Source organism: Hesperophylax consimilis, chromosome 26, assembly GCF_061612785.1.
Source record: "Hesperophylax consimilis isolate HC1 chromosome 26, BYU_Hcon_1.0, whole genome shotgun sequence".
Lineage (NCBI taxonomy): Eukaryota > Metazoa > Arthropoda > Insecta > Trichoptera > Limnephilidae > Hesperophylax > Hesperophylax consimilis.
Genome location: NC_142861.1, coordinates 21,389,666 through 21,502,515, shown reverse-complemented (window position 1 = coordinate 21,502,515; position 112,850 = coordinate 21,389,666). Strand labels below are relative to the sequence as shown.

Genomic DNA, 112,850 nt, shown 5'->3' with positions numbered 1-112,850 from the left:
ATTCAAGTGCAAAGCCAGTGAAACTGCAAGAAAATATGGCATTGATACCCATTTTCAAGAAAAAAGGCAAAGAAAAGTTTAAAAACATTTTGGTGAATTAGCTGCTGATCACCGATTTCCAAGCCGAGAAAAAATATTTTAAGTTGAGATTTTCAATAATGTACTAGACACAGTAATATATCAATTAGATACACTGTGACGAATCAAATTTCGTCACAAATAAATTTGAACGTTAAACTGCGTATGTCCCGCAGTGTGCGCCCAAAGACAAAGAAAGTGTTGACAGACGGGGGTTGTAAAGAAAGAAGTGAGAAGTGCGGGGTAGGGCGACAGGTCTTACGAGCTCAAGAAAGAAAGACAGTCAAGATCGAGGCGGGAGAGAGAGGAGACCGAGCCAGGAGTGGTGGTGAAGTACGCGTCCCCGCCCAGCGGTGTGATGCTGGGCGGTGGATGAAGAAGTTACAGTCGAGTTAGAGAAAGTGATTTTCAAGATATGTTATCTTCCACTCAGCCACGTAATGCTGGGCGTGAGGCGAAGAAAGTGCGGTGATCAGACGCAGCCGGGAGGCGAAGAAAAGTGTTATCCTCCGCCCGGCGACGTAATGTTGGGCGGGAGGCGAAGAAAGTGCGATGACCAGACGCGGCCGGGAGGGCCTGAGCTGCAGAACTGCAGAAGCTGCCACCTAGGACTTCGGCCTTACTAAGGCCATCGAACAAAATGAACTCAGTGACAACAATGTAGCTACAGTGAACAATGACAATGCGAATAGTGAAGAAGTAATCCGAACCATATGACAACTAGTTAAGTTATAGATGTAAGTAGATCTAAGTATAATTTAAATTTAGTATTAACCCTTGAAAAACCCTATTAAAATCAAGACTTATAATTATTAGATGTTCTTAATTAAATTCACCTCCCTAGTCCCCACCCAAGCGACACGAATTGGTGAGAAGGCAGAACATACGAATTGGTAAGTATAAGAACAGCAATATATTTAAGTATTATTCAGAGCTAGATGCAGGAGGAGAAGATAACATTGATTTTTGTCACAATGGCGCCCAATGTGAAGCGGTTTTAGATATTTTACTATATCTATCACTAATGTTATTGACATTCCTAAAACCCATCCCCGAAAACAAGGTAAATATTTGCATGTTCTTATTATATTTAATCTTCTGTACTGTTTCTCGCTCTTGTCATGTTTTGTCTCGAGTTACCTACCGTTATTTGGGTGTTTCGTTTTTTTGTACAGCGTAAACAAATATACTGTGATAAGTCAGATGCTATGCGTCTCATGTCAAGTGTTATTTTTTGTCAGGGGGCAGTTAAATCAGTATAAAACAAACTAGGCGGTTTGACACATTTGGGACTGTAGGTACCTGAAGATCGTTAATCCTCTCATCACCGATAGATATTTTCAGGAATGTTATATTTTTTTATAAAACAAGTAAGTCGGGAGATGTCAAGTGGCTAATTTTATTTGTTTGTTAAAATGTATTAATGATAGTGATTTTAGGGTACCCATTGGAGTTTATTTTTTGTTGCGTTTTAGGCAGGGGTGTTTGACCCCGAGTAAGGATCATATATTATTTGTCCCGTTGACAAAGGTCATCAAATTAAAGATTGTGGTGAGCTGAGTCAGCAAATATAGAATTGCTGTGTATGAACGGCATAAGAATAAAAATGTATTTTCTATATGTCATTCAGAGAAATTCATTTTCATACCACAATTTCGATCAATTTTATGTGTTCGGTAAAAATCCGATAATTAAAAATTGATGGCGGAAGGCGACCGATAGAGAGGGGAGAGAAAGGGTTAGGCGCATTCACTTAACGCGATTTGAGAAAAACAAATATCTTCGTTCGGCGAAACCGTACATTATCTTGTATCTAAAGTATCGCAATGTTTCGGATAGTAGTCTGCGCAGATGAGAAAATAAAAGGGCGCGTGCGAATGTGATGACGAACTGCGTTAGTTCCGAATTGGAGCACCTACCACCGACACGATTTGTGAGGTACAAATACTAACGTTTGATGAACTTAGTATGAGAGTACCTAAATGTGTCCATATCTAAAAAGTAATCTGCGTGCGTGATAAAAGACCGGTGTTGGTAGAGGTGCGTTCACAAGTTAAAAAATGTGAAATGCGAACGGAAACGTAAAGGAGCACTGAACGTTCCACGATTTGAGTGGTACAAATATGCATGTTTGACGAAATTACTATGAGAGTACCTAAATGTCTCCATATCTGAATAGTCTGCATGCGTGATAAAAGACCGGTATTGGTAGAAGTGCGTCCACAAGCAAAAATGCGAAAACAAAAGTGAGCACTGAACGTTCCATGATTTGAGTGGAACAAATACGCGCGTTCGTTGAAATTAGTATGTGTGTACCTAAAAGTCTCGATATCTGAAAAGAATTCTGCGCGCGTGATAAAAGACCGTAAAATATGTAAAAGTGCGAAAAATTTAAATAAAATGGGATGATGCATTGAAGCATTAGCCAGCAGGAATGATAAAATGTGACATGTTGAGGTTGCATCTTAAAAGCGGTTGAATGAGAGACAAAGTATCCGGTTTTGGTGGTTTCTCCGTGTAATAGAAACTATCTGGCGCTCAATTTTCCATTGTGTATCACGTCGGGAGATACACTACAACTCTGTTACCATATATTGTTTAGTTTTTTATCATTCATTTCATTTCAGATGTACTTTGTATGTACACCAGATTTCTTGTTTTTGTTATCGAAGATGTAGGCGTTAATAGATTTAGGTAAATGAGGAGTGAATAAAGATTAGTAACGGCCTCTTTTGCAAAGTACAACTAAGGTTTAGGTTTGAGTGATCAACGTGTATTGATAAGGAGTTATGCGTATGTAAGTATGGAATTCTATTATACTTCAGACATGCCAGCAGAACTGAGGGGAGATTAAACTGAAGTGGTAGGTATGAATTCCCAACTCCTTCCCTATCCTGATACTTTGAAAATTTTATGTTGTCATTAATAATATTGTCATTAATAATGTTGTCATTTCATGTTGTCATTTAAAATCTTGTCATTAGTTTTTGGTCACATGCTTGGGAAGAAATTTGTAAACAAAAAATTGAAAGGTTTATATCCTCAAGTGTCTGGAGAGGATTAGATCGCTTGGTTAAAAAAAAAAGTGTTTATGTTAGTCGAGGTGATAGTATTCATCGTTGATTTTAATGCGTTTTATTGTCACTTTTATTGTTTTCATGTTATTTTATATTGATAGGCTAAATGTTTTGACTTGAGTTTTGTTGTTGGTTTGAAAGAGCGTGTAGCGAAAAAGATTGTCGTTGAAAATGAGATATGATGAAAAAGAAAAAAAAATGATGAGGATAAGTAATGGTAAGAAATGTTAAATTTAGAATATTGAATTTTTTATAATTTTAGATATACCATGTTTAGAGATAAGAAGGTTGTCATATGGGAAAAGGGAAATAGAAAATTATGTTTGTAGGAAACCATAATTTTCTTTTGTAACGGAGGGGGTATTGTGACGAATCAAATTTCGTCACAAATAAATTTGAACGTTAAACTGCGTATGTCCCGCAGTGTGCGCCCAAAGACAAAGAAAGTGTTGACAGACGGGGGTTGTAAAGAAAGAAGTGAGAAGTGCGGGGTAGGGCGACAGGTCTTACGAGCTCAAGAAAGAAAGACAGTCAAGATCGAGGCGGGAGAGAGAGGAGACCGAGCCAGGAGTGGTGGTGAAGTACGCGTCCCCGCCCAGCGGTGTGATGCTGGGCGGTGGATGAAGAAGTTACAGTCGAGTTAGAGAAAGTGATTTTCAAGATATGTTATCTTCCACTCAGCCACGTAATGCTGGGCGTGAGGCGAAGAAAGTGCGGTGATCAGACGCAGCCGGGAGGCGAAGAAAAGTGTTATCCTCCGCCCGGCGACGTAATGTTGGGCGGGAGGCGAAGAAAGTGCGATGACCAGACGCGGCCGGGAGGGCCTGAGCTGCAGAACTGCAGAAGCTGCCACCTAGGACTTCGGCCTTACTAAGGCCATCGAACAAAATGAACTCAGTGACAACAATGTAGCTACAGTGAACAATGACAATGCGAATAGTGAAGAAGTAATCCGAACCATATGACAACTAGTTAAGTTATAGATGTAAGTAGATCTAAGTATAATTTAAATTTAGTATTAACCCTTGAAAAACCCTATTAAAATCAAGACTTATAATTATTAGATGTTCTTAATTAAATTCACCTCCCTAGTCCCCACCCAAGCGACACGAATTGATGAGAAGGCAGAACATACGAATTGGTAAGTATAAGAACAGCAATATATTTAAGTATTATTCTGAGCTAGATGCAGGAGGAGAAGATAACATTGATTTTTGTCACAACACGTTTTATTGGTATGAGTGCAGTCTGTCTTGTATTCGATTTTCTAACACCAACATTTTTATTACATGTTGATGAAGCAAATTTATTACAAAAGTGTGATGAATTCCAAAGAAAATATTCAGATATAATAGGCCCTAGTTTTTCACATCAATTTATTAATATTTACCATCTAGTTTTACCTCAACTAACTCAAGCATGGACTGTTCACCAATTATGTAAGGAAATAATGAGCAAATATGGAGTGCTAGAATGCGACCTAACGGAAGTATTTACAGCAATGTTATTATTCTTTACAATTCCTGTCACTTCTGCAGCAGCTGAAAGGTCATTTAGCAAATTAAAAATAATTAAAAATTATTTAAGAAATAAGATGGGCCAAACTCGACTCCGTCATTAATCGCTAATAGCAATTGAAAACAAAACCGCATAAAGCCTGGATTTAAACGAAGTCATTGATACTTTTGCGAAAACTAAAGCTAGGAAAAAATTGTAAATATAATTGTTATTAAGTCAGTTGGTAGGCCCGACCTTTATATAATAAACCCTTGAATCTTCTCTATTTCGTTTTATTAGCCAAACCTACACCAAGTATTAATTGTAATTTATGTTGTTACTGTTTAATATATTTATCACCTGCCCTGCAGTCTGCAGTGCACAAAAAAGAGCTTAAGTAGCTTAGCATTTTTAAAGTGTTTGTATATTTCATATTTTTATTTGATAAAACCTAATCAGTTTACATAGCAGTGGGGCCCCATATTTAAATTTGCCCCAGGGCCCTTGGTTACCTAGCTACGCCACTGCCCTCCATATAGTTTTTTTTTATCATAGTCATATAGTGTTTTTATCTAGTCTCCCCTCCTCGCACGCATGAAATTATTGTATAAAATTCTCTTGCCAATATGATACAAAAATATTCGGGGAAAATATACTTTTTATCTCTTAAATTCTCTAGCCAATATGATACGATAATATACTGAAATTTTTTTTTTATTTGTGAAATTCTCTTACCATAATATTTAAAAAAAATGCTAATACCAAAGTCCATATAAACACGACGTTTTTACATTTGAAAAAATAATCTTCACTGAACCACGAAACCGACCACCATCTTAAAACGAAGCTCAAAAACAAATTTACAGACAGACAAATCCCAAAACGGCCGAATTAAAACAGGACCTCGCTAGGCTAAATCATCAAGAGATTTTATCAAACCTTATTAAAATCCTCATGTCCACCTACTTAAATAAGTCTTCATATTTTAATTGATTCCCCTATTTTCCAATCCATGCGACACAAATTACAAATAGCAATACTATTTGGATTTCACTTTTATTTTCGGTAATGAATGAACGCAAATCTAGGAAATTAACCCACTTCCCAACATAACTGCGCTGAATCTCTGCAGACAGATTCGTTGTCGATGACAATGTATTCTAATAATTTTGGTCGCAAATATAATTATACATCCGCGGAAATATACATAATTCACTGAAATTGGATGACATTACAGCAGTTGTAATAAATGTCAGTTCTACCCGATCGGCATTTGGCGAGATTTTTAGCGCGGTTGACTCTAGTCCCCGGGAAGCAAGGTATAATACTCAGTCAAATCATTTTATTTTAATTTCTTAAATAATTAAAAATTTGTATTTTACGGGTCGATTTATTAGCATCGAGTGTAACTAGTGATAATCTGGCCATTTTTTAGCATAAAATTCTCTGAAACAACCCGTCCTTAAAGTCTTTGTACTACATTATCATTTACTTTTTGGTAACCATTGATATCTGCTGTATTTTGTTCAAAAATGTTACTTTACGTTTTTGTTCAATATTTTGATTTTAACTAGAAAACGTGTTAGTTCAACATTATTTAATAAATAGTTTTATTACACGCATATTTAAAAAAACTTCTGCAAAGAAAAAAGTCTTCTTTGTAAGTACTGCTGTTTTGGAAGAAAAAGTAAGTCTGATATTAGATTTTTTACACAAACAACGATAACTATTATTTTTTCAAAATATCAGGCCATTTTAGAGAGCTAATAATGGAAACTAATATAATTTATTTTTACGTTTTTGAATAGCTACAGTCATACGCAACTTTTGAGACATTTTTGTAAATAAATAAGTCATTTTTGTGTCTATGAAAAGGGTCACACCCGATTACGATTACTTATCACCAGATATGAAAATTTTGGAGATAGGGAAAAATTAAAAATTCATTTTATTACACTGATGTATTCGGTACTAATACGACGTGCTCTAGTACTCACTTTCCTTTTTTTTTTTAATAAAAATGTAACCGTTTGTTTGTTTTTTGAGTTATTGATGAATTTGAAGAATCAATATCAATTGATAACATAAAAGATTATATCTACGACAGTTCGTATCATATTTAGTGGCTTTTCCGAACTGGGTAAGTACTTTGATAATATTATCAAAATCTAAAAATTCCTTGAATTATGATAGGTATGTATATTTACTGGCGTTAAATTTGATAAAATCGTCTTTTCAAATGTGATTTTAAAAATAGCACGAAAAAACCGCCGTGAAAACGCTTTTTTATAAATTGAAATAACAAATTTTCTTTAACTTTTGAAGGTTATACCCATCAATGTAATTTTCTTTAACTTTTGAAGGTTATACCCATCAATGTAATTTTCTTCAACTTTTGAAGGTTATACCCATCAATGTAATTTTCTTTAACTTTTGAAGGTTATACCCATCAATGTAATATATTTTTTAAGAAGAAGGAATTAAAAATTCAGAATTAACAATATTATCTTGAAACTAGTTTTTACCATATGTTTTATCTTTTTGAGGGGCTTTATCACCAAACTCTTCAAATGTGTCACATAACATTATGCATAAGATATCGACTGGCGTTAAATTTTATAAAATCGTATTTAAAAATCTGATTTAAAAAACAGCTTCGAAAAACCCGACATGAAAATGATTTTTAACCACCCAGCGGTGCCCTGACAAGGCAAGGGTCCTGAGTTCAACTTCTAGATGTGTCCGTATCTTTTCCTGATTTTTCTGTTTAAGAAAAAAATCAAATTTTAGAAATCGCTTATACTGCCCGCAATAATTAAACATATTAATTCTGTATAAATGGGGAAATTTACAACCGTCATCAAAAAAGCGGTGTACCTGAATTTATTGTGAATAATTATTTCGCATCGATAATTGAAATAAAAAGTCCTTATCATCATCCACTTCTGGTTAAATATCTGTAATAATAGTAAAAAAAGATCTAATAGTTATAATTGGAGAATTGTTCCTTAGTTATTTTGATTTGATTTAAGTTCATGGGTGCCGTTACAATAATGATTGGTTTTTTTTTGTGAAATTTTAGGTCCCCGAAAAGTAAATTAATGCAGTTCTGTTTACCACTACGCAAGGAAAATGCACCAAGTTACAGAATATTCCGACTCTTCAAAGAAGAAACTGGGGATAGTATACACATTTTTAGTACAGGATTTCGGGGGTTTGTCGAAAAATACTGGTAGGTGCTATTATTTTAATCTTATCCTCACATAAATAAATGATGCGCTCGTGTGGCAATCTTCTCACATATGTGACAAATGTAGAACTGGTGCCTTGAATGTTACAGTTAGACACTAATGTTTCATTCACATTCATATTTTTCTGTTATGATACTGACTTTTTCAACCATTTACTTTTACGACATAATTGAGATGTACCATTTTTAGTTCATGGCGGAAGGTAGGTATTGTTGTCTAGGACGCTGTTATCGAGATGATTTTTAGAATGAAATTATACAAAAACCTTTCTAGTTTCTAAAAAACACAGTGCGGAAATGATAACATGCTTACTGATTGGTTGATTAATTGATAATTTGTTTTTATAATATTTTAGATTATGAATCGAGAAAAGAAGAAGACACCAATGCAGACGCTGAGATTATTAAAAAATGTTTCCGGGGACTCGGGTTTGTTGTTGAAGAGCCACTGAAAAATGGTACGAAAGAAGAGATAACAAAGTATTTAACTGATGGTAAGATACACGCAATATATGTATTTAATAAAATTTGTTTGCCAAAACTGGTATACATAATGGTATAATTGTAAATACCTCCCAGAGTGGTAGCTACTCTCTTAATCGCCCCGGTCGCGGTGAAAGACCACCATTCATAATCAAAACCTCGCTTGAAGTGGCGTTAGCTATTATTTGTTTCATTATTCTTTCCTCTGCTTCTCATCTACGTCATAAAAACATAGATGGATTGAACATAGATGGATTCTCATTACGTAATACAAACATAGATGGATTATAGGGATGGATTAAACATAGATGGATTATACGGATGGATTGAACATAGATGGATTTTCATTACGTAATACAAACATAGATGGATTATACGGATGGATTGAACATAGATGAATTCTCATTACGTAAAATATGATTTAAGATTTTCACGGCCAAAAGTATTTTTGTTATTTGTTTTTGGGGTGTTATGCCGTGTTGCGCTAACTCCTTCTTTAGCCAACGTTTCGGACAGCATTGCAGTGTCCATCATCAGGGCAGATGTGTTATTTGCAAATAACACATTTGTGTTGCAGATGTGTTATTTGTAAAATGTGGCAGATGTGTTATTTGTAAATAACACATCTGCCCTGATGATGGACATCTCATTACGTAATACAAACATAGATGGATTATATCAAATATGGGATTTCTAAGCAAATTTATGACAGAAGCTACGATATGGGTAATCCAAAGTCACGATTCTCAGCTAGTATGAAATTTTCGACCATTTTCTTGAATAGATTTAACAAATATATAGTTTTTATATTTTCACTGAACACATTATAAAGCAATGGAACTTTATTAGATGAATTATTTTGTCCAAAGTTGTTTTTTTTATTTTATCTTTATTAAAAGCACAGTTTAATAATGATCGGTTTTATTTCAGTTAAATTCAATAGTTTGAGTATTTTTTTTTGTTTAACTCGTAATATGGTCTATGCAACATTCATTGTGTTCCACTTTTCCAGTAGTGACATTTATTAGGCTATCCAGTCCATGGGAAGCTATTATCTGAAGATATTGTATTTCTTTGGGATTTCCATATTATAGAATATTAATATTTACATTTCCAATACGAAAAAAATTTGTAGTGTTAAGTAGGCAGAGGTCTTTGTCTACGCATTTAAGGAATGAGTCTATATTTTTTGTTGAAAGCGATCGATAAATGATAATAAATGTCACTACTGGAAAAGTAGAAGACAATGAATATAGCTTTTTCTTTACCGATTAAAATCGGTAAAGAAAAAGTTTGGAATTGGAATTTCTGGAGGTGATTTCTCACGAAAACGGCTCTACATAAATTAGCCAATTATTAATCTGTTATAATAATTTCCTCAACTTTTTCCTCAAGATTTTATTTACTTTTTAATGTATATAATTATACCATCATTTTGTTTTTTGTTATTAAAACGTTAGAAGGATGTTTATCCAACATTCAGTAACTATTAAATATTTAATTAAAATTTGCAACTCATCAGATTTTTTCTGATACTTCTTATGTTATTGTGCAATATATTAAAACAATTTGATTTAACTTTGATAGGTCACATGGTTCCGAGGTTAGTTTAGTGTCAGTCATTATTATTTTATTATTACAATTGTTGTTACGGTGTGCCTTTTTATTTATATAATATTTTTTTAATCATCCAGATGTCTAATGTAAATTATTTTTTCATTTGGTTCTTCGTGTCATTATTTTTTCATCTTTGAACCAAACGTTTAAATATATTTTTTCCCTTGCAATTTGTTTGGTCTTCCTGAGTAGTTCCTTGTGATAGGGGCGCTATTCTCCCGCAATGTTAATAGTTTCCGCTGTAATATCTTTGATTGCAGCATAATTAATGTTTTTCCTTTTTGAGATAAGATTATTGTAAATTGTTTCTTCTATCTGTAGCCCTTTTACCTTTTTCGTTGTATTGGATATCCAATCCAGCTAACGTCGCCGCAACTTTTTTTACTAATTCCGTTTGTTGTTCCCCATTTTTTGTGGAATGCCGGCTATTTCTAGAAAATTAGAGCGAGATTTGTACTCAAATTCCGACCTTTTAATCTCAAGTTGCTTAGTAATTACATTATTTTCCTGCCATGTTCCTGTTCTTTTTTTATGTTTTCCAATTCACTTTCAATTTTTTTATTTTGTATTTTGTTATTTCTGTTTTTTTATTTATTTTTTATTAATTCATCGTATTGATTACTCATGAAGTATTTTTTTGGGTATCTTGGGTTTATTTATAAATTTTTGATAAAATTTCTTTTTTTACAGAATTAATTTTTTTTCAATAATTTTATCCATCTTAATTTTTTCTTAGTTTGCAATGACAAATGCATTTCCTCTTGTATTTTGCATTTTCTGTTGTTCATATTTTTTGTATTTAATAATTATTGAATCTTAAATAATGTAACAATCTGCCCCAGTTAAAAAAAAAATTGACGTACCGTAGCGACGATGACAGCTAAGAATTAGATTTTTTTAAATGAACTATTTTTTCATCACTATCATACGAAGGTCGTTTAAAGCAAACACACAACAAACTAGTTTTAAACTACAGCAAAAAACTTTACTTACTTTTTTATAAAAAACAAACCTAAAGACAACCTTAAAATTAGATGCAATCAAGAAATGTGCTTCCTGTGCAACGAACTCGCTAATGTCGAAAATATAAAATATTTAGGAGTATCAATAGATATGAATCTTAATTAGAAATCACATATTAATCAAACCTAAGATATCTTACCCACATATTTTATAGACTTAAGGAAATTTTAAACATTGAAAAATTGAAAATGATCTATATTTCCCTGGTGCAATCTTCAATCACTTATTGCAAAATTGGATGGAGTGGTGCACCTAATACATTTATTAAGCCTTTAAAAATAATTTAAAAACACAAATAAAACATTCTCGACCGACTTATACAAAGAATCTAAATTATTTAATATTCGTAAATTATTTGTATTACAAACTGTGAAATATTTATTTAAAAACAAAATAAATTAAAACAGAATGAGCAAAAGAACAAACAATATATTTTACACTCCCCAAACCAATACTAAATTATTGCAGACACAAAGCAGTTTTATTGGTCCTCGCACATTTAACCGACTACCACTACAAACTCACATGATAAATAAAATGATAAAATATTTAGAAGAGGTAAAATTATGGCCGAATGACGCAGATATTGAAACGCTTTTTCTATAAATTTATCAATCCTTCTACAACTCACTCACTGTAACTTTCTAAACTATGGTACATGATGTTTTACTTATGTGTTTAATACTTTAGGTACTTGGAAATATAGTAATCGTTTTTATACTAACCACACTCAGGCAGTGCCTTCTTGGGTTTTCATTTCTTGTTTATACTATTTGTTATCACATATTATGTTATTATGTATTATATTATATTATATGTGTAAAGAAATAAAAAAATAAATAAAGTAAAAAAAAAATGAGTTACCTGTTTAAAACACGCCATGATTCACATTGTCTTGATATTTTTAGTTTGCGAATCGGATACATTGACTGAGTACGAGTGTGTATTTGTATTTTTCGTAACGCACTCCCCGAAGCCCGGAAAACTTCTATGTTTCGGCGACACAGTTTATGACGAAGAAATTATTGACATCATGAAAGGCGAAAAACATTCCGATCTACTCAAGATATTTGTCTTTCAGGTATACGTTATATTGATCAAATTACTTTTATTCATGGTGTGTATCTTTTGAAACAACTATTATAATTATTCCAGGCATCCCAAGCAACAAAAAAAAAAAAAACAGTGAAAAAAAGACAGAGCTTGACGGTTCAGATGATGAATTTGGTATTCCCGATGAAGCAAATTTTTTCGTTATTAAGAGTTCATTTGAATTCAAGTTACCTTCATCCGAATATGGATCTTTTTTCTTAAAAGTATTTTGTGAAAACATGGAAAAAATTGGAAATGCCTCCTTATTTGATGTCATGGCTGCAGTCCTACGTAAGCTTAAATGTCATCGAAATCCAAGTGATAAAATCCCACGGAATAAACATCTACCAGAAGTAACCAGCACACTGCTAAAAATGATAAATTTCCAATCGGCAGGAAAAACCTCCATAGAGTCTTCATGTTACGAAGCGAAACAGTCAATTGGAAAACTAACAGTTTTTAACTATTACTACGAAGCCAATAATTTGGATAGTATAGGTAAGTGCTGAATAAACTTATTATTTTATTGGTTTTATATTTTTACAAAGTAGGAATACCGTTAAAAATATGTGGAAGATTTAAAGATTATTTTGATTTGACAAAATTGCTTTCTTCTAATAAGTGATATACTTATATTATTCCCATTCTACAGTCATAAAGAACAATACAGCCAGGAACTTTCAAAAGTCACTTTCTGATAATTAATAATAATTTATTCCAAAGTGTATTCAGGAGTTCTGCAATGCAATAGGTACATTCTATTTTAGAAATAGAATAAATGGAGTAAATAAATAGCAAAACTAGCCATCACAAAATAGTGGGCTATTAGCATTATTGTTAGCGACTTTTAGCTTATGCCATTGGGATACAGTGTAATTTACGCACGTTTACAGCGATATGCAGAATGCGTTGAATAGTTTCATTTTGACACTTGTGCCTTCTGCAAAAGTGAAAACGCCTTGACAGTATAGTACCTGCTCTAACGAATATCACTCTTCTTTGTCCTTCCATATCCTTGATGTCTTTCAGGTTCCTGTTATAACATGTCCCAGGAATTTTACTTTAAAACTAACTTGTTTTAATATGTTACCTGCTGAAATTAAAAACTGTGACCAAAATAAACAATTGTTGATCTTACTGAAGACTTGGCTTACTGAAAGAATTTTGTATTAGCTCACTATTATATATTATTCTAAAGACTTTTAAAATTGTTATTTATGTTTTTTATAATCTCTTTTGCTATATTTCTGTAAAATTTTTATTTTTTTGTTTTATACATATAATTTTAAAAATGTAACTGTAAACTCACTATAATAAGATTTATTATGTAATAAACTTGCCAAAAAGCAGTCTATCGGGATTTTTTTGCCTTAAATTTGTAAAGTGTGTAAAATATAATAAAAAAAACATCCATTTTCCTTCCGTCTAGCCATACCGAGAGCATTTGCATGAGTTAGATTTTTACATTCGAAAACCATAATGATTGATTTGGACTATTTTTTGCAAAATTTTCACATATTTGGAGTACCTACATAATTTCTTTAGTACACACAATGTAAAAATATAAAAAGTTTTATTAAATTACAATTAGAATGTGGTGAAGAAACATCGTTTTAAGGAATGTAAAATAATTTTCTGAACACCGTGTGCACTTACTCACACATTGTTTTTCCTTCGAACCATTGTGGTCGATTGAAGCGTCCTCCATTGACTTTCGGTAAATCTGGAAAAATAACATTAAACATTTCAATTTAAATATAACTAGCTGTACCCCGCAACGCGTTACTGTGGCTCAGACTGTCTGTGCAGATAGAGAAAATATAGCGCTTGTTGCTTTTGCGTCCAACATATAGCGCTGTTTTTCAAAGAAATGGAATTATTTTACCAGTCACAGGTAACATCTATATAATGTATCTAAAAACACACATGTATTTAAATGCAATGTTGAGTCAAAATTTCAAAGCAATCGGTGAAGAAATTTCAGAGATTTAAGATTTGGAACAATCGAACATTTACATTTATATATATATATATTCCTTTTAGAACCCAGGCTGGGATCAGAGTTTGATGTTGAGGCGCTCAAAAGAAGTTTTCGAAGTGTTGGTTTCGAAGTTGAAGTCAATATTGATCTAACAGCAGATGCTGTACGAGAAACTCTTGATAACGGTGAGTTAATCCCAAAGACGGAATTTTATTTTACTAAGCATTTGAAGAATTTGGAATTCCATTCGTACTTTCACGCAATCTGTACCTATTTTCTCTTGGGCATAATTTCGGAGAGCCTCTCAGAAGAAAATTTGAAAAATAATTAACCAAACACACTATTTTCGGCTGTTAGTGCATGGGTATATTATGCGAAATATTTCTGGGAAATGTGCAACGTTCTTCAAGTTCAATGAAATTTTAATTTTTAAAAATGTTCTACTCAAAATATCAGAAACGAGATTTAATAAAATTATGTAGATAGCAAAATTATTTCATGATAATTCTGTATTCGAAAAGCGTATAGGTTTTTTTAAAATGCTTTGCAGATTTTTAGATAAATTAATAGTTAAGATACGTTACTGAGACAACGCGACGGTTTCACTGAACCTGGTCCATTGGATATATTTTGCTTTCAGGGTTACATTCTTTGAACGGCTATCCTTTCCATAAGGGGGGCTACATTTTTTGTTAGATTAGTAAAAATATATCGTGTCTTGTACTTTTATAGTGAAATTGGATATATGTTATAATTTCTCATGTTTACTTTCTATGTGAATAAACTAGACTGTTTATAGATAACAGCGCCATATTCGTCGTAAGATATAGAATTTTTTTAATGGTAGTCTGTGAAATTAATTCATTATTGGTGTGACTAGGGATGGCTATTCTACTCTACTCTTGGTGGAGTTGCCCTTGTACAATGAGTTTACATCCAGATGGCGAGTTGTATTTTGATATTTTTCTTAGTTGGTGTTATTTTTATATTGAAATTAGATATGAGAGGGCTAATCTATACTTATAACATATCGATGCCGACCGTCAAAGTATGTAACTAAAGAACTGCAGCATATCACTGTTCATTTCGATAGCACTGGGACTGAATGAACAAGAAATCCGCTCGTGTCGCTCTCCAAAACCTTAATAAATACGTTTATAAATACCATAAAATCACTACTATTTATGTTATTATCACTTCCAAACATTATTTTTCAGGGAGTAAGTGTAGAAAGCAGGACTGTCCTCGCACAGCGCAATGCGGTCTCAGGCATGAGGGGGATGAACCAGCAAATTATAGTAACGACACTTGTGCAGCTGTCGCTGTAATGGGTCATGGCAAATCCATCTACCTACGCACAACCCGCGAGGAAATGAAAATATCAGATATAATAAGCAGACTGATAACTAGGAAGGAGAATTTCGAAGAGAGGGAAGATCTTTCCGGTATACCAAAATTGTTTTTCCTACAGGTAAATTTAACTACTTTCTAACTATCACGACATTTATCCGTAGGGCTAGGCAGAATGGACCACCAAACGACTCGGTCTTGGCACACCCTCCGTGCCTGATTCACATTCATACATCGGCTCATATATACTCTACTATTATTCTGCTTCTTGGCATAGCCCGACTCAACTATCTGATTAACTTAATCGTGCCATGTTGTTTCCAGCCTATTATAAGCAGATCTCCAAAATCTCATCGATCATAAACGGTTTAACTCAGATACCTACGCAGGGATTTCATTTCCACAGCATTTAGTCTACTTTCATCCTTCCTCTGCCAGTTTCATGCCTCACTTCCACATGTCAGGGTAGGTAATAGCACTACATTTCCACAGCACTTAGTCTACTTTCATCCCTTTTCTGCCAATTCCATGCCTCACTGCCATACGTCAGGGTAGGTGCCACCACTACTTTTCCACAGCACTTAGTCTACTTTCATCCTTCCTCTGCCAGTTTCATGCCTCACTTCCACACGTCAGGGTAGGTGCCATCACTATATTTTTAACTGCTAGCTTCGCTTCTTTGAACAGATAATTGTTAGAGCCAACTGCGTTCAGTCCCCCATTAATGGAGTTACCTGCATTAACCTTTCTTTCAATATCTTTATCAGCCTTCCCATTTCTCGTTAACATGCTTCCCAATTACACAAACTCATTCAGCTGCTCCAAGTATTCATCTTTCATTACTTTCTAAAGGTTCATATAAAAATTGACAAAATGTAAAAATCCCCTGGCCAATGATCATATGGAAGATTATAGAAAGAAAATCATTTGTAGGCATGTTTTCAGATATTGTGAATATGAATGATGAGCGAGTGTCAGTTGTGGCATATTAATTGGATGGATTCACATTCACGTTGCATAATGAAAAACTTGCATATTACTTTTTTCCTGAGAGGTTAATGTGAGTGAGTGTCATTCACAGATAACTAACACATCGTAACACTCGCCTGTTTTCTGAAGCATTAATGTAAGCGAGTGTCTTGGTATCTTGCTTATTTTCTGTAGCATTAATGTGAGCGAGAGTCGATCGTAGTAAAATAGCTAACATGGTATCTTACTTGTTTCCTGAAGCATTAATGTAAACTAGTATCGATCGTAGTAACATAGCTTACATGATATCTGCCTTGTTTCCTGAAGTATTTGACGTTCATAGTAAAATAACAAAAATAGTAACTTGCTCGTTTCCTGAAGGATTAACGCGAAATAGTTTTTTTATTCATTCCTTTTATATTAATCTGCATGTAATACAATTTCAATTTCATTGCTTATTTAAAAAATATCAGGAACAGGATAATTTTATGTGAAATTATTAATTCAATCATAGACAAAATACATAAAAAAATATAAAAAATAAAATGACTTACAGAATCAGAAAGAAATATAGTAACTTGCTTGCTTTCTGGGAGATTAATGTGAGCGATTCTCGATCTTCAAATAACTAATATAGTAATTTGCTTGCTTCCGTAGTGAAATTACTAACATATTAACTATCTTGTTTCTTAAAGGTTTGCCGAACATCCCCCAAGCTTGAAAGCAACAACCCGCTGACATTTGATGACACCATGGTCTTCCATAGTAGTTACCATGGAAATGACTCAAACCGAAATACTGAAGAAGGCACCTGGTTTATGCAGACACTTTGCAAAATTATCGATGATATTCCGGATAACGATTCCATTTCACTGATTCAAATTTTTCAAAATGTGCAGATATTATTTGTGGGAAAATATGGCAAAAAACAGATGCCTGTTTTTTACAGCACTTTGAGTCAAAATCTCGTCATTAAAAAAATAAGTTCGGACAAAAAACCATAAGTTAAAAGTTTCAGCATTCATTTATCATGGCAAAATATGATAATATTTTATTATTATTGTCATAAAATGTTTAAAATTTGTTTTTTAAAAATAACGTTTTAACTTTACTTTTCAATTTGTTCTTCTTAAATAAGTGTTAAATAACTTTGTGACACCATTTTAATTAAGTGAAAATAAATAAGTTTGTATAACCACTTTCTTATTTTGTTTGTTTGTTCAGCAGTATTTTATTTTATTTATTTAACGAATCTTGTTTGGAGTTCTCTGAACTCGTTTCTCTATTCATCTATCCGTTACACTGGCCGTTACTTGATGCAACGGTGTTCATGACTAAAATGTCTAAACCAGCGCCCAACATTTATACATGGTTGACATTTGGCACATGAGAACGGGTCGCTTATACGACTCGCTCTTCGTTCAACAGGCTGTGGAACGATTTGCCGGCCTCTGTGTATCCTCTCTCCTACAACATGTAACAACACCCTTCACTCCTTCCTCTCCACAGAAAGACCCTTCACACAGCATCCCCATCGATGACAAAGACGCTGAATGAAATTAGTTTCCTCAGAGCCTCCTGTGTGGAGTTAATGTATAAAGACATTCACTATCCTTAATCTTAATTCGTCTGGTCTGGTATTTGGTAAATTCTTATCTTAATATCGGAGTGAAGCATTGATGGATTATACTTAGCCAACGGGGCGTAGTAAAGAATCCCTAAGGTTGGTCATTATTATTAAACAAATTACTATGCAACTTATACAAGAAAAATAACGACCGGTCAGTGGCTGAGTTGACATCGCACGTGGCTCCCACCCAGGTGTGGTGTATTCAATTCCTCGGCTGGCTAATTCCTCGGCTGGCTAATTCCTCCATCACAACACAAGCAACATTTTCCGGTTCTTGAGGTGGTAGTAGGAGATTTTCAAATATTGTCGGGTTATTCGTAACCTGGGAATGTTTGTCTTTCTTTAAACAAAATAGTATTAAATCTCTCCAGAATATAATAATAACATCAGCAAGTACTCAAAGTTAGTGCAATTTATTAATTGTATCACTATAGCGAGTTCAATGGATGGGTGGGAGAGGGTGAGGGATAATTTATATGTCGATGAGTAATAATAATAACACTACGATTGTTAAAAATAAGAAAATATATTAATTTATGGTTACCCCTTATAAGCCACTATTCGAGATCAAATTGAACCCACGGGGTGAGGGGGATGGTATATGAAAAATGCCGTAACTAATATAAATAATAATATTTGTTTAGCGCTTTTTTGTGCACACTGGCATTGAATTCTTTAAATTATCACTATTGTTACAAGTTACAAGATTTGTTGCTTATTTCTTTAGCTCCCGTTTCTTAAAAATAAAAACAGTGAAATATTGTGCAAATCGAAGAGAATTTTTTATTGATGTGCAGTATTTTTCACGGGCGATTCACCCGGTGATTTTGTCTTCCCGATATTCTACCGATAAATGCTCAAAAAGTGTGTTTGCCAAAAAATTTGACATATAGCGAAGCTAGGATATTTTTACCTAGCAAAGTATTGACAATTCGTAATAAAAGTGTCTAAACAAGAGAAATTTCTGCAAATATCTACAAAACTCGGTGTAGAATTTATTCTATTCTACCGATACTTGAAGGAAAGTGTTGCAAAAGTGATTCCAAAACTGTATTTTAAAATTGAAAATCATCACTTCGGAAATCAATTAAAGTGAACTAAAAAACAATAACAATAATAATAAACATCTAGTGAAATAACTAGCTTTAAGTGAAATCTAAACGAATTTTAATGTGAATTAAACATAAAAACAGTGTTTTTGAGTTAATTTAAACTGTACACAGATGTAAATATTATTGACAGTTTTTATTGACATCTTAATATAGGACATAAATCTTAACTGCTCCTATCTGTGAGATAGTGTAGATGATAGAGTCGTTCGCTAGCCAAGCCGATGTTAAATAAAAATTAGAAACTTTAATTTGTTTTTAAAAATAAAATAAGAATTTTTTTTTTTTTCATTAATTATGCATCGCCCAAAGAAACGTCCGCTGGACATAACGTTGTCTCCAAATACCGAACAACATGGAGGAAAGTGCGCTTATAGTGAGGACTTGGAAGAGGGTTCTGAAACGTTATCCCATTGCTCAGACAGCAGTGAAACAAAGTTTCCGAGCGTCTCTGGAGTGGACGTTCTAAACGAAGCCCACGCTCATCTGACGGCCCTTCAAGAAGTCTTGGCCGAGAAACAATCAAAGGTCTCGAAGGAACAGCAACTGAAGATCTCTAGAAATGTCTCTGAAGTTTTCAGAGCCGTTTCCCAGCTGCTGTTGGAGCGAGAGACCATGCGCGCTGATTTGGCGACAGTGACCGCCCAACTTAAAATGGCGGAAATTAAAATTCGTCATGAAAAAGACGAAAAAAAGTACCTGGAACAGAAAATAATTCAACTGGAATCTGACCTCGGACCCGTGATGCGAAGAGTAGCTGTAGCAACGGAGGCTAGCTTGTCATTTGCTGATATTGTCCGAAAGCAGACAAATGTTGCTGACCAACCCCCACCAATTACCCAATCAGGACATCGCGTCGGAGCACCAAGGCCCGCCATCTGCATCTTCCCTACAAACGCAGATGCCACCGAGGATAGTGAAGGAACTAAAAAATTTATTCAGAACATTATTCGGCCATCTGAGTTGGGCATTCGCATTACCGGAGTACGTAAGATCAGAAATAAAGGTGTCCTTCTTAACACAGCTACCGCAAGTGAACAAGAAAAGTTGTTAAACGCACCGTGTTTTGAAAACTCAGGCACACTTAAGGCCCGACTTCCCACCAAACGACTCCCGAGGCTAATATTTTTTAATGTACCGAGGGACCTAACGGACGTTGAATTCTTAAGGATCGCTCTCACGGGTATTCCCAATGTACAAGACATCGAAGGAATAATATCAACCTGCAAGCTGAGTCACCTGGCATCGGGTTTATGAGATGCCCACTACAATACGAAAACTGCTGGTGGAACAGGAGAAGGTGTTCGTCAATTGGACTGTGTGCCGTGTCAGAGACTTTATTGGACTAACCGTATGTACTAAGTGCCAAATGATAGGACACTCATATAAGTACTGCAGAGACACTCTTAGATGTGGACACTGTGCTGAAAAGAACCACACCAACGAATCCTGCCCAAATGCCGCTGCCAAACCAGTCTGCGCTACGTGCACTAGATTTGGAAAGTCCGCTACGCACTCGACTGGAGACAAGGACAACTGCCCGGCCTACAAAGCTGCACTGAAAAGGGACCTTGTTACGATCGACTATGGCGTCCAATAATTATTATTTTGAGGAGGACAATGAGGTAAATTTTTGCAAAACCAGTGATCTTCAAAAATGGATTGAGGACAAAACACACATTTATAATAAAGATTGCAATAAGGAACAATTAAATATTGTACAACTGAACTTAAGGTCCATTTACAAATACTGGGACACTCTTAACATTTATCTTAATACCTGCTGGAAACATATACATATTTTGATGTTATGTGAAACAGCAATTACAAATGACCTTACTTGTCTCTACGAAGTTCCTGGTTTCAAAGCTTATAACTATTGTAGAACAAAAAAAACAGGAGGTGGTATATTGCTCTATGTTAGAGATGAAATCACTTTTCTACAAAAATCACTAGAAACAAAATATTTTGAAAGTATATTTGGCATCATAACTTTACCCAATAATATAACAATGAACATTTTAGCAATATACCGCCCTCCAAATCATAGCAAATCATTGTTTCTGAATGAAATCTCATCCATCTTATCAAATATTATTAACCCCATGGAAAATATGTTGTTTCTTGGAGATGTTAATTTAGATTTATTAAACTCTCTACACCCAGTTATTATGTCTTACGAAAACATATTATCTAGCCATCATTTAATAAAGTGTATCAACGATGTGACAAGGGAAGCATTAGTAGCCGGAAATGTTACACGCACATGCATAGATCACATTTTTATAAGATTCAACAGCAGGCAGCAACAAGCTGACGTATTTTCTTCTTGTATTTGTGATTTTACTATAGCGGATCACTTCGCGACAGCTCTTAACATCACGTATAGTAGCGCAATTACAAAAACCAAACATCGCGGGGAAAGTATTTCAATAATATCCCAAAAACGAATTGATAAAAACATACGTAGTTTTAATTGGAACGCCCAGCTTGCTGAAGAAAATTGCGTTGACATATACAATAAACTCAAAAACATTTTTAACGACCTATATGAAAAAAGTAAAATCACTTTTTATCCAAAGCCCAAAAAAAGACCACATGCAATAAAATTATGGATAACGGATGATATTTTGGAAAAAATTAAAATAAGAGGCTCCATGTACAGAAGATGGAAAAATTCACCTACTAATAAAACCTACGAAAAACAATACAAATCAACCCGAAATACTGTTTCCAAATTAATCATAAAAAGTAAAACTACGTATTTTAATGAAACATTTAAAAGCTATTTCAGCAATTCTAAAAAAAACTTGGGATCAAATTAATAAATTATTGGGACGTAAAACAAAAACAAACTGCGATGAAATTATCTCAAAGTACATGTTGAATAATAGCGGGCAAACAGAGGAAATAATTGTAAATAGATTCGCTGAGCAGTTTACCAATAGTATCAGCTCGATGTTACACAAATGTGACTACAAAGCGTCCAACATAGCCCCCCCCCGTTGATTTGCCGCATAGCATGTTTATTTTTTTTTTTTTATAGTGAATACCTCACAAGAGTCCCAACTGCTCCCGTCTGGAGCCAGTGAGACTATGGCATCCCCAATCGGGGGATGTTGTGAGGCTGAAGGTAAGTGGGGAAGGGAAAGAGGAAGGTGGGGAAGTACCTGGCTATTCAGATCTAGTCACTAAACACGGCTAAAGCCATTTGGAGCAACGTTTCAATTCTGAATGGTGGTCTTACACCAGGGCGATACTGGTAGTATCTTCCACTCTGGAACGTGCCGCAAATATACTATATATTATTTTTATTAATTAATTGTGAAATAACACAAATTAATCAAATAAAACTTATTTACGCACGCCGGGTTCGAACCCGCGACCTTCGGAATGGCAGTCCAATGCGTTACCACTGGACTATGCCGGCCGTCAAACATGTACTTGCCCAGAGCGACCTGTGAAGATATACGCAGGATAGTCAGTCAACTAAATAATTCCAAGTCGCCAGGGATTGATAATATTAGAATGTTCGACATTAAAAAACATATAACTATTCTATGTCCGATAATTACTCATTTAATTAATAAAATCTTATCTCAAGCAGTTATACCGAATGAGCTTAAATGTAGCATTATTAGGCCAATATACAAAGGGGGAAAGCACACTGAAATGGAAAATTATAGACCTATCAGTATATTGCCAGCAATTGAAAAAATTCTAGAAAAATACATCTCCGTAAATTTAATAAAATACCTAGAAAGTTTCTCCATTATTGATCGAAACCAATACGGATTTCAAAAAAATAAAAGCACAGAAATTTTACTACAGGACTTTTCCAATTACGTAAATCAAGAACTCAATGATAAAAAAACATATTCTTGTATTATTCATAGACAACTCTAAAGCGTTTGATACTATTGATCCGAAAAAACTATTACAGATATTGGAGGCGATAGGAATTAGGGGAAAATTACTAAAACTTCTCAAAAACTATTTAACCAATCGACAAATTAAAGTGAAACTCTTTCAAACTTACAGCAAAGCTAAATATATGTCAACAGGAGTCCCGCAGGGGTCGATTCTCGGGCCAACATTATACATAATATTTGTTTCACTCATGAATAAAATTTTCACCTTTGTTAAGCATTACGTTTATGCTGATGATACGGCGCTAGTCATTTCGCATGAAGATTTATCTATTGCAATAAAACTCATGCAGCATGATTTCTTTTCTTTACAGAAATGGTCACATGATGCCGGCCTAATAATAAATTCCAAAAAGACTAAATTGATGCATATACGATCTCCACATGCCAAATACACCATCACGCCTATAATAAAGTCGCATACATCTGAGTGTATACACAATTCTTCACAGTCCTGTAAATGTGGAACCATTGAACTGGTACAAACTTATGTATATTTGGGGATAACTGTAGATGCGCATATGAAATGGGATACACACGTTAGCAACATATGCAAACGCCTACGAGCTATTGCGGGGCGAATTTACAAAATTAAATATTTTATGCCTATAAGTACGTTAAAAATAATATATTTGTCACTAGCGGAATCTACAATCAGATACGGAATAACGTCATGGGGAAACTCCTGCGAGACAAATATAGGTTACACCCAATCAATTCAAAACTCCATGACTAAACTTTTGGTAAACAAACGTATTTATGCACAAAGAAGAGATATAAAATTATTATATGAGTCAGTTAACGTATTATCTGTTCGAGGAATATTATGGTTAAAAATTATATGTCAAAACATAACGTCAGATTCAATATACAAAGAAAAAGTAGATCATGCATATGACACAAGATTCAATAGAAATGAAGGTATGTCCATTCCGAAAATTATAAATAAATACGGACAACGGACTTTCTCTTATATTGTGCCTACCATATTTAATAAGATTCCAATAGACATAAAAATTCAATCAAATTGCACCCCCGAATTAAAAAATAAAATTAAAAAATGGTTAATAGATCAAGCTTTTTTATACTGATATTGTTTATAATCTTATGCATGTATATATATATATATACATATGAATATGAGTAATTTGCCTGTGTTACAACTGACTGTCTTTGTATTTTATTATTTTGTATTGTAGTAAGTTAAAAGTTTCTTTTTATTGTTTCTTTTTTATAAATGGCTCTGTTTTTGTGATTATTTAAGTTCTTATTTAAATTCTTCTGTATATATTTTAATATTGTGATTTCTCGCTTTTTGTATGCTGTGATAATATATTATGTTTAACTGATCTGCTGACAAACTGCTTGAGCAGTTTAGCGGGTATAATTAATAAAAAATAAAAAAAAAATAAAAATAAAAACTTGAACGGCGCTAACCTGCTTAATTTTTTTAATAACATATACTGTTATTAAAAAAATTAAGTAGGTTTTTTTAATAAATAGTAACAAGTATACCACTACGCATACAAATCATTTCAAAAGTTACAAGATGGCTGCCAAGCGGATTTCCCCTGGCCTTACATTTCGCTTCAATGCCATTCAAACAAAAATGTACAAAATGCTCTATCTAGTTCTTTTTAAGTCCATGGGTTGCGCCGGTTTGGTACCTTCAAACAAATTAATTGGTTTAATAATTGTAGTTGAATTGCTTTTCTTGTGTTCGAATGTTCGTCGAACAAATGCAACGATCCGCTGTTGAACGTTGAAGGCCGTCGATCGCTGCCCAGTTGAAAAAACCCGCAATACGATGTTTTATTATTGAAGTTTAATATTGTTAGAGTGGAGAAGAGTGGAATTGAGAATCAGGCAGCGGACTAAAGTAAGTCTTGGTATTTCCAATATCTTTCCTTTCCTTACCCCTGCATCACTAGACAATTCAATATTATTGTTTTTATACCTTACTTACCCTCACGAAGAGAAATCGTTTTTTCCCCCACAGTAAATTAACAGGCCTTGTTTATTTATGTAAACACAAATGGCACAACATGTGCCATTAACATAAATATAAATTGATAGAATAGTTAAAAAGTATAAGATATAAAATTAAGTATAATATACGGTATAAAGTGTAAAGTATTGAGTACAAAGTATTATCAACGGTATAAAGTGTAAGGTTAAATATAAAGTTAAGTTAAGTATGAAGAATAAATGGTAGGTATTATAGTTTTAATCGCACCCTCACGGAGATAAATCATTTTTTTTTCATCATGATAAATTAACAGGTCTTATTAATAAAATATCAATTTAAAAATGTTTTATAGATTTGCCTTGATAATACACCATGATGACAAATAGAATTTTCATTGTGATACAAAAATATTCGTATTTTCATGAACACGTGTTCCGACATCTTGATAATATATTTGTAATTTAGTAAAATTTACCAGGAAACCTGTTAGTTCATTCGTTGGGCCTGCAATACCATTTTTAATCGGAATTTCCAATAATTTTAGAGATTCTTAATAAATTAGAAATAGTCAATTTTGAACCATCGCAACTATACGTCTTTGAATGATAATAATAATAATACTTTAAAAAATATAAGTACATCAAAATAAAATTAGAAATAAACTATTTTTATACAATTATGTCAGGCGTGGTCCTGATTAAGCTCGGGCTTGTTGTCGACTTGGTGCTTGTAGGCTGCGGTCATCACCGTGTTGACGTAGGTCATTAGTCGCATCCTGGCTTCTGTGACCCGGTGTCTCTCATCAGATCGCCAAATCCATTCAATTCGTTAACATTCTCGATGCTCTGCTGTATCTCCTATATCCGTATATAATTCTGCAGGGGATATTACACTGGATTCGGGGAAGTTCCATCGAGCGGATTCTGTAGTGACACCATGTCTCACAGGTATGTAGGCTCGTTCAGAACGCATTGAACAATTTTCTTGTAGAATCTATGTCCAATCATATTTGGACTGCCAGTTTTAATTTAGTTATAAAATGGAATAATACGTGTACGATTTTAAATACTTTATTCCGATTTAAAAACTCAAAAAGGGCGTTAATAATACTTACTTTGAATCCTGATAAAGGAACCAGTGGTACTGAAACATTTGATACACATTATTAAAAATAGTGGTTAAGGCCAAGTGTTATTATTTATTTAAGATAAAATTAAGATCCCTCTTCATCCCTACACCCACTCCTATCCTCTCTCTCTCTTACCTAACTCTCACCAAAGTTCTTGTTGTCTCTCTCTCTTTCTCTTTTCTATGTATCCTTATTGTTAATTAGCTTTTTGTAATTATGATTTTAATTATTATGCCTATTGATATAACCGAGATGAAGGTTCAGCATGAATCGAAACTAGTTTGTTATACGTACATTCGCCACAACACACCTACTGCCTTCTGCGCACGCATGCTCAATTAGTACGACGCCACTGTGTTTCGTTTCATACAGCTAGACGGAAAAAAGTCACTTTGAAATTCTTGAAAAATGACGTCATGAGGGTATTAACAGGTAGTTAGTGTGACAAATGCTTTTGTAATTGGGGTAATTAATGCACGGGTTGACTCACACCAGAGCCCCAAAGTTAGGTAAATTAATTAATGAATTATCAGTTGCTTTTATTCGTATCTTGTCACGCGAGCTGTAAGGTTTTTTATGTGCTTAAAATAATGTGTTTTGGTTCTAAAAAAAAATGGAAACTACTTCGGAAGGTATTTAGTATGTTATAATTGTAAAATTTTAATATAAAACATTACGGTTTTTAAAAAAAATAATGTTTAACTTGTGTATTTTTTTGTGTGGTAAAAATATTCAATTTCTAACTTCTCGAGAATTTTTTTCGGATAAAGTATCAATAAGGTTAGGTGATTTTTTTTTTTAGATTGAACAATTCATTTTCTATTCAAATCAGTTTCGATATTTTTGCTCATTAATGCTCACCAATCATAATTTGTCATTTCACCGGCACCACATACCAGATTTCCAGGCAGGAATTGTTCGAGACGTGGAGAAGTTTTCCCAAGAAAGAAAGGTTTCAGGGAATATATAATCATATTTTAAGTAAATTTGAACGTCAAAATCTCAGTGCAAGCAGTGAAAAAAATTTGAAAAGCCAAGTACAGTTAATATCTTTGAATATAACCAAAAAGTGGATCGCAGCTTCTCGGATTTGATAAATTTTAGAATTAACATTGAAGATGTAGATTTTAATGTAAAATTTAAAATGTTATTAACTATGGTAGATGGCAAAATTTACAATGTAATGACTGGAAACAAATCGACTATGTCGTGTTATATTTGTGGTGCCAAACCCAGTGAGATGAATACTACGGTTATCAAAAAAATTCCACGAAAAGAATTTTATTCCTTCGGCTTATCTACATTGCATGCCTGGATAAAAACTTTTGAATGTTTTTTGCATATCGCTTACCGAATACAACTCTGGCAAGTCAGAGGGGATGCAAATAAACTAATTTTAAGTACTAGAAAAAAAGAATTACAGGAACGGTTTAAAAGTGAAATGGGATTAATTGTAGATAAGCCAAAACCTGGGTTTGGCAACACAAACACTGGATTTTTCGAGAGCACGAAAAGAGTGCCGAGATAACGGGTGTAGATGCGGGGCTCATCAAGAGGTTTTGCATAATTTTGAGTACAATAGCTTCTGGGTATAGCATTAACATCGAACATTTTGAACAGTATGTGCATGACACTAAGGAGTTATAACTTAACCTATATGATTGGTATACCATGCCAACAACTGTTCATAAACTATTGTACCATTCATTTGATGTGATTAGTTCGTGCATTGTACCAATTGGGCAGCTGTCAGAAGAGGCGCGAAATAAAGACTGTAGAAGATTTAGGTAATTGCACACCAGAAAAATCGACCGAACATCAACAAACAGAGATTATGTTAACCATGCTATTAATTACATCAGATCCAAAAATAAATAGTTTTAGAGAGGTTCCAAGAAAAAAATCGAGCTCACTTCCCTCTGAAGTGTTGTAACGATTTGAAACTACTCGCCCCGGTGTCAAGCGCTTGGAAGAACTAATTAACACAAGAAGCGTGCATTTGTGAACACAGCGACGGCCGGGTACATATTCATAGACCTCAGAGATTGCAAGCCAGTTCTAGGGGAATCGGACAGCAGTCAGGAGGTGCGTCACGGAACGGATTCCAGAGAGATTTGCGCCATTAAAAACGTGAGCGATTGTCATCATGCTAATTAGATTTCACAAAATGGTTTACTTTAATTTTATAAATTTGTTCTTCACAAGATGATTGGGAAGAGCTGGCGCCCTATATAATCAAGCAAGATGAATATTTGAAATGTGAAACTTATCCTTTTAATTTTTACTACCCGCAGATTAACATATTAGTATTGTATATTCGCATCACTAGTCAGATTTTGTTTAACGATCTGAACATGCCCTGATCTTAATAATGAACGTAGAGTCTCTTGCTATTCAACTTGATAACAATGTAATTTAATAGATGATTAAGTATTTTGATAATTAAACTCAATAAATTTTGTTCTGAGCACTGACGCAATTCTTTAATTTCTGATTCCCTTATTTAAGATTGTGCAACACATGAGTTATATGTTTATACACTTTTCAGAAATTACACACCAATAAATCTCGGTACAGTGTTAAATTTACTTGTTCCACCCAATTCCGAGTCAAGAACACAATGGCCGGGTTCCCACTACGCTGGACCGGCAGATCTGCCGGAAACCGGACACCTTACAAGAGTGTTCACATTACACCGGAGCCGGAGAGATAATGGGAGGACATCGCTTCAGGATTCGAAAGAAAAGCCAACTTTCCTCACTGTGTTGGAGCAGTAGATGGCAAACATATTAGAATTTTTAAACCAGCCGAGAGTGGTTCTATGTTCTTTAATTACAAGGAATATTATTCTTTTGTATTAATGGAAGTTGTTGATTCAGAGTACCGATTTATTTTTATTAGTGTGGGCTCATATGGCAAGGAATGCGATTCTACTATATTAAAGGATAGTAAATTTGGGCAAAAGATCAATGATGGTACTTTAAATGTACCAAAGCCTAGATCGCTTCATGAAAACTTGCACGAGGAATTACCGTTTATACTAGTTGGCGATGAAGGCTTTGCTTTAACACCTAATCTTCTACGTCCGTATGGAGGTACACATTTGAATACTAATAAAAAGATTTAAACGAGCAGGGTGAACACGTCTACTTTCTTCAAAAAATGCGAGCCGATGACGAGAGGGGAGCCCGGAGCACGGGCGCGGCGAGCGGGGACAGCCGGATACCGGCACAAACTCGTTCACATTACTCCGGTCCGGTGGTTCTACCGGCACTTTCGCAGTGACAAAACGCTCGGTAAAAATGCCGGGCTCGGCAAAAATGCCGGACCCGGGATAATGTGAATAGCTACATATAAATTGTACAGCCACTAGCCCTTCCGGCAGTTTTACCGGCCCGGCAGATCTGCCGGTCCGGCATATTGGGAACCAGGCCAATGTTTGCGATCTAATGACTCCTCTGAACATTATTCTGATGACTCCTCTGAACATTATTCTGATGATTCCTCTGAAAATAACTTAGATAGCATCTAGTTTCAATAAGCATTATTTTTAAGCACTTTCTCACAAATCTATTGGTTCTGTACTCTGTCTTAAAAAAATTAAAGATGTTTATGTGCAGTTAATTTTTCTCGCCGCAAATGACTCAGATAGCTCTTTATTAGATAAGTAATAATTTTTTTTGTTTCGTTACTGTTCTTGCATAACTTTTGATATTATTATTTTATTTTCTGACTGTACTTTCTGCAATTAATGCTTGTTTTTATTAAGTTCTGTTGCTAAATATGACTAAAATTGTTTTCCTAGATTAGTAATAATGATTGTTTTGATTATTTTTTATCATTTATTTATACTTTCGCAATTGTTTCATGATTTGTATTATATTTTTTGACTGTGCTTTTACATATTTATTATTCTCAAAATAGACATATTTTTAACTTTTTAAATTTGTTTTCTTTAAAAACCTCAAATACGGTATTAATATTGTTATTAATTATTTAAAAGATTTTTTTCCAATATTTTTTTTTTTTTAGAAAAAAAATTAAATTAATCACTTTTAACCAAAAATTTTCAATACATTCAGATTAAATACTCCCTACAAGAGGGTTCCAAACACTTTATAATTATAAAAGAGTTTTTTCCGTCTAGCTTGTATGAAACGAAACACTGTGGACGTGTAAAATATTTGATCCGGGCCAGTGATGGGATGTCTAGGGAAAATTCGCTAGATCTATGGGTGAAAAAAGCTTGTTTTGAAAATCTAAATTTTGTAATGTTGACTGCATCAGCTCAAAATTCTGAGAAAATTTCAAATATTCATGATAAATTTCTAAAACTTCTATGAAAATTTTTGTTGAATAATTTTGTCTCTAGTCACACCTCCACCTCTTGACAATATTGTGGGGAAATTCAGTACTAAATATATCATACAAACTTTCACTAAAATCGAGTGAAATAAAAATTGTGGGCATACCATCCTGCTAGCGGCTACTGCAGTTTAAACATGTCCGCTCCACTTACAGTTTGCACTAAGGAGGAACAATGAGCAGTGATCCCTATTCTCTCGTCGGAGGGTGTGAAAGTGGTTGAAATTCATCATAGACTTTTATAATACAATACTGGAATATTTGTTTATTTTGTAAAGGTGGCTGTAAACTAAGATAAAAGAAGTTTACATAGCAACAGAAATGTTGTCGACAAGTGCTGGAAAGAAATCAGTAAGGATATGAATGAAAACGGTACGAACAAAAGTACGAACTAAGAGAATTTTATAATAACCTCAAATGTCACGAGTGAAATAAGGTATATTTAAAAAGTCTTTCATTAATAAATAAAATTCATAAATTCACCATGACTTTTTCTACTACTATTAATTGGATGAATACCAATTGTTTTATTTCTTAATTTCAAGAAAGAATTCTACAAAAGTGAAAAATCTTCTTCTTCTGACGAGCTTGACATTTTGTTAAAACTGACAGCTGCTATCAGGCTACCGCGCAAATGGCGCGGATTTAACCGGCGTTCTATGTGTCCACAACTCGGCGCCTATCTTCTCCGGCGGACTCAGGCACTGAGTGCTGGTAATCTGAAAGCCGAAACACGCGTTCTTTGTGTTCGTACACTTACACGTGCAGGAAGCGGAGTAAAAGTGGCTTCGCAACCAACCGAAAACGAAAATATGTTCATTAGCCAAAATATAATTCAATTACAATACGTTTTGCTAATGTGCTAACTTTTTTTAATAAATGTAATTTTTAATTTATTTTCTCAGTTTCACGCAATTGGCCGATGGAAACATGTTATCCTTAGCGAATGAGCTCAAACACAATTCAAATGGAACCTTTTCGTTCTAAATATTAAATAAACGCCTTACCAATAAACATGTTTTTAAGTTTACACAGTTGATAAATAACCATATATTTATCGTAAAAGGTTGTTTATCACTTTTTTTAAATTTAAATCCGGTTTATTAGTGTTGTAAATATTAATTTGTTGTTTTATTATCTGCGAACTTACATAGAAGTTGGATATTTTTAGACAAGTTTTTAAATGAAACAATTCTGAGAAACTTGGTGCAATAAATGAAATTTTGGCCAAAACGATAAGAAGTGTTCAGTCCCATGGTTAAGAGATTATACAAGTAGATAAGCAGTACCGAGTAAATTTCGTACTTATCAATATTGTTGAAAACGTTATTCGATAACATCAATCGATCAATTATATTTATATAGAACTGAAATAAAATATTAAAATTCGTACAGTTAGTAGATTGATGCAAATTAGAAGTTAATTTTAATTGAATTTAATTAAACGCTTTGCGAACAAAGAGGCAACAACTGTCAAAATTCAAAATGGTCGATGGGGTATTTTCACAAACTGACTTATTTGACTCAAAATGCGTAATTTTCATTTATGATTGATTTAAAAAACATTCCCAAACGGTTCCAACGGGCTGCAACGTCATTATGACAGAAAAGGCCAATTTATGTAAGACGGCTGACACCAACTTTGCGTGTCGTGACTTCAACGCCGCCGATTTCACGAATAAAAACTAACAAGTCGGAAAAATTGAAAATGGCATATTTTAAAATGTTATAGAAAACTTAATCGCCAACATAAAAATAACTTCATTATTTTAATTTTTTTCATAATTCTTACGAGAGTAAAAAAAATACAGTGAAAATGTGCTACGATGTTACCTCGTGACCTCAAGCCCAGGTAGACCGCTCTTTAGAAAGCTTAAAGAAAATTGAAGAAAAACGATTATGATAGAATACAAAGTTGCAGAGAAATTGTGGAAAAAAACTTAACCACTTAAGATTTTGAAGGTCTGTTAAAGTTTTATTGTGAAGAATAAAAAAAAAATATGCGAATGACCATCTTATAGATTGGTAATCCTTTGTATCATGGTTTTGGGTGGATATATTCAAGTGAAATTCAAAATAAGGCCTCATCGTACCATACACCAAGCCAGTTGGCCAACAATGACCAGAGAGCTCTGCTAACGTCTAGACGTATGCTTACTTATTGTGACATTATATGTCAAGCCATGGTTTCAGTGTATAATGGCTGTAAAAACACCTAACAAAGATTTTGTGCTTTTTGAAGTCACTGAAATGTTACGAAAATGTGCACCAAAGTATGTCAAATTGATTTTCTTCACGAGTGTCTTTATCATGGGAGACTACAGCTTTAAAAAGTCTAACGAAAATGGTCATTGTCAAATTCACTTTTTTTAAATCTGTCGGAGATGACCAGTGTGACGCGTTCATATTATTATGACTAAGCAAATTACAAAATATATACCTTTAGAAATGAGAAAATGATATAGATAAATCATCGAAAATGTAAGGTCTTGAAAAAATTTGTTGATTAATAGTTCATAGCATTAACTTTTAGGTAAGAAATACATTCGTCGATTTAAGAAAGTTAGAAAATTTCCAGTTTACAATAAAATCCAAAAAATTGAATATTTCGGAATTTATCTGAAAAAACGATGAAATACGCGTTTAAATGTTATTGTTAGAAAAAAAAACACATAATTTTTAAAATATTAAAATGTTGATTGCAAACACAAACTAAAGTTTGAAAAATTAAAATTACTGATAGTGAAAAAAAAGAAAACAACATATATTTTATTAGACAAATGTAATATAAACATTATTATCACCTGAGCTATCATAAAAAAAAGATATTAAAAAATTCACAAAATTTCGTAAATTTTTCTCAAATAAGTAAATATTGGTCTTAAAAATGTAATAATCGTAATAACAAACTGATACAAATAATAACTATTGCGTATAAATCTTCTTGTATATTTGATTTTTGAATTAAACAATGTATGTTTAGCAATGAAGTCAAATATCTAATCTCTGCGAACAAGAATTGTACATAAAATTAGTGCGATAACCAACTACATTAAATGGAACATGGTGTCTAGAGTTCCATTTATTCCGTGGTTTATGAGTATGTATGTAAATACTGAATGTACAGGAGATGTTGGAAGAAGACTAAATTACAGGATAATCAAAAATTACAAATAGAAGCAGACATTCCTAATTTCCTAATTACTCACACAAGTAATTAGGAAAGCCAAAAATTTATACTATAGTAAGAAAATTTCCGAATGCAACAATGACCCTAAAAAAATATGGAAAATCTTCAAGGAAGCAACCAATTCACACAAAGCTACCGACGTCTTAAACTCTCTCAACATCAATGATAACACTGTACACGTTACATCGAACCCTAACACAATTGTCAATCATGTAAACCATTATTTTGCAAATATAGGGTCAGAATTAGCAAAAAAAATCACAACAGATAAAAATACACCTAACACTAGAGACCCCTCTACCAATGATGAAGTCCCAACACGTTTTGTTCTTAAAACGGTTACAGAGAAAGATGTTTCTGTAGCAATAAACTCTCTCAAAAACACTTCATCTGCCGGCATAGATGAAATACCAAACACTGTACTTGCCCCTGAAAAAAATTGCCCCTGGTATTCAACCAATAACTATTTTATTTTTTTTTATTTTTTTTTTTACTTTATTTATTTTCATTTCTTTACATATATTATACATAATAATAGACAGTAAATAATAACATAATATATATAACCAAATATGTATACACAAGAAATGAAAACCCACTAAGGCACTGCCTGAGTGTGGGTAATATAAAACCATTACTATTTTTCAAGTACCTAAGTATAATATAAATAAGTAGAAAAAGTTTTTTTTTTGTTTATAGTTATTATAAAAGTAAAGAGAAAACATTATGTACAATAGTTTATAAAGTTTCAGTAAGTGAGTTGTAGAAAGGATCAATAAATTTATATAAAAAGCGTTTCAATATCTGCGTCATTCAGCCATAATTTTACCTCCTTAACATATTCTATTGTTTTATTTATCATTTGAGTTTGTAGTGGTAGAAGGTTAAATGTACGAGGACCGATGAAACTGCTATGTGTCTGCATTAATTTAGTATTTGTTTGGGGGGTGTAAAATATATTATTTGTTCTTTTGCTCATTCTGTTTTCATTTATTTTGAAATTATTTTTGTTTTTAAATAAATATTTCATTGTTTGTAATATAAATAATTTACGAATGCTAAATAATTTAGATTCTTTGTATAATAGGTTGGTCGAGAATGTTTTATTTTTGTTATATATGACTTTGATTATGTGTTTTTGCATTATTTGTAGGGGCTTAATAAATGTATCAGGTGCACCACCCCATCCTATTATGCCATAAGTGATTGCAGATTGCACCAGGGAGAAGTAGATCATTTTCAATTTTTCAGTGTTTAAAATTTCCTTGAGTCTATAAAATATGTAGGTAAGATATCTTAGTTTAGAAGTGGTTTGATTAATATGTGATTTCCAATTTAGATTAATATCTATTGTTACTCCTAAATATTTTATATTTTTGACATTAGCGAGTTCGTTGCACAGGAAACAAATTTCTTGATTGCAAGTTGTATTATGGATTCTAATTTTAAGGTTGTCTTTTGGTTTGTTTTTTATGTTTTTGTAAAAAGGTAAATAAAATGTTTTGCTGTAGTTTAAGACAAGTTTGTTGTATTTTAACCATTTTGAAACAAGTGAAATACATTCAGTTGCTTTCGAAAAAGTTTCTGTCCAATTATTACCATCCACTATTATTGACGTGTCATCGGCGTAAGAAACAATTTTACCAGGAATGAAAAAATTACATAAATCATTTATATAAATTAATAATAAAATCGGGCCAAGCACAGTTCCCTGCGGAACTCCGTTTTTTATCTGTGTCTTTGAACTATAATTATTCCCAATTTTTGTTTTTTGTGTTCTGTCTTTAAGATAGTTTGATAGTAGTTTTAGTGTGTCTTTTTTGAAGCCCAGTTGAGTTATTTTTTTAATTAGTAAATTATGATTAACGGTGTCGAAAGCTTTTCTTAAATCTAGGAATATGGCAAGACATTTCTTTTTTTCATCGATAGATGTGTAAATATTTTTTGTCAATTCATATATGGCATCCTCAGTGCTTAGATCTTTACGAAAGCCGTATTGGTTTTTCGATAGAATTTTATATTTTTCTAAGTGTTCAATGACTATAGATTTGATGCATTTTTCGAATATTTTTGATAGGTTTGAAACAAGGGATATTGGTCTGTAATTGTCTAATTTATGCGTATCCCCAGATTTATGAATAGGTATTATAGTGGAGATTTTAAATTGTTCTGGAAAATGACCATCTTTGAGGCATATATTAAAAATATGTTGTAATGGAGTTAAGACATGTTGTTTTATTTTTTTTAATGTATCACATGATAGTCCATCATTTCCCTTAGAGTTGGATGGTTTTAGGCAATCAATATATTTTTTTATTTCATTAAATGTAATAGGAGAAAAATATTCTATAGAGTTAATTGAATCGTTATTAGAATCTAATTGAGGAGATGTCTCCATATAATCATCATTAACATTAATGCCGGAAGATTGAAGTACCTCGTCTACTATATTTGTAAAGAAGTTATTAAAACATTCTGCAATGGTCGATTTGTTAGTTATTATTTCATTATTTATTTTAACCTCATTTACAATATTTGAAGACATAATTTTTTTGTTGGCAATTTCATTTATAATATTCCAAGTTTTTTTAGTATTATTTTTAGCATTTTCAATTTGTTCACAATAGTATTTCTTTTTGCAGTTTCGTATCAGTCTATTTAGTAAGTTTCGGTACATTAGATATTTTGTTTTCAGACAAGGCATTATTCTGATATTATTATTTTGGCAATCCATTTGATATTTTAACATTTCTCTATACAATTTATCCCTTTGTTTAATTGATATAATTAATCCAACTGTAATCCAAGGTTTAATTTTTTTATATTTTTTGTTAGTGACAACTATTTTACTTTCACTTTTTAGAATATAATCTCTAAGAGTATTATAGAAATTCTCTAATGCTAAATGTGGATTTTCTATTGATATTACATTTTCCCAGTTTTCTGACTCAAGTAAAGAGTTTAGAGTTTTATAATCAATGTCTACTTTTTCTAGAGTTACGGAATTTCGGTTTAAAGGTGTATTTTTGAAATGGTGTCCATAAAAGGTCGGGTAATGATCTGTGATATTAGTTTCGAGAATTGAAGAGATAATATTGGCCGCCTTGTGCGACTTGACAAATATGTGGTCTAAACATGCAGAGTTACTTAAGGTTACTCTTGTTGGTGAGCTAATATATGACATATATCCAGAGCTTGATAAACAATTTAGATACTCATTTTGACAATTTACATTTATATTGTTATCATTAATATTTATACTAATGTCACCTGTCAAAATGGAAAAAGTAAAATTGTTTCTGTCAAGATTTCTAACAAAAGATTTTAGTTCTTTTACAAATAAAAAAATCATTTGATGATGGGGATCTGTAAATGGCTAGTACATGATATTTATAGTTGTTTTGAAAAAAGGTTAATTTTATTGCATTGGCTGACTTAAATTCAATAAATTCAATGGCAACATTTTTCAGAGTATTATGAAAGAAGACAGTGACTCCATCGTGACCAGTATGCTTACAGGCAGAGGAAATTGTGGCATATTCTGATAAGTTATAAGGAATAACATCTTTCATTTGAGTTTCAGTCAAAACAATAACGCTTGGAGAAAAATCTAGGTTATTAATAAGGATACAGAGCTCATCGAAGTGTTTCCTTAAACTTCTAATATTCATATTTAATATCGAGAAATTAACATTTTTAAAAAGTAGATTTAGTTCATTTGGGTTTGTACATTTATAATTTTCATGCATATGGTTTTCTTCAGCCATGTTAAAGGTTGATTGGTGTTTGCTATGTGGTGTTATTATTATTTATTCGGAGGGGATGTCTTCTGAGCTTCTTATTTCTATGATTGGAGATTTTTCATTTTTTCTCATCCAAATTTTTCCGTTCTTTGCCCAAATAAATTTGTACCCAAGTCTTGAAGATTTAGCATGGTAAAGTAGATGTTTATTGTATTGGGTCAGTTGTTCGTTAATATATATTGTGTTGTTTTCTTCAAAATTTATGTTTTTTGCATATAAAATACCATATTTCTTTTTATGTGTTATGATTACGTCTTTACTATCTTTGTTTTGTAGACAAACTACTATGGGAGGATTTTTGTTCGGGTTTTTATTTTTGATTCTGAAAATATTTGCCACTTTAATAGTTTCTTTATCAAATTTGAGTGTTTTCAATATATTATTAAATACTTATGTGATATTTTCATTTTCCTTAAAAGGAACACCTTGTATTTTGACGTTATTTTGTTTTTCATTTTGCTCTATTTTATTAATATGTAGTTTTATTTTTTTATTTTCTGCTTGAAGTTGTTTAATCAATAATTCATTGTTTTTGTTTTTTTCTTCATATTCGTCTAGTTTCTCACAACAAAATTCGACGGACTTCTTAAGTTCTTTTATTTGTTCATTAAAAGATTTCATAAGTTGACTGGTTAATTCATTAAATTTTTTTTCAATGCATTTGATCATTTTATTAGTCATTGTGTCTTCTTCTTCTGAGTCGCTAGATGGCGCCTTTTTTGAGGTTTCTTTTGCTCATTCATTTTGAAGAAAGGTTCGATGATCGGATATTTTTAATTTAAAAATAAAAATGTACGAATTTATTTTTATTTTTATATAAAATAATTTTTTCTTTGGGCTTCAGTAGGATTCGATCCGAGTTCACCGGAATGTCTGCATAAACTCATCCGGCTGTTTATACCACTGACCCACGAACGCCGCAAGGTGATCTGTGAATTTATCAGATTATAATAAAATCCGAGCAGCAGAGAAATAAAAATAGTTGTTTATTGTTGTGTTCATTGATTGCTGTTAATTTTGTTTTAGAGAGATGATTCCTATTTCACCGATTCAAAACACTTCGTATGATAATTTAATTTTTGTTAGCTAATTTTATATCAACAGAATTTGATGTATTTCGCTAGACAATTTTAAATCATAGTTGGTAGCAGACATTGAACTGTCACTTTTTGATTATCACTTTTTGATTGTCACTTCACTTTATCATTGGATCACAAATGTTTATTAATGTTTCTCAGTACACAAGTCACTTTTGTATTGAATTAAATTGAAATCCTTCACTGTAAACACTTCAAATACCGCAAAAACTTTTTACTTTGTATTTCATGGGTTAAAAATCATATATTTTTTATTTTTGTTCGGAGCGATTAAGATGCGTGTAAACTGTGTAAGGTGGTACTTGTGGTTGTGTTGTTTGTTTTTGGGGTGTTATGCCGTGTTGCGCTAACTCCTTCTTTAGCCGACGTTTCGGACAGCGTTGCAGTGTCCATCATCAGGGCAGATCCGGTAGATCCGAAGATAACACATCACAATAACTTGCCTATTTTCTGAAGCATTTATGTAAGTGAGTGTCGATCGTAGTAAAATAGCTAACATTGTAACTTGGTTGTTTCCTAAAGGATTTGACGATCATAGTAAAATAACAAAAATTGTAACTTGCTTGTTTCCTGAAGGATTAATGCCAGTGACTGTTGATCGTCAAATAACTAACATAGTCACTTGTTTGATTCCTGGAGGTTAAATGTGAGTGAGTGTTGTCAGTAGTAAAATTACAAAAATAGTAACTATCTTATTTCTTAAGGGTTTGCCGATCATCCCACAATTCTACGGCCGCGAAAATCAACAATCCGCTGAAATTTGATGTCTTCCATAGTAGTTACCATGGAAATAACTCGCACCGAGATGCTTAAAATGGCACGTGGTTTATGCAGACACTTTGCAAAGTAATCGATACAATTCCAGATAACGATTCCATTTCACTGATTGACATTTTACAAAAGGTGCAGAAAAATTTTGTGGAGGAATATGGCCCATTACAGATGCCTGTTATTTACAGTAGTTTAAGCCAAAATCTTCTTATTAAAAAATAATAGGTTTGGACGAAAAACCATAAGCTAAAAGATCCAACAATCATTTATCATGGCATAAATATTATAAAGTTAAATTATTATTGTCGTAAAATGTGAATTTTTTACGAGATGTATCGTTTTTATTTTACCAACAGTCTTTATTTTGTTCTTCTTAAATAAGTGTTAAATAACTTTGTGGGACCATTTTAATTAGGTTATAATATATTATCAGTTTATCTTACATAACCACTTTTTTATTTTGTTCGTTTGTTTTGCAGTATTTCATTTAATTTATTTATCCAATCTTGTATGGGGGTTATACGACTTGTTCTTGAGTTCAACAGCTCGCCTGCGGGATGATTTCCCGGCCTCTGTGGTTCCTCCCTCCTATAACATGTATCAAGAGCCATTATCACTCCTTTCTTTCCTAAGAAAGACCCTAGATACAGCATCCCCATAGATGACAAAGGCTCTGAGGGAAATTATTTTCCTCAAAGCCTCCTGTGTAGAGTTTATGTAAAAAAAAACTGATTCATTCGTTATCCTTAATCTTAATTCGGCTTCTCTGGTATTTCGTAATATTCTCATCTAAATATCGGAGTGTGGCATTGATGTATTCTACTTAATTAATGCGGTGTAGTGACGAACCAATAAGGTTTGTCATTATTATATACATAATTACTATGCAACTTATACAAGAAAAATAACGACCGGTCGGTGGCAGAGTTGTCCCACCCAGGCGAGGTGTGTTTAATTCCTCGGCTGGCTAATTCCTCCACGACAACACAAGCAAAATTTTCCGCTTCTTGAGGTGGTGGTAGGAGATTTTAAAATATTGTCAGGTTATTCGCAACCTGGGAATGTTTTGTCTTTCTTTAAACAAAATACAATTAAATTTCTACAGAATATAACAATAATATCAGCAAGCTCAAATTTAGTGCAATTTATTAATCGTATCACTATAGGTAGTTCAATGGATGGGTGGGAGAAGGTGGAGGATTATTTGTATGTCGATGAATAATAATAATAACACTACGATTGTTAAAAATAAGAAAATATATTAATTTATGGTTACCCCTTATAAGCCACTATTCGAGATCAAATTGAATCCAAACGGTGAGGGGGATGGTATATGAAAAATGCCGTAACTAATATAAAAAATAATATTTGTATAGCGCTTTTTCGCTTTTATCACTTGAAAGGCGCTAAACTACTTAATTTTTTTAATAACATACACCGCTATTAAAAAAATTCAGTATGGTTTTTTTAATAAATAGTAACAAGAATACCACTAAGCATACAGATCATTTCAAAAGTTAGACATACAAGATGGCTGCCAAGCGATTTCCCCATGCCTTACATTTGACTTCAATGCCATTCATAAATGTACAAAATGCTTTGTCCATTTCTTTTTAGGTCCATGGGTTGCGTTGGTCTGGTACCTTTAAACAAATTAATTTGTTAATGTTGTAATAATTGAAGCTGAATTGCTTTTCTTCTGTTCGAATGTTCGTCTTACAAAAGAATAACTGAATGTTGGAGGCCGTCGATCGCCGTCCAGTTGAAAAAACCCGTAATACGATGTTTTATTATTGGATTATAATATTGTAAGAATGGAGAGGAGCGGCAAACAGCGGAACAAGGTAAGTCTTTGCATTTCTAGTCCCTTTCCTTTCCTTACCACGGCATTACTAGACAATTCCAAATCGATTTTCCCCCCTAGATAAATTAATAGACCTATTATTTATTTAACCACAAACGGCACAACATGTGCCATTAACATAAATATAAATAGTAAGCCTCGGGCATATTCTGTCAGAAGGTTAGAAAATTTCCGTTTTGCAAAAAAATCCACAAAATTGAATATTTTGGAATGTATCTGAAAAGATGATGAAATACGCTTTAAATGTTATGGTTAAAAAAAACACATTAATGGCTCACCTGACGTTATTTCTAACTAAAATTACTGATAACGAAAAAAGAGAAAACCACACATATTTTATTAATATAAACATATTGTAACCACAATTTTTTATCGTTTCATAAAAAAAAGATAATAAAAAATTCACTAAGTGTCATAAATCTTTCGCAAATAAGTAAATAATGGTCATACAAATGTAACAAACTGATACGAATAAGAACTATTGCGTATACATCTGCTTGTATATTTTATTTTTGAATAGAACAATGTATGTTTAGCAATAAAGTTATTTATCTAATCTCTGAGAACAAAAATTTTACAAAAAATTAGTGCGATAACCAACAACATTAAATGTAAGATGGAATCTAGAGTATTTTTTCCGTGGTTTAAGTATGTAAGTACTGAATGTACAGGAGATATTAAAAGAAGACTAGATGACAGGACAACCAAAAAAATTACAAATTGAAGCGTATTAGAAGCAGACATTTTATTATTAGAAAAAAAGGGTTAGATTATAACAATATTATCGGTTAACATTTTTAAGATAAGTGTAGATTCCGGCATTTCCAGAGTAGGTACATGTACATTATGGTGTGTCAATTTTTTCAACCTTTGATATCTCAAAGTTTCGTCTTGTAAAGAAAATGAAAACTGAACGTAATTCGGTAAAATATATTGAATTTTTAAAAAATCTTTATTTTTCGGAATAAATTTATTGAGTAAAACCTCAAATTGTAATATTTAATTATCGAAGACAATATAAGCGATTTCTAAACAAACATCTGAAACATAATGTTGCTACAATGTTCGACAATGTTGGTAGTTCTTATTCGAAGTATGATACAGTTAAAAGTGACCGAGGGGGATAGGGTCCCATTAGCTCAGTGGTAGAGCGGTGTCCCGAAAAGACAAGGGTCCTGGGTTCGAGTCCTAGATGTGACCGTATCCTTTCCTGATTTTTCTGTTTCAGATTTTCTTTTAGAAATCGCTAATATTGCCTTCAATAATTAAAAAAAATCTGTTCATTAAAATTTTCTTCATACTAGTTTTTTTCCTTTAGCGTTTGATTATTATTCCAAACTGCATAAAGTTATCAAAACACAACCTTTTTAAAGTTTATAAATACAAGTATGTCCGTAATAAATTTTAAATTAAAAAATATAGTGAAAAATGCATAAAAAATACTTTATCAGTCAACACACTCATTTTGTTTTAATTTCAACATATTGGGCTTGAATTCTTATAAGTCGACTCAAATAAACATTCTTTTCAAGTGATACACAACCCAATCCTCCTGCTGATGAATAAAATGTTTGTAATTTAGAAAAACATGAAACGCTCGTGCAGAAGCCAGGATCAGTGTATTTAGGACACACTACGGCATCGTCTGGGAAAGCTGAAAGTTCCCTTTTGGATGGTGAAAATCGTCAAATTGAGAAAATTATTGAAGTTGTTTATGATGCGAACTGCAACACTGGTCGCAAAAATGAAATTATTTCAAGAATGGAAAAGAGACTCGGAAAGCCACTGCAATGGTTTAACCGCAGTGAATTCATAGTGTGATAGAGTGATAAGTTTAAAAAATTCTGCATTGCTGATGTTGTTTAGTTCAAAACGATTTTTTATTTCGTATATTTACACCGCACCGATTTCCCGAAAAAATGTTTTTACCTATAACAGCATTAATAATGCATTTCATTAATATGAGAAATCTATTAAATCCAAAAGTCACCGCAATGAACTACCAATGCGACATCTAGTGTCTTCTTTACATGTATCATCTAGCGAATCTGTGGCTTTCTCGGGACTATTATTGGAAGAAACTTTAAAGATTGTGAGAATGATGCAGTTATACGGTTTATTCTAATTCATTAATTCATACCATAACATTTTACCTAAGTTATTTTATACAAAACATCTCTGTCTTGGTCAATTGGTGTGAAAACTGCAGATTTGGTAAGCACACAGCCAAGGAAAATGTCTCAAGGCAGTTGGCTAAAAATGCAAACCGGATATCACGATTGTATGTTAAACCGAAAACCCACACAACATTCGAAGATATTAGACATCTCTATTTTAAGGGTATTTGTTCCAACGCGGTTTGGAATAGTTATTGTTTAGATGGAGTCCGTAATCTCTGAAAAATAATCGGTAATATAAAATAGTTTCAGCAGAATTGAAAACTGTTTTCAACCTCGCGATACAGAGGAATACTGATCGGATACCATAATAGGCGTAGGTCACTCAATACAGCAACACGGGGACCATGGAAGTCGGAATCCGCTAAGGAGTGTGTAACACACAGTTTCAGCTGAATTGAAAACGGTTATCGACCCCGTGATGCAGAGGAATGCTCATCGGATACTATAAAAGGCGTAGGTCGCTCAAAACAGTAAAACGTGGACCGTGGAGGTCAGAATCCGGTAAGTAGTGTGTAACACACAGTTTCAGTTGTATTAAAAATGGTTATCGAACCGTGACACAGAGGAATGCTCATCGGATACCATAAAATGCGTAGGTCACTCGAGACAACACACGGGGACCGTAGACATCAATTTCGCACACCCGGAGAACATTTTTCTATCGAGAAAGGGGTATAAGGGAGCTCGGATGCAGAAAGATCCAAAAATATGGTCCTTCAAACTTTAGGAGAGTTTAGCATTACGAAAATCAAAATTCAACTGCAATAATTGCATTGAATTAATTGACTGCCAGGTCACATTTATTGATAATTTAATTCTGACACGGCCTCCACCTCTGAACGTCATAATATGGACGAATTATTAAAACTATGTGATGAAGGAAATATAAGAAGGCTCAGTTTCGTTAAATTTCCTAGCCACACACGATCAGTGAAAATATATGCGTAGTTAACTACAGATACATCTTCTTCCTATAATATCGTGGCTGGCTATAATGCTCGAAATGGTAATATCTGCGCCATGCTACATTCTAAAAATATAATGCTGCACTTGAATTCCAAGCAAGATTTAAAGTAATTAAACTAAGGGTTGTTTCACAGAATTTGAACAATTCATCAAATTTTAACGTTCATTCTCGGGTTCTGTGTTAAACTTAAAGTTCTGTTATTAAATGTACATCATTATAGGGTAATTGTTTGACAGAACTGACATAATAACAGAACCTGGAAAATTAACTTTGAAATTTGAAGAATTGTTCAAATTCTCTGAAACAACCCGTCCTTAAAGTCTTACTGTATTACGTTATCATTCAATGTTTTGTATACCTTATTTATTTGTTGTATTTTGTTAAAAAATTTGATGTTGTTTTTTTTTTAATATTCTTGTACGGGACGTGTTTGCCTGCACAAGAAAAAACTGTAAATAATAAGCACCGGCACACATCAGTCCTCAACCTGGGTGATGATTAAAGTAAAACACCGTGAGGTGTTCTATCCAAACCATCATAAAAGAAAGACGATTCAAATCAAAATTCAAATTTTAATTGCAAGTATTGTACTGGTATACAGAACGTATAAAGGGGTGTATCTTATTGGTATTTCCTATTTTTTACAGCCAACCCAATTCACAAGAAATAGTTATATGTATTTCAATACAACTTGGATTTAAAACACAGATAGAAAACTGATACAATCGGAATCCTTTCAGCGATAATTTCAGATTGGAGCACATTGTGCATCATTGCGCCATACGATACAGCAAATGGCGTAGGCGACTGCTGGAACAGTGGCCAGTTCAATTGGTAGCCAGCAGGAATCGGCCAGCCTCTAGGCTTCAGCATCAATGGCTAATTCAGTCGGTAGCCAGGAAGAATTGGCCAGCCTCTAGGTTGTCGGCATCAATGGCTAATTCAGTCGGTAGCCATTAAGAATTGGCCAGCCTCTCGGTTTTCAGCATCAATGGCTAATTCAGTTGGTAGCCAGGAAGAATTGGCCGGCTTCTAGGTTTTCAGCATCAATGGCTAAATCAGTTGGTAGCCAGGAAGAATTGGCCGGCCTCTAGGTCTTCAGCATCAATGGCTAATTCAGTTGGTAGCCAGGAAGAATGGGCCGGCTTCTAGGTTTTCAGCATCAATGGCTAATTGAGTTAGTAGCCAGGAAGAATTGGCCGGCTTCTAGGTTTTCAGCATCAATGGCTAATTCAGTTGGTAGCCAGGAAGAATTGGCCGGCTTCTAGGTTTTCAGCATCAATGGCTAATTCAGTTGGTAGCCAGGAAGAATTGGCCGGCTTCTAGGTTTTCAGCATCAATGGCTAAATCAGTTGGTAGCCAGGAAGAATTCATCAGGCTTTAGGTTGTCAGCATCTGTGGCTGGTTCAGTTGTTTGATTATAAGAGCCTGCACAGGGAGACGCCCCATTATTGTAATAATGACAGATGCGTCTGACTCAGCTGATAAAGTGTCGGCCGTAAACAGCTCGTTAGAAATAGTTTTAATCTTTAAAATGATTGTGCCGTGATGGAGGAACAGAAGCGACTACAGATTTCAGTTGACACTCAGGAATTTATAATTATAATTAACAGATCGCGTTTTAACTGGAAGGTGTTCCGTCCACTCGTGTTAATTTTTGAAATTTGACTGATCCAATATTTTGTTTTAACTGGGTATTTATAATGTCTTTCTACCAGCGTTTGTGTGGCGTCAGCTTGCAAAAACATGTTACAGTTTCTGTATCAATAATATCAACCTGGTAACAAACAGCCTTTGTAATATTTCGTTTTTAAAAATAGGGTCATCATACTCGCGGGTGTGCAATTGATATTAAATGCAAAAATATCATGTTTCATATAGTCGACTTGGCCTGTCGCCTGGTAACAGAATGTTTTGATGCATAAATCGAGTATTATTGGCATTTTCAACTGGTTAATATTGGGATTTGAAAAAAAAGGGGGTCTTGCAAACTTGCAGGTGTTCACTTCAAGTTCGTGATACAGTGGGTAGCAACAACTCAATATAGTTGTATGATATGATGTTCGATACAATTCTGTTTTTAACCAAAAATATTTTTAATAAAATTTCAACTGGTAAATATTGTGATTTGGAAAAAAGGGTGTCATCAAACTTGCAGGTGTTCACTTCAAGTTCGTGATACAGTGGGTAGCAACAACTCAATATAGTTGTATGATATGATGTTCGATACAATTCTGATTTTAACCAAAAATATTTTTATTTTTGCTTCTACATTATTTAACTAATAGTTCAATCATATTTCAAAAACTTTTTGACGTGATCCATTGCTCACTATCCATGTTTTTTTTATAAAAATGTATTCGTTTTTTTACCAGAGCTATTAATAAGTTTTTTCGAAGAATTAATATAAACTGATAACTTAAAGATTATATCTAGGACAGATCGTACCATATTTAGTGCTTTGGTTTTTCCGAACTGGGTAAGTACTTTGTCAATATGATCAAAATCTAAAAATTCCTTGAATTATGCATATCTACCGGCGTTAAATTTGATAAAATCGTCTTTACAAATTTGACTTTAAAAAAAACTTTAAAAATCGCCAAAAAAACGTTTTTTTATAAATTAAAATTTTTATTGAACATTTCTTTAACTTTTGAAGATTATACCCATCAATGTAATATAATCATTGAAGAAGAAGGTAATGCTAATAAATCTAAGCGAGACAAGAAACAGAACAAGAGAGAAAAAATAAAAAAGATAACGATCTCAAAGGGGAATCGAACCGAGGAACTGTCTTACCGGGACAACGCCTTTATTCATTCGACTATTGCGATCTAATTATTATACGTCATCTCGATCTTATATTTGAAACTATTTTTTCCTATTTTTTAAAATCTTTTTCAATGGTTAAACATTTCAAAAAATTGGTTTGTAACCATGATAATGTCTCGGATAAACACATTATTATTTGTGTTGTATATCTAATGAACTTTTCTGAAAGTCTAAATAAATATTCAGTTTTTATTGAAACAACTTTTCTTCGACTTTTGATGATGATACCCATCTGTATATTGAAGAATTTCGAAAAGGATCGATTCCCAGTTGGAACAACTTTTAATATTCTGTTTCTTGTTCTGTTACATGTTTCGCTTATACGACTAATAAAATATCTTGCTTACTTCCTGGACTTTTAATGTGAGTGATTGTTGTCATGTCTGATGAACATGGACCCTTGTTGATTACAAGGGCTATGATGGGGCTAAGGCAAGGAGGGCAGAATTTGTGAAAGCATTGAAGAACCATGATTATGTTGTCCTATCTGAGGGTGTCTGAAGAGTCCACTAGCGGTGAGCAAGACGACAGGTCCCCGCGAAATCTGAATGTGTTAGCTCCCGGTAGAGATTCGTGGGAAGGAATGCGCGAGGCCATCCTCAATTAGCCAGCATCCATTTAAAGTTTGGCAGGCTACGCGGGGACAATGGAGATTCATCTTTGTGTCACCCCGACAGCATGCTTGGTAATCCAGTGTAGGGTCCAAGGAATTATACTTCAAAAACACTCACAAATAAAACTATTTTATAATCCAAATAACTGATTGTATATTTTAATCCCACCGAACAACAACACTCGAACAAAGAACAGGTTGATCTCGCGCAGGAGTCAAAACATTTGTTTTATGTTTGGTTAGTTTACACGGAAAGTCTGTATCCTTTATTCTCCGAAGGATCGGTTGATGGTATCCGCGTGCTCTTTTTCATTTTTTTTTATATAAATTTGTCCGGCAAAACGCAAAGTACACACTCAATCGCCCAATTGGAACTCGTCTCAACTAGTCTATGTTTTAATTAATAAAATAGTCAAGCCAATCTCAGCGCCACGGAATCGTCCTCCAAAAAAACCGCGCGTCCGTTCGTTTTCCCCACGTATTGTCACCCGTTCTTTCTACCCGCGTTACCTAGCCCGCTCCGTACAACCGATCGCAGGGCAGCCACCCGAAAAGCTTTCAACAAAACAATAATCGGAAACTACTTTGGCAATTTAAATTTGCATAATTTTTAACGTTACATTGTCGATCGTCAAATAACTAATATAGTCACTTGTTTGATTCCTGGGGGTTTCATTTGAGTGAGTGTTGTTTGTAGTAAAATTACAAACATAGTTACCATCTTGTTTCTTAAAGGTTTGCCGATCATCCCCCAAGTCTATGGCTGCGACAATCAACACCCCGCTGAAATTTGATGACACTGTAGTCTTCCATAGTAGTTACCATAATAACTCGCACCGAGATGCTAAAAATGGCACCTGGTTTATGCAGACCCTTTGCAAAGTAATCGATACAATTCCACATAACGATTCCATTTCACTGATTTACATTTTACAAAAGGTACAGAAAAAAATTGTGGAGGAACAACGTACTTTGAAACAAAATCTTGTTGTAAAAAAATAATAATTTCGAACGAAAAACCATAAGCTAAAAGATTTAACAATTATTTATCATGGCATACATTTATTACAATGTTCAATTATTATTGTCGTAAAATGTTTTTTTTTACTAGAAATATCTTTTTAATTTTACCAACAGTCTTCATTGTGTTCTTCTTAAATAAGTGTTAAATAACTTTGTGGCACCCTTTTAATTAAGTGATAATAAATTAGTTTGTGTTACACAACCACTTTTTTATTTTGTTCGTTTGTTTTGCAGTATTTAATTTCATTTATTTATCCAATCTTGAATGGGGTTTATACGACTTGTTCTTGAGTTCAACAGTTCGGCTGTAGGATGATTTCCCGGCCTCTGTGGTTCCTCCCTCCTATAACATGTATCAAGAGCCATTATCACTCTTTCCTTTCCTCAGAAAAACCCTCTATACAGCATCCCCATAGATTACAAAGGCCCTGAGGGAAATTATTTTAAAAAAATGTACAAATTGCTCTGTGTAGTTCTTTTTAGGTTCATGGGTTGTGCCGGTTTGGTACCTTCAAACAAATTAATTGGTTTAATAATTGTAGTTGAATTGCTTTTATTCTGTTCGAATATTCGTCTTACAAAAGAACGCTCCTCTGATGAATGTTGAAGGCCGTTGATTGCCGCCGATATTGAATTACAATACTACTTTCCTTTCTTTACCCCTGCATTGTTAGGCAATTCAATGTTATTGTTTTTATCGCACCCTAATGGAGAGAAATCACCCGCGATAAATTAACAGGCCTTATTTATTTATTTAAATACAAACGGCACAACATGTGCCATTAACATAAATATAAACACAAAGTTAAAAAGTATAAGGTATAAAGCATACAGCATAAAGTTTAAAGTATAATACACGGTATGAAGTGTAAGGTTGAATACAAAGTAAAGTCAAGAAAAAAGAATAAATGATTAGAAGCAAGTACAAAAGGTAAGAAAAAAATTTGTTAATATTAAATTAGAAGAATTATTTGTTAACTATGCCACACATAAAAGATTATCAATTATCAAGGTAACTTTAGTGTAATCAGCAATGTTTGCTTAATTACTTATATATTGATACTTAAAAAAATAAATTATCCATCTTTTATATGATAACAGACTTTCGTGATCAATTTCTGAGTATTTATTACCTAATCTATGCAAGCGATATATTATTGAAATTAGTTCTGTATTAGTGGCAGGATTGTTGCAATAATAAGGTGAAATGAGTCGGGTTGGTCTACTAGGTACATGGTTATTTATCAACGAAACTAATTCAGGGAAGTCAAACCAGTTATGGTTGATTTAAAATATTCATTAAACATCGATTTAAGAATGTATAAGATTGTCCTCGATAATATACCATGAAGATACAAAGAATTTTCGTTGTGATATAAAAAGTTAACCAGGAAACTTGTTACTTCATTCTTGAGGCCTGCAATCGCATTTTTAACTGAAATTACCAATAATTTTTAGAGATTATTAACATTCATAATTTTTCTCCGTGAATTTGAATGAAAAAGAAGAATTTTAATACAATTATGTCATATTTGAACGGCCAGATTTAATTTAGTTATTAAAGGGAAAAATACGTGTACGATATACTTTGAATCCTGATTAAGGAACAAGTGGTAATGAAACATTTGATATACATTATTCATTTGTAGATCAATTCGTCGAACAGAGCACTTCATCAAGAAATTATGTACTTGTAATGACGTCATTGTATTGCAGGAAACCTGGCTGTTACCTACAGACTTAGGATATCTGTCGTCAATACACCCGGAATTCTCCAGTCATGGGACATATCTCTGATGGTCCATTAATTGGCCGCCCCTACAAAGGCGTTGGTATCTTATGGCGCAATACAATTAAACTACTCTTATTGATTGTAGAGAACCTCGAATTGCGGCTATTGAAATAGAGTCAGCCAATGGAACTCTCCTTATAGTAACAGTTTATATGCCAACCAATTCAGCCGAAAACTTACCGGAATTCTCAAACTGTTCGGGAAGAATAAACGCCATTATTGAGGAACAAAACAGTTCCAACTCAATTATTATAGGAGATTTTAAGGCAGATCCAAGGTCTTTTTTTGGACGTGAATTTGCACAATTTTGTAAAGAGAATAACAATACATGCACTGATTTGTTGCATCTAAGCTCTGATACTTTCACTTACGTAAGCGATGCCCATGGAACCATCAGATGGCTTGATCACTGTATTATGACACATGCCTAAAATAAAACCTTCAGATGCCATAAGGTGGCAGAGATTTAACTGTAATAACAGATTTCACAAAATGGAACTAGATTCTCTCTACGACACTATCGTGAAAGCACTGAGAAACTCCGCCATAAAAGCATTAAAAAATAAAGGACCCAAAAAAAAGTATGACATTGTTCCAGGGTGGAATGATCAAGTATCAACTCTGTATCACCATTCAAGGCATGCATTCCTTTGCTGGGTCCAAGCCGGAAAGCCTACGGAAGGTCGTATTGCAGACGAAAGAAAAACTAGTAAGAAATCTTTTAAAATTGCTCTCCGAAAATGTCAGCACTCGGAAAATCAAGCAAGAATGGATAACATAGTTACGGCTATGAACAAAAAAGACTTCAAAAAGTTTTGGCAAAAAACTTCAACTGTGCTGAAAGCCAAGAGCAAAGCTTCACTAAGTGTCAACAACATCACGGGGGATGAAAACATTGCTAACGAATTTAGAGACTTTTTTTCTTTAAGCTAATATCAAGGAGATAGCATGAAACCATATATGATGACATGTTTGCCTGCGGCAAATGATGACCTGATCATGGACATTACTCATGAAATGATCGAATGTGCGATTAAGCAAACCGCACTCGGTAAAAGTCCAGGATACGACGGTATTGGTATCGAGCACATAAGTAAATCATCTCCATACTATTCTAGCCGCCCTGTACTCAAGCCTCTTACGACACACACATATGCCTATGGACATGAGTCGAGCTGATATCATACCAATCTTGAAATCCAACCAACTGGATGCATCGATACTAGGAAACTACCGACCTATTTCCCTAGCGACAATGATCACAAGACTATTTGAAAAAAATTCTATTCACGCTAGTAAAAGAGATGCTCTTTACCCTAGATAACCAATTTGGCTTCAAAAGCGCCTCATCAACCGATATGGCCAATGCCATCTATGGAGTTAAAAAAACAATAGAATATTACAAAAAAAGAAAAACCACCGTTTATGGGTGCTTTCTCGACCTAAGCAAGGCCTTTGACCGTGTTTCTCATAAATTATTATGGGAAAAACTCATAAAACTTGATGTCCCAGCAGCAGTGGTTAATATGATGGCTATTTGGTACGGACAGCAGAAAAATTACGTTCATTGAGCAGGAGCTTCTTCAAAACCCTTATTCCTAAAAAGCGAAGTCAGGCAAGGGGGTAATATGTCTCCTATTCTATTTTTTTAAATTTTATTATTTACTAACTTTCAAAAATACATTTTTTTACAAGTAAGTCCTGTTAAACTGATTGATATCAGTTTGTCAAGGGGTTCTTTTAACAATTACTTTTTAAATACATATAAAATTTTAACAAGTACATAAAATATACACATAATTACATTAGTACAAAAAAATTCTTTCACATAACCATTTTTTTAACATACGTTTCCTTCTGTGAGTCAATTCACAGCTTTTTATTGAGTTTGGTAATATGTTGTAAATTATTGGAACGAGGTATTCTAGAGTTCTTTGACCGTTTTTATTCATGTATCTGGGAACTACAAGTCCATCGTTTGCAATTAGTCTTGTATTATGAACATGTGTCACTATTTTATTATGTTCAGATTGAGATGTATGCTGACTCGCAATTTTAAGCCACAATAAAGCACGAACAGATAATAAATTTACAGAATTGTACAGTAATGACTTTGGTACGTCATTTGTTTGTTCGTATTTAGTTTTGTTTAATAATAATTTTACCAAAGAATATTGTACATTTTGGACTGAAAGAAGATTTGTTTTTGTTGAATGTTCCCATGAAGTTATTCCATATCTTATTAGGGATTCCGCCAATGACAGGTATACTATTCTAAGGGTATTTGGTGGAACAAAAAACTTCAATCTATAAAGTTTGCTCACTATAGCTCTAAGCCGTGTGCAGACTTTTTGTATATGTATATCCCATTTAAAATTACAATCAATTGTTAAGCCTAGATATATTTATTTTGAAAAAAGTTCAATATTTTTACATGAGCATGGTTGTATTACAAAGTTATGGATGCAATTAAAATCATGAAAAATAATTTTAGGAGTTATGGTGATGTTATTATGAGGAGATCTGATGTGCATAAGCTTCGTTTTTTAGCATTGATTATTAACATCATGTGACCATTTTCGAAGAGTGACAAAGTCAATTTGCAGTAAAGTACTCGCTATTAATAAATCCTCATGTGAAATAACTAATGCAGTGTCGTCAGCATAAACATCATGTTTTACATGAGAAAAAATAAATTTTATTGCAGTAACATATATTATATACAAGGTAGGGCCTAGTATGGACCCTTGTGGTACGCCTGCGAAAACAATATATTTTTTTTAAATGATCAAAATTTTTACACAAATCTTTCTATTTTGAAAGTAGTTAACAAATAATTTATGTAGGTTTCCTGTAATTCCAATTGTTTCTAGAGTTTTAAGTAATTTACTATGTTCAATCGTATCAAAAGCCGTTGAATTATCAATAAATAATTCGAGTACATGTTTTCTTTTTTTTAAGATCATTATTAATTTTATTTGAAAATTCTTGAAGTAGTAATGAGTATTTTTTTTTTGGAAACCATATTGATGGGTATCAATAAAAGAAAAAATTTTAACGTACTTTATTAGTTTTACAGATATATATTTTTCTAGGATCTTTTCAATTGCAGGTAAAATACTGATCGGTCTATAGTTTTCAATTTCACTGTGTTTACCACCTTTGTAGATGGGTCGGATTATGCTATATTTGAGATCTTCAGGTAAAATCATATTAATTAATAGATATAAAATAGGTCCTAAGATATAAAAGTGTTTTTTAATGTCAGACATTCTACTTTTATCTATCCCCGGCGATTGACTATTTTTTAAACTTCTGACTACTTTTTCAATATCACAAAGTTTTGCTTGTGTTAAGAGCATACTGTGTGGAAGTCTATGTGTTTGAATATGAAAAGCTTTTTTGTCACATCTATGTAATAGTTGCTTAACATTTTCAGAAAAAAAGTTTGCAAAATTGTTAGATGTTTGTTCAGTCATTTGTTCTTTTAAAAAATAGTTTGATATTACTTGGTCGCAATTACTTTTGCTCTTCCTTCCTAACAATCTGTTTATTTCGTCCCACGTTTTTTTAGAGTCGGCAAAGTAATTTTTAAATTTAGAGTCGAAGAATTTTAATTTGCATTCACTGATTAATTTTGTAACTTTGTTTCGATTGCATTTGTACTCTCTTTCATAAAATTTATGTATAGGATTATTTTTCCATCTTTTGTAAAGTGTATCTTTTAATTAGATTTTTGATAATAAATCTTCATTTATCCATTCATTTATAGCATTAGGTCTGATTTGAGGCTTATAAGACTTTACTACAGTAATTTTTTCATAGATTTCATTAAATGTATTTTTAATTTTACTATACAGAGTAAAGCAATCCAGTTCTTTTAAAAGGATATTCCAATTATATTTTTTTATTTCTTTATCAACACGTTTTTGAGACAGAATTGTGATTTTTTCATTTTGTTCAATATTTTTAACATCATGGTATTGTACATTTAGTCCCGTCATAAAATGATCAGCAATTCTCGAATCAATTACACACGCGGACAAGTTATATTTATTAGATCTAATGTGGTCAATACAGGATTTATTTATTTGACCAGCAACGATTGCTTCTCTAGTCGTATCATTAATACATTTTATTAAGTAATTACTGGTTAGTATATTTTTATAAGCTATTATATTTGAATCACTTTGATTTAGTATGTTGAGATTAATATCCCCAAAAAATATTATATTATCATTAAAGTTTAAATTATTATAAAAAAACAAGAAATTTCATTTAAGAATCCCTTTTTATTGAGGTTAGGTGGTCTATAAATTGCTAAATTCCCTTATATATAGCGATATACCGCCTCCTTGTTTATTGCTTCTGCAATCTCACATAACCTGCTGTACATTGCAAAAAAGTCAGTAATCGTGGTTTTTAAATACAACAAGGAGCCAATAAATATTCCTCCAATCTGTTAAGACGGAAAAGAATTACTCGTAGCCTCGCAGGTTAAATATCTGGGACATATCCTAACCGAAGATATGAAGGATATAGAAGACATGGAACGACAAAGAAGAGCAATCAATATACGGGCCGGAATGCTCTCAAGGCGGTTCTACCACTGTAACGATGATGTCAGAAAATTACTTTTCAAGGCATTCTGCACTGCACTGTGGTGACACATCTGAGCTGTGGACACAATACCCAGCAGCGCAATGGGACAAGCTGAGGGTGTGCTACAATAATGCATACAGGCAGCTCATGCAACTACCGAGGTTCTGCAGTGCCTCCACAATGTTTACTGAGGGGAGGGTGCACTCATTCCCCGCCTTACTTCGCCACCGACTAGACAGCTTCTGGGGTAGGACTCGGAAGTCAACCAACATCATGCTGCATCCGAGTGGCTCAGTTCCCCACTCAATGAGCGATGGATGCAGATGATGCGGCGACCTCCCTGATGGACGGTTTAATTTAATTTAATCTAATTGTTTTTATTGTATTACCTATTTATATGACTATTTTATTTTGATTTATATTTTAATTTTATGTTTAGGTACCTGCCTAATATTTTTTCTCTCTTTGTTTTATCTTATTTCCATTTTTATAGTTTATTTTATTTTATTTTATTGTTTCCCTGTTTTACTGCATTTCATGTAATATGGCAGACGGGGGATCGCACTATCCTCCCAGTCCTGCTCGATTAAAACTTAAATAAAAAAAAATAATATTACAAACAGTGGTTAAAGCCAAGTTTTATTATTTATTTTAGATTTTTTTAAGATCCCTCTCCTTCCTTATACCCACTCCTATCCTTTCTCTCTTACCTAACCCTCACCAATGTTTCTGTTCTCGCTCTCTTTCCCTATTCTATGTCTTCTTATTATTAATTAGCTTATTTTAATTATTATGCATATTGACATAACCGATATTGAGGTTCACATTCGCCACAACACACCTACTGCCTTTTGCGCATGCATGCTTATTAGAGTAATATGACTGCGGTGACTTGTTGAATATTTGATCCGGGCCAGTGATGATGATGTCTAGAAAAATTTCCCGAAATCTAGAAAAATGTTTTTTCAAAAATCTAGTGTAATTTTAAAATGTTTACACTATTAGGTCAAAATTCTGGGGAAATATCAAATTTTCTAGGGTAATTTTGAAATATTCTAAGGAAATTATTGACCGAAAATTTTTGTCTCTAGCCACTTTTTCCCGCCCCCTGACAATATAATATAATAATAAATTATGGGAAAATTAAGTGTTGAGTTTATCATACAATATCGTTCTTAAATCTAAGAAAATAAAACATTTGGCCATACCATCCTGCTAGCCGCTACTACATTTTGCACTAAGGAGGAACAATGAGCAGCGACAGTGGTTGAAATTCAACATACACTCTTCATAAAATACCGGGATATTTCTTTCTTATGTTAAAGTGGCTAGACGAGTGTGACGTACGAAGTGGAAGCAGAACGCCCGTCACGGACGACAAGATTTATTCGATTCTAGCGAATTCTAAAAGTGGCGAGTTACCATCGGAGTGGTAGCGTCTTTTTCGAACATCAGAAATGGTGTAGATATGGTGTATGACTTTGAGGTACTGCAGCACTGAAGCCAAATCTTGCCCCTTCGACTTTCATCTGCTTGGGTTTAAGAATGTCTTGCGGGATCGACAATTTTCCACAGACTTACACGTGCGGGAAACCGAGTAAGAGTGGTTTCGCAACCAACCGAAATCCTTTTTCTTGTGAAGAATAGGCTAGCTTCTGCATTGCTGAACCAAGTGCATTGATATTGGCATTGACAAGCGGGGTTAATATACACAAATAGTATGCACAAGTTGAACCCCTTCCTTTGTGTAAATACTTTGCAGGACAAAAAGTGTAGATAATTTTTGACTTGCCTTCGAGTCTTTACAAATAACACAAACATATTTTTGATACCACGTTTAATATTATATTATACAACGTTTTTCAATGACATAAAAAAGGAAATGAATTTGTTATATTCTTAAACATAAAATATTTCAAAATAGGATAAGCAAAATGAATATCTAGTGGTACGCCACTACTTGACACGAAAGCTAGAAATCAAGAGAGCCTCTGCCCTCGCCCCGCCTCCCCCGATAATGGTAAACCCCCCCAGGAGGTTACCATATGAAAATATTTAAATATACAAATTACTTAAATATATATAGTTTACACATAACATAATATTATAACGTAGAATCTAAGTAAGAATCGTGGCTCCCTTATCAGGCACAAGAGCTCCTCTTTTCTGATAAGGTATACATGACCAATTATGAACCAAAATATTATATTTTGCAAAACATGTATATATTAATGTAACCCATATGATCTATATTAAAATAATAATAAAAAAAACTTGATTTTTAGGAAACATTGCGGGGTTGAATGTTTTAATTGTAAGAAAGTTCATTTCATTAATTGATACATAACACGAACACCCCATATAAAAAGAAATGGAAAAACAAAATCTACTACTTCTAACGACTGAGGAGACTGAGGAGACGCCTGAGGAGTTGAAGGTTCCAGAACCCCATCTTTTCCGATGAATAGATTTTTGGTTAAAGTGCTGTAGATAACAGGCATCTGTTTATTACCATGTGCTTTCACAAACTCTAGCTGCACCTCTTGTAAGAAATCAGTGAGTGAAACGTAGGTGTTATCCGGAATTTTATTAATTTGTTTGCATAGTTGCTGAATAAACCAGGTACCATCACTCTCAAGTCGGATTGAATTTTTTCCACTGTAACTACTATGGAAGACCAGAAAATCATCCATATCCAGCAGGAGGTTAGGCGACTGGGTTGAGGATCGACAAACCTTTTGGAAATAAACATATTACTATATTAGCCATCACACAACATTTTACATCTGCGTGGGAATTTAAAATTCATCTTGTTGATTCATGTTTTCAAAAATAAATAGGTACATATTTCAAGAAAAAAAAACACTTCTTTGACATAGAAATGAACAAAATTCTATAAGAATTTCCTAAATATAGTTAAATACAGAAAGTGTATAAAACTAAGCACTACGTTGTCACTAAAATGTACAAAATGCTACCAGCATTTCCTAAAACGCAGAAAGCGTAAGAAACGTTATTACAAAATTTATATGGTTTAGAGATCTACGATCTAAATCTAAATCTGTACCCAAATTGGTTAGAAGGCCCGCTCTGAAATAAATGCATGTTATTAACAACAAGTTGATAGTTATTTTGGTAAATTAAATATGTACCTGCAGGAAAAACAACTTTGGTTTCCCGGATAAGTCTTCTTTTTCCTTGGATACGTCCTTCATGTTAAGTTTATTTATTGTATTTGAAATATTCATCTCCCCATCAACTGTTTCAATGTGGTTGAATTGACCATGAGACATAATGGCAACAGCTACACAAGTGTATTTACTGTAATCTTCTGATGCTTCAGCATCCCCCTTGTGCCTAAGGGAGCACTTTGGCTTACAGTTTTGTATTTCACACTCCGTACCTGAAATCATTGTCAAAGTGAAATAAATGTGCACCTGGGTTTGTTTTGTAACGTTTTGGAAAGCACAATGAATAGACTACTCTATAATTGTACTAGTATCAAAGATTATTTACCTCAAATGGCTGTGGATAGTTTTGTGACATTTATGTTTTTGTATTTTTCTTATAAAAATACTAATTATGTTACCTTTTCAATATATTTTTATAATATTACTAGTTCCGTAGATGATTGATAAGAAGAGTTCACTTAAATGATTTACTATGATGTATTAATATCAAAGTAAATTGATACCAAATAATTAAAAAGTGGTTATGAAATGTTGGTATATTCCAATTTTATACACCTTAAAAAGAATCCCGCAAAATCCCACGGATCCCACGGGTTTATATATTCTATTCCGCAATTCCACGAGATTTGAAAAAGATTCGCAAACCCTACTAAAAAGACATTTGTCTGTTGGTTTTGAGAAGTGAACAGTAGGAGGTGGTACGCGATTACCTTATTTCTCCTATTTTTTCGTGCACAATATTTGAGAAAAATAAAATTTGACAACCAACTTTTTTTTTTTTTTAGACAATGTATAGATAGTCCCACGAAGCTGCCACATTTCTGCATGTCTGCAGGTTCTATCTCAATATACAATTATAATACAATGTATAAAATAAATAACAGACTCTTACATACAATCATTGAACTCACTAAAGCGTCCCAAGTACACGAACACTTTGAATGACAATACGATAACGTACATTCAAAAGTACAAGACAATATAACATACAGATAACACACATTCAAAAGTAAGACAATACGATAACACACATTGAAAGTGAATAACATCGTACTGCAGCACAATGCAATAGAATTTAAAAATGTTATTTTAATTTTTTTTCTGGAACCTTATAGGTATATATACTATTTATTTCAACATTAAAAGCTTTAGAATATAAAATTGTCTCACCTTTGGCCAGAATTTTTCTGACTTCATCTGCTCTTAGATCTTGGTTAATTTCAACTTTAAATCCTATATTAGGAAAACTCTTTTCAATCTCTTCGATATCTTTCTCTGTTCCCGGCCTCTCATTTTTCACTGGAAAGAATATCTATCATAACAATGTTTCTTAAAAAATATAAATATTACTTACCACGAAAATGATTGGTAATCTAAGAAAAAAAAAACGAAAAAGCTAAATTAAATATTTAACAAGTTTATGGTCCATGGACAGTCTCACATGGAGGTAGTGATCACGCAGTCATTCAGAAAAGAAGAGATACATTGTTCTCAGGTCAACCGTCCATATGATTTGTATCAACTGGTGAAGTCATGTGGCAGTCGTTTCAAGGTCATTGAAATGACACAAGATGATTTTTAAAAATAGTTTCATCTTTAATTAAGGGACCACTATTTCTACGAAAACGACATTCAGAATGATTGCCATTTAAATGGCATGATTGTTGGTTCCGAGAAAAACTTTGGAAATATATATGTATGTATTTGATGACGAAGAGCCTTTTCGTATCTTGTTTCTTGAATGACGCAATGTTGCAGATTTACCAGAGAATTATGTTTTCGAAATTATTTCAAGCCACTTTTTGCCAATAAGTGTCCTGTGGATTTGATATAAATGATGAATTTACTCCCATCAATAGTTTACGACTTTTAGTGCCAACTTTCCACAAATCATGTGTCGGATAAAGAGCCAAATCTTGAGGATGAAGGTAATATTGATTAGTGTTTTTAATTTATAATCCTAATTTTGTCTGAGATGTTTTATTATTTACCTTCTGCACGTTAAAGTATGTAGATCTTTAATATGATTTCAGAGCTACAAATGCCTTTTTTGGTTCAAATACATGCGTGCGTAATTCATAGGTTTTTATTTTAAACTTAATTTTCTCATTTTCTGATAATTATTTCTGTAATTGAATGGGTAATATTTATTTATGAATTTTTGGAATAACTTTTTGGGTGCAACCTCAAATTGTAATATTTTTGGAGATGGTAAGGAGACGAATTAAAGAGGATGTACAAATGTTATTCAAACTAAGGTTAGTAACATAATTTAAAACTTAAGTAGTTTAATTAAATTGTTTTTAGGGGTCACTTTTTAGGGTTTAATAGAGTGTGCGATTTGAATAGAAATATGGAACTCCGATGAAAAATATTACTGCTAAATTTTGATTGAATAAACGTTGATTCTGATATGTAAGTTTTATTGTGTATTTATTTACGTAGAGTTTATAAATCGTCTTTTATAAACTATTAGAACACCATCACATTGAAACGAACTCTTTGGTTTGTTCAACTGAATCTGTCGATGCTGACGTCACCATTCGCGGAACTCAGTCTATACGTCTACATTTCGTGGAAGTTTGTATGTGGTTTATGAGGGTAACAATCGAGTTGGATGCTTCTTGTTTTGCCAAGGAATCCACAATATCATGCCGAAATGTCCAGGAATCCAAATCAGAGTTACGGTTTTACCAGAAATTTGAATGGAGGCTTTGTATGTGGTTTATGAGGGTAACAATCGAGTTGGATGCTTCTTGTTTTGCCAAGGAATCCACAATATCATGCCGAAATGTCCAGGAATCCAAATCAGAGTTACGGTTTTACCAGAGATTTGAATGGAGGCTATCAGCACTCGAATAAGGCATGCAAAGTGAATATCAGGATGAATAACAGGACTGGATTTAAATTTTCGGAGGAAACTGAGAGAGTCAGAGAGAACAACGGATTGTTCAAAATTATTTTTGATTATACATTAAAATATTCAATTATTGCTATGCACTCGGGTAAAAATGTTAAAAATTGGTTTGAAGTTGAATGAAATATCATTTTATCTGATAGTATTAATACGCTTGCGTCTGGACGATGTAGGCTCTCTGATTGGTCAAATTTAAATTGTTTGTTTCGGTTAAATTCCGCTAACTTGAAAATTAAGACACGATTTCATACTAAAATAGGATCGCCTCATAATAATACGAGATTTCTTCAAAAGCATCGTTTCTCCTCATATAACTTTTGGATAATATCAAAGAAAACATGTTTTAGAAAGTTCATAATCCATTGGATTAATTACATTACAGTGAAAATTATCCACAGTTACGTGATTATGTTTGACGTTTATAAAAAAATCACGGGTTCCTTCAATGGCCGATACGCACGGCTATAGATTAGATCGCCGACAGAGCGTACCTCTGGCGGTCTAAAAACGAACCAAATGAATGGCGCGAATATTTAAATATGCAGCTCACAATATTTGAGTACTTACGATTAACAAGCAGATTTCTTCTGGAAGCTTATCACTTTGTAATGGCATTTTTCATTATTATTTATATTTTTTTGTTTATTAATTATATCTGATTTTATATTGACATGTTTTCTAATTTCTAAAATTTCAAAATTATTTATTTGCGATGCTTTATATCCTGAGTGAAGTATTTTAAGACCTGAATTTTTTATCGAAAGTGTGATCATTATTCAAAAGATGATTTGCAAACTCAGATTCACTATTTCCATTTAGAGCCGTGCGATATTTTTTAGTTCTGACTTCAAAATTTCTATTGGTTCTACCTTTGTAAAAGAAATTACAATCATCCCGGTTGAGTTTTTAAACTCCTGATTTTTTTGTTCGAATTTTGCTATCTTTATTATTAAGAATATATTTCTTCATTGTTATTAGTGTAAAACGCCAGTTGAATAGTACCAGGATTGTTTTTATATATAATTTTAGAAGTATCGTTATCCACAAACAGAATTCTACGCCATTGTTTATTTCTATCTTTAGAAAGACCGTTTGAAGAGAACATGTTTAGTTAATATAAAAGCAGATATAATTAACAAGAATTTTTTTATAAACTCTCTTTTAAATATTTTCCCACTCAACTGGTCTCTCCCGTCTAACGATATTGTAATTCCTAATTATTATAAACCCAGCCTACTCTTACCCCTCCCCCCTCTTTCCACTTCTTCTTTCCCAATTGCAATCTATATTTAATTTTTGACTTCGGTGTATGCACAAAAAAATGTAAACATTATATTTATTTATTTATTGGACAATTTGAATAGCGCCGCTTTTGTGAGATATCACCTCAGGGGCGCTATATTGTAATAATCTACCTTTATATATAGATTTTTACTCTCCTGATGATGTTGTATATATAATCTAACTTTAAACTTTATTAGATACAGTAACAGTTGTAGGTAAAGAATTACCACCAGTTGGAGTAAAATTAACACCTTTTAATTAAACCGACTGCTAATCTCATCGCACAATTACCCTCCTTTTATTCATAAACACGGGTACAATTAATCAATATGTAATAATCTATTATTTAAGTCAACTTTGTTATAACTATCTTTAATTGTGACAAACTAAACGATATTGATTCAACTTATAGACATTGACGGTTGTAACACATATTTAAGCACTGCAAGTCTCCTATGAGCTAATTATATTAGGTACCTAAGATAACAGTTAATATCAGTTGTAGACATGTAGTCAATAATAGTGTTTCATTTGAAATAATCCATCACAAATACGTAAAATTTCATTTATTCAAACAACTGTCATTCTTATTATGCGTAAATTTAGCATGTTATTATTAATTAACTCCTTTCTGTTCCGTGTTTTAACAATATATATATACTCACCCTCTCTCTGTGAATGTTCTAATATCTATCTATTAAATGTAACTGTTGTTAATATCACTTAAAATGGGCGAAGCCCAACCAAGAGCCGCCCGCAGGGCCTAGCAGAAAAAAACCCGCGGAGCGGGTTTTTAACTGCTAGTTTCAATTATTGTGATAAAAGTTAATATCTTATTTGGAGCCATCAGTAAATAAAAGAGAGGAGTTGGGGCATTTAGATGAAATAATGTCATTGAACATATTATTGTGGTAAACCTATACCTATATTCGGAGAATTTGGAGATTTGGTGCCATCAGTAAATAAAAAGAGATGAGTTGGGCCATCTAGATGATATAATGATATTAAACATATTATTGTGGCAAATCTATACCTATATTCCGGCAGATTTGAATGGCTATTATGGATGCCGATTCCGTCTCAAATTGTTGGGGATAGTTTGACGTGACTATATTTTAATTTGTTTAAAGGAAGAAGATCATTTTGGATAATTTGAAAGTCTGAGAGAGACCGAAATTTTTTACAGATGGCAGGAAGAGGTTTAGATCGAACTCTGACTGTAGTAAATTAATGTGATGGGTATAACCGCCTGTAACTATCATTAATTTTTTAAGATATAAATTATTATAGGCGCCTATATGATATTTAAATTCCATTAACACTGTGAAATAACAAAAATGACGCCTATTAAATAAAACTAGAATGAAATGTGATTTGTTACCCGTAACGTCAACATCAACGGATTCAGTCGTACCAACTAAACAGGATGTTTTAATTTTTTGTATTTCTTTGGCATTCACTATGTATCAATTTCTAGACATTTTTTGATTTTAATGAGTTTTATTATTCACAATGTACATTTGTTACGTATAAATTTTATTAATTAGCGTCCGGTTTCAACACGTTCGTGTCATTAACTAGCTATTTTAAAGGATGTTTTAATGCGATGGTGTTGTATTCACTTTTAAATGACTATTTATTAATAATACGTACAAAAATAAATAAATAAAACTTGTATGTATATTCAGAATCAGCGTTTGTTGATATATATGAACATAAAGTTTTTAAGCCATAATATTTTTCCCTGGAGTTCATTTGTATTTCTTATGAAACAAATTAAGATAAAAATGTCCAACCAGCACTTAGTTTATACGACTACTTGTATGTATTAATGTTGTTAAAAAACCATATTTAATATCTTTTCGCAACTTACCCGCGTTTACGGATTGTGTGGAGTTATAGGTGTAATTAAATACCACAAGTTTTCCAAATGACTGCTTGACTTCGTAACGGATAGCATTTAGAGATGTTTTTCCTTTCCATCCAAAATACGCCGGTTCTAGCATTGTGCTGGTAATTTCAGGTAGTATATTATTTCTTGGATTTACGGGCTTCACTGTTCGTTCAGCTCTAAGCCTACGGAGGACCGCAGTCATAACATCGAATAAGGAAGTTGTCTTTCCCATACTCTCCAAGATTTGACAAAATATTTTTAAGAAGTAAGATCCATTTTCAGGTTGAGATGTCTTGCTTTCAAACGAACTTTTAATAACAAACAAATTAGCCTCATCGGGAAGACAGGTCTCTTGGTTTTTGCTCTCATCGGTTTCCTGTTTTTTCTTTGAAGCCTGCGATGCCTGAAACAATCAAATTATATACATAGTTATTGAAGACAATATTAGCAATTATCAAGCAAAAATTTGTAAAAGAAAAATTAAAAAAGATACGGTCGCAGTTGGACTTGAACCCAGGAATTAAGAAAATTAAGAAAGTGATGGTACTTCTTATTCGAAGAATGATACAGTTAAATATGACTAAAGAAAATAAGGTCGGATTAGCTCAGTTGGCAGAGCAGCGTCCCGGCAAGGTGACTCCCTGGGTTCAAGATGCGACCGTATATTTTTCTTATATTTTTGTTAAACATTTTCGTTTGAGAATCGCTGAAATTGTCTTCCATAATTAAATCTTACAATTTGAGGTTTTACTCATTTAGTTATTACAAAAAACATATTTAAATGATCATAAAATTATTTGATAGCCACTATTTGTTGGCAACATCAAGACAACGTGAAAGACTACTCCTGGCTACGTAGTAATCAAAGACTCGTTTTGATAAAAACAATTTGTTGAAAAATATAATGAATACCTGAAAAACAAATAGCTTGAGCAAGTTTGCGTTCTCGGGCCCTATCACGAGGTTAATTATTTCTTCGTCTTTAATGGTGTCATCTTTACATAGAAGCTTTCCAGACGTTGGGGAGAGGGTCACAAAAAATACCAGCATGCTCTCGTACTTCCCCCAATCGGTTGAAAGTTTTGCTGAAAATAACCAAAAAGTTCGTGCTGTGATGTATTACGAAGAATGGCTACACCCATAGTCGCAGTGAGATGGATAAACATTTCACTGCGGCATTTTTCATACATTATTTAAATTTGGAGTTGAGGCCAAAGTACCTATCCAAACTACATAACTATTTTTTCAAACCATAAGTATAGTAAACAACTAGTACGTGTGTGTACTTTTTATTTATTTGTGTTTTTAATTATGATATTTAGGATTAATTAGGCCATTAAAGAGTTACATTTTGCATGACTTTAGGGCCAACTTTAGATTTTTTGTGAGTCAAATGTAAGTATTTAAAAATTCTTGCTTTGCTTACTGTGTAAATATAATGAAAAATAAAATAAATTTTAAAAGTAATAGTTGATATGTTGAAACACAAATAAATAAAGTAGCATATATCTGTACTAGATATATGCTATATCTTTTGCTTAAAAAATATTATGTACGTTGGTTATTTTGGCCTAAATATTTTTAATAAGTTTTAAATGAAAAAGGCCGCGCAATCGTTCTTACATAGTAAAAAAAATTACAACCTCTGGTCAGAGGAGCGTTATGAGAATTCTTATCAGTAATGTCGTTTTTATCAGTAAATTTTTTTTGCCCTAAAATATGACAAATGGGGTGTGAGTAATAAAAAAATACTGCGGATTCCATACCTTCAGTTAAATGTTCTGTTATTTCTTCTTTTGTACCATCTATCTTCGGCGCTTCCACGTCAAACCCAAGATTCTCGAAACACGTTGTAATTGTTGTAACGTCTGCGTCGATGTCAAGTTTCGATCTCGGGTCATGATCTGAAAATGTAATAAACTCTTAAGACAAGCCTAAATTAAAGTCAGAATCTTAACGACGTAAGTGAAGAAGCCGTGCACACAAATATGTGACGAGCGGCCGTGTGTATTGAACAAATCTGCGGTTGAGTTTGCCCTATCGAATCTGTAAAATAAAGTGGGAATCTTAATGACATAAGTGATGTAGTGGTGTAAAACAATATTCTGCGCGCGTTCCGGCGTAATGGACGCACCTACGGTCGACTTAGCCCTAGCAGGTCTATAAAATTGATTTTTCCGTGGGGTTTATTTAAATAATTTTTGGTGAAAGTATTACTTTATTATTATTAAGGCGACACAAGACTCTAATAACGAGGGTTTTCTCGACGCTAACAATTTAATTATTTCTGATGAGCATAATACTAAAATCTCAAATGTTTCTTGTGGGATCCCTCGGGAAGTTACTAATTCATCGTGAAGGATAATAAAATATGAAGTTTAAATCTAATTTTTGAGTTAAAAAATGTTTTATAAAATTTTCAAACCGTTTTAATAAAATATTTGAATGTTTGAATGGCCCTGTTTTTATTAATCTGAAATATAAATAACTTACATCCGTAGAGATTCCGCTAGAAACATGTAAGATTTTAGTAATACGTTCATCAGAAATAATTAACATGTTAGCGTCGTTATTATTTATTTATTTATTAACGCCCTTTTTCGAGGCTTTTAAATGAGAATATTAAAAAATATACATTATTTATTGTAGATAAATGAACTGCTCCATTAACAACATTTTATATTTGTTTAAAGATAAATTGAAGATGTCCACTGACTTGGTATAATTGTTTCCCACCATTAGTATTCTGGGCAAAGAGGAATACACATGGTAGTTAGTCCCAGAATTTCTGCACTGAAATAAATCCTGACTTCTAGTAATACGTTGTGGAATCCGGAAGCTTATCAATTCTAGCTATAACGGACTATCAACTAAATCATTTAAAATTTTATATAGAAATACCAAGTCAGTGAAAATTCTTCTGTCTGACAATTTGAGCAAATTCATATAATTTAACAGTGTTGTTGTTCAACATAATTGCTGGAATACCCATTTTAAAAATTATAAAACGTAAGAATTTGTTTTATATTCTTACAACAGCTTGTACATGTATATTATAATGTGGGTTCCAGACAGGAGAATTGTAGGTAATCAAGTTGATTTCTTACGTAGGCAAAATATAACAATTTAATACATTTTATATTGTTAAAATTTCTGGCTATCCTAGTTATAAATCCCAAATGCCTAAGTCTTTGATTTGTGTTAATGTCTCAAGAGCATTGTTATCAATCACTGGATTTAGATTAGAGTCACCTTAATAATAATTCACTCTAGCTTCGACTATTCATTATCGCCTCATCGTACAAATCATGGTCTCATTGAAGACCGTGAAGAAAGTGAAAAGGTAAAATGTATGTTTATTGTTTTCAAGTTTAATTTGAAGAACTCTGTTTTAAAGGAATGTTTTTCTTTTACATAATTCAACATTATTATTTCAGTTTATTTTTAAAAAAATCTTTGGGTAACTGTGATGTAAGAGCAGACTGCGGACAATGGTTCAAAACTAGTTTCGATACTATCGGGGGTGCAAAAATGCATTCAACGCGTGCTCTTTAAAATGACGAATATGTTTATTGTAAGCCTTGGAATGTAATCCTCCCAGCGGTATCACCTTGCGTACGCCGGCTAATGCTATTTTCAAAATAACTTATTTGTTTTTTTTTCAAAATGATGAAGGATAACCCACAGTAATCATTTTAATCTTTTACATATATATTGCATAATTTTCGATTCTATGTTGACAATAATTAATCAATTGTATAATATTAATCCTTTTCCAATTAAATTTATTTTATATTACGCTGGGCGTTTAATGTCGAATAAACTTTGACTTTTAAAAGAAAGATAAGATAAGATAAATGAATATCTTAGAACTTATCATAAATTTAAAATAGCATAACATAAAAGGCTTACGGAGCGACGTTGACCGATATAGTTTTAATTAATCGCTTAAAATATTGATATTTTTTTTTTAATATCTCAGTACATATCGACATTTGATCACTCGCACCAATCAGTCTGCTGAACGCATAAATGCAATATATATACAGCGGAATATGTATATACAACTTGATATTTGCATGAAAATATTTTTTCATGTTGTAAATGACCCAATATCTGTTGCACATATCAAAATTGTCCAAGGAGTTACTTATGACACCTATCAAGCAGCATGCAAAGAAATGGGTCTCTTAAAAGATGAATTTCAATGGGATAACATAATATTAGAAGCTGCTATTTGCAGTTCAGCTATTTCAGGTATTTGTTTGCCATTATCGTAGCATTTTGTCGGATTCGTTGAATTCATGTAGCCCTTTTTGGGTGTAATTTCTAATCAAAATCAGTTTGAGCCGTCTAGTGATGAAAAAAAGAAAAAAAAATGCAAATACTTCAAAGTAAAGAAATGAGAATAATACTAAAACGCAATATATACACACGGAGAAGAGGCATGTTAAATACTAAAGCGCAATATATACACACAGATAAGAGACATGTTAAATGAGATTCATTTTATGACAGTGAAGCAAAATAGATATTTGAATATTCATTACCCACAAGGTAGAAATGAAACAGTCAGAAATCTATGATGTGCCAGGCCGTCCAACTTTACAACAAAATCCCGAATGAAATTATTGAGATTGACAAAATGATTAATTTAAAAAAATGATTTAAGAAAGTATGTCCACCTCTGTTTAAAGATGTGTTATTTTTTCCAAATAATATTATTTTTTTACGTTAACACACGACGACGGGAGCTAACTTAAGATAAACAAATAAATAATGAAAATACAGGTGTGAACATGTACAGACATGTTGTAGTTACTGGCAGTATAATTTGATTCAAGATAATACTTTGATATTTTAATTAAAAAATAAGTCATTAATAAATTTTCTTAATCGTTAAGCTGTTAAAAAAATATATGTTTACAATAAAATATTTATAAAGTAAAATTATTGACACTTTTTGGAACCATACCACCCGTGCGAAGCCGGGGCAGGTCGCTAGTGTAATATAAGTACCTAACGAACATAGACTTAAAGGTAATGTTTTTTTGATAAACCTACATTTGGAACCTTAAACTGTCAACGTCAAAGCGCCAAAAAATGGATCAGATTACTATCCGATTCCGTGTGTCGCAATCGCTCGGAAAATTATGACGCCACATAAGTACATTGCACCCTTGCCAAGCCGGGGCAGGTCACTAGCTTAATATATAAAAATCCAGGAAAATCCTGCGTACGTTTGTGCTCGCAACACACGAAAAGTAGTCGACAAATGTTTTGTTCTTATTAGTGCCAGGAGTGTTTACAGTGTGGTTGGAATGATAGAAGAGGAATACTTCAAGCTATATCTCTGCACTGGAATAAGATACGGAGTCGAATTTAAATTAATATTACGTAGTTTTTCAACATTAACATTGTGGTATACAGTAGTGAATGATGGAAGAAGTCGGAGAGGCCCGAAAAGGACATTAGCAACAGCGGAACATTGCGGGGTCCACCAGTATGTTTATATATTCATAAAAATTGTAAATAATATATATTTTTATAAATTATATATATATACTTTATATATATATATATATATATATATATATATATTAATATATATATATATATATATTAATTTTCCCAGGATAGCTAATTATGTTAAGATCATTTTTGTGTAGTCTATAATCTTATAAAAATATAAGATAATAAAGATATGAAAATGGTCTTGAGTTTTATTATATTTTTCAGTTGGAAATCCAAGGTGCGTTTCTTGACACAATAGAGATTAAAAAAACACAGAAATTTTATAAATATCAAACTATTAATAATTACTTACGTTTAAAATCTCCTTGTAAATACATATACACTTTCCCAGGTTTCTTAGGAACTTGTTTTGTTTCCTCCATTTTAGACATCTGTTTAGTATTTGCTTAAATTTGATTTCTTATCGCTACTTTTTAGGCTACCTTTTCCACGCAATGGTTATCTAACCTTTTATGAACAACGAATTTGCCTTGAGATACGCTGCCTTAAATTCACTTGCCAGGAACCTATAAAAACAACACATTTAAACGATTAGATTAGATTAGTGCACACACTTGCACAACCAATATTTTATCTGCATTTCCATTTTTGCCTTTTAATTAGATTTTCCATAAATAAAATTTAATGAAATAATATGAATACAATTCATTAATCAACAAACTCAAAGATAAAGAAATCAACAAGGAAATCTTGATCTAACACTAACACAACTACCTACGGTCCGCCTTGAAACAGGAATCCGTGGTCTGGAGTTCTGAGAATATACCACTGCAGGTACTTGTAATTTAATACGGTTAACTGTAATACAATTTTAAACAATCCGTAAACTTTATGATAAAAAATCTTCCATACACAAAACGAAAAAAAATCACACACAAAAACATAATTTATAAAAAAACATCACGGGCACAATAATAAAAGACTGTAAATTAGCAGACTGAATGTTGCAGAAATGAGATCCCTGAGGTGGATGTGTGGTAAAATCAGGTTCGATCGTTTGAAAAATGTGCAGATTCGCAAATAATGCAAGGCAGATGTACGCGAATGAGTAAGATTGAGAAATTGACATTTAGAAGGTTTGGGCATGTAGAACGAGAAGAGAAAAGTGTAAGAAGAATACATGAAGCGAATGTAAATGTAAATGGACACCCGAGGAAGACGTGGCACGATCAAGTGAAGCAGATACTTGAGTCGGGCCATGTCAGAATCATGTCAACAGATGAGTATGTATGAATGTGAATGAGGTAAGGAGTGTGTGCCAAGACCGAGTTGTTTGGCGACCGTCCGTTTGCCTGGTTAGTTAGTTAGTTAGTTAATACATTATGATATTTCGTTTAAACATGTCACGTACCATTCGTATATTTATTTATTACACTAAAAATACATTCACTTCATATCCTCTAATATATATATTAATTAAAAAAAACATTGTTTCATTTTAATTTACACTTCGAATATTTATTAAAGATATATTTATTATAGATTTTTCTTTGAATTTTTGTTAGGACGGGTTCTTTCCCAGAATTTGAACAATTCATTAAGTTTCAAAGACGATTTTCAAGTTCTGTGAAAGTTTTATACAAGTTCTATTGTTATTTCAGTTTTTATCATTCATCTGTCCAATAATGATATAGTAACAGAACTTGAATAAAACCTTCATAGAACTTGAAAATCAATTTTTAAATTTGATAAATTGTTCAAATTCTATCAAACAACACATGCTTAAACTAGATAAAATTTTCATTTCAATAGTCATGTTTGTAAATGAAACAAAATATTATAAATATAATGTGTCGCCTTACCTATTTTTGGCTTCCAAATTAGTTGCTTAGAGACAATGATTATTATTAGTTATTACACGAATGACTTGGACTATCCACCGTAGAGTTATCTGTGAAATTAAAAAACTTTTTTCAAAGTGAACGAAATTTAATATCAGATGCTATCTCCATTTCGTAAGACCATTTATACAGGGTCTATGGTAAGTAGTGAGGAATTTCTATTTTATAAATTATTCTTGAATAGTTACGCTGTAGTTTTTTTTTAAAATTTAAACAATTCATTAAATGTCAACGTTAATATTCAAGTTCTGTGAAAGTCTTAAGTCTAAAAGTCTCTTCAAGGAATTTAATGTACTAGATTTTATATTATTAATTCATGTTCATAAAAATAAAAATAGCCGAACACAAACATAAAACCAGAAATAAGGGAAAAAATGACCTTTGCAACAGAGCGGCTTATCAAAAACTATTCCCATATCTTGCTCCTAAAATATATAACAAAATCCCCTCACAGCTGAAACTGTATGAATTGACATCCTTTGGTCCAAAAATAAAAAAAAATGATTACTAGATCTAGGCAGGACTGATTTCAAAATATTACTAAAAAATGTAATCTGATAATTATTTATCACAAACGCCTAGATGTATCTTCGCTTTTACATACTTATTTTCTCTATCCTGTATTCCTCTAGGATAATTTGAAACCTGTTAATTTGAGTGTCCTAAAACGGGAAACCTTCCTAGTTGGAACAGTCAAAAGCTTCCTTGCATAAAATGTAAATAGAAGAATGGATAGTCCGATTCAAATTCTGTTATTTTTTCACTATGGGCCTGTTGTTTCACTGAACTTGAATTGAACTTTCACAGAACTTGAATATTAATGTGGGAATTTAATGAATAACTCAAATTCCATGAAATAATCCATCCTTAACATAGAATTCGTGTTTTGACCAATTTTTTTATGGAGACCTGGGTGGCCAATTAATAATTAAAATTAAAATTAATTAAAATTAATTAGCTGCCCATCTAATAGAGATTCTTAAATAGTACATGTACACTTTACACATATGCTATTAATTTTGTGGAAACAAACATTTTATTTCTAGATATAATTTTGGATAAGTATAATTATATAAGGATAAATAATTTTTATAAAAAATCAGCGAAAAATAAAGGAAAATCTACATCCATTCCACATTCACGCGTGTTCACCAGAGTGGTTGATACTCTCAGTATCTCCCAGGTGAAAGATCACCGTTCAGATTCGGAACATTGCTTGAAATGGCTTTTTCCGTGCTTGGTGACTAGATATGAAGAGCCAGGTACCTCCCCACCTTCCTCTCCCTCAACTCCTTTTCTTCCCCAAACCTTTAAATCTCACAACATACCTTGATTTGGGAGTGTCGCAGTTTCACTGGCTCCGGTTAGCAAGTGTAGTTTTTGCGATGAATGCTTTCAAAATTAAATGAATGTCAGAGTTTTTCAATAAATCTATTCAAAAAGCTGAAATAACTAAAAAACCGTGAAGCAACTAGACATGATATTCAATTTTCGAGCTTCGAGTCCCCCATCCAACATTATCCAATACATACCAGGACACCCTGTAAATATATAAAATTTGGAAAATATCTTTACACCACAGATAGTATCAGATATAGTTAATCGATGAATTTTACATATTTATTTGAAAAAGATAAGACACGGAGTGTCATAAATAAGTTGGCAAAATGGAAAACTAGGGTTGTGGTTCATTTCAGTGTTTTCATATTAAAATATTTCTATTGAGATTTAATAAAAAACCACAGAAAAATGATTTATATATTTATTTATTCAGATATCCTATTATTTTGATCAATAACTTTCAAGGTGGCAGTCTGTTGAGAATAGTTTGGGGCTTGATGGAGTCTTCAAAATAACAGACGCATGGTTTTGGTTGCACAAAACTGCATTTGTACTTTATTTAATGTTACGAGTTTAAATTTATTCCCGACCCGGGCAAAACACTTTTACAGGTGGTCAGTTGACCATAATTCCTGCCTGTTACTATTTTTTGGAGAGAAGAAGTGAAAAAATCCACTCTGCGAGGCTTTTTATAACCTAATCAAAATAACACACATTGACAATCTAATTATTCAAACAAATACTGTCATAGAAGCCAATGGTAATTAAAACACCTGTTTTAACAATAGGCCCTAGCTTTACTACTGACCGCTAGGTGCTAGGCAGTGCCCTGTAAAATAAAATGGTTATGCACTTAGCTAATAACTTGTACATTTTAAACATATTGCCACCGCCGGGATGAGAAAAAAAAAACTGGTGGGTTTTTTTCGATATCAATACAAAAAACTTTCAACAAATATTAAAATAGTTCATTATAACTAAACTACCTAAACCTGAAGGGATCGGGAATATAATTTAAAACAATCAAAAAAATATAATAAACCTCATACAAATACATAATCCATAAAATTAATCACATTATTCCATAAAATTAATAAACCCATAACCTGATAAATCATAAAATTGATAAAAATTCATAAAATTAATAACATTTACACAGATAGATCACTTAATTAACTAATATTCTAGCTCCCGTATAGAGCAGTTCAAAAACTGAAGTCTGTTTTTTTTTTATATGAGTTCATACTTGACTCTTTTCTTTTAATAGAACACAAAACACTGTAATCACTGCACTGTGTAGACCGTTCACTCTGCATTCGGTCCAGTGGTGATCATCCTGTCAAGGGTGGTACATGTTAACTCAGGGGGTTGAGTCTCATATTAAGGGTGCCCTGTCCTGGTAGGCAGCGAATACCCCTGGTCCTGGTTGACTGGAAGCCCCAGTGGCTTCTGGATATAGGTTGGTCAACCACAGCGATGCTCTATGGTCAGTAGTCCTGTGTGGTAGCATCGGTTCAGCCCTGGTTACATTAGGCTGTGACCTTGGGAAGGTCTGTAGTTTGCCGGGTCTGGAGATGCAGATCCTGGTTTGATTCTATTGGCATCAAACATATTTTTGTGATAGGTCGCACAAAAATGCCTTGGGACGTCTTGAGGGTAACCACCCTCACTACGCCATCAGGTCCTGGATGAGTTGCTGTTATGCGCGCCATCCTCCATAATGCAGGAGGCAGATTGTCCTCCTTCAAGATGACCAGATCGTCCTTTTTTATGACTTCTTGGCTGCTGGCCTGCCATTTGGTCCGTTTTTGTAGTTCAGCAAGGTAATCTCGTTTCCATCTACACCAGAAAGTTTGAATTAAGGCATTTAATTTTTGATATTGGCTTAGTCTGTTCTCTGGTAGCTCGCGGACGTCTAATTCAGGGATGATAGAAGCCTCAGTGCCCATAAGGAAGTGGTTGGGGGTGAGGGGGAGTAGGTCGTTGACGTCATCAGACAAGGAAGTTAAAGGACGGGAGTTCAAACAAGCCTCTATCTGACAAAGTAAGGTATATAATAATTCAAACTGTAATGGATTATTCTTGGTAATTCTATATAAATGAAACTTGGTAGATTTAACTGCAGCTTCCCACAACCCGCCGTGATTTGGCGCCCTAGGAGGAATGAAGTTCCAAACTATACCTTTATCTGCTAAAAACCTATGAATTTTGTCATTGTTCAGCTTTAGACTGGCATACAACTCTTGAAGCTTGTTGGAAGCTCCTCTGAAGCTAGTTGCATTGTCAGAAAATATTTTTTCAGGTTGACCCCGCCGGGCGATAAATCTCTTTAAGCAATTTAAAAAAGTATCGCTTGACAAATCCGTTACAAGTTCTAAATGAACAGCTTTAGTAGAAAAACAAACAAATATGCAAAGATACGATTTGATAAGTGGAGACTTCCTCAGCGCTCCACTCTTCATGTCAATAGGTCCAGCATAATCAAGCCCCGTCACCGCAAATGGTCGACTGGGAGTGATTCTTTCAACAGGTAAGTTTCCCATAATCTGCTGGCAAACTCGAGGTTGGTATCTAAAACATATAATACAGTTATGTAAGACTCGTTTAACAGTATTTTTTCCTAGTATGGGCCAGTATTTCAAGCGTATTTCTGCTAACAGCGCTTGTGGCCCGGCATGTAAATGCACATAATGATAATGTCTTATGATTAATTCGGTTAATTTGTGTGTAGGCGATAATATTACAGGTTGCCTTTGTTGATGTGATAAGTACGTAGCTAGTTTTAGTCTACCATTTGCACAAATTAAACCATCTAATAAACAAGGATTGAGGGCTTTCAATCTACTATTTTTGTTTACCATCCTGTGATTTTTCAAGTCCTTTAATTCTCTTTTAAAGGAATGTTCTTGAGATGATTTCAGCAGACATTTTAAGGCTGCTTCTAGTTCGGTGACAGTTATATTGCCTCCGATTTTATCTTTAGGATTCCGACAATTATTTATAAATCTCAACGCCAAAGCGGTAATTCTCTTCAATTTGGTAAGCGATGAAAATTTTTCGAAAATCTCCCATTCTTGAACATTAGCTGCCAGTAATACATTTTTACTCTTAATCTCAGGGGGATTCAAACAGGACACCTTGGATAGTGGCCAAGCGCTGATCTCTTCTGTCAACCAGCTTGGTCCCTTCCACCAAATTGAAGCGTTGACTAACCTTTCAGCTGTGGTACCTCTGGACAGTATATCCGCTGCATTTTCGGCCGATGATACGTGTCGCCACTGGTTTGGATCGCTGATATCCTGTATTTCCGCTACCCGGTTAGCCACAAAAGTGTTCCACCGAGCTGGTTGACCCTTCAACCAGCATAATGCTATAGTTGAATCGCACCAGTAATGAGTGGCCGATTCCTCTATACTTAGCTCCAACTTGATATTTCTAATCAGTTTGGCTAGTAGCACAGCACTGCATAGTTCCAACTTGGGTAGTGAAATACATTTCAGTGGTGCTACTCTAGACTTAGAAGTAAGTAGATGTGCATGTCGCTTACCCTCTTGATCAGTTGAGACGACGTAAGCGCAGGCACCATATGCTTTTTCCGAAGCGTCGCAGAAACCGTGTAATTGTATATTCCTTGGCGCTCCGTGGTTAATTCCCCTCGGGATTTTCAATACATTTAGTTGTGATAGTTCACATAGATAGGCCCTCCAGGGTAGTAAAATTTCATCAGGTAGTGTGTCGTCCCATGCTGCTTTTGATTGCCATAATTTCTGCATAATTAATTTGGCCACCACTATTATGGGGCCTAGGAGACCCAATGGGTCAAAAGTTGAAGCTATGCACGACAATATCTGACGCTTACTTTCCGTCTTACTTGACGGTCTTTTAATTTCATATGATAAACAATCTGATTCATTATCCCAGATCAAACCTAGGATCTTTTCAATTTTGGAATTGTTAGTGATCATTTGTTCACCATTGCTTTTCCCAGCAATTTCACCCTGGCCCGACCCAGATGACAATTCCGAAATATTCGATCTCCACTTCCGCAGGGTCATTCCGGCGGACAGTAAAATATCATGTACTTGTTGTTTCAACCTGATGCATGCGTCCAAGTCGTCCTCTCCGGTCAACAGATCGTCCATGTAGAAATCGTTTTCTATGACCTGGCTTGCTACGGGAAATTTAATGCGATTGTCCATACCGATTTGCCGTAGACATCTAGTTGCCAGGAAAGAGGAAGGTCCCAAACCGTAGGTTATTGTCTTCAATTTATAATGCCTGAGTTCCTCTTCTGGAGAGTCGCGCCATAAAATCTTCTGCAGGCTGCGATCCTCTGGGCGTACGTTGATTTGACGGTACATTTTTTCTATGTCCGCCGTCATGACGTATCTATGTTTCCTAAAACGTAAAAGATGAGTGTATAAATCTTTTTGAATAACAGCTCCTACCATTAATGCATCATTCAGTGAAATACCGGTCGACGTTTTAGCCGATCCGTCAAATTCTACACGCACTTTAGTAGTGCTGCTCGCTTCCTTTATTACCGCATGATGCGGCAAAAAATAGGAATGGTTCTTTGTTTTCTCACATAGCTCCATGTGATTTAATTGCTCATATTCTTTCATAAATTGAGCATACTGAGATTTCAATTCAGGATTCATTAAAAATTTTCTTTCCAAACCTTTGAATCTTTTTTCCGCTGTGCCTAATGAGTCACCAAGTTGGTTGACACACGGCCGGCGCGGCAAACTCACTACGTATCTACCATCGCTCTCTCGGGTGTGCGTGGCTACAAAGTCGGCTTCACAAGCCTTCTCCTCGTGGTTATAAAAACTTGGAGGCATCACCTCTTCCATTTTCCAAAATTTTTCAACTTGATTTGACAATGTATTTATTGATAAACTACAGATTTCTGGTACTGGCCTTTTTTTATGGTGAGCGTTGATCGGGCCCGAGATGATCCATCCTAATTCTGTCCTTTGGAGCGTAGGTCCGGTATCCAATCTTAGCCGATCATTCTTCAAGATCTCCCAAAAACTCTCAGCGCCCAACAGTATCAATGGGTGCTGCTATGTTGAAGTTTGGATCCGCCAATTCCAATCCCGGCGGAAGCTTGAAATCCTTCCTGGCCACCGTTGCTTGCGGTAAATTTGTAGTTATTTCCTGCAATATTAGACATGTGATATCTTGTTTATAATTTGTTTTTAAAGATTTCATTTTAATTGCAACACGTTTCTTTATATGGGTCACGTTGTTATGTATACCCGACACGGGTTTGTTTATGCTTTCACACTTCAAATTCAATTTTATTGCGAACTTTTCGCACATAAAATTTGATTGGGCTCCTGAATCAATTAATACCCTTGCTTTATGCATTTCATTATTGCGATCCAACACTCCTATGATTGCTGTCGACAATAACACAGTTTTTCCGCCTTCACCAAGGCGGAGTGGTTGGACACTGAAACTCGTTCAGTTTCCATATGGTCGCTACCTCCAGGGCGGGCTTCACCATTTTTATCGGAATCATTACTCTGGTGATTAAACATTAAATAAAGTACAAATGCAGTTTTGTGCAACCAAAACCATGCGTCTGTTATTTTGAAGTGTTATTGTCGACAGCAATCATAGGAGTGTTGGATCGCAATAATGAAATGCATAAAGCAAGGGTATTAATTGATTCAGGAGCCCAATCAAATTTTATGTGCGAAAAGTTCGCAATAAAATTGAATTTGAAGTGTGAAAGCATAAACAAACCCGTGTCGGGTATACATAACAACGTGACCCATATAAAGAAACGTGTTGCAATTAAAATGAAATCTTTAAATACCTATCTAGGTGAACTATCACATCTAAATGTATTGAAAATCCCGAGGGGAATTAACCACGGAGCGCCAAGGAATATACAATTACACGGTTTCTGCGACGCTTCGGAAAAAGCATATGGAGCCTGCGCTTACGTCGTCTCAACTGATCAAGAGGGTAAGCGACATGCACATCTACTTACTTCTAAGTCTAGAGTAGCACCACTGAAATGTATTTCACTACCCAAGTTGGAACTATGCAGTGCTGTGCTACTAGCCAAACTGATTGAGTTAAGACGCACACAGTTTCGTCGCGCGTATTTTGTTAACGAATAATAATAATAAATATGTCTAATAAGCAAAGCATCGCAGTACTGGATGATTGCTACACGCAACTATCGTCAATGAAAACTAAAAATCTCGAACAGGAGCGAATAATTCGGCAATTATCGAATGAAATAATCACTCAAAATAATATCATTTCGCGGCTCGTTACGAGTATTGAAGTCTTTCGGAGTACCTACAGTGCGAATGACAAGGTGATTACAACGCGATCGAAAACAAAAATCAACCAAAATTCAAACTCAGGTGAGAATATTGATACCATCTCTCTCACACCTGCAGTCAGCCAGCCTCGTTTGGCAAACAGCAGTGAACCAGTTACCGTTTCCCCTGCGCCCGCCCCCGCCTCCGAGTCGGTTACACCGGCTGAGAGCAGCGGCGTTAACGTCAAGCAAACCCCCCGCACCGAGCCGCCCTCCTGCCCATTGTTATCATACAGTGCCGCCTTACGCAATAAAAACAAAATTTTAGTCGTAGGAACCAATGACTCGAGTAAGATTAAAGTAATACCCAAACAAAAATTTATTATCGTTTCACGCTTAGATCCCGACACGACGACGGAGGAAGTCATTTCCCATGTCAAAACGAATACAGCTCTCAGCTGTAATGCTGAAAAGTTTATGGCGTTTTCTAAAGAATACTCATCCTTTAAAATAGGAGTCGACGAGCGGAACATCGAGTTGTTATTAAAAGAAGAACTTTGGCCCCGAGGAGTGGTTGTCCGTCATTTTAGTTTTTACAAAAAACGTATTTCTGACAAAGAAAACAATAAAAAGCCACTTCAAACACAATGACTACTATTGTACCAAAACGTGCGAGGACTCAGATCGAAGATGAACAAATTTTATGAAAATGTTCTTAGCCAAGAACATAAGTTTATCGTAATTACTGAGACTTGGCTTAATGAATCGATTTTCAACGCACAGATTTTTGACAGTAGATACATCGTATTCCGAAAGGACAGAAGCACTGGACAAACACGAGGTGGTGGACTACTGATGGCATTACTGAATGAAGAAAACATGAAGACAGAACGTTTTTCACAACTAGAAACGGGCGATGAAAATTTATGGGTCAAGGTCACTATTCACGACGTTTGTTTGTTTATTTGTGCGGTTTATATACCACCCAGTTCCAAAACAAGTGTTTACACGACTTTTTTCGAAATGCTAATTAGTAATTTAAACTACCTTGTTCGCAAGAAAATTTTAGTGATTGGTGATTTTAATATCAATTCTTCACAAAATCCACGTGCTGTGAAAACCGAACTCTCGTATGTTATGGAACTATTTCAGCTGAAACAATTTAATATAGTTCTGAACTCAAGTGGTCGTACTTTGGATCTAGTGCTAGGTAATTTTAATATGGTCATAGAAAAATCTGATTTCTGTCTTGTTCCAGAAGACAACCATCATCCCACACTTTTGTCAGAAATTAACCTTAAACATGATAAACCGTTAAAAAATCATCATATACTATCAGAAAATAACTTCCGTGGTTGGAATTTCTACAAGGGAGACTTTGAGAAGCTGTACAGCCAACTGCGTGACCACAATTGGCAGGCTATCTTGGAGATTTCCGATGTTGACGAGGCAGTTAAATGTTTTTACGATATCCTATTCGCGTATTTAGATGAATGCTTCCCAAGAAAAAAAAGGCATCGAAAAGAAAACTATCCTAAATGGTTTTCGCGCGAAATTATTGGGGACATAAAGATGAAGCGCATACATTACCGGCGGTGGAGACAATCAGGTTTGGAAAGTGAACACGAGTTATTTAAAACTTATCGTACTAGAATTAAACGCAATATTTCAATAGCCCACAAAAATTATATTTCGGAGGTAGAGAATAACGTGAAAAACGATCCGAAATCATTCTGGAAATATATTTCTGACAAGAAACGTGACAGAGGTTTCTTAAGTCATGTTAATCTAAATGATAGCACACACAAAGGATCCGACATACCGGAAGCCTTCGCAAAGTATTTTCAATCCGTATATAATTCAAAAAAAGTTGATTTTGAATCTTATGTTCCAAGACAGACTGAATCAACAAAAGCTCAAAATATATCTATTCATAGCGTTGATATTGTAGATTTTGTTTTAGCAGTAAAGAAATTGAAACCAAAAACATCGTATGGTCCTGATTTCATTCCACCCTTTATTATTAAGGGATGTTCTGAACCATTATGTAAGCCACTTCTATATATATTTAATCTTACGGTTAAAAACGGAATTTTTCCTAAATTATGGAAGCTGTCGAAAGTCACCCCTTTACACAAAGATGGCGACAAGTATCAAACAACCAACTACCGTCCTATAGCGATTCTCTCCGCACCTGCTAAACTGTTGGAAATAATTATCCATAAATATGTTTATACCAAAGTTGAACCATTCTTGATCGAACAACAACATGGATTTAGACATGGCCGATCAACCACTACAAATTTAATGGTATTTACAGATTACTTGTCGAGAGCACTCGATAACAACGAGCAAGTTGACGCATCTTACCATGACTTTGCAAAGGCTTTCGATAGAGTTGATCACTTAGTGATTCTAAATAGGCTCGAAGAAATTGGTTTTTCGGAAAACTTATTGAAACTCTTTTGTAACTATTTGAGTGAAAGAGAACAATTCGTGTCCTATGGTGAGTTCAACTCTAATGCATATCCTACAAATTCTGGTGTGCCGCAGGGATCCAATTTAGGACCCCTATTGTTTTTAATTTTTATAAACAATATTCAGGGAAAGATTAAATTCGTCCGTTTTCTACTTTTTGCCGATGACATCAAACTCTTTCTGAGAATAAGAACGATAGAAAACTGTAGAAAGCTCCAGGAAGATATCGATGCAATTATTGACTGGAGTATTGATAACAAACTTGGGTTCAACTTCCAAAAATGTTCAGTGATGTGCTTTACAAGGGTACACAAGACCATATATTTTAATTACAAAATGAAAGATACGTCACTGAAGCACATGGTGACTTGCAAGGACTTGGGAATTGTGTACGACATTCGCTTAACATTTCACGCTCATATTGAAAAGATCTGTAAATCAGCCACTAAGATGTTGGGTTTTGTCATACACAATTCGAAAGACTTGACCAACCTTGCAGTAATAAGGCTGCTTTACTTTAGCTTAGTGCGTAGCATTCTCGAGAATGGATCTCAGGTATGGGGGCCAGAGGACAATGTCTATGTACTAATGGTCGAGAAGATACAAAAAAAGTTTTTACGATACCTCTACATGAGAGAGTTTGGTTATTACCCATTGCTGTTTCCAACAGCATTTATCTCGGGAATGCTGGGTATATGCAGCCTTAGTTCCAGAAGGGATGTTGCATTACTCCTGATGGCGTATAAGCTACTAAACGGTTTAGTATCAATACCAGACATTCTGGCTAAAATAGGATTTTATGTCCCGGATAATTTCGCGCGAGGCCGCCAACACAGGCTTTTGATTCTTCCTAGGTGCAGAACTAACTTACCAATGGTGATGCCCTTGGGAAGAATCACTAGGTTAATTAACTGCCTCGCAGGAAATGTGGATATTTTCCACATGTCCTACAACGTATTTAAACGTGAAATATTATTATTCAATACTTAAAATTGTAAATCTAAATTTGAAACTTTTTTCTTTGTCCCACTTGTAAATGTACCTATTTGTTATTCACTTTTTTGTAAATGTTAATTATCGATATTGCAATGTTCTGGTTCATACTGTTTTTGCAAATAAACAATAAAAAAAAAATAAAAAAAAAAAAAAAAAAATTAGAAATATCAAGTTGGAGCTAAGTATAGAGGAATCGGCCACTCATTACTGGTGCGATTCAACTATAGCATTATGCTGGTTGAAGGGTCAACCAGCTCGGTGGAACACTTTTGTGGCTAACCGGGTAGCGGAAATACAGGATATCAGCGATCCAAACCAGTGGCGACACGTATCATCGGCCGAAAATGCAGCGGATATACTGTCCAGAGGTACCACAGCTGAAAGGTTAGTCAACGCTTCAATTTGGTGGAAGGGACCAAGCTGGTTGACAGAAGAGATCAGCGCTTGGCCACTATCCAAGGTGTCCTGTTTGAATCCCCCTGAGATTAAGAGTAAAAATGTATTACTGGCAGCTAATGTTCAAGAATGGGAGATTTTCGAAAAATTTTCATCGCTTACCAAATTGAAGAGAATTACCGCTTTGGCGTTGAGATTTATAAATAATTGTCGGAATCCTAAAGATAAAATCGGAGGCAATATAACTGTCACCGAACTAGAAGCAGCCTTAAAATGTCTGCTGAAATCATCTCAAGAACATTCCTTTAAAAGAGAATTAAAGGACTTGAAAAATCACAGGATGGTAAACAAAAATAGTAGATTGAAAGCCCTCAATCCTTGTTTATTAGATGGTTTAATTTGTGCAAATGGTAGACTAAAACTAGCTACGTACTTATCACATCAACAAAGGCAACCTGTAATATTATCGCCTACACACAAATTAACCGAATTAATCATAAGACATTATCATTATGTGCATTTACATGCCGGGCCACAAGCGCTGTTAGCAGAAATACGCTTGAAATACTGGCCCATACTAGGAAAAAATACTGTTAAACGAGTCTTACATAACTGTATTATATGTTTTAGATACCAACCTCGAGTTTGCCAGCAGATTATGGGAAACTTACCTGTTGAAAGAATCACTCCCAGTCGACCATTTGCGGTGACGGGGCTTGATTATGCTGGACCTATTGACATGAAGAGTGGAGCGCTGAGGAAGTCTCCACTTATCAAATCGTATCTTTGCATATTTGTTTGTTTTTCTACTAAAGCTGTTCATTTAGAACTTGTAACGGATTTGTCAAGCGATACTTTTTTAAATTGCTTAAAGAGATTTATCGCCCGGCGGGGTCAACCTGAAAAAATATTTTCTGACAATGCAACTAGCTTCAGAGGAGCTTCCAACAAGCTTCAAGAGTTGTATGCCAGTCTAAAGCTGAACAATGACAAAATTCATAGGTTTTTAGCAGATAAAGGTATAGTTTGGAACTTCATTCCTCCTAGGGCGCCAAATCACGGCGGGTTGTGGGAAGCTGCAGTTAAATCTACCAAGTTTCATTTATATAGAATTACCAAGAATAATCCATTACAGTTTGAATTATTATATACCTTACTTTGTCAGATAGAGGCTTGTTTGAACTCCCGTCCTTTAACTTCCTTGTCTGATGACGTCAACGACCTACTCCCCCTCACCCCCAACCATTTTATTTTACAGGGCACTGCCTAGCACCTAGCGGTCAGTAGTAAAGCTAGGGCCTATTGTTAAAACAGGTGTTTTAATTACCATTGGCTTCTATGACAGTATTTGTTTGGATAATTAGATTGTCAATGTGTGTTATTTTGATTAGGTTATAAAAAGCCTCGCAGAGTGGATTTTTTCACTTCTTCTCTCCAAAAAATAGTAACAGGCAGGAATTATGGTCAACTGACCACCTGTAAAAGTGTTTTGCCCGGGTCGGGAATAAATTTAAACTCGTAACATTAAATAAAGTACAAATGCAGTTTTGTGCAACCAAAACCATGCGTCTGTTATTCTGAAGACTCCATCAAGCCCCAAACTGTTCTCAACATTAATTCAAACTGGTTTAATACGTTTTCAATTTTTTCGTACCTAATTTGGATCTCGTTACCGATAAACTATTTATTGAATCCCCGAACCTCGTGAGTTTACCTTTTAAAACTCCTCGTTTGGCGATTAGCGATTTCATATTATCCATCTTAATTGCGTAAAAACCAAAAAAAAATGTTCCCTTTTAAATGTTTTCTGCGCAATCGTATTATAATTGAAACCACAAATAATGAAATAACCAAATCCAGCCGTACCTTGACAAATTCTTACAAATAATATGTTTGAGCTACCTAACCTTAAAAAACCAACAATAATAATACACAATGACTTGCATCTATGCTGTGGGTAGCCGTTTTTTTCTTTTCAAATTATTATATTAGCAAAATACACAGTAAAACATAGCTTGTTTGAACTTGGAAATGATTAAAAAGATAGGAAGGCACAAGGTTACTCATCTGAATTTCTTCTGGAATTGGCATCAATTTTTTCCATCAAAAGCCTTTTGATTAATTAATAACAGAATTAATTTTAACATTTTTCGTAAACCCTCCTATACTGACGTTGTCATACACAGCACCTCCAATCACCCTATTTCACATAAGCACTCCGCATTCCATTCAATGGTCCATCGTTTAGTCACAATTCCAATGTCCGATAGTAATTTTGATAGTGAACTAAAACTAATTAAAAACATAGCAGTAAATAATGGCTATGAATCAAATTTTATAGATTTAATCTTAAATAAAAAGCTAAAACAAATAGCCATTAATCGCTTCCTCTTTGCTAGTCCTTGTCCTCAAATCAATGATAATAATATTAATTATCAATGGCGGCGAATTTTATTTATTAATCACTTTTCTACCTTAAGTGTAAAAAATCTTCCTTCTGAAGTCAAACCGGCCTTTTATACTAATAACAATATAGGTAAATTTCTAATTAATTCTAAAGATAAGGACGATCAATTAAGTAATTCGGGGATTTATAAATTAAATTGCAATAATTGTTCGGCTTTCTATATCGGTAAGACATCACGTAATGTTAATATTAGGATAAAGGAGCATCTTCGTTGCCTCAATAATAACGGGTTTTCCGAATTCGCAAATCATTTGATCGATAAAGATCATACATTCTGTCATAGCACCGGTGCTAACATCTTACATAAAAACGGGCATGGTAACAGACTAAACAACTTAGAGGCACTAGAAATTAAAAAAGCTGTAAAAACCAAAAGTCAGATACTTAATAATCAATTAGACATATCAAGTAGTCCAATATTAGGTCTGTTTCCAATAAACCCATAAAAAAATCCCAGTTCTCCTTACCTCCTTACCACCATGCCAGTTGATGCTTTGTTTCTCCCGATTTATTGATATAACCCATTAGTCTACATAATTATCTAGCGGTTTTTCCATTACTTGTGCACTTATGTTAATGTATTTTATGACCGTCTTTGTGTTGCTTATATTTGTATCATGTTGTCTCCCTCTATATTTTGTTATATATATACACACATTATGTACTTCTTGTTTAGTATTAATTTGTACCCTGATGATGCTTAAGTAAAGCGAAACCGGTCGGTTCTTAAATTAATAAATATCGTGGTTTTAAAACAAAAAAGTATTTTATTTTATTAAAAGCCTTTTGTTTGGTGCTGGTTCATTTTTCCGATAAATCCTCTGATTATGTCCATCCGGCTTGAAGGACCATGTTGAGAATAGTTTGGGGCTTGATGGAGTCTTCAAAATAACAGACGCATGGTTTTGGTTGCACAAAACTGCATTTGTACTTTATTTAATGTTACGAGTTTAAATTTATTCCCGACCCGGGCAAAACACTTTTACAGGTGGTCAGTTGACCATAATTCCTGCCTGTTACTATTTTTTGGAGAGAAGAAGTGAAAAAATCCACTCTGCGAGGCTTTTTATAACCTAATCAAAATAACACACATTGACAATCTAATTATCCAAACAAATACTGTCATAGAAGCCAATGGTAATTAAAACACCTGTTTTAACAATAGGTCCTAGCTTTACTACTGACCGCTAGGTGCTAGGCAGTGCCCTGTAAAACAAAATGGTTGTGCACTTAGCTAATAACTTGTACATTTTAAACACAGTCAATATAAACATTCTTTTTCATTTGAACTATTTTAACCTAATATTATTGCTGAATACAGTTATTATTGCGAAAATATAAAATAACCATGGACATAAGAAAAAAAAGACATGCCATAAAACAACATCTGAGTATCATTTCGACAAGCTGGAGACAAACTACGTGACAATGATTTTGATGCCAGGAAGGAATAAGGAATACACTAAGGACATGTCCCTAGCCAAGAATAAAAGAACGGGAATCTTGTCTTGAAAACATTGAAATAACCAGACCTTTCACAGAAAAGTAACTAACTAACTAACTAACTAACCATCACGCCGTTTCCCCGCAGGGGTAGGCAGAGAGGACGGACCGCCAAACAACTCGGTCTTGGCACACACTCCTTGCCTCATTCACATTCATACATCGTCTCATACATACTCTTCTATTATTCTGACTCTTGACATGGCCCGACTCGAGAAAAGTAACTAAATTATAATAATTCACTAAAGTAAGGTAACGGTTTGCAATGCAATTCATAATGGGACTTTTCCGTGCAGGGTCTGAATGTACGTTTCAACCGAACCGACTAATACTATCACATCGGGTTGTATAAATTTATTGTTCCAATAAGAGGTGTTATTTTGATATTCAATCGTAAAAGATCAATGGTTTTGTTGCTTATGTGGCACGTGATGCCGTTTTGTTGAAAATAATTGTTGTCCAAATCAATACCATCCAATTTCAGCCATAAACAATCATTAATCATCTCTCGATAGCGCAATCCATTCACCGTAACTGTTGCTCCCGCCTCATTTTCAAAAAAGTAAGGTCCAATGACTCCGCCGGTCCATAAACCGCACCAAACAGTCACACGTTTAGGATTAAGAGGCTTTTCAACAATAACTCTTGGGTTTTCCGAGCCCCAGATGCGACAACTTTGCTTGTTGACGAAGCCACCGACGTGGAAATGGGCCTCATCACTCAAGATCATTTGCATTTGATTCACTCAATTGAATTTTAATAATTTAAATGGCTTGTTGAAGCGTATATCGTTCCATTTTTATTAATGGCGTAGTTTTTACTTGTCAAATGTTAAAAAATGACAGCTTCAAAGGTAATACCTACCGAAATAGCGGGCTATTCAAAATAACACCTCTTATTGGAAAACCGTGTATTTCTCCGTCAAACCTTATATTTTATGTTTAATTTAGTTATTTAAATTTATTCATACATAAAATTATAGCTTAACACCCAAGACAGGTTAATTCAGAGAATTCTAACAATTCATAAAAAATTATAAGTTCGTTATCAAGTTCTGTGAAAATTCTATTCAAGTTCTGTTATTATTTCAGATTTGTGAAACAACTGGCTAATAATGATATAATGACCGAATAGAACCTCCACAGAATTTTAATTAATTGATCTTATTCTATGAAACAATCCATTCTAAGGTAGGTATTTATGTATTATTATAATTGAACTAATTAAAATAATAAACTAAAAAAAAATTACATTTAAGAGGTCGCTAACTACGGCATCCCCACTCCCAGGTATCACTAACAAACTAATTAACTAACCATCACGCCTTTTTCCCGCAGGGGTAGGCAGAGAGAAAACTCGGCCATCGCACACACTCCGTGCCTCATTCACATTCATACATCGACTCATACATACTCCTCTATTATTCTGACTTTTGACATGGCCGACTCAAGTATCTGATTCACTTGATCGTGCCATGTCTTTCTCGGGCGTCCTCGACTTTTGCTACCATTCAAATTTGTGTCATATATTCTCCTTACACCCCTTTCTTCACTCATTCGATCTACATGCTCAAACCATCTAAGCGTCCCTTTCTTAATCTTACACATTACGCTAACATCAGCCTTGCATTCTTTGCGGATCTCCACATTTCTCACACGATATACATGGTTTTACCACACATACGCCTCAGGACTCTCATTTATACAGCAATCAGTCAACTTTCATCCTTCCTCTGCCAGTTCCATGCCTTACTGCCATTCATCAGGGTAGGTACCAACACTCCATTGGGGACTGCTAACTTCCCTTATTTGGACATTATTTTGTTAGCGCCAACTGCTTTCAGTCCTCCATTAATGAAGCTACCCAAGAAAACTGCATTTTAGCTTCCTTAATACTTAAAGGGAGTTCATTGAATTAAATTAAATATTGTTTTGTGTTGCCGATAAATTTGTCTTAGGAAGTCTAACATTGTTGCAGTTTATCATTTATAATAATAATTTATTATTGATCACTCGATACTAGAATATGAGTTGCTTGTAAACTGTCGGATTTAATTATTAACCAGTGATTAAAAGTGTGATGTCTATTGTCTACTCCAATTCCCCGTTCCTTGCAACATGGTTCCTCCCTTATCCTTATCGGCATGTCTATGATTTCTCATATCAAAGAAAAAAACATACGAGGGCAAGTCAAAATTGATCTATACTTTTCGTTCTACAACTTATTTACACAATGGTTCAGTATTTAGGTATTTAAGTCTTCTATATAGTCACCTTCCTTGTTCCAGCGATTCAGAGAAAAAGGATCACTGTTTGTAGTTCCTCCTTAGTGTACTAAGGAGGAACTAGGATCCTCCTAGATCAAATTTAGCCCAAGTGACCGCAGTCGTACCAGCTCTAAGCATGTCATCGCAAAATACAGTATGACAACCTTGAGGTCATGTTATGGTGAAATAAAAACAATAGAAAAAACAATTAAACATAGAGTTTGTCAATGAAGTCCTACATACTCTTCGCCAACATAACTTTCCTCAAATGAATAGTCTGATCATTCGGTGTCACTTCCAAGTGGAAAAATAAATGTCATATCTTCATTAAAGCAACCATCGCGTTTATCATAATATTCCTCCTAAAAATGATCTCATTTGTGAGTTTAATTAAAAATTTTGTGCAGGTAGAATTTATTTTTTGACAAGATGTGCGAAATCCCAACGATTAGAATAATTAATTCAAATTTTCTTTTCCTCTTCTTTCCAGGTGTACTGATTTTTACTGAGGAATTTTTGGTTGCCTTTCCTTAGACATCAATTGGGAAATTAATAAATAAAATACATTACAATATTTTTATACCAATATTTATTTAATTAAGTAAGTCATTAAAGATTTAAACGCAAAATCGTAAAGTGTAGTAATATACCAAAATAATTAATAAAAATTCTACGTGCTACTAAAACGTGATAACAAAGGAAAAATAATTCTTGGTTTAAAACCATTTTATATGATTTATACCCATTATTGAATTGATTAACATTATCCCTTAAAATGAAAGTTATTTGAAAACACTCAAAGAAGGGAAAACACCCTCTCCAACGTAATGCAGCATTCATTCACACCACTCAAGGTAAAAAATCTCTGTAACATAATGCAGCTTTCATTCATAACACTCAAGTTAAAAATCTCTCCAAAGTGATGCATCGTTCATTCATTCGTTGTCCTTAGTTTCTTTAAGTTTTTTAAATTAAATAATTTTTCCGAATACTACCATACATATACTTTTTAAAATTATGAACATATGTGTACAGAATAACGGGTTATTATGTATTATTGTTAAAATTAAATAATATTTTACCATAAAAAATTTATAAAAATGTTATACAATATAATACCGCACAATCAAATTAATGTGAGGTAAAGTGTATTTCAAGTTTATTCTTAAATTTTTCATAATCGTTTTCAGCTTGTGTTTCCTTTATTTATTATTTTCTTGTATTTCTTGTTGCTTGCTATAGCGTCGTAAGTCACTACTTATAAATCTAAGTTGTAAATCAATGGTAATAAATCTTAGCTGTAAGTTATTACGTAAAGTGAATTTACAGGTAGAATAAATTAAGCTGTAAAGCATTCTTGAGGTGATTTCCCACAAAAATGCATAATCCAAGTGACTGTTGATTGCCATTTTAAATGGGACATTCAAATAAACAATATTTGTAAGAGACTGAGAGCAATTGAGGATTGATTATATAAACCGAAGTGTTTCGTAATTGTAACTCGCAAAATCAAATCTACGATATATTTTTTTTGTTTTTATTTTAATAATAGAAGATACAATATAATAAAATAATACAAAACAATCTTATAAATTATATTTTTTTGATGTTCTCTCATAATAAGCAATTGCTTGTGTGTACGGGATGAAGCATTATTTGTTTAGTTTTTTCATTTTATTTTTTTTTTAAATTTTTATTTTAGTTAAGGTTTTTAGTAGATTTTTTAAATTGTGTTTTGAATTCTTCGAATGTATAATTAAGTGATCTTGTATTTTCTGGCAATTTGTTGAAGAAATTCGTTCCTAAGTATTTGTAGTTTTATTGACCCAAAAAAATTTTTACAAATCGGAATTGGTAACATGTATTTTTGCCTGAGATTTGCTGTGTTTTTGAATGGTACGGTTTTGTTTAGGATATCCTCTTTGTAAACTTTTAAGGTTGAGTGATACAGGAATAGAGTATTTAATTTTCTGACTTTAAATTCTTTGAATATGAGTTCAGATGAATATAAAAAGGATTTATTTAATATTATTTTAATTATTAGGTTTTGCGCAATGTAAAGTGGTTGTGTGTTAGTTGTATAGGCGCCCCCCCCCCCATCCTATTATACCATATTGGTTTATGGATTGACAGAATGCTAAGTACGTCATTCTCAGTAGTTCTTTATTTAGAATATGTCTCAAGCAGCTAAAATATAGCTTAACATTCGTATTCTGTTTTTGAGAATGGTTATATGTGGTATCCATTTTAGGCATTGGTCAATAGTGATCCCTAGATATTAGGTTGAAGGTAAATAGATATGGAATGACAGTTGAGGACATTATTGTAAAACTAACTTAAATTACCAACAATCACTATAAAATTCAAATCACAAAACAAACATTTGTCCACGGTAACTTTATTTTAGTTATACTGAGACTTTTGGTTAAAGTACTATAAATGACAGGCATATGTTCTGAGCCATATCTCTCCACGGTCTCTTTCTGCATATTTTGCAAAATATCGATCAGTGAAAAGGAATTGCTAAGGGGAAGAGAATTGATTTTACTGCAAAGTTCTTGAATAAACGAGCTGCCGTTTTTGCTCGATCGAGTAGACTTTTTTCCGTGGTAAGTACTATGGAAGATCAGGATGTCGTCTAAGTCCAGCGGGAGGTTGAGCGGCTCAAGTTCTTCGGATTCTCTGCAAACCTGTAAGAAATAAGGTAGTTGCTATATTAGTCAATTTATTACGAACGACACTTACTCACACTGCCACTCCTGGATGTAACAAGTTACTATGCTAACGTAGCGATGACGAATAATCATAACCACTAAGAGACACTCACTCACACTGATACTCCTGGACGTAACAAGTTACTTTGTTAACATAGCGATGACGAATAATCATAACCACTAAGAGACACTCACTCACTGACACTCCTAGATGTAACAAGTTACTATGCTAACGTAGCGATGACGAATAATCATAACCACTAAGAGACACTCACTCACACTGATACTCCTGGACGTAACAAGTTACTTTATTAACATAGCGATGACGAATAATCATAACCACTAAAAGACACTCACTCACTGACACTCCTAGATGTAACAAGTTACTATGCTAACGTAGCGTTGACGAATAATCATAACCACTAAGAGACACTAACTCACACTGATACTCTTGGATGTAACAAGTTACTACGCTAACGTAGCGTTGACGAATAATCATAACAACTTGAATCCTCAGGAAACAAGCAATTTACAAACTACATTAATCATTGGTTAATAATCGGTGGTTTTACGGGGTGGTTTGATATCACAAAAGGTGTTAAAAAAGGCTGCGTAATGTCATCGTGGTTATTCAATCTATACCTACATGGATAATTGTATGCAAGAATTGAAAGAGGTGGGATTGGGCGCGAATTTGAATAATTTGAAAGTATGTTGCCTATTGTATGCTGATGATGAGGTGCTGATTGCTAATAGTATAGATGATCTACAGTGTCTCGTGTCTAGGATGAACGAAGTATGCATGAAGAATGAGTTAATGATGAATGTAAGTAAGTCTAAAGTAATGGTGTTTGAAAGAGAGAGTACGAAAACAGTGTGCAATATAATTGTGAATGAGGAATACTTGGAGCAGGTGGATGAGTTTGTGTATTTAGGAAGTATGTTTACGAGAGATGGGAAGGCTGACAGAGATATTGAAAGAAGGGTAAATGCAGGTAATTCCGTTAATGGAGGACTGAACGCCGTTGGCGCTAACAATAAATTGTCCAAAGAAGCGAAGTTAGCAGTCCACAACGGAGTGCTGGTACCTACCTTGATGTATGGAAGTGAGGCATGGAACTGGCAAAGAAAGGATGAAAGTAGATTGAATGCTGTTGAAATGAGATCCCTGAGGCGTATGTATGGTAAAACCATGTTTGATCGTGTGAGGAATGTGGAGATCCGCAAAGAGTGCAAGGCTGATGTAAGCGTAATGAGTAAGATTAAGAAAGGGACGCTTAGATGGTTTGGGCATGTAGAGCGAATGAGCGAAGATAGGAGTGTAAGGAGGATATATGATGCAAATGCGAATGGTAGCAGAAGTCGGGGACGCCCGAGGAAGACATGGCACGATCAAGTGAATCAGATACTCGAGTCAGGCCATGTCAAGAGTCAGAATAATTGAAGAGTATGTATGAGATGATGTATGAATGTGAATGAGGCAAGAAGTGTATGCCAAGACCGAGTTGTTTGGCGGTCCGTCCTCTCTGCCTACCCCTGCGGGGAAACGGCGTGATGGTTAGTTAGTTAGTTAATCATTTAACTACAAATAACACTGAAATTGATCCGGCAGAGAACATACGAGTTGCAGTATTAGTAAAAATATTACTAAGAACGACAAGCACTTTTCGCAAACGAATTTTTAAAGATATTTAGCTAAATCATGTACCTCGATGAAAAAAAGTTTTGGTTTCCCGGAAAGATCTTTTCTTTCTTCGTTCTTCTTCTTCTGAACAGTAAGTCTACTTATTATATCTGCAATATTCATCTCCTCATCGATAGTTTGAATGCGGTTGGAATAGCCATGAGTCATTATGGCCACAGCTATACAAGTATCATCACTATAGTCTGCCGGAGGATCCTCCTTATGTCTAAAACCGCATCTTGTTGTTGATTTACAATTCTCGTTTCTACACATCCATCCTGAAAATAATGTTTAAATGCTGTTTTGAATAAAATAAATTAGGTTATAATGGAGAAAAGGTGTGTTAAGGGTAAGAGTGACGACCGGGAAATAAATTAGGTTATAATGGAGACACGTGTGTTAAGGATAAGAGTGATTGTGGCGCTTCGGTTACATTTGACGGCCGGGAAATAAATTAGGTTATAATGGAGAGACGTGTGTTAAGGGTAAGAGTGCTTGTGGCACTTCGGTTACATTTGACGACCGGAAAATAAATTATGTTATAATGGAGAGACGTGTGTTAAGGGTAAGAGTGCTTGTGGAGCTTCGGTCACATTTGAAGGCTGGGAAATAAATTAGGTTTGGAGAGAGTTGTAAAAATAGAAAATAAAACATTTTTTAACTTAGTTCCACTTGTTTATTTTACCAGTACCGGTTTCGTCCTATTATGGACATCTTCAGGCTGGCAATTGAAATTCTTTTGTTACAGAATTTATACAAAATTAGGTACACAATGTCAAGGTAGGTACATATGTTTGGGTTATTAAATTACAATGGTTCTTTAAGGTTAATATGTCATAAATAAGAAATAATAATATAACAATGGTCACTATAGCAGAATAATCGATAATTTAGTAAATAAAATAATGAATTTTCCTGCATACTACGCAGGACAATCCGGAAGAGAGGAATAAAACTGTATAAAAGAACACCTCTGTGGTACTCGGTACCTACCTACGGGCCGCGAGGTGCGGGGAGCACTTCGGCGGTAGTCTGTATTGCCATTCGGTATTCTGTAGTCTCACAGTTAACAAGCAATAAACGATCTCTGTAAATATTCAACCAGCCTTACGTATGATAATCAATCCTGAACCCTAGTCCCTATTAAGGTGAATCTACAGGATACTACAGTGGCGACGAGGAAACTAAGTCATTATCAAAACAGTGGCGAAGTTTAAAAGAATTTACGCGGCAAACGTGTTGTTAAAATTCAAGAAATTCGGAGAGTATTCACGTAATGGCGGTGCTTTTTTAAATGTGACGGACGGGGAGTCTCGCTACATTAATAGAACAGGATCGTTGAATCTTTGTAAGTTAAGATTGAAAATAATTCAGCGGGGAGCTGAATTACGAAACCAGAATCAAAAAAAAAAAAATAGTTCCAGATAATCACGCGGGAGCGGAGTTATCGTGAAGAGGATAAATATTCAGCGGGGAGCTGAATTCATCTTCAAACCATAAGAAGCCGGGGGCTGAACAACAGCATCACAGCTGGGAGCTGTATTGGAGCAAGGAGCAGATGAGAGCGGATCCTTGGGAACTATCGGTCGAGAGCTATTCTTGGATTACAGCCGAGGTTAAGAAGGAAGATCTGCAACAGGAGGGAGTAGATGACCAGAACCAGAGGTTAAGAAGGAAGATCTGCAACAGGAGGGAGTAGATGACCAGAACCAGAGCTACAATCATCATTAGACTTGAGTTAAGTCATTAGTTTAAGTTTTTTATTGATAATTTTTTTTTAATATTGTTGTAATTTTGTTGTAAAATCATGGCTCAAATCAAACCATTAGAGACATTCAGTCACAAGTCAGATTGTTTCGGGGTGTTCAAAGCAAGATTGGAGAATTACTTCATATTATATGATGAGAAAATTTCTGCCGAAAAGAAACGAGCTATATTCTTGAACGCTTTGGAGGAGGAAACTTTTAAATTATTGATTGAGTTGGTTACTCCTAAAAAAATAAATGATGTCACAGTAGAAATTTTGTGTGATTTTTTGGGTAATTATTGTGAAAATGTTACTTCGTTGTTTGAAGAAAGATCAAAATTTTATAATGTAGTTAATGAATCAGGAGAAAGTGTAAAAGAATTTGCGGCACGGTTAAAAAGTTTATCCATAAATTGTAAATTCGGTACTAGATTTGAAGATAATTTAAAAGATTTATTCATTTGTAAAGTAAGAAACCCTAAAATTAGAGAACGGTTATTCATTGAGGGCGAAAAAAATTCGTTTGAGAAATTAATTTCAATCGCAGCGTGTTTAGAGGCTTCTGAAGCAAATTTTAAAGATGAAAAAGTGTGTTATCAAGTAGCTAGTTCACGTTCACGATCAAAAAGTCCGAAAAATAATCCATCAGTAACGAAACATCGAAGTGTTTATTTAAATTCGAGGCATAGTAGAAGTTCATCGCGCGATAGTAATAATTTTAAACCGAAATTGAAGCATCTAGATTCGGAACAGAAAAAGTGTTTTAATTGTAATAAATTCGGGCACTTTAAATCAGAGTGCAAGGTTGTGAATAATAAATTTTCGAAGTGTTTTAAATGCGGTCAAAAAGGTCACATTGCTAAATTTTGTAGAAATATTTCTTGCATTAAAAAAAAGATTTTTGTATCAAGTATTAATAAGAGGATTGAACCGTATGTAATTAAATTGAAAATAAATGATATTTCATTCGAGGCTATGATAGATTCAGGAGCGGGAATTAGTGCCATACCCGAACGTATCTATAAATTATATTTTAAACATGTTAATTTAATGCAATTTAATTTACACTTAACGAGTTACGATAACAAGCCGCTAAAAGCGAGCGGTAAAATAAATTTATTTGTTACATGTAATAATAATCAACAAAATTTTGAATTTGTGGTTATTGAAAATGGGTCGGATTTAATTTTAGGTAGGGATTTTATGGAATTATTTGGGATTAGCATTAGTTTTTTGAATAATTGCACGGTAGTAAATAATTTTAGTGCTAATGAAGAATGCAATTTAGATGTCGATAAGTTGAAAACACAATTTGGAGACGTATTAACGAATAAATTAGGGAAATTTAATAAATATAGTGTTGAGCTGGAATTAAGAGAGGGATTTCAGTCAAAAATGTGCAATGCAAGGCAAATACCTTTAGCTATTAAAGATAAAGTCGAACATGAAATTAATAGACTTGTTTCAGAGGGAATATTACAATCAGTAGAAACGAGTAGATATGCATCTCCCATTGTTCCAATAATTAAGAAAGATGGATCAGTTAGGATCTGTGGAGATTATAAATTAACAGTTAATCCAGGTTTGGTTGTAAATAAATTTCCAGTACCCGTAATTACGGATTTATTGACACAAATCAGTGGAGCGGTAATGTTTTCTAAATTAGATTTAAAAATGGCATATTCACAATTACAGTTAAGTGAAGGTAGTAGAGATATAACTACCATAGCTACACATATAGGTTTATATAGATATACTCGACTGGTGTATGGTTTGAATGCAGCACCAGGTATATTTATGCGGGTTATGTTTAATTCATTGCAAGGTTTAAACGGAACAATTATATTTTACGATGATATTTTGATTACGGGCAAATCAGTTGCGGAACATAATAAAAATTTATTAGCAGTTTTGAATAGATTGAAACTTTGTGGTCTCACGGTAAATGAAGAAAAGTGTGAATTTTTCAAAACAAGTATTGAATACTTGGGGTACTTTATTTCGAAGGAAGGTTTTAGACCATTAGAAAGTAAAGTTAAAGCAATAATGGAGTCTAGTAGCCCATGTAATATTAACCAGTTAAGAAGTTTCTTAGGTTTAGTTAACTATTATAGAAATTTTATTCCGAATATATCTAGTTTGTTAGGACCTCTATATAAATTATTAAAAAAAGATTCGGAGTGGATTTGGTCAAAGGACTGTGAAAATGCAGTTTTAGAACTTAAAAGAGAAATGTCTTCTGATTGCGTGTTAGTACATTTTGATCCACGTTTACCAGTAAAATTAGTAACGGATGCATCCTTAGAGGGATTGGGTGCGACAATTTTACATACTTATTCAAATGGTAGTAGTAGACCTATAGCGTTTGCATCAAGGAAATTGACAGACACAGAGAGTAAATATAGTATTTTAGATTTAGAAGCAACAGCGATAGTGTTTGCATTAAAAAAATTCTTTGTATATTTATACGGTAGGAAATTCAAATTAGAATGCGACAATCAAGCGTTAGTACGAATTTTGTCAGAAAAGAAGGGCATTCCTGTATTGAGTGCTAATAGATTGCAACGTTACAGTTTAATTTTGGCGGGGTTTAACTATGAAATTGAATATGTAGCATCAGAAAAAAATTGTTCAGATTTTTTATCAAGATTACCAATAGAAGAGACAAATAAATCGGAGGATTTATATATTGAGAAGCTAAGTTCCATTAATTTTCAGGATATTGAAAAAGAGTTGTTATTTTATGTTGGTGATAACTCTCAGGTTCCATTAAATGTTGATAATTTAAAGGAAACCACTATTAAAGATGACGTATTATCATTGGTAAAACAATATTTACGGCAGGGTTGGCCAAGGAAAATTCCAAAAGATAGTGAGTTATGGGCTTTTTGGAAAATTAGAGATGAGTTGTCTTTAGTAGAAGATTGTATTTTTTGGGGACATAAAGCCATCATTCCAAATTCTATGAGAGGGGATTTGTTAAATATGTTACATCGTTCACATTTAGGTATAGCTAAAACTAAAGGGTTAGCAAGAGGGTATTTCTGGTGGCCAAAAATGGGAAAAGATATAGAAAATTTAGTTAGATCATGTAAAGAGTGTCTGGAAAATCAGGCGAATCCACCAAAAACTCCTTTACAACATTGGCCGATTGAGGAAAAGCCGTGGACAAGAATTCATATTGATTTTTTTGGTCCGATGGCTAATACAAATTTTTTAATTATAGTAGATGCAAGTACCAAGTGGATAGAATGCATTAATTTAAAACAAGCTAATACGGATAATACTTTAAGGGAATTAAAGAGGATGTTTGCTCAATTTGGTACTGTAGAAACTATTGTATCGGATAACGGGTCTGTTTTCTGTTCAGAAGAATTTAAGCGTTTTTGTAAAGATAGAAAAATCCAGCACATCACTTCTCCTGTGAATCATCCGCAGAGTAATGGGTTAGCTGAAAACGGAGTTAAAACGTGTAAAAATTTTTTTAAAAAGATTTTACATAATGGGGGGTTACCGAGAGACGTCGATGATAGGTTAACAAAATTCCTAATTGATTATAGGAATACCCCAAATATCACGACTGGTGTAGAACCAGCGGTGGCTATGTTAGGACGACGATTAAGGTCCGTGTTTGATTTCATTTCTCCAGTGATTGCGGAAAGGAGGGGGGAGAGGTGTATGTCGGATAAAGTAAAGAGTAAAATATTAGTTAGTAGAGAAAATCAGAAAAAGAGTTATAAATCTAAGAAAAGAAATATGAATATATTTGTGGTGGGGAAAAAGGTGATGACTAAGGATTTTAGAGGAAAAAAAGGTTGGGTGGTAGGTATCATTAAAAAAAGAATTGGATTTAATACCTACTTAATTTTCATAAAAGACACAGGGCAAATCTGGAAAAGACATGAGGATCAACTGACACCAATGAGTGTAAGGTGGAATCCTAAAGAGCGTGAAAAAGTGTATAGTGACGATCTAGGCTCTGATATGAGAGTATCAGACCTAGACCTTTCCCATTATTTTCGGAAAGGGGCTAATGGGTCTTCTCCTCTGTTTCAGGAACCACCGTGGCAGTCTCCTTGGACTGGAAGGCTGCGGCATAGAAAAAACTAATGTGTAACAACCTTTATTATAATTTTGCTATATATGATAACTCTTTAAATATGTTGTAAACAGGCTCAGGTAAGATGTAAACCTGGTAGGAGTTCTCCTCTTAAGTGGGGGAGAATGTGGTACTCGGTACCTACCTACGGGCCGCGAGGTGCGGGGAGCACTTCGGCGGTAGTCTGTATTGCCATTCGGTATTCTGTAGTCTCACAGTTAACAAGCAATAAACGATCTCTGTAAATATTCAACCAGCCTTACGTATGATAATCAATCCTGAACCCTAGTCCCTATTAAGGTGAATCTACAGGATACTACAACCTCCTTAGTTGGGCAAATCAAAAAGTGGGGGGGGGGGGTTATGATCTATTGAACATAATTTTGCATTTACCAGAAAACGAAAATTATTTCCACAAAGATAGAGATGTCAAAACTCTTAACGTTTGTAACAAAGGATCAGAAGATTACATAATTAAATTACACAACTGTTATTTAAGATAAATAAGTCATGAATAACAAAATTTTCAATAATCATCAATACATACATCGCAAATTACTTAGAATAAAATGTTACCTCAGAGTCTAAGGTAACATTATTCAAATTAATTACAATGGATATATTAATGGCGACTAAGCACTATGTTCCAACTGTTTATTCATGACATATTTACGATCAATCGTGAACGATATTCAAAGATCGAGAACAACAACCAAAATGAGTTTTATACATTTTCTGCAAGGCTGCCAGGAGTTGCTTTGAAAAATACTTAGTCCTCCTTGAAATGCCTTTGAGATAGCCCAGTGTTACTAATGTCCTCCCCTCCCCACTATCTCTAGCCTCTTAACATACCCCAAATGCCACCGAAAAAAAACTCACCCTTATCTAGAGTGCGTCGCTCGTCATCCGCTCCAAGATCATCATTGACTTCAACTTTGAAACCAATACTTTCAAAGCTTTTTTTAATTGCTGAAACATCACGTTCTGATCCCTCCCTTGGTGTTTTCACTAGAAAAATATGTTAATTCTAATTATTTAATTCAATTCAGATTTACACTAATATATTTAGAATTTTTAGACTATAGTATCTTGTTCTCCTGTCACTCTTTGTTCATCCCTAGATTCAGAGATTTCTACCTTTTCGCTGTCAGTAGCTACACTAGTAGACTATATACACGAATAGGTCTCGTATGCAGAACGGATGCCGTTTTTTATTTTCTGTGGTCACGCCTTTTCTGGGCCAGGAAAATGCTTCCATACTTAATCTACTCACCGGTCACACTCGCGGAATGACACGAAGGAGAACTAGCTACGAGAAATTACTATTTTAAATAAATATACTGTTTAAATAATGTTAAATGTTGTTATAAAATAATAATAAATAAGTTTTTAGCACTAACTCGCGTACATCGATTTGCTAGAGCTGTAAGAATAATTAAACACCATGAGCTTTCCAATTGACTGCTTAACTTCGTAGTGAGTTAGGCCGTCCCCTTTTTCAGAGTTTAAAGATGTCTTTCTTTCCAAGCCAAAATACGCCGGTTTTAGCAGTGTGCTGGTAACTTCAGGTAGTATGTTATTCCTTGGATGTTCGGGATTATTGATTTGCTTTAATTTAAGCTCACGAAGGACTGCAGCCATAACATCAAATAGGGACGTTTCATTTTCAATATTTTCCATCATTTGGCAGAACACTTTTAGGAATAAAGATCCATTTTCTGTTGGAGGTGTTCGTTCAAATGAACTTTTTATAATAAAATAATTTGCTTCATCAGGAATCCACGTGCTTGTTGTTCCCACACCATCATATTCAAGCAGAGGGTATTTTCCAGGAGTCCTGGTTGCTTGGGAAGCCTGCAATAATAATTTCTTTCAGTTATTTCATCACTTTTGTACAGTTTGCAATGTTTTCTGTTTATTCCAATGGCGCTATATCCATTTTTTAAAAGAAAGAAAAAAATTCCTGGGATACGAATAACCTGACAATACTTGAAAATCTCCTACTACCACCATACTAACCGAAAAATGTTGCTTGTGTTGCGATGGCGGACTTAGCCAGCCGAGGAATTGAACACACTACGCCTGGGTAGGATCCAAACGCGATGTAAACTTAGCCACCGACCGGTCATCTTATTTATTAATTTTCCGTAAAAAAATATTGGTTTAGAAACTAAATAAAATAACTTTCGGCTGTATATATTTAAAATAAACATTACTATTTCTAAATTTTTAATGTCAAACGTGAAAAACTTTGTCAAAACGCTAACCAAATTTTTGCTTAATTTTTATTCCGATTGTAGAAAAATTGAGAGAACTCCATATTTCGAAAACACATTCGTTTTGTTTGGGAAGTTAGTCAGAAAATTGTAACTTCACTTTTATCTCATTCATATAGTAAAAAATAAGAAATAATAATCATAATCAATAAAAACTACCTACCGACCAGTCGCATCTCATTTTACTATAAACTAATTTAAAAATAAAACAATCTTAAAGTTAGAATTAAAGTTAGAATTCAAGTGAATATAATCATTTTTGCGTTTGCGCACTATCTGTGAGCTGCGCTATTCTAAAAAACGACAAACCGACATTAAATTTGTGTTTTATATCAACACCTTCTGACATACAAAAGAAGGTAACAAACAATCGTAATAAACACAGTGAAAAGTGAATCTAAATAACAAACATTAAAAATAATTACTACTAAACCCGTTAACCCGTTAAGCGCGAACGTGAATTTCATGATTTATTTAAAAAAAAACAGTCGTTATATAAGTGTCAAACAACTAAACCACAATTTAGACCTTTTGTACGACTATTTCGCAAGTCTACCAGTTATATTGGAATAAATCACGTTAATTGTGTATCGGTACTTGGCAGCGTGGTGAGAGGCGCCGACCCATTCCGATCTACCTTCCTGGGACGTGAGTTCGAAACCCACAGTAAACATTTATTTTTTAGTTTTTACGTTGTGAAGTTTGATTTACTTACTGTCCAACAGATGGCAATCCAATAAATCATACAAAATAAATCCAATACTAAATCAAATATATACTGTAATTTTAAAAATAAATGTGATATTAAATCTAACAACAAAATAAACTAAATATAATATTCTAATACAAATCCTTCAAAACTGTAATAGTAAAATATAATTTTTTTACAACAAAGTTTCTGTGTCGATTGTTCATTGTAATACATAATAACTCCCTGCAATATGGAGAGCACCACCTGCAGCAAGTGCCCGGAACCCATACTCACGAGGGAATCAATGTTCTGGTGCTCCTCCTGCAAGGAGAGTCTACATTTCGCCTGCGGTGGCGTAAGTGAAGGTCATTACAGAAAACTCTCCCAAGAAAAACGCAATAATACCAAATGCACTGGCTGCAAGACGGAAACGCGCAGTACGGCGCGTTCTACTTCCATTTCCAGGAAGGAGACCCCAGCGGCCAGCACCACTAAAGTAAGAGAAACACAGCTCGACCTAATCACACATGAATTACGTCAAATCAAGACTGAGCTACAGGGATTCAAGAATGTCCAGACGAAATTATACGAAATGTTCGATGAATTCAAGGACTTCAAGGCCTCGCTAACATTCTTTAATAGCAAAATGGAGGGATTTGAAGAAGACTTTAAAAAATCTCTGATAAAACTACAAAGCATAGACTCCGTTCAAAAAAAAAACACAGAACTCGAGGCAAAACTAACTATGCTCGAATTAAAGATCGACGATCAAGATCGGCAACAAAAAAATTTTGCCGCCGAAATAAGAGGTATACCGGAGGTTGAAGGTGAGAATTTGGCAAATATTTTATTTAACATAAATCAAGAAATAAAAACAAACACTACGAAAAATGACATTGAGACCAGCTATAGGTCTCCGAGTAAGACAATCCCCCAAAAAACCAGACCTATAATTGTGCGGTTTAAGCACGTTCACGTAAGAGATGTCTTTTTAAACGATGTAAAAAGGTACAATATGAATGCTGCGTCTAAGGAAGACAAACTCAACACGACCTCAATATGACTCTCCGGACCGCGCACGCCGGTATATATATCGGAACACCTGACTTCAACAAATAAACGCCTACTTTACCTAGCGAAGAAGACGGCTATTGATAAAAAATTTGCATTCGTATGGGTAAAAGCGGGACGAGTATATATACGCCAAACCACGGAATCGAGAGCTGTACATATCACCTCTGAGAATATCTTACTTGCACTATGACTCACAAATGCAATCATACCCATACTACCTGTATCCCTTTTCAAAATGTTAATCAGAGTGTTCCTATATTTCATGATATTTCTATTCCTTTCAAAAAAATACTACAATATTGCATTGTTCAATCCCCAAATAAGCACGATGTCAGACATTTCAATTAATAATTTAATTATTAACATCGTGGTGCATTTATATTACCCACATATTATCAGGAAATTCTTATATGACAAATTTACAACTACATCATTGTGTCTCTCTGACCCCACTACTTTACTTCCCTATTATAAGAAATTACTAGCTAACCCTCAATTCACCACTAATACCAATTGTTATTTTTATTTGTGCCATTCAAAGAACATGAAATGGCTAATGTTTTCTCACAATTTATGTATTACAATAATTTATGTATATTATTTTATTTCAATAACTGAGCAACCAAACTTATTTACTCTTTGTTCACACATCAAAAACATAAATTTACCATCCCAAATTAATATTACCGTGTGGGTTTACTTACAGATAACTTACTCTAAAAATGATCCAACATTCTTTTGAAATTCCCGATGAATCTATGCTCACATGCAACAATTATGTAGTTGATAATCCTAAAGACATAAATAAATACTGTTGGGAATCGTACAGTCTAAAAATTGTACACCAGAATATACGAAGTATTACCAATATTGATGATCTTCTCATATTTATTGACCAACTTAAATTCACATTTGACATATTAGTTTTGACTGAGTGCTGGATCAATGAATACTATACCTCCAAAGAAATACAAAATTACACTGAATACCACACATCTATAAAAATAAATAAATCCAGTGGAATTGTTATCTATGTCAGGAACGAAATACAAGCTCAAGTTGACGAGCTCGCTTTATCACAAGCAAATTGTCTAAAAATAGTACTTAACAAAAATGTGTGCATATTTGCAATTTATAGATCACCATCTTTCAACAATATTGATACCTTTCTTAATTCACTACATTCCATCATTAACAGCACAAACAACTCAGAACATCAAATAATCATTGGAGACCTAAATGTCAATATAATCTTAGACAATCACCGTCAATGCGATGATTATTTATGTTTTCTGAGCGAAAACGGTTTCACTCCAACAATTAACACCCCCACTAGAGTACAAGGCACGAGCAAATCCTGCTTAGATCACATTAACATAAAAATATTAAGTTCATAGACTCGTTTGTCATACACACAACAATTTCAGACCATTATACCACGGCGCTCGGTCTAAGAAATAAGCCCTCCTCTGCTGCTAAAAACAAATATATTTCTAGAATAAATTACAGCAGCCTGCTCGAGGAGCTACGTACAGAAAAGTGGCATAACGTACTAGATCAGACTGACACTAACCAAGCAATGGACGAATTTATTAAGAAATTGCAATTCTACATATCTAATAACACTGTCAACAAATGTATCCCAAACAAACAATTTAAACTCATGCCATGGATCTCCCCTGGCCTTGTCAAATCTATTCACAGACGAAACCAACTCCACAAAATTGCGAAAAGGCAACCAGATAATATTTTACTACAAGAACAATATAAGAAATACTAGAAGTTAAAAACCCGCTCCGCGGGTTTTTGCTGCTAGGCCCTGCGGGCGGCACTTCGTTGGGCTTCGCCCATTTTGAGTGATACTAACAGTTACATTTAAGGTAGATATTAGATCAATGGGTAGATATATAATAGAAAGACATTCTGAACCATTAAACACCCCTCACCCCAAAATAAATCTCGTCAATGAGAAAAATGTTTCCTCTTCCATACCACCGAAATGATTTAATTTTTAAATCGAAACTTAAATTGCAAAATATTTATATGTAATTTGAAAATAAAAAAAAATATCAACATATTACAATATTACATATAACTTTGGTAAAATAATATACTCTTACCAAAAGACTGTCAAAGTAATTACATTTTTTTTTAAATATATAAAGAATTATTTTATTGGGATATGTCCTAAAAATCTACATATTTGGGTGAAATAATATTACGCTCTTACCTAACGATTGTCAAAGTAAATACACCAAAACTCTCTTAATTCTTAGGCTGGAAAACCTTACAGGTGGGATAAATTGAGTCAAAAAACAAAACTTTTTAAGCAAGTACAATTTATTATACTTTTATTTTTTACAATCTACAACATAATATTATACACTTTCATTAGGAAAAATCTCTTTATAAACAATATTATCCGTATACCAATCAGTCAGAATTTGTATAAATAACGATGACTGCGCTCAAACTGTCCATGAGAAAATACTGGTTCAGGAAGTAACAGTCCACCCCGTTAAAAAGTTTCTCCTTGAGATTTATTGATGGTCATTGCATAAGCTAATTTGACTAATTGTAACATCCGACAAAGTGTTTTAAATTCTAGGAATGAAATGTACTGTACCTTTTCTGTTCCCCGTAATGATTTTGGCTTGAATTAAGTTACAGCTGAAATTTTTATAGCACCGCTTTTGTGAGATATCACCTCAGGGGCGCTTTCCGTTGAAGTACATCCTCATTGATAGCATAAACATGACTATTTTTAGGGCACAATATGGTACGTTGACTCATCACTAAGGCATCAGGAGTTGTATGTGTCTCACTGTATATATAGTGAATAATATCTTGACAAATATTTACATTGGGAATAAGCACAGATGATTCTAATGTTCCTTCTACAAAAGGAAGTTTGCCATCTTCCAAGTCCAAAAGCCATTTAGAAAATATATTTTCACTTTCTAAAGCTCTGACATTTGTTTTTAATTGAAAAGTTTTCGAATGGTACCAAAGTATGCTGCTTTTTATGCAAGCGGCAATTAATTGTCCTCGTGAAGTACGTCGACACACTGGAAGGATCTGACGAAAGTCTCCGCCCAAAACAATAACTTTGTTACCAAAGACAGAATCACTTCCCATGATATCACGTATAGTACGCTCAATAACTTCTAAAGCTACACCTGGTGCTTCATCCCATATTATAATATCTGCTTCCGTTATAATTTTCCGATTCTTTGATGTGACCTTACATGTTGTATTGTCCTGTAAATTGATGGGTAAATTAAAAGCAGTATGATAAAACTCTTTTACCTTTTCGTCTTAGAGCGTGAATTAAAGTTTAGTAAAGGTATGTTTTCCCTGTTTCGCCTGGGCCATCAATGAAGAAACATTCATTGTCATCATTTTCATGTGAAAAAACTTATTCAAAATAGAATTATATGCTTGAAGTTGTACGTCATTGAGTTTGGCAGCCATCAATTCACCTAAAGTGTTTTCAGAAATTACATTAAAATCAGATACTTGTCCAAAACTGCAACTTTCATCAGGTTCAGGTAAGCCCTGCATTCTGCAAGATGAATTCTCCTTCATAAGAATATCCTGTATGTTTAAGAGACAAAGATTAATTAATAGCTGTTTCTTCAGCAACACCACGATGAAAAAAATCTTCAGCCGAAGATCGAAGGGATACATTGTATTAAAATTAAAACAAATAGATGTCTAAGAATTTTAGGCATCAAATACAATGAAGCCTCCGTCATGCACTGCGTCCATTCTCGTATGTCATCAATGATGTTGCCGCCTCCCCGCTGTCGCCTCGTCCACTTTTTACCAGCTGAAAAGACATAGTTATTTGGTACATCTTGATACAGAATAGAGCGTCCCTCAATATCTTTAAGATTTAATTGGAACCACGCTGTTAAAGAGGTGTTCCTTGTAGATGCTTCCCTAAGAGCCTGTTCCTCCCGCCCCTCTACAAAATAAACAGATTGGCTGTCGGGTAAATGTAAAGCCAGAAGTAAAATTGAGTGAGATTGATCATGTATAGATAAGTGAGAAAATCTCTAAAAACCCAGTATAAATAAATAAATACTATCCAAAGAGGAACAAATTTCAACATTAATATGAGCATCATATTTTTTGCTAAGGAATGCATTATATGGAACAACAAATCGATTGTCGATACGTATATCCCGAACAACGTGATTTTCAGAAAAATTATCACGTATCCTGTACTCTGGGTAGCCTGCGGAATTATTATCAGTAGCATCTTTAAATGATTTGGGGAATTTTTTAGAGCACTTACCGTATACCATGCAGACTGAACTTGGATTAAGTACGCCACATGGTCCATGAATGTTATTTTTTTAAATAATATGGTACAAAGCCGTTCTTCGGATGGGGTAGTTCTGCAGATACGGCATTATCAATATCAGAAGCTGTATACAACTTATCTTGGCTGCAAAGTGTAAACACACCATGTAGATGAGGGAGTCCTCTTTTTTGCTGTTCACTTGTATACACCCAACAAATTACCTTTCCAAAAACATGTTTCTCAGTCATATCATGAATAAATTCCTTGACTTTTAGATGGAAAACCTTGGCTACCATATCAGACCTGTCCGCGGCCGATTGATAATGTTCCAATTCGGTTGGTATTTCTGGCCATTTGGGATTGCATGTAAAAGTTATGACGACGACAGGACGACCAAATTTACGTACCATTGCCATTGAAACTTGATAAAGTTTATTCACATGGCGTGGTCCACCAGTAAATGAAGATGGAAGAATGACTGTATTACCTGAACATACTCCTTTATCAGTGGCTAAATTTCTTACATGGTTTTGCAAACCTTGATAGCATTCCACTCTGAGGTGTCGTTGGTTTTTCCTAATGTAATCTAGGCGACCAGATTGGTAAATAATGTAAGCATGAATTAAATGCTGTTGAAAAAGTTTACCCGCGTAATGGATTGGATTAAATATGTTTCTTCGCACTGCTAATTTACTTGCATAAAACTACATAGCAGTTACAGTATGACATTGAGCAGTACAGAAATCAGCATGATGCTGAAAGCCTGGAGTCCAACCACATTCACCTGATGGAAATAGTAGTGGGAAAACCATGGGATCTAAATGCTTTAATAAAGTTGCCATCCTTTGAGGTCCTTCAACATTTTTAGGTAAAACAGCGATATCTATACCCGATGACAAATTCCCTTCTGTCTGCTATGTAAACCATGGCGATATCGTGAGAACTGGTTGGAGCATTGTACCTCTGATGAACGTGTAAATAATAGACGTATATCTCTCACCTGCCCACCCTCAGCCGCAATGCGTATTTCTTCTTCCTCGACAGCTTCTTTTAGTTCAATCATCAATTATTTGCATTATATTTTTATAGCAATCGGCATAACATGGATGACTCATACGCACTCTAACAGCCTCATCAGGATCATATAGATAAAGCTGAGCATAGGAAGGTATTTTACCTGCAACTTGTATACTTCTGGAAGTCAGATGATAAACCTAACCAATTTTTTTTAAACAATATGGACCATTACCTGGAATATTAGCTATTTTCGCTCCAAATGAGGCAAATCTATTAGCACTGTATACATCTAGTAGCATTTGTATTGACAAACAAAATTCCTAAAGTTTTTAGATTGACTACAATCTCCTGTCAATCATTCGTTAAGTGCTGGAGGATAAGCTAAAATTTGTGGTATATGGCACTTCAATCGCTTGGTAAATTTCCCTCTCATTCGAACATTCCGAAATTTGACCAATTCTGGTAAAATATTGCCCACATACCTTTTAGCCATAGTAATTAAATTGAAATAATAATCTGAAAACAAAATATTTCTTTTTAGCGATTCACAGCGATAGTTTTTAAAAGAAATATCTACGGTTATCACGTCAATAATAATTCTGTAATTATCACATATAAACATGACAGCTGATGACAGCGAATGGGGTCGGTGTTGTAATATCAAAAAATAATTAATTACGTATTTAAGTATCGAGTGGAACTGGTTATTTTTTATTTAATTTATAATGGTGGATTTATAATTATATATTATATTTATTATTTATAATTATTTATAATTATAATATATCTCACATTAAATAATCACACTGACATTGTAAATTGCTTGACACTAACTGGCTATAAAAGTTTTTTACATTGATTGAAAATCCATATACGCTGGCAACACTGAACAATCTGTCTTTCGCGTGAATAATGATAAACGTCAAATTTTAATACGTAATTGTGGATAATTTTTACTGTAATGTAATGAATCCAATGGATTGTCAACTTTCTAAAACATATTCTCTTCGATATTATCCAAAAATCATATGAGCATCGTGTCTTAATTTTCAAATCGTGTCTTTTCAAGTTAGCGGAATTTAACCGAAACAGACAATTTAAATTTGACCAATCAGAGGGCCTACACCGTCCAGACGCTGGAGTATTAATAATATCAGATAGGAACTTGTGCAAAAAATTAATTAAAACAACAAAAGAAAAATTCTACAAACAATATATATACGAAAACATATTAACTCCGAAACGTTTCTGGGATATATTTCGAAAAATCACCAAAACAAAAAATAATAAGTCGTCATTCATACAATCATTAGACACTAAAAACACAAACACTGCTGACCCCAAGGGGATGGCTAATTTTGCAAATCATTATTTTACTTCCGTAGGAGCTTCACTCGCTAACAAAATACTCGATAAATGTAAGAAAACTGAATCCGATCTAGCCAACATACCTTCAACTGTTTATAATTGTAGATCAGATGAAATTCAAACTACGACTAATGAAGTAATGAAAATGATAGATGAACTCAAGACATCGAATGCTTGTGGGTCAGATAAAGTGTCAACAAATTTGCTAAAAGTGTTGAAACCACTTATAGCTAGTACTATTGCATTTATCTGTAATCTTAGTTTCAAATCAGGCATATTTCCGAACCACTTAAAAGAATCAATTGTCATACTGATTCACAAAAATGGAGACAAATCGGATATACAAAATTATCGGCCTATATCTTTACTAAATTCAATCTCAAAAATTATTGAGAAAATCGTCAAAAATCGTCTTAGTCTCTACCTAGAAAATTATAAGATCCTTTCCAAAAACCAATTTGGCTTTCGACCTGGTTTAGGAACAGAAGATGCTATTGCTAAACTGACTGATATTATTTCCAATAATATTGACCAGGGAGTTAAGTCCATCGCTCTCTTCCTTGATCTGGCAAAAACTTTTGATACCATCTCGCATAAAATACTTCTGAAAAAACTACAGGCCATCGGCATTCAGGGACAGCTATTCAAATGGATGGATAGTTACTTAACGAACAGATACCAAAAAGTTAAAATTAATGATACAGTTAGCGATCCCGCCCTTATAGAATTTGGTGTACCGCAAGGGAGTACCCTAGGACCACTTCTGTTCAGTATTTATATAAATGATTTATGTAACAGTAATCTCTCCAATCACATCATAACATTTGCGGATGATACTGTCTTAATATTTGAAGGAAGAAACTGGAATGCTGTACACAACAAAGCAGAAGACGGTATTAACCAGCTTAAATATTGGTTAGATTATAATCTTTTGACTCTCAATTCAGAAAAAACAAAATTTATACGATTCAGTGCGACAGAAGCGGGCCAACCCAAAGAATTATACAATATTTTCATACATAAATGCATCGAATCAACTATCTGTGATTGCTATAAATTAGAATGCGTGAACAGTATAAAATATCTCGGTATTGTTATCGACAAACATCTTAGATGGGACGGACATATAGACCTTGTGACTACTAAGGTTAGAAAGCTGACGCATATCTTTATGCCAATTAGAAATATCCTATGTCTAAAAGATTTAAGACTCATTTACAACGCTATGTGTGGGTCACTATTAGACTATGCATCATTAGGCTGGGGTGGATGCGCAAAAATGGTTTTAGACCACTTAGCAAAGGCCCAAAAATCCTTACTAAGGGTAATCATGAAAAAACCTTTTAGGTACCACAGCGATTCACTATTTGTAGAGTTACGAGTTCTAGATGTCAGACAATTATACATGAGGAAAATAATTTTGAACACTCATAAAAAACGTCATCTCTACCCATCTATCGACCACTTTCACGACACCCGACACTCACGGAGGAATCCAATCGTACCACCCACAACCAAAACTTCACTTGCTCAAAGACATTTTTCATTCCTAGGCCCAAAACTTTACAACTTTATACCTGATGCATGGAAAAAGGAAAGTAAAGGTGCTCTTCGTAAATCGATCACTGTCTGGCTTCACCAATTAGGGAGAAAAGAGTGTGAACTCACACTTTTCCAAAAATAAAACAAACAAAATATCAAACACATTAAGAAAACAAAAAAAACAAACAAAACTAAACAAACCAAACAACAAGTTAACATTAGTTAACTTTATAACTTTTTGCTTTTAATCTTTTATAATAATATTTTTCTTTTTAATGTATCATTATTTTTTAGTTATATATATATTTTTTTTTTTAGTTATGTATATATTATATTACTTTTCTTTTTTTCCTTTTTTGTTTCTGTTCTTACAAAATATGTATGCGTGCATGAATACTAACTCAATTTTGACTGTCCTAAAACGGGAATTCCTCCTAGTTGGGCAGTCAAAGTATTTTTTATCTACATGTGTCATTGTATCATCACCTGTACTAAATAAATAAAAAAATAAAAAAATTAATAGTTAAACCGATTGTTACGGTAGCGGCGCGAAATACGAATTATTTATTCTGGCTATTTTTAGGATTTTATTAATGGCATCCAGTATATATATTTGAGGCAAACTGGATATAATAATTTTTATCGT

At 33.9% G+C, this 112,850-nt stretch overlaps 2 protein-coding genes across 2 annotated transcripts; one reads left to right on the top strand and one right to left on the bottom strand.

The window, feature by feature from the left end:
- Positions 1–7,739: 7,739 nt before the first annotated feature.
- On the top strand, positions 7,740–17,568 carry LOC149411292 (caspase-14-like). Its single transcript, XM_089647348.1, has 7 exons — positions 7,740–7,884; positions 8,259–8,396; positions 11,934–12,106; positions 12,181–12,615; positions 14,161–14,283; positions 15,316–15,569; positions 17,113–17,568. The coding sequence occupies exons 4-7, from the start codon at positions 12,357–12,359 to the stop codon at positions 17,419–17,421; spliced, it is 945 nt and encodes a 314-aa protein (XP_089503474.1). The 5' UTR covers positions 7,740–7,884; positions 8,259–8,396; positions 11,934–12,106; positions 12,181–12,356; the 3' UTR covers positions 17,422–17,568.
- Positions 17,569–25,735: 8,167 nt separating this feature from the next.
- LOC149411291 (caspase-8-like) lies at positions 25,736–70,535 on the bottom strand. Its single transcript, XM_089647676.1, has 8 exons — positions 70,396–70,535; positions 66,335–66,472; positions 65,481–65,653; positions 64,548–64,971; positions 59,644–59,772; positions 58,435–58,685; positions 57,683–58,017; positions 25,736–25,850 (listed from the first exon to the last, which is right to left on the bottom strand). The coding sequence occupies exons 1-8, from the start codon at positions 70,472–70,474 to the stop codon at positions 25,736–25,738; spliced, it is 1,644 nt and encodes a 547-aa protein (XP_089503802.1). The 5' UTR covers positions 70,475–70,535.
- Positions 70,536–112,850: the final 42,315 nt, after the last annotated feature.

Excerpts from the sequence above, each read along its gene's own strand:
- LOC149411292 (XM_089647348.1), top strand. The coding sequence starts at position 12,357 with ATGGAAAAAATTGGAAATGCCTCCTTATTTGATGTCATGGCTGCAGTC. Across the intron at positions 12,616-14,160 it reads CAATAATTTGGATAGTATAG|AACCCAGGCTGGGATCAGAG; the intron begins GTAAGTGCTGAA and ends TATTCCTTTTAG. Across the intron at positions 15,570-17,112 it reads CAAAATTGTTTTTCCTACAG|GTTTGCCGAACATCCCCCAA; the intron begins GTAAATTTAACT and ends TGTTTCTTAAAG.
- LOC149411291 (XM_089647676.1), bottom strand. The coding sequence starts at position 70,474 with ATGTCTAAAATGGAGGAAACAAAACAAGTTCCTAAGAAACCTGGGAAA. Across the intron at positions 65,654-66,334 it reads AACAGAACATTTAACTGAAG|CAAAACTTTCAACCGATTGG; the intron begins GTATGGAATCCG and ends GGTTATTTTCAG. Across the intron at positions 58,018-58,434 it reads CAAAGTTGTTTTTCCTGCAG|GTTTGTCGATCCTCAACCCA; the intron begins GTACATATTTAA and ends TATTTCCAAAAG.